This window comes from Tiliqua scincoides, chromosome 8 (genome assembly GCF_035046505.1).
Source record: "Tiliqua scincoides isolate rTilSci1 chromosome 8, rTilSci1.hap2, whole genome shotgun sequence".
In the NCBI taxonomy this organism is placed as follows: domain Eukaryota; kingdom Metazoa; phylum Chordata; class Lepidosauria; order Squamata; family Scincidae; genus Tiliqua; species Tiliqua scincoides.
Window position 1 is genome coordinate 893325 of NC_089828.1, and position 142964 is coordinate 1036288.

The following is a 142964-nucleotide window of genomic DNA, read 5'->3' on the forward strand; positions in this document are numbered from 1 at the left end:
GTACATGGTTGCCTTAAGATTTCGAGGCCAAGTGTGTGTGCATTTCTTGTGTGTGATTGTCAACTTCTTCCTAGCTGGCTGTCCATTTTCCTTCCAGATCACTCCTAAGCTCTCTCTCGCTCTCTTGCTCTCTCGCTCTCTCTCTCTCTCTCTCTCACACACACACACACACAGAGGTCTCTCTCTCTCTCTCTCTCTCTCTCTCACACACACACACACACACACACACACACACAGGTGTTTCTCTCTCACGCACACACATACACAGGTCTCTCTCGCTCTCTCACGCACACACAGAGGTCTGTCTCTTTTTCACGCACACACACATAGAGATGTCTCTCTCTCTCTCGCACACACACACACACACACACAGGTCTCTCTCTCACGTACACACAAACAGGTCTCTCTTTTTCTCACTTACGCACACACAGAGATGTGTGCCTCTCTCTCACACACGCACACATACATTCAGGTGTTTCTCTCTCTCTCTCTCTCTCTCTCACACACACACACACACACACACACACACACACACAGAGGTCTGTCTCTTTTTCACGCACACACACATAGAGATGTCTCTCTCTCTCTCTCTCTCTCTCTCTCTCTCTCTCTCTCTCTCTCGCACACACACACACACATACACACAGGTCTCTCTCTCACGTACACACAAACAGGTCTCTCTTTTTCTCACGCACGCACACAAAGAGATGTGTGCCTCTCTCTCACACACACACACATACATTCAGGTGTTTCTCTCTCTCTCTCTCTCTCTCTCTCACGCACACACAGAGGTCTGTCTCTTTTTCACGCACACACACATAGAGATGTCTCTCTCTCTCTCTCTCTCTCTCTCTCTCTCGCACACACACACACACAGGTCTCTCTCTCACGTACACACAAACAGGTCTCTCTTTTTCTCACGCACGCACACACAGAGATGTGTGCCTCTCTCTCTCACACACACACACACACACACATTCAGGTGTTTCTCTCTCTCTCTCTCTCTCTCTCACACACACACACAACACACACACACACAGACTGAACTTGAATTTGTACCTGGAAAGGTCTATTTCCCCTTTCTCCAGATTTAGCAATCTTCCGCACCCCCCCCAAGTCACCCCCTTTACCCCACTCAAGGGGTGAGGCAGAGGAGCGAAGGGCCTCCTTCCACTCTCAGGCGCCTGCCTCCCTCCTTCGGCTCGCCCACCTTGTCTACCTCGCGGCACTTTGGGCGCTGTCCAAGTGCTGAAGCCCCGACCCCGCTTCCTTCGACCCTGCGCTGGTGGCTCTCTCTGCCCAAGGCTTGGGCATGGGTGCCTTTGGCAAGGAAGTCTTCTCCGGATGACCCCAGCCCCCCGCATCAAGCGCACTGGGGCTCTGAACAAGGAGTGAGCAGCGCCGGGGGCTTGCTGGAAGCCTGTCCCTACCCCGCAGCAGCATAGGAGGGAGGGAATATGCGGGGTGGGGGGAAGGGGCGCCCGGCGCCCACTTGCCCGTCTGAGTGCGTGTCTCTAGGCTGCTTCCCAGGATCGCCAGCCAGCGGGGGAGGACTTGCCGCCTGAACTTGTCAGCGGGCTGCCCATCCATCACCCTCCAGGCAGGCGGAGAGGCCAAGTTCACGAGCAACCGCGTTAACCCTTTGCCGACCATTTGCTTGCCCTGCCGGATTTTTTTTTCCTGACCATAAAGTCAGGCGGGCGGCGGGGTGTCTTAAAATCGGGGGTCGCAACTGGAATCCTTGGGCCTTCCATTGAATCTCCTCATTACTCTGATTTTGCTTCCATTCCTGCAGCCCTGACTTTTTTTTTTGGGGGGGGGGGGAGGTAACTACCTAGTTTTAACTATTCACATCTTAACTCTTCTCCTTTCCTCTTCTTTATGTTCTGTCTGATCCTGTATATTTTTACCCTGTATATATTTTAATGCAATTTTTGGTTCTGTATATATTTTAACGATAGATTTTACGACGTACTTCCATATCTGCGTTTTCATTTATTCACCCGTTCATCCCACGCCCGCAGATCCGAGGGGGATTCACTCTTTTCCAGCTTCAGCCACGAACAGCATTGCTGGAACAGAACCGCTTTTCTTAAAGTATTTACTGTATCTAAAGAAATGCAATGCATCTGAACACGCGATGAAAGCCCATCCCAGTCGCACACACACACCATCGCTGGAGTTTGTGATACACAAACCCGGAGGCTGGTTAGCAAAATCCCCAGATCGCTGAGCGCCTCCGAGATCTGAAAATGGACAGGTAAGTTTCACCCTGCGGGCTGTGTCAATATCACCACGCAGTACAAGTACCGCCAGACCCTCTTTCTTGGCCTTATTTTACTTTATGGTAATACTTTGAGGGGGATCCATTGCTTTAAAGTAAAATAAATAACTCTTTCCCTGAAAGATTGTGTTGCCTGTGGACGAACACATCATCATCATCATCATCATCATCACCACCACCACCACCACCATTATTATTATTATTATTATTATTATTATTATTAAAATGGCAACACAGTTGATAATGATCGTCGTATATGTACACACAAAAACCACAACATCTATCAGCTGGTAAATCCTCATCCACGCGGACACGTCTTGGTGTAGATGAAGTATTAGCAGTACTAGTACTAGTAGTGCTGCTGCTGCTGCTACTACTACTAGTAGTATATACTACTAGTATATACTAGTATATACTACTACGAGTAGTAGTAGTAGTAGTAAAAACAGTCAATAAATAGTAAAAAATAACCCCTGCTAACTGGTTAAGAGGCACTTTTTCAAGTGGGTGCTCCTCTTTTATTTAGCAGGGGGAGAGTAACTGGCCCACCTCCCCCCAGCAGTGTCTTTTCTAGTGGCTATCTGCTGGTGTTGCATCTTTTTAGATTGTGAGCCCTTTTGGGACAGGGAGCCATTAGATATTTGATTTTCTCTGTAAACCGCTTTGTGAACTTTTTGTTGAAAAGCGGTATATAAATACTGTTGTTGTTGTTGTTGTAAAAATAGTCAATAACACCTATATGTGCGAAAATATATTATTATTATTATTATTATTATTATTAATAATAATAATAATAATAATAATAATAATAATAATAATAATAATAATAATAATAATTTCGGCTCCCTTCCTGCTGGCGTCTCCCGCGGTCCGCTCTACCTGCCCCCCATTACTTCTCCCGAGCTGAGCCCTCCCCGCAACGGCGCGGTCCCCTTCGTGGCAACCCCGGGCGCTTGCTCGTGCATTAGCTCTGCTCCATTGGCGCTGAAATGAAGACGCCAACCCGACTTGCCCGGCGCATTTTCTCACCGGCCTAAAGAAAAGTCTCTCTCCGGTTCTCCCCCCTCCGCCCCCCCCCCCCCATTTCTTTCTCTCTTTCTTTTCTCTTGTTTTCCTTTCTTCAAATCAGGCACTCGGGGGGCGAACGTGCTCTGCACTTTAAGTACTTCCAAGTTCTTTGTTCGGGCCCCGCTAGGGCTCCATTGTCGCCCCGTGGAGTGAACTTGCTGCCAAGGCCACTTTCGAAAGAGGGTGTGTGTGTGTGTGTGTGTGTGTGTGTGTGTGTTTTCCTAAGGCATCCATCCATCGTAGACCTCAAGGCTGAGGACCCGGGGGTGGGTAGCTTTGCTTTGGTGGCTGCCTGTCTCTCGTTCCTGCGGAGAGAGAACAGTTGGTACACTGGGGTAAGCAATCTGGGTCGCCCCCCCCCTCTCTCTCTCTCTCTGTGTACACGTAACAGAGAGGGAAGTTGGAACTGGAGCAGGGACGACCCAACCCAATAGGCGTCCCAGAGGGCGACAGGATTCCAGCAGCACTGGGCTCATCGGGAAACCCATGGAAAGAGGGGATCAAAATTCACACACACATGCAAACAAGGGAGGAGGGGGGGGCACACACACACAAGGGGGGGGGAGAGAGAGAGGCTTCTCCCAAATTTGTGCAAGTGAGTTCCATGCCATTTTCTCCACGTTCACACGTTCGAAGCAAACACGCGGAGTTCATTTTGGGGCACCGCTTGTGGGGAAAGAAAGGCACTTGCACCCTGTCCTAGCTTTCTGAACTGCGATCCTTTCCTTTGCTGCGTATGGAGAAGGAAGAGGAAGAGGAGGAAGCGGGCAGCTGCGAGCGAGGCGTCTCGGGTGTTTTCTATAAATATTTCAAATCAATGACCCGCGTGGAATGACTCCTTCGGGAGGCAACGCGATTCCCCCATCTCTCCTACGCGAGAGGAAGAGCCCCCCGCCCCCAAAAAGAGTGTTTTAATCCAGAGCTGCCAAACAGTTCAAGTCGACCCTAGTCTAGTGGCAGGGGGTTTCTCCTCTCCCCAGCCCCAAAACTGAAATTGACCAAGAGGCGGTTTGGAGCCCCAGAGAGAGTCACCCTTTCAAGACGACCATCCAATGGCTTCTGGGCTCCCCCCCCCCAGCACACAACAGACTCACACATAGGTGCACTTTCCCCTACTCCCCAGATCTCCCCTGAACCCGCTCAGTGTGGATCGGGACCCAGGAATGCGGGAGGAGGCCTCCCAAGGGCAGGCTGGTCAATTTCAGGTCCGAAGGCAAAGTCCCAGGTAACCTTCAGCCCTTCCTGGGATTTTTGGGGATGTCCGTTTGGTTTCCTTGGCAAGCCCCGGCCTGGTCCAAACACCTCCCCAGGCCCCCAAACACCCTCCCCAGCCAGCCCCACCGTGGCTCTTCGTCCAGGACGCGTGAGGATCGGGGCCCCCTCACACTCCCTCCTGTTTCAAGCCAGATGGGTGATCTTACCTTGAACGATCCGGTCTTGCAGCTGATCCCCCCTCTCTTTCCTCGATCTCTCTTCCTGGGAGACCCCCGGACCCCACAGAAGGAGGGCTCTCCCCTCCAGGCGCCCTCCCCTCGCCCTCCCCTCTGCGCCTCTGGAGTTCTGGCGCCGATCTCCGGAGCAGAGCAAGCGGGGGCTGCTTTTTCCCTCCCTCGCACCTCAGAGGCGGCTAAGAGGGAGGCGGCACTGCAGGCAGAGATGTCATTTTAGGATGAGCAAATGACACGCGGGGCCCAGGCTCCCCACGTCGGTTTCTACGTCACGTATAAAATGCCTCGGCAGCCTCCTGGGCTGCTGCTGTAGCGGAGCCTGGGACCCCAGTCGGGGTGCTGCGTCTGAAGGGCGGGGGGAGTGAACTGCTAGCCCTCTTGTCCCGAGGTGGGCTGATGGGGGGCTTGTAGAGAGGGGGGAAGTCCAAAGCTGGATGAGCTGCACTCTTGGGGGCAAAGTTTGCAAGAAGAGGGGCAGAGGAGAAAGCCGCGGCGTAGCTAGAGAGGGGGCAAAGCGCTAAGTTTTGTAAAGGGGCCCGGCGCCTTCGGAGCTAGTTGCCCCCCCCCCGCCTGGAATGGCTCCCAAAGGGAGGGCCCCCTTGCACGCTGCGGTGAGGCTCCCTGCAAAACTCAGTGTTTTGCTACCCCTCTGGCTTCGCCACTGGGAGAAATCACACCCTCTCCCACGGAGGAAGGAGGGGGGGGCTTTCGGGGTTCCTGGTCCTCCAAGGTCCAGCCCAGCACCGTGAGCATCGCCCAGTCCTGAAGCCCCGACCGAAGGTGCCAAGCGATGGTGCCAGGGAAGAGGGAGCGAGGCTGGTTTGCTGTCAGGGGCCTCTGAAGCGCGGATTCTCCGGACAGAAGGAACTGCGGAGGCACTCTCGGCCCAGGACACGCTCGGTCTGCTTCAGGCAGCCCCCGCTCCGCCCCCATCCCCATAGCACCCCCCTCCGCCGTGCAGCAGGTTGTGCCCCCCCCCCCCCGCACCTGAGCTGCTGTCTCCAAGTTTTGGTGCAGGACAAGGACCTTCAGCTGAGAAGCTGGGCTTGCGGGTGGACTCAGGTCGAGCGAGAAGCTGTTGTGGGCACCGGGAGGGTGGGGGGCGTCTTCTGGGCCGAGATCTGTCTGGGTCCACGATCGCCTCCTTTCAGCCTCTTATGTCCTATCCATCAAGTCACCCTGTGACTCGAGTGTGCTTGAAAACAATGTACGGACGACGGGGAGAGGGAGAGAGCGAGCGAGCGAGCGAGAGAGAGAGCTCTTCTCTCCCTTCTCCCATCTCTGCCTGCGCTCCGTTTGCAAGCAGCGTGTGCGCCGTTCACACTGATTGTTCACAGGCATCATTTTATTTCAAACTTTTTTATCCAGCCTTTCTGTGTGTGTGTAAAAATGCACCCCATTTTGAATCGCCGCTCTACCTCGTGTGCACACACCCATATACACCTGTACTGCACATGCAGGCAAGCACTCACACACGGGGTCCACATGGCTTCTCTCTCTCCCCTTTGTGCGTACAACACCAACACACTTTTCTTGCGCTAACGTGTGACTCGTAATGTAATACGAACGCCAGACGAGACGAGACCAAATGCAATAGAATCAGTCCCACTCGCAGTTGGTTTGTTTTTTCATCGTCTCCTCTAGTGTAACTTTTGGCTGTCCCACTTTCTGAATTAACAGGTCTGGACTGGCTATAATAGGAGGGACTGATGCGATCCAGCCATACCTTCCAGGTCAAGTTTGATATATGTATCTATATATGTACATACAGATATCTATAAGTCGACATCAATATTTTTATGTATATCTATAGATATATCTATAGCAATATCGAAACAGGTTTAACAACAAAACAGAGAGAGAGAGAGAGAGAGAGAATATACTGTTTCAATATACTCTCTCCTTGTGTGTATGTTTTGTTGTGAATGTACTGTTTTTTCAGTATTCTGTGCGTGTGTGTTTTGTTGTGAATGTACTATCTGTTTCAATATTCTCTCTCTCTCTCTCTCTGTTTTATTGTTAAATCTATTTCAATATTGATATAGCCATCAGGTCAGATACAGCTATAAAGCCATTGGGAACGATCACCCTATTTTACCTTAATTTTATTTGTTGAGTTTGGCTGGATTCCTCAGTGGTAAGAGACAGAAGCAGAATGGAAAGTCAACCCAAAAGCCGGGGCCCGCCACGATCCAGCCAAAAGTGAGCGAGCTGAACAGGGCCATTGATTCCAACGGGAGAAACTGACAAGCTGCCCTTGGACTCTCCGGCTGCCATCAGTGTGTCTTCGCCGCGCTCCACCTTCCCTGGATCGTGTCCACTGGGGACCTTTCCTAATTTTTTCCCCCAGCGATCTCCTTACTTTCCTTACCAGGAGGTTCTGGGCGGCGTGAATTTGACTAGGAAGACGCAGTGAGAGCAAGGGGGAGAACTGCTGCCAAGGAGACCCCTTTTCCTTGGTTGGGGGAGAAAGATGCCTCCACAAGCACCCCCTGGCCAGCCTGTGGATCTTACTGACCCAGCCAGCTCAACCCCAGATTGATCGGACATGTTGGCTTCAGCACCTCCACCGAGGAAATGCCTCGGAGCCCTTCTGGGTCACCAAGCGACCTTCTGGGGGTCTTTTTTTTTTTTTTTTTTTTTTTTTTTTTGATGATCCCCCGAGTGAAAAGGGGCAGGGAAATAAAAGCCAAGAGAATGGGGCGAGCTCTTGACCCCCTGACCTTTGGATGCTGTTCTTCTCCCACTGAAGCCCGGTGTGAACAAAAAGGGACCGGTTTGTTTCAATGAGAAAGGGCAGCAGAGGTTAAACAAATTCCCCCTTTTTGCTGTCAATTTTCTGGCCTGTTTATTGCAATCACGTTAAGGTAACAAGCTTGTTTACTTCTCTCCCCCTCCCCTCCCCTCCCCTCCCCCCTCATTTGTTTTTCTTGGGGGTTTTCTACACAGGAGCTCCCATTTTCTGGGAGATTATCAGGGAGTGTTTGGGGCTTCCATTGCTAAGTACTTGCGGGTTATATGGCCCATCTCTCTCTCTCTCTCTCTCTCTCTCTCTCTCTCTCTCTCTCTCTCTCTGTATAAAGCGTTTAACTTTAGAAACCCCTTTATAGTTAGGTCCCTTTGGAAATTCAAAACAAAAATTTTACCTTTTTCCCCCTTTTAAATCTCACACAAATTTATGGCTATTTCAGATTCCTAAAAGTCGAGATTTCATTTGTACTTTCCAGATTCCCAAAGTATTAATGGGGGGGGGGGGGGGAGAGAAGGGAAGAATCTGTCCCCAAATCGTTACAAATGCTCCTCAAAGAAATCTTATCTATTATCCATACGTACATGACTCTCCCCCTTCCAAGGTATGGGAGTCTGATGGTGAGAGGCAAGTTTGAACATTCAAAGCCATTTGGTGAAGCTTCCTATTTTGGCTCCCATTTTGAGGAGGCTACTGGGAAGGAAAGGGGACAGCTGAGGCTTAATTCATGCCAGTGCCAATGGACAGCACAACCCTATCCATACTTTCCTGGGATTAAGCCCCATTGACTCTAATGGGACTGATTTCTGAGCAGATATGCATAGGATTGGACTGTTAGCCAGCAAATCAACCCAGAACAATTGTAGAAGGTGGGGGGAACGACATTTGCCATAGGGGAAAAAAAATAAAATAAAAAATAAAAATGACTCTCCCCCTTCCCTTTTTACAGAATAAGAACCAACTGTAAAATGAAAGAGCAATTTACACTAGGTGTAGGTAAATGAATTACATGCTTGCTGTGATGTGCTAAATATTGTAACTGGTGCTGAATAAATGCATATTATGATTGATTTACTTATTGGTTTCATTGATTCACTGTTGTTCTTTCTCCATTTTATACAGCTGATGAATGTGCAGACAGGATGGTCATTTTACGTAGAAAACATGAATAAACCTTCTTATCCCTATAAGTATTCCTATTCTGAGCGGCCCGCTTGGAGGCAGGCTGTGCAGCATGGCCTTTCCCAGTTTGAAGAGACACTTGGCCAACAGACTGAGGCAAAGAGGCAAAGAAGGAAGGCCCATAGCCAGGGAGACAGACCAGGGACAGACTGCACTTGCTCCCAGTGCGGAAGGGATTGTCACTCCCGAATTGGCCTTTTCAGCCACACTAGACGCTGTTCCAGAACCACCATTCAGAGCGCGATACCATAGTCTTTCGGTTGCCAACAACAATTCCTATTCCTATAGGAACTATGGTCATAGCATAAAATGAGACTTCACTGTGTTTATATCCCCATTCTCCACCTATGTGAAACACCCAAGACATGTGGAAAAACAGAAGCACACGTTCTAACTACAGAGTTTTGATCATGGTGGATGCAAGTGTAATTAAAACGCCTTTCCCTGGTTTATTTAAACAAACAAAAAAATTCTTAAAATATTGTTCTGAGCCTGATTCAATAAGGAAAAAACCTGCCAAGTATAAGACAGGTGAAAATGCACAGAAGAATAATATTTTCTCAAAGGCTTTTTCTACAAAGATACCATTTAAGAGGTGGATGATAGAACGATGTTATTTTCAGCATGTTTGAAAAAGCCCTGAAAACTGTTTTTGAGTGGCAGCTGTGCTTTGAAGCCAGCTGTGGGCAATGGCGGCACCCAGCGGCTCCTTTGAGAATTGCAACATGGAGCGTTGCACTCATGGTGGCAGATTTAAAAAGCTTTCTATCCAGAATTGTTTAATAATTTTTTAAAAAATCTCATTTTCTTTTCAAGCAAGCGACATTCTTCTTATACAGGTCTATGTTAAACCTGATGTGTTCAAATGTCACCTTAGGGCGATTTGGGTTCAACTGCTTGGTCTTGTAAAGATCTAAATGGGGGGAACTGTCCACAAAATAATAGTTTTCCATTCATTAACACTGAAAAACCCTCCCCAAAGACTTTTATCCTCGAATCAGCATGTTAGATGTATTATGTTTTAAAAGTAGAATTTTGAATGCTAAAATTGGAATTTGTTGCCATAAAAACACCTCCCACCCCTAAAAAAAAAAACCCCACATACTGTATATATCGGTTAGAATTTCAGTATATATTTTGCCCCTGTTTGTTTCATTTCTCTTAATAATTTCAAATAAAAATGAATTACTATATAGGACACAAGCAATTTAAAAAGCTAGAAATGAAGATATAGAATCATTTGAGCATGCCCTTCCTTGATTTTCTTTAATTTTTATTTTCCTTGTCCTCCTATAACTCAATGGCAGGGAATCCTGAAGTTCCATAGGCCAAAACTGCATGCAGGCTTATTCAGAAGTAGGTTCTGTTGCCTTCAGTGGGGAGGGCTTATAGGGCAGCATGCATAATAATATTGCAGGCAAAGGATACCTTTACTTCAGAACTGTAGCTTCCCTTCCCCGCAGGCCCCTCTTTGCACACAACAAGCAATTAAAATGGAGACTATTCTATTAAGCCTCAAAAATTATGGTCGTTCATTTGAAGGTGGACTGGAAACTTAATTAGAAAGAACTCTGTTGGCAACCAAGAACCAGGGGACATCCACTAAAATTGAGTGTTGGGAGAGTTAGGACAGACAAAAGAAAATATTTCTTTACTCAGCGCGTGGTCGGTCTGTGGAACTCCTTGCCACAGGATGTGGTGCTGGCGTCTAGCCTAGACGCCTTTAAAAGGGGATTGGACGAGTTTCTGGAGGAAAAATCCATTATGGGGTACAAGCCATGATGTGTATGCGCAACCTCCTGATTTTAGGAATGGGTTAAGTCAGAATGCCAGATGTAGGGGAGGGCACCAGGATGAGGTCTCTTGTTATCTGGTGTGCTCCCTGGGGCATTTGGTGGGCCGCTGTGAGATACAGGAAGCTGGACTAGATGGGCCTGTGGCCTGATCCAGTGGGGCTGTTCTTATGTTCTTATGTTAAGCTCCCTTTCACTTTCTTTTTCTTCCCCCCCCCCCAATGTGGCAGCCAGCCACCACTCTGCATGTTTACTTAGCAGTGGATTCCCTTGAGTCCAAAAGAGCTGGCTCCTGTGTCAACATGCCCAGGATCGCAGCCTTTGGTGCTGTGAGATGCATAGAAGAAGGGGGGATGACCACACACACACACACACACACACACACACACACACACACACACACAAGTAAGGATGGAAGACACAGGACTATTTCAGCCCAGAGATGTTCAACTGTTTGCTGTTCCTTACAGCAAACCAACTCTTGGTTGATATTTTTGGTGTTTTTTTGGGGGTGGGGGGTGGGCAAAAGAATTCATGATTTCAGATATGAGACTTTCCAACACTGGCCTCTTGCATGTGCTTACAGAGGAGGAGACACACTCAGAGTCTGCTGTGTTTCAAGCCCCTGGCTCTCAAGTAGCCCCATTAAACTTTCCCCATGGTTACCCTAGACAAGATAATTTGACAGTTTCTTGAGCCATAGTACAGGAGCTCTGCCCTCCCCCAGATGTGTGGGCTGTGCCCAGAGAAGCATTTTAAGACAGAACACATCCCCATCAGCTAGGCCATAATGGCTGGCAACCTTCAGTCTCGAAAGACTATGGTATAAGCCTACAGCACCCAGTGGTCTCCCATCCAAGTGCTAACCAGGCCTGAACCTGCTTAGCTTCTGAGATCAGAAGGGATCAGGCATGTGCAGGGTAACAGTTGCAGCTAGGCCAAGGAGAAAAGAAAATCTCTTTTCCCCACACCCTCTGTCTTTCATAATGTTCTGTTTACATAAATTAGGCCTGCGTGTGCGTGCAGGTAGCATCTTTCACAAAGGAAAAAATTTGTACACAGAGATCTGTACATGGTCATTTATTCCATAGGAAAGCAAATAATATTTGCTTCTTCAAATCTTAGTTCATTTTTGCTCATACTAAGAATATAACTCAAATCCCCGCATATACTGTCACCAGCCTGTCAGCCTGGCACTGCAAGCAGTGGCCTCGGCCACCTGCCCTTAAAACCATCATGTTGGGAAGCAGGAGAATTTGGGCAACTAAGCAACTCAAACAGATGCCTACCAACCTCTGAGGACTCAACCATGTGCTTTAATAGAATGGGAAAGCAGTGAAAGGCTGCACTCCGAATAGGATCCTAATAGGATCATTCTATACTGAGGATGTCACCCCATTCCTGTAGCCCTCTAGTCATGCTACTGCTTACAGGCTGTTCAGCAGCTTCAGCCAGACACAGGACACAAGAATAGCTTGTTTCCTATAGCTTAGAGCAGTGTTTTCCAGACTGTGGGTTGGGACCACCAGTGGGTTGTGAGCCCGTTTTTGGTGGGTCACAAAAAGTTTCTGAAGTATAAAAAAAAAATTGAAAGTACTCTTACCCAGTTTGCAGAAGGAAATTGCAGCAGTGGTCAATCCAGATGAAGAGACTGCCTTTGTGTCTGGAATGCTAACCTGTAGTATGAGATTATCTTCATAACCCCAAATTAAAATGCCACATTTTCCCATTAGTAATTTGCATGCTGTAGATCAAGTGTGAACCCAGTGTCAGTATTTTGTCTGACCTGGAAGTCCTTAACTGCACATCTTGCTCTCTAGTTTAGCCTTCTTAGTACCTTGGAATAACTGTAAAGATTTGGGGAGACAGTCCTTGAACTCCATTTCTAGGGTGAGTCTAGCAAATGTGTTACGTGAAAATCCCTTTTCCTTAGTTGTGATTTTATATCTGGTTACAGGCCAAACTTCTCACAGGCCAAACTTCCAAAAATCCCTGGTCAAGCTACAAATGCATGGATTACACAACCTCCACCTCTCTAGGTTGCTTATACAACCTCCACCTCTCTAGGCTGGCATAGTAAATCATTCTCCTATTTGGTAAGGAGACACTCCTTACTCCTTACTTAGTTACTCCTTACTCCTTACTTAGGAGACACTCCTAAGTAAGTGTCTCCTATTGTTTTATTGTTGTAACTCAATCACTGCTTAAGTTTTGAATTGCCTTCCTGGGTTGCTGTATTATTATTATTGTGTAAGTTCCCCTAGCTAGGAAGCCAGCCATTAGACACATTGAATTTTGCTGATAAGGGACATCCTGACCCCAAACACCCTGCTGGGGGGCAGTTTCCCCCAGCTCAGCGCCCAGCTCATCTCTGTCACAAAAAAATCCTTTTAAGAGAGGATTGCTCTCATGCTTGCTCTCTCTGGCTCTCCCTTCAAGGCAGAGGGTCCTGCACACAGGACTCCCCCCCCCATCCAACTGCTCTACAAGTCAGGTAACTATCTCGCCTCTGGGACTTTTTCCTTTCTTCCTCCCCCCCTTTTTTTTTCTCCCCTTCTCTCCCCATCTTTAGTTAGCAACTAGGTTTGGCAGACAGGGACCCCTAAAATCCTTCCCTACAAACCTTCCCTTTTTCTAATTTCCTCGGATGCACCAAATACACTCCACACGCAACCACCATGAAAGCTAGGATTCAAGTAGACATATACTTACCATTTTTCCATGTGCATTATGTTTACCTTTGTGCTTCTGTAATAAAACTATAATCTTATTGAAAGTTATCTTTCTTTCAGCCTCCTCCTTAAGCTAAAAGGGAATTTCTCTGCATTACGCCGTCTTGTTATGCAGCCTATGGTCCTGAAGTTTCCAATAAGGGCAGTGTAATTATTCCCCTATATAAAACAGCCCTTTTGGTAACAAATGTCTACACATATACTACACATAAAGTCTCTAGCAGCCTTGGGAACACAGGGTCCTCAAATAATAAAATCAATAAATAATTATTATTAATAAATAAAATATTATTTCTCTCTAGATCACTTTTTCTTTTGTCTAGTAAAGCATGGGTTGTAATAGATTGTCATTTTTAAAAGTGGGTCCTGGTGCTAAAAAGTTTGGGAAGCACTGACTTAGAATATAGTTCACTGTCCTGGCTGGTTAGGAAGGGAGGGAGAAAGCAGGACAGGACAGGACCAAAGTTTCCCCTCCTTCCACTTCTCAGTCTGTGATGGGAAGGCTCCAGACTTGTGGCATGAACTTTGTTTTCCTAGAACCCTGAAGTTCCACTAGAATAGCCTGCTGCAAAATGATGGCTCTGGGAACAGAATCAACCATCTACCACTACACCCTGGGAGCCACATAGAAATATTAAATCTACCTGTCTAATACAAAATTTAACATTGGCAAGAAGCACCCTAAAGAGCTGGTCAAAGGTACCCCATGAATACATTTTATGTTGCAGGTGAGGAATGCAGGAAACAGCCATTTGTGCAAGGCCAAGCAAAAAGTATTACTTTAGTTTGCAATTGGTTGTGAGATCATTGCAACCCTTGAAGGTCTATTACATCACCTACCTGTAGATTCCCAGGCTATGTTCTGCCCCAAATCATGTCTAAACATGAACCTGGGGGCCCGCTTCGTTCAACACAAAACCTGCTTCATGTTCACCTCTCTCTGAATTTGGGGCAGGGGGAGAGAAAGAGTGGACTTGTGAAAGTCACATTGGGCAAGTAACCTGTAGGTCTCCAGCTGTCCCTGGAGTTATAGGACTGGCTGTTGTCCAGGCTGGTGACTGCAGTACTGGACTAGAACCCCCTTGGCAAGCATGTGATGGTGAGCTTAGCCAGAGAGTACGCCCAAGAATCTTGCAGGCAGCGCAGGTTCATTTGTCTAAGAACTGGACCTTCCTTTCTCTTGGAACTTTGTGCCCCCTGAGATAGCCAGGAATTATCAGAACCGTAAGAACTGAGAAAAAACAAACAAACACACTTCTTTACCCAGCATGTAATTCATCTGCAGACTAAAAATATAGTAAATGTCTCATTCCCGTAAAATCAAGGGAATGATGCAAGCGACTGGCCACTAGATGGAGCCCTCCACCCACAGCTTATAAAAAAGTCTCTGCATCTTTTGGGTTGGAGGGAGGGGGTCTGGCAAAGCCCCCCTGCTGGGGCCACCACTCCCTCCCCCTCGTCCCAAGCAGGCAAGTCCATGTTGCCCCCTTCCGTCTCCAGTTCTTCTTCCTCCCCACTCGTAAGCCCTGCTGCAGCATCTTTCAAGCCTTCCCATTTCAGAATAGGCATTTGGGGGGGGGGGATGATTGTAGAAGAAGAGGTCAGGTTGAACTGGCACCTGTCAGGCCTGTTACCAAAAAAGGGCTGTTATGTTTTAAGGGGAATTATTATATTACCCTTTTTGGAAACCTCAGGATCACAGGCTGGATAACAAGACAGCATAATGCAAAGAAATCCCTTGTTTAGCTTAAAGAGGAGACTGGGAGAAAGATAACGTTCAATCAAAGATTATATTTTTATTACAAAACACACAAAGGTAAACATAATACATTTCTTGGTTCTAGTACTTGAAAAATGTACCTAGCTTTTATGGTGGTTGCATGTGCTTTGTATTTGGTGCATCCGAGAAGGAATCAGAAACGGATAGGTTGCAGGGAAGGATTTTAGGGGTCCCTTAATCTGCTAAACCCAGTTTGCTAACTAAAGATGGGGGAAGAAGGGAGGAATAGATGGGGAAGAAGGGAAAGAGTTTCAGAAACAAAGGATAGTTACCTGTCCCAGGGAGTAGTTGGGGAGGGGAGAGTCCTGTGGAGGACCTTTGCCTTGGAGGGGGCAGCCAGAGAGCAAGCCATGTGGTGGAGTTCTCTCTTAAAAGGGGCTTGGCTGACCTGGAAGCTGACCTAGAATGACCGGATGTATCCCAGAGCTGTGCGCATGCTCAATATACACAACAATGGTACACATGGAGTATGTAAAAAAGTGGAAGGGTCCAGAAATCAGCTATCAGCAAAGGCTGACTCTGGGGGAGGGGGGGTAGCTTGCTTCCTGTTGCTACTGGACTTTGGAGTCAGGATGTAGCTTAATGGCTTGCTAGCTACACAATAGACAACAATAAGCAACTATTTACAGTGATTGAGAAAACCATTTACTCTTCCAGATTCCTTGACTGGGGGATGGGGATGTGATTACCATGAGCTTGACTTGATTACCTGTGTTGAGGTATAATGGGTTTGCATAACAGTGAATGGATCAGGAGGCACAGTGATTAGGTTAAAACAATACACATTTTTAGGGGACATTTAGGAGAATATAGAGACATTTGCTTGTTCCTAGAGAAAAGAGCTCGATACCATAGTCTTTTGAGACTGAAGGTTGTCAACAACATGAGAAATGAGTGAGCTTATGATTTGACTCTTTTGTGGCCTGTAAGAGAAGTTTTAGGCCTGCATTTTAGTTCAAAATACATAACCAGATATCAAAACACAACTTGGAAGGGAAAAGGGGATTTTCACGTAACAGGTCTGTCTTTGGTCCTGAGTTCAGCTAAATTCAGCCTCACTGCTCGGCTTGCTAGTTAGTCTGTATTTTCATTTCACATTCCATTTGCTATGATTTTCTACATTTAAACGATTTTAGAGAGACTTAGGAGTGTGTTTGGTTTTCCATATTACTGTAGCTATCAATGCCAAGTGGGCAGACAGACCTGGCCTCTGCATTGGGAAGACCAGTAGACCTGTAAGAACATAAGATCATAAGAGCAGCCCCACTGGATCAGGCCATAGGCCCTTCCTGTATCTCACAGCGGCCCACCAAGTGCCCCAGGAAGCACAGAGGATAACAAGAGACCTCATCCTGGTGCCCTCCCTTGCCGCTGGCCTTCTGACATAGCCCATTTCTCAAATCTGCCCCAAAGACTTTTCTTGCTGTTGCCACCTGCCCCCTGCCCCGTTTTGCCCCCTCCCCACCCCTGATGCCACCCTCCCCTCTCTGTTCCATCCCCAGACAAATGTTGTCCTCCCTGACAAGATTCCTCTGGGAGACCCTGCCTGGACTGGAAGGCTTTCCGGCACAGCTGAGATCTGGCCAACCGGCTCTGCACACAGCTGGGGGGGGCTGCATACAGAGGGTCCGTGCCCCCCCAAAACTGTCGCACCAGCGGGGTAGGGTGCCCCCAGGAATGGGGAGCAGGTCTGCCTGGCAGGTCGATCTGGGCTTCAAGTCCTGGTGCGACTGCAGGTCTACCTGGGCTCTGCAGAGAAGGCAGTCCTGGACCCCCCCGCAGCCGCAGAGCTCAGGCTTCGCCCCCCCCCCAGCCGCCACGGCCCTTCCGCGGGAGCGCCAGAAGGGCGTCCGCCGCGGGTCCTGCGCGTGGCTCGCCGAGGTCCCTGCCCCCGAGGGCGCGGGCTGCAGCTGGTCTCGGCCCCGCGCGGCCCCCAGCAGGAGCGGCGCTCCTCGGCCCGCGCGCCCGCTCCGCGGAGGGGCAGCAGCTGGACGGCCCTCCCCAGCCCCCCAGCGGGCGGGCCAGCAGCGGCCGGCAGGCCAAGTCACCGGCTTGCGACAGTCCGCTCTCCGCCGAGGGTGACGCCCGCCTTCCCCCCCCCGGGGGGGGCTCTGCAGGAGCTGCTCCCGTCTGCCCAGGAGGGGAGGCTGGGCGCTGATGGAGAGAGCACCAAGTGGGGGGGGGGGGCTGGCAAGGCTTGGAAGGGGGAGCAGGTTCCTCTCACCCACGTGGCAGGTCCAGTCACTGCTCTGCCCAGAGACCCTCGCTTTGCCCCGGCCCACACTGAGCTCTCCGGAGCGCCCCAGCACTCTCCTCCCTCATTCACACCCCATGGAGCCACTGCTACCCCACGGGCTTCAAGGTTGGGGGCCTCAGGGCTGGCCCCTTCATGCAGTTTGTGGGTGGCAGCAGACTGGGGTGCCGTTGCCCCTCCACCATTTCCCTGCAGGCGGTCATGGATGAAGCCCCCCACCAATCCCTTTCTGCCTACCAAAAGTGAGGCTACAGCATTTAGGGGTCTTCAGTCTAGAAAAAAGGCACCTGCGGGGACGGGATTGAGACAAACAAAAGTACGCAGAGGGTGGATAGAGAGATACGCTTTTCCCTTTCACACAACACCAGAACCAGGGACATCCGCTAAAACTGAGTGGCGGGAGAGTTAGAAAGACAAATATTTCTTTACCCAGCGTGTAATTAGTCTGTGGAACTCCTTGCCGCAGGATGTGGTGACGGCATCTGGCCTGGACGCCTTTAAAGGGGGATTGGACAAATTTCTGGAGGAAAAATCCATTACGGGTTACAAGCCATGATGTGCATGTGCAACCTCCTGATTTTAGAAATGGGTTATGTCAGAATGCCAGATGCAAGGGAGGGCACCAGGATGAGGTCTCTTGTTATGTGGTGTGCTCCCTGGGGCATTTGGTGGGCCGCTGTGAGATACAGGAAGCTGGACTAGATGGGCCTATGGCCTGAGCCAGTGGGGCTGTTCTTATGTTCTGAACTACAATTCCCAGGAGGCCTTGCAGGTCTCTTGTTATCTTGTGTGCTCCCTGGGGCATTTGGTGGGCCGCTGTGAGATACAGGAAGCTGGACTAGATGGGCCTATGGCCTGAGCCAGTGGGGCTGTTCTTATGTTCTTGGTAAGAAAGGACGCTGAACTCTCAGGAGTCTAGAATTTGCTTATTTCTTGGGGCACACTAAGAGATTTTTTTTCTTTGTCCCTGCATCCCAGTGCACAGAGGATAGCTGCATCATCCTCCCCCTGACTTCCTCCTAAAGCAGAAAATCCCCCCCTCCATTACCATTCCAGAAGTCTAGGAACCATTTTTTTTTACCTCTCCCGCTGTGCAACAGGCCTTCCCTGGCTTGTTTGTTGGACATTTGCCATCTCATTATCAGGAGTGCCCATCTGAAGGCATTCTTCCAAGAACAGGCCTTATGCATTCAAAACGGGACAGTTATGGGTCATTACGGGAACACCAGTCAGCTCATAACATCCTCGTAAGCCTGTAATGGCGCTTAATGTGTCCACGAGCATCACTTCTCACATGTCAGGGCTTGGAAGCCAAGCGTTCAACTGCCTTCCGAAGCAGCCCTATTTGTTCCAATGGGCTCAGAGGATTCAGAATCTTTAAGACATGCATATTAAGAAGTCCCAGGAACCAAGGAGTTTCACCAAGACTTGTGCAGGAACTCAGTGGCTTGGTGCTCCAACAAAAGCTGTCTTCTAAGCAAACATTTCTTGATGAAGAGCTCACTCTGTCTTAAATACTGTAGACTCTGGGCACCCAATACCTGATTTTCTCTGCTGAACTCTATACTACAGCTATACCCAATTCTAAGGCATTCAGTTCCCACAGGGTACTGCCCAACCCTGACTTAGTGCCTTCCAAGTATATCCTAGAACAGCAATTCTCAACCAGTGTGTCAGGGCAAATCAGTGTACCAGAAAAGGTCCACAGGTGTGCTGCAGTTGAAAATAACTGAAAAACTCTTCCAGGTTCTGCAGCTCTGTATCTAGGGCAACTGTCTGTAGTAACAAATTGCCTGTCCCTTTTCCTCCACTGGTGGACTGACAGTTACTACAGACAGTTGCCCTAGAAACAGAGCTGCAGAACTTGGAAGAGTCTCTTGGAAGCTAGAAGTGACACCACAAGAGGAAAAGGCCATCAAGAATCTGACTCATCCCTTCAGGTAATCAGAGAAGATTCTCTTACAAGTGCTGCCCTCTATGGAGGTGCAAGGAGCAAGAAACAGGGCCTTCTCAGTAGTGGCACCAACCCTACGGAATTCCCTCCTTCCTGATTTACAAACTACTCCCTCCTCAGAGACCTTCCTACAGAGTCTCAAGACATTTCTTTTTAGAAAAACCTTCTGAGTTCTCTCAGCAAGGTGGTCTTTTGGCTTTTACAGGTTATATAAGCTGTCTGTTTTTGCCCTTGCATTTGAATTATATTGTATTTGTGTTTCATTGTAAGAGTTTTCAGGTTGTTTTATTGTTTTATGAATTTGGTTCTATTGTAATTTTTAAATTTTGCTTGATGAGTTTTTTTACTGTAAGTTGCCTTGGGTCCCCTCTGGAAGGAGAAAGGTAGGATTGAAACATTAGGGACCGATGGACAGCAATAAAGGCTTCCACCAAACTCACTGCCCAAACTGCCTGGTCCCCTTCTTACGACAGCTCAACACTGCCACCTGGCAGTCAATAGGGAGAATGCTTCATGATAGCTTTCCGCTGCTATTCTAAACATGGTGATCGCAGACTCAACCCCATTGAACACAGTGGAAATTACATCTCAGTAAATGTGCACTGTCAGTTTAAGAGACTAAGTCAAGTGCAAAAGCAGGGCAGGCTTTAAGCTAATTGGGCCCCACACATAAGGGCCCCCTGTGCTAGGGTAATCTAGACTTGTATGCAGTTTTATATTAAAATGTGCTTAGATCCATTTGGTCTGTAGCCTCACACGCACTTTTTAAGTACACATTTTGATTGCTTTCCAGTCTCCCATAGAGATATAAAGTCTATAATAAATTTTATTTATATCTGCAGGCTTCTATAGATCTTGGCTGGGAACCTGGAGTCCTGCAAAAAATGTTTCCAATTGGGCCCTGCAGCTCCTAAAGCCAGCCCTGTGTATAAGGCCACACTTTGACTGCTGCGTTCTGCCTTATTATCAGATTCCCCCTCTCCCCATTTTCCAAGCCTTTTAATAAGGCTGCCATCAGAAGGAATCTCAGGTTTTGGGATACATATAACTGGGCAATCCCCTGTCATGTACCCTTCTAAGTTTGCAGCCTCAAGCTTACCAGAGGAACACTGTGTGAACTTCTATTTACTTCTGAGTAAACAGACATAGAACCAGACTGATAGAGTTACCCAGAAGCCAGACCCATCAGGACGTCATTTGGGGAGGATGATAATGATAGCAGCTCAATGGTTCTGTATGCCAAACAACACTGGTTAATTTAGGTGGGGCTTCTGGATACCAAACCAACCACACAGCATAAACACAAGGAGTGAACACAAGGGTGCATAAACACAAGGGTGCCAAGGGAACAAACACACACAATCTAAGCTGCTCCCATGCCTTTAACAACAGCTTGTTTGGCAGTGGCAGACAAACAAGAGGCAAACAGTATCTCTCACTATTGCATAAAGACCAAGATATCATCCAGGACGCACAAGCTGGTACAAATATAGCCACCCCATGACTGCCATGTTGGGGCAGGAGTGAGGAATATTTCAGAGCCTTTAGCCTCTCCAGAGAAGCTTCCCCCCCCCCCCAGCACATCTGAATGTCATAGAAGTTATCAGAGAAGCCAAAATTCAAGGCAGGGAGGAATAGCTGTACTTGGCTGTTGTCCCTTCCTGGAGACACAGGTGCTCAGAAGAGTGCAGCCCCTGAACATGGAGGCACCAGCTCCATCACAGGGTATAATGGTCAGTGGCAAGAGTTCCCATTCAGGAATGCTTCTCGTGGTTAGTGTGCTGAAATAGGACTGGGAAGCACAATTGAAATAGGACTGGATGACCGTGGGCCAGCCACCATCTCCCAGCCCAGCTTACCTCACAAGGTTGTTGGAACTCCCATGTTGAAGGGGTTCCCCTTTTTGGGGAGAAAAAACAGGGAATGATGGTTACCTTAGTGCTCTGCTTTGGCAGAGTGGGTAGTGACAGCTGCATCGTTGGCAAAGAGGAAGTCACGCAGACATTTCAGCTGGACTTTGCTCTCAGTCTGGAGAGGTTGAAGAGCTTTCCGTCTGATCTGGTCCGGAGATAGATGCCTTCTGTTGCAGTTCCAAAGGCATACTTCAGCAGGACAGCAAAGAAAAACCCAGACAAGGTTGGTGCAAGAACACAGCACTGCTTCACGCCGCTTCGGATGTCAAAGGGGGCTGATGTGGAGCCATCAAAGACAACAGTGCCCTTCATGTCCTTGTGGAAGGATCTGATGATGCTGAGGAGCCTGGGTGGACATCCAATCTTGGGGAGGATCTTGAAGAAGCTGTCCCTGCTGACCAGGTCGAAAGCTTTCGTGAGATCTATGAAGGCTATAAAGAGTGGCTGTTGTTGTTCCCTGCATTTCTCCTGCAGTTGTCTAAGGGAGAATACCATATCAGTGGTGGACCTGTTGGCTCGGAATCCGCACTGTGATTCTGGATAAATGCTCTCTGCAAGTACCTGGAGCCTCTTTAGTGCAACCCAGGCAAACAACTTTCCTATAACACTAAGGAGAGAGATGCCGTGGTAGTTGTTGCAGTCACCCCTGTCGCCTTTGTTCTTGTACAGCGTGATGATGTTTGCATCCCTCATGTCTTGAGGTACTCCACCTTCTCTCCAGCAGAGACAGAGGATTTCATGCAGCTCAGTGACGATGATCTCTTTGCAGAACTTTAGGACTTCAGCAGGGATGCTGTCTTTTCCAAGCTCCTCCAGCACAGGCAGGCACTCAATGTTGTTCAGCGCTTCTTCGGTAACTACATTTTCTCTGCAGCTGGCACTACCCACTCTGCCAAAGATCTCCAGCAGCTCATGGATCGTTTTAGCAAGGCCTGCCAAGATTTTGGACTGACGATCAGCCTGAAGAAAACACAGGTCATGGTTCAGGATGTGAACTCACCTCCCTGCATTACAATCTCTGCGCATGAACTAGAGGTTGTCCATGACTTTGTGTACCTTGGCTCAACGATCTCTGACACTCTTTCTCTCGATACCGAGCTAAACAAATGCATGGGTAAAGCAGCTACCACATTTTCCAGACTCACAAAGAGAGTCTGGTCCCACAAGAAGCTGACAGAACATACCAAGATCCAGGTCTACAGAGCTTGCGTCCTGAGTACGCTTCTGTACTGCAGCGAGTCATGGACTCTTCGCTCACAACAGGAGAGGAAACCGAACGCTTTCTACATGCGCTGCCTCCGACGTATTCTCGGCAACACCTGGCAGGACAAAGTTCCAAACAACACAGTCCTGGAACGTGCTGGAATCCCTAGCATGTATGCACTACTGAAACAGAGACGCCTGTGTTGGCTCGGTCATGTCGTGAGAATGGATGATGGGCAGATCCCAAAGGATCTCCTCTATGGAGAACTCGTGCAAGGAAAGCGCCCTACAGGTAGACCACAGCTGCGATACGAGGACATCTGCAAGAGGGATCTGAAGGCCTTAGGAGTGGACCTCAACAAGTGGGAAACCCTGGTCTCTGAGCGGCCCGCTTGGAGGCAGGCTGTGCAGCATGGCCTTTCCCAGTTTGAAGAGACACTTGGCCAACAGTCTGAGGCCAAGAGGCAAAGAAGGAAGGCCCATAGCCAGGGAGACAGACCAGGGACAGACTGCACTTGCTCCCGGTGTGGAAGGGATTGTCACTCCCGAATTGGCCTTTTCAGCCACACTAGACGCTGTGCCAGAACCACCTTTCAGAGCGCGATACCAGAGTCTTTCGAGACTGAAGGTTGCCAACACACCATTAGTGATTACTATTACTAATAAAGCGTATTTTGAACGGCTGTGTGTGCAACAGACTATAGAACCCGATTCTTCACTTTTTATTAGTAATTAGTATTAGGATGATTAATAAACCATATTTTAAAGGGTGTGTGTGCAACAGGCTGTAGAATCTGATTCTGCACTTTTTATTGCCATTATTATTAGTAATTAGTATTAGTGACCACTGATTACTATTACTAATAAGAGATGCGTGTGAGACAGACAGCAGACCCTGATTTCTCCCTCTTGGTCACCAGGAGCAGCAATAAGTGAGGCCAGGCCCCTGAGCCCATAAGGAACTCCAACGACCGCGGCAGGACTCGAACCTGCAATCTTCTGATCCGAAGTCAGACGCCTTATCCATTAGGCCACGCGGCCGCACTGCCAGTGTTTTTCCGCCAGAACCATTGGAGTCGCCTGCGTAGAAGTGGGTGGTTCCAGAGCAGCCTGGAAGATACCATTTCCATTAAGCGGGGGGAGATGAAAAGAAGAGGAAGGAGAAGAGCCCCTTGCTGAGATTAACCGGTTGTTGTGCCCCCCTTTCCCCACGAGGAGGCTCGAGCTGTGGGGGTTTCAGAGGGAAATGGGGGGGCTGTTCTTTTCTATGTGTCCCCATGAACCCCCCCGCGCTGGACGAGTCCATTTCAGGCCTGCCAGGATAAGGTTGGATGAAGAGGCTGGTGGGGGCAGGGAGGAGGTGCGCACGTGGGGGGGGGGCCGGCGGCGGGGGGGGGGCTTGCTCTGTGGAGTCTTCTGGAAGGCCTGAGGGGCTGCGGGGGGGAGAACAGCCCATTTCTGGAGGGGGTTAGAGCCTGTAGCACCCTGAGGAGGCCTAGCTGGGGGGGCAGAGAGTAAGCCTTTTTTGGGGGGGGGGGTTAACACCACTTATTGGGGGGGGGGCAGAAAGGATGCCCTGATGGTGTTGTAGGCACTTTTTCTGCAGGGGGGTGTAGAAAGACTATCTTAGTTTTAATGTGGGGGAGGGGTGACTTTTTGTAGCTGGGGGGCAGAGAATAAGCCCCCTGGAGAAGAGGAAGAGTAGCTAAATTTGGGGGGGGGGCTTTCCTTAAGCACCCCTTTAGTGTGAGGTAAAAAGAGCATAGTTTTTATGGGGGGGTAAACACCAGTTATTTGTGGGGGGGGGGCTAGAAAGGATGGTCAGATAGTGTTTTAAGCACTTTTTGTGGGGGGGGGTAGGAAGACTATCCTAGTTTTAATGTAGGGGAGAGGTCACTTTTTAAGGGTGGGTGGTAGCTTGGGGGCAGAGAATAAGCCCCCTAGGGAAGAGAAGAAGTAGCCAGATTTTGGGGGGGGGGGGGCTTTCTGTAAGCACCCTTTTTTTGTACAGTAAAAATAGCCTAGTTTTCATGGGGGGAGTAGAGTGAACCCCAGTTATTAGGGGGGCACTAGAAAGGATAGCCAAATAGTGTTGTAGGTGCTTTTTTTGCAAGGGGGAGGGGTAGGAAAAATATCCTGGTTTTAATGTGGGGAGTTGACTTTATTTTTTTTTAGTAAGGAAGAGCCAAGAGACACTTTTCTTGTGTGAGGAATGAATAGCCTCACTTATTATTATTATTATTATTATTATTATTATTATTATTATTATTATTATTATTGTTGTTGTTGTTGTTGTTGTTGTTGTTAACAGTATTTATATACCGCTTTTCAACTAAAGTTCGCAAAGCGGTTTACAGAGAAAAATCAAATAACTAATGGCTCCCTGTCCCAAAAGGGCTCACAATCTAAAAAAATGCAAAAGAACACCAGCAGACAGCCACCAGAACAGACAGTGCTGGGGTGAGGTGGGCCAGTTACTCTCCCCCTGCTAAAAAAAAGGAGCACCCACTTGAAAAAGTGCCTCTTACCCAATTAGCAGGGGTTCACTGGGGTAGAGAATATGTACTGGTGTACTGAATATGTATACCATATTGTACTGGTGCAGTGTTTCTCAACCTGTGTTATGGGTGCCACCGGTGGTACTTGAGGTGGTGTCTGGTGGCCCACGCACAACTCCTGGACACCTGCCGCCCAGCAGCAAGATCAGCAGTGCAACACAGCAAACAGCAGTAGGAGGCTCAGCTTGGCAGGCAGAGCTCCAAAGCATGCTTTTCCATGCTCGAAAAACCCTCCCATCCATCCTGAGCCTCTTACTGGTGTTTGTCATGTTACATCTGGCCTCCCAACCCAGAAAAGAATGGTGATGATGTCATCGCCAGTTACTTCCAGTGGGACTTTGAATTCAACCATGAATTGGACCATGTGAAGTGGTACAACTGAGGACAAACAGTTGAGAAATGCTGCAGTAGTGTGGGGGGCTGGGGTTAGACAAGGAACCACCTTGGGGCAGTTTGCAGCAGTTGCTGGGAGAGGGAGGGAAAGAATAGCCTAGTTTCATCTGGGGAGGGGAGAGTAAGCACTTGGTTCTTTGGGGGGGAGGTTGTAAGTGAGAAGGTTAGCCGGAGAGAATTAGATGGCAGAGGAGATTGCTTGAAGACCCCCCTTAGTAGGGAGGGGAAACACCCTTGTTGCCTATGCGGTACAGTACGATGCTCCATACTTTCTGGAGCCTGGCCCTGGTCAGTCATTCTTGTTTTAGCCTTACACAATACACAGAGCTGCAGTCCTGTACACACTTACTTGGGAGTAAGCTGGATTGAATTTAGTGGGGCTTTCTTCTGACCCCACATGCCTGGGATTGCACTGTTATGTCCAGTACATATTACAGTAACTGAAAGTGAGATCCAGCATCTTGGGCAGGGAGATGGAGAAGTACCATGCTGAATCTCAGTTTTACTGTATATGGCTTGTCTCCTAACAGATCTGAACTAGCGAGAAAGTCATATATTCTCCATGTTGCTCCATCCTGGTGAAGATGAAACGCTTTGTGTGGAAGACATCACTGTCGGGTCCATTCGCATCATGGGGAACTCAAAGATGGACCTCGGGTACCTCAGCCAGTCAGCTGGGTCAGGAGAAGATGGTGCGAGATGCAAGCAGCGCCCCCAACCATCAGCAGCGCATGAACCCACTTGGCATCCAGATGCTCTCCAAGGGTCTTCATGAGCAGATTTTCCGGGGTGCTCAGGTACAGTACTCAGATGAAGACATCCAGAAAAGTGTGGAACACTTGCAGAGGCATGATCTGTGGGGGAAAGAAACATCAATTCTTCCTGATGTGGAGCTGAAGCTGCCCCGGATGTACGGGGCCAATCTTGACGAGCATTTCCGTATCTTGGCACAGAAGCAGAGCCTCCCATATCTGGAGGCTGCTAAGGAACTTCTCCAGCATGAGATCCCACCCATGCCTTCAGAGTGGGCTTGGGAAGTTGGATGGACACAATATGGACCCAGTGGGAAGAAAGTCGTGGATTTCCCTGATGAGAAAGCATTGGTGTTTGATGTGGAAGTGTGCATGGAAGAAGGGCATTGCCCCACCCTTGCTGTGGCCGTATCTCCAAGTGCCTGGTAAGACAGGGAAAGGCTCTCGTACACAGAGCAGGGTTCTTGTTACTGTGACCTGTTTATCTTGCACATGACCAACAGCCAGAGAATACGTAGGTCAGCATTTGTGGGCCCCTGATTGACTAACTTACCAGCCAGCCATTTGCTTCTAACCCCCCTTCACTTCTCCACTGAGTCTTCTAGCAAGCTTTGAGGGCTTGAGAAACAGGATTGCTCAGTTGCACTGAAGTATGGTGAAAAGTACAAAGCAGGAAGAGTCTCCCCTGTGCTTGGGAAGGGGGGGGGGAATCTTCTGCTATTTTTTACTTCTTGATTCAGTTAGTGGAAATGAGACTTTTGGGCAGGTACCACATGTCCTTGCAAAATGATTTGGTGAACTGGCAAGTGGATTGGTGGACACCTGCAGCAAATACCTTCTTGTTCCTCTTCCTAGCTCTAATCCTTCTTCTGTTGTTGTCCTCACCTTTCCTTCCCAAAAGGCCACTGCATCTTCCCACCCTTCTCAGTTCCTGGGCAGCACCTTCTGCCTTAGGATTTTGCACTTCCTGCTGCAACTTTTTTTGCTGAGTTCTTTTGTTTACAAGTGCCAGGAAAAGAAGCATGCCTATCATGTAATTTTTTTGGCCATTGTATAGAACAGTGATTTTCAACCAGTGTTCCATGGCACATTAGTGTGCTGTGAATGATATGCAGGTGTTCCCCAGGACTTTGGGGAAGGATAATAATAATAATAATAATAATAATAATAATACAGGTATTTATGTACCACCTTTCTTGGTCGTCAGATTTCTCCTCAGACGGGTTTACAAGGCGGTTTACATAGGCAGGCTGTTCTAAATCCCCATAGGGATTTTTACAGTTGAAAGGTTCTGTCTTTCAAGAACCACAACATTTCAGATGGATCTTTTCTGATCTGGTATCACATTCTGGCCTCCAGTTTCCTCCCACGCTGGCTGACAAGCAACTCCATCTCTCACTTGAAGGGCGGCCAAGACGCTTCTTTGCTCACACCAAGTGCAGGTGGAATAACTCAGCTCGGCTTGTCAGCTGCTTCAAGCTCTCACCATTCACTGTGCCGGTGGCCTCGAATGTTATCGAATGGCCTCGAATGAAGGCATGTTATCTTCAGGCAAAGGGAGGGCAGTGTGCCTTGTCAATCATAAAAAAAACTAATGATGCAATTTTTGTGCCTTATTGGTGTGCCATGAGATGGAAAAGGTTGAAAATTGCTGGTATAGACCTAGAAAAGTATGAAGTAGAACCCCTTCCTCCTCCGGAAGTTAATAGTGTGATTAATAGGAATTTAGTTACCTTTCCCTTCTTGACATAAATGCTTTCCACTTGCCTCCGATATTTCTAGTCAGATGGTTCAGTTTTTAATCTAGCAGTCCCAGTCCCAGTGATGCAGGTTCAAATTACATTTCAAATTCAGAAAGGAATGAAGGCAGATCCTGGCATCGCTTGGTGTTAATAGTAATGCTCGAGTTCAGAAAGCTGTGAGGAATTTCAGGGTGTGTGTGTTTTCCTGCTAGGTATTCGTGGTGTAGCAAACGACTGCTAGAGCAAAGGTACACCTGGTCTAGCCAACTCTCCCTCTCGGACCTCATCCCCCTGGAAACAGGTAGCAGCCTCTCCAAACAGGATTGGAGGGAGAGGCTGGTGGTGGGTCACAATGTCTCCTTTGACCGTGCACACATCAAAGAACAGTACTTGATCCAGGTAAGTTCTTCCTGCCTGCCAATGTACTGTATCAGGTTCGTCTGTCTTGAACACACAGCGTTCTTGGCTAGATGTTGGTGGTAGAACACATGTGCATTTGTTTATTATCACAGTTGTGATCCACAACAACAATCAGGAAAACATGCCATGAACAAGACATAAATAAATGGCTCATTATACAAATTAAGTATTTTTTAAAGTATATTTAAATAATTAAGTATTTAGCACGTATCATAGCCACTATAAGAATTACAGAGACTATACAAGCAGGTAACCGCTAGGTCTGTGCCAGGTTCTGTTATAACTGACACCATCAGATATATCTATATTTTTAGAGCTAAAGTAGATGTGACATGGGAAGTTTGAAAATGGAACTTTCACATCTCTTCCCCCCCATAAGCAGATGAAGGGAGGCAGTGATTTGTTCGTTTGGGAGAGGAGTTTCCATGTTGCAGCTCTGATCTACTCCGCTCCTCGAAGCTGGTTTATTCAGGTTTTTTGCCATGAAGAGGACTTCTGCATAAAATATGTGCTTGTCTTCTTTTCCCTCTGCAGCTAATGATAGCTTGGAGGAACAATTTAAGTCAGGAAAGCAGCACAGGGGTAAAGGGCTATATCCCTCTTCTCCTGCACCATGGCCCCAGTTCATCATGGCCTCCCTACTTCTTTTTTAAAAAGGGGGAAAGGAGCAGGGACCTAATTCCTTGTAAAGTGCCATGCACATCAATGATGCTGAATATCTAATAAGAGGAAGAGGTTGGATGAAGAAAGAAGGAAAGTCTGATGCTCAGAAATTGAGTAGTATATGTGCAGTACTGAATGTATGAGTATTAGATAAGAGCTGATGTAGCACAATAGTTAGAGAATGAGCTGCAAAGGATTTTTCAAGTTCTAATCATTACTGTAACTTGTTAACATGGCCTTAGGCAAGCCACTTCCACTCAGCCCAGCTGCAGTAGGGGGATAATAATTCTTACTTTCTTGTCTTACAGGGTTGTTGTAAGGAGAAAATCAAGATAATTCATGTGAATTTTCTTGCGTATTCAAAAGCTCACACATCATTATCGCTATCTCACTGTTTTATTTCCAGTCTGTCAGGTCTGCTTTTGTTAGAAAAGGGGACCATTTTCCAGAAAGTCATCCTCATGTTTGGTGTTAGAAGTCTCTCAGGCTTCTTCCCTGATGCTTTATGTCTTGAGTGAATGACTTATCCAAGCGCCAGGCAGCTGTGTTCCATAGTATATGTGTGTATTTTAGGGCTCCCAGATGCGCTTCTTGGACACCATGAGTATGCACATGGCCATCTCGGGGTTGACAGGATTCCAGCGCAGCCTTTGGATGGCAGCAAAGCATGGCAAGAGGAAAGGACAGCAGCAGGTCCAGCAGCATATCAAGAAAACACGCAACAAAACTGACGGTCCTGCAGTAAGTTGGAGAAGTTGGATGCTAGTTCCCCTTTTCTGTCTCTGGGTGGGATCTATAGCATGTCACCTCTGTGTAGCTCCATGCTCTTCTGTGGGGCTAGCACAGGGACAGTAATGGATAAGAGATTATGTGGCTTTCATATAAGGGATAGCCTGGTCACAGTTGACTGTGCTCTAGAAACCTCCAGATCAGACTGCTGAAATACACTGTAGATTGAACTGCCTTTAAAGACTACTTGGAAACTTGGGGTCCAATCCTATTGGGCCCTGCTGCTGAGTGTTGCAGAGCTGCCGTAATAATAATAATAATACAGGTATTTATATACTGCCTTTCTTCATCTTTATTCAAGACTTTATTCAAGGCGGTTTACACAGGCAGGCTTATTTAAATCCCCGTAGGGATTTTTACAATTGAAAGAAGGCTCTATCTTTCAAGAGCCACAACAATTCAGATGTTTCGTTCTGATCTGGCCTCCATCCTCCCACGCTCAGAGCAGATGGAATAGCTCGGCTTCAGCTTGTCAGCTGCTTCAAGGTCGCACGCTGCCGGTGGCCTCGAACTGGCGACCTTGTGGATGTTATCTTCAGGCAAATGGAGGCTCTACCCTCTAGACCAGACCTCCTGCTGCAGACGTAAGGCACGTCTGCAGCACCCAGGGAGGAGGGGCCGTGAGCACTGGGCCTCAGGGATAGGATTGGGCTGAAGTTAGTTCAAAGTACAGCCATTCAACCACTAACTGGAGCTGTGTGATGGGAGTATCTCTTGCTAGTACATAAATAGCTTCCCTGGCTCCCAGTCTATTTCTGAGCGCAATTGAAAGCATTGGTGCATTTCTATAAAACGCTTCACAGTTTAGGACCTTTGTACCTTAGTCCTCCTCCTGTCCTTTCAGTGCCAGGCAAATTCCTTTTTATTTTTGTTGGTCTTCCAGTGTTTTTAAAATTGATCTCCTGCAAGTGTAGAAACCAGGTGCTTACCATGAGTAGATGGCCTTGGAATCGTAGTGAAGTGCCTTAACTGTCTCATGAAAGTAGATGGTTGTCATTAATTCAGAGCCTTAGAACCAATGAGAAAGGAAGGACTTTTGCTGCAGAGAACCTAAGCTGACTGAATTCTTTTTAAAATTACACTTACGGGCTTTTTCGGAACCTGCTGCTCTGTGAACTAGTTGCTTCTTCCTCTATTGCCTTATCTCCTTGCAGATTGCCTCCTGGGACTGGGTGAATATCAGCAGCATCAACAACCTGGTAGATGTGCATGCACTTTACGTTGGAGGCCAGCCATTGGAGAAGGAAGCGCGGGAACTCTTTGTCAAGGGGAACATGAATGATATCAGGAATAACTTCCAGGTAGGGAGGGAATCTATTGGAGATGGCCTTCTAATGGAAGGAACCATGAGGCACAGCTCAGTGGTACAGCATGTGCTTTGCATGTGGAACATCCCATGTTCCATCCTGGGGTATCCATTTAAAAAGAAAAAAGAAAAAAAAAAGGATCTTAGATAGCAGGGCTGGGAGAGATGTCTGGCTTTGGAGTGCTGCTGTAATTGGGAAGAACAGTACTAGCTATCAGCCAGTAGTGTGACTTTATAAAGCAATTACTTCTATAACCTTTCCCAAAGGAGCTGATGACTTACTGTGCCCTTGATGTTCAGGCTACCCATGAAGTATTTCAGGAGCAGCTTCCGCTCTTCCTGAAAAGGTGAGAAGTTGTTGAGTATGAGACTCATGTTTTGCTGTTGCTTCCTTTTCCCCAAAGGGGGAAAAGTCTAACAGCCCAATCTTAACTGGTCTGTCTGTCCCACGGTACAGCAGCGCTGAAATGGCCACCAGTGTATCCCATGGGGCCACGGAGGCAGCTGGAGGTCTCCTCAAGGTAAGGGAGCAGATGTTTCCTTACCTCATGTCGAGCCCCAGCCTGGCCAATGGGGCTACTGAGATCTGGACCAGTTCAAATGCTGGCACAGAAACAAGTAGCTCTGGGTAGGGCTTTCAGGCTCAGGATGGAGGTTAGGATGCGACAGAGACCTCCCCCACCGTTCTCACCTCCCAAGTCTGAACAGCCCTTCTCCACACCCAAAAATGTCCCGTCCCCTCCCCACCCCTGTTCCTCCACCTCCCTGCTGCCTGGCAGTGTTTTTACCCCAGTTGGTGGGTGCAGCTCCAGTGCTAGTGGAGGCCTGCCAGCAGTGGGCTTTCCACTGACACCACTGACCTCCAGGTGGCCACAATGTGCTTTGCAGCACATTGGAAGACACTTTTTGCTTGTGCCTTAACAGCCTTTACAGCCAATTCCAACATTCAGTTTTTCTCCATAGGCTATCTTTCAAGGTGGAGGGTAAACTTGTGTCCCACCCTTGGCGATCAAGGTTTATCAAATCTCCTCTTATTTATGTAGTCCTGCCTCTTAATCTGCATGATCCCATCCTGTGTTCTTTTCCATGCTTAGCATGACAAACCACTAGGAACTGCTAAATCAAACCATTCCGTAATTGTAATGAAAACAGTTTATGTGATGTAGTCCAGGTGCTGCTGGCCAAAGGGCTTCCACTCTGTGATCCTCCCTCTCCTTGTTCCTGCATCAGGTGTCCCCATCCTGTGACATTTGCAGGGATGCTGGAAATGGGGGTCTCCTACCTGCCTGTCAACCAGAACTGGGAGAGGTACCTGGAGGAAGCTCAGCTCACGTATGAGGAGTTGCAGAAGGAGATGAAGAAATCTTTGATGAACTTGGCTGACAATGCCTGCCAGCTGCTTCATGAGGGCAGGTGGGTTGTGGTGGTCACAGGTGGTGTAGCATTATTATGCTGCAATGCATCTTTGGCCAGAATTTGACATTTGGTGGAGACCCGCTGAGAAGGCTGTGGCGCAGAGTGGTGATGGGGAGCGTTTTAACCCTTCCCTCCAGCTGGGGCTTCTGTGTAAAGCAGCTGGGGAGAAATTGTAGGTGGAGGTGGGGAAGGGTCAAACACCCCTCCTGCCCCCCCCCCCTTTTTTTTTTTTGGCACATCCGAACCTTGTCTCTCAGCTTTTCTGCTGCTCACTATAGAACCAACTTCCCAGACGAAGCTGTTATTAACATAAGAATATTGAATGTGTACTTCGGTTCTTAAAATTAGTAGTTTGCTTTTGTTCTTACTACTATCCTACAAGTGAGGAACATATCCAAAAAGGAGAAGTGCAGGGTTGGCATGATTTAGGTGCAGATCTAGGAAATATGGCTTCATCAAACCGGACGTTGCTCAATAAGAGAATGTAACTGTCACTAGCATGCCGGAGGGTGGTAGTGGTACCTGGATAGACTGGGAGCGCATTGATCTTACTGGTGTTGGTGGTTAAGAGCACTTCACGAGTCCTTCTCCCCTTTGCCTCTGTATATAAATTGAAACATGCAGACAGGTCTTCCAATGAAAATTTTTTTTAAAGGGCTCTGCAGAATAATCCTTTGTGATGTGTTGGTCTGGTGCAGGTACAAAGATGATCCCTGGTTATGGGATCTGGAGTGGGATCTGCAAGAATTCAAGCAAAAGAAGACAACAGTTCGGAGGAAGAAGAATCAAGATGGCAAGGAGGACCTCCCCAAAGCAGTGAAAAAGAACGCTGTGTTGGAGTGGCAAGAAGGTAGGGTGGCATTGTGAGTGACCATTTGCTTGCTTGCATGGGGCATGTAGCAAGTACCTCTTGAAGATATATTGTTTGCAGGCCTGAGGCAAAGACCTCGTGGTGTATTTTGTGGGAAATCTGGACTGGCTTAAATGGAAAATGATGGGATGGGACAGCCTTTTTAGGTCACAGTCACCACACTTCTGTGATTATTTGCAGGTGAGTTAGAAGTTGTTGAAGTGTAGATAATTCTGTTCCTTGATGTGAGATGTGGTGTAGATATGAAATGGCTTTGCCCTCAGAATCCTGCCTGTACCATTTGGGAAGTGTTCCTCTCTGGTTTGTTGTATCTGGAGAACAGATCCTGGTCCCCCTACTGAAGAGGAAGAACAGAGCATCCCCGAGAGCTGTTTGTGCCTGACCCGTCTGAAGGAAACTGTGACTATGCAACCAAAGAGGATTCAACATCTGCCTGGTCACCCAGGGTGAGTTTCTGCAGGAAGGGTGTATATTTTGAGGTCCTCATGGATAGCAGTACTTGTAGGGGCTCTTGGTCACTTCCTGTGTTGATATTTGTTCTTTAGAGTCAGGGTACTCCCTCTGTTGTCTACTCTTTGAAAATGTCTGAGGTCAGGGATGTTAGCTCAGTATACAGCTGTAATTGCAAAATCTTGATAGTTTGTCAGCCATTGTGGTACCTTGTGCATCCTTCAGATTTTCAAATTCTGATTTTTTTGTTTATTTTAAAAGCAAAACAATTATAGGCATGTATCTAAGCCTTCATAGATGCAAATGGGAGGCTAAAAAGGTGAGAACAGAGTTAATTCTGAAATTCAAGGAGTCCTTTCTGTCACGAAGCACTGTGCTTTTTGCTCTTCATAGGCTTTCGTACCCCCCCCACCCGAAAGAGACTACATTCCAACTTCCTTGTTTCCATCTATTATTTGGCAGTATCCCAAGAGTTCTAGTCTTCTCCTTTCCTCAGATACTTGGATTTAGTTCTGTGTCTGCTCTCTACTGCTTTAGACATGATGGGGGCTCATGTAATCAAATACTCTTCTGTTCAAAAATAGAATAAAATCTCATACATAGAAAACTAGCATGTCAGAGAAGGATTCAAGCCTCACCTTCTCTTGACGTACTAGTTTTCCATGTGCAGAGATTTTTATGTTTTTGCACGGAGGAACATTCACTGATTAGCCCCCATTTGCCCCCATCTGACCTCTGGAGTTCAGACAGAGGTCTGAAAATTTGCCCCACTTTGCAGTTGACTAACTGAGCATGGATTGAATAAAATATTAATTACTCCTGCTGGTCCAGAGCAGAGTCTTTTTTAGCTAATAAATTAGGGCTGCTAAGTTTGCATGCTCCATCTGTCAAAAGACATTTTCCTAATTTATTTTGTTTTACCTTCAACTTGCAGATCAACGCTCTTTAAAAAAGGCTTATTAAAGAGGGCTTTTATTGTTACTGAATTTGAGGGCTGCTCTCCCCCCTTCTCTCAGATGGTACCGTAAACTGTGCCCCCGGCTGGATGATCTTAATTGGGTGCCTGGACCAAGCCTCATCAGCCTGCAGATGAGAGTGACTCCAAAGCTCATGAGGCTCACCTGGGATGGCTTTCCACTTCACTACTCTGAAAAACACGGCTGGGGTTACTTGGTGCCAGGGAGGAAGGACAACCTGCTGGTGGATACTCCAGACGACAGATCGCCTAAATGCCCCTTCAGGTGAGAGGAGAGGAGGGCTTTCAGGCAAGTGAGAACCACAGAGCTACCACTCTCTCCCATTATTGTTAACCATATTACTAAATATAGTGTGACATCATTGTACATGGTGCTTTATACAGTAGTATAAGCATAAAAGACAAGCCTGGTCCTCTGTGACATGCATTTTTCCCCATGGTTCATCTGTTGAACCCAGGGGGTTTGAAGGCTTTCAAGCCTCCCTCTAGGCTAAGTATACAACACATACTACCCCCCCCCCCCAATAAACTGAGAAATAGTTTTGGCAGAAGAGGGCCTTCTGCCTCCTGGCTCACACTTACAGGCCTTTAGGTGAAGCTCCTTGCGCCTCCGTAGCCAGCTCCATAACATCTTCCTGGCACCCCTTTGCAGCACTGAGAGAGACCCCCACCTGAAACCAAGGAGAGCTACTGCCAGTCAGAAGATAATACTGAATGGACTTGAGATCTTACTCGGGATAAGGCCACTATGCATCTTCATAGACTGGAGTGACCCCAGGTCTCCTAATTTTCCCCAAGTTCTCCCTGCCCTGCCACTATTTGCAGGGTGGATTGGGATAATAGGCTGCAGGGGACGGCCTGTCAGCCCAGCAGTGAGTGGTGGTGTGATGACGTTGCCCGGGGCTGAGAAAAGAGCCGGGGCCTGTGGAGATGAGGTCGCATGGCAGTCATTAAGCACTAACTTAGGTGTTTGGGGTCCGGGCTGCTCCAGGATCCAGCACCAGGCATTTTTTCTAGACCTGATATTGGTAAGTTAATAGAGCTGCCAAATGCTCCATATCCTTGGTTGAAAAACTGCTTCTGTCACTAGTATTATTAGTCTATGCTGCACTCTGTCTCTTGCATAATATTGTCCAAGGTTAGCAGTTCTTTGTGGTTGAGATGAAGGAATCAGGTCTGTTTCTCAGTTCATTTCAATAGGCAGGAGTTGATTAGACGTAATTCAATGGCATAAATCTCTCCTTCCTCTTTTTTTGCAGGGTTATTGAGCATCTGTACCGGGAGCATTGTAAGGAGAGAGGCAAGCAGAAGCCCGACTCACTTGACACCTCCCTGGAAGAACTCATGTTAACAGAAGACAGCACTTTCTGGCAGAAGGTACAGTTTGTGTACCTTAGAGCTGAGGTGCAGGATTAGCAACTGTACAGCTTCAAGTAACAAACAGATCCTTCAGATTGAAATAAAATATCCCTGAAGCTAGACAAGTAGCTTGTCATGAATAAATCTAGGCTAGATGTTACACATGACAGGTTTTGATTTGTTTTTTTCCTTTATGCCAGGTTGAGGAGCTGAGCCGTCTGGATGCAGAAATAGATGTGGATCTTGCAGCCAAGCCACTGAGACAGGTAACGACACACCTCATTGTCCAAAGATGACCAGTCAGCATTCTCTGCATACCGTCTTCACTTGCTTAGAGATTAGTGAGTTTTGAAGAATTGAGAGGTGGCAACATGGCATTCTGGGATACGGATCCTAGCATAAGGGGTAGCAAGGAAGAAAAAGCAGAGTCCTATAAGAACAACTGCAAAAAATCTGGACAGGCAGGTGCCTCACAGCCTTTCCCAGAGCTCAAAATTCTGCAAAGCTGAAGCTGCTGATCTGCTTAGCTTGCTCCCTTCCCCACTATGCATGTCTGGGTCACTCAGTTGAGGAGTGGACAAGGGGCTTTCAAGACTTGAGAAAAAGTACTCTGACCACCACTCCTGCATAGTCCCACATAGTATATGCTGAACATACAGTATATGCTCATATCATGTTCAGAATAAGCCCAGAATTACAGAGACTGTAATTCAGGCTTTTATCCGAGACGTCACATTCTGTAACTAAGCTTAGTAGCTGCACACAAATTCATAATGTATTCTTCCCCAGGTTTATCCTTCTTCCATTTCCTTCCCCTTCCTCTGTTGTCTCCCTTGTGTGTCTCTTGGATTGTGAGCTCTTTGGGGCAGAGAACCACTTTGTAAAGCACATGCATAATGCTACGTAAATAAGAATTTTTAAAAAATAGTACTCCTGTTCCTAGAAACTGCAGAGGACATTGTGAGAGGGAAGGATACCTGCATGCAGGCAGGCTTACAAGAATGCTTATCTGGCAGAGCCCACTTAATAGGAGGTGGGATGCTCCCTGCATCTGAAGTTGTCCTTTGTGCCTTCTGGCCTGAAATCCAGCTAATCCTTCCATGATTGCCCTAGAGCGAGCGACAGTCTGCAGAGAGTCATCCTGAGTACCACCATGGCAACGGTCCTTACAATGACGTCAATGTACCTGGCTGCTGGTTTTTCAGACTACCTCACAAGGTGGGTGTGCACTTCGTGGCACTGAAAGGAACTTCTCCATTGGCCTGTGATTAACTGAACTCTAAAAAAGGTAATAAAGCATAGGCAAGAGAGAGACCTTTATGGTACGTGGAAAGTGTTACACCCTACAGTCAGGAAATGTTTGTTTTCTTTCTTAGGACACAGCAATTGAGTTTGAATTATTGATAATAAAATTATTGATGTTGTGTGATCCAAAAATGGAACACAGCTCACAGTTTAAAAACAAAAACACCGCATTAAAATAAAAATAATAGAAACCAAAACACCAACAGCAGGTTAAGTCACAACTTACAGTAATCAGAGAATGCTCAGAGCAAATTGTTCAGTGTTCAGGTCAGACACTGGCCAAAATTATCTTGACAGCAAAACGCCATCAAGGAAGGGGGGCTAAATGTATATCTCAGGACAAGGAGTTCTAAAGAGTGAGTGCTGGAAGACCTGTTTCAATGCAAGAGAACACTCCAAGGACCCACCTGGGAAGGAGGCAGCGACTGGAAAACCCTACACTTGAGTAAGGGCCCAATCCTATCCAAATTTCCAGTGCCAGTGCAGCTGCAGTGCAGCCTTCAGGAAAGGGAACAAATGTTCCCTTACCTGGAGGAGGCCTCCATGATGGCCTCCTCGCTGCAGGATGCTGTGCATGCCCCATTGGCACAGCTGCACTTGTGCTGGAAAATTGGATAGGATTTGGCCCTAAGTTTGCCCCTCCCATGGCCTTAAGAACTACCTCATTTGCATAGCCCCATCTATTACAGTAAGTGAGAGGAGCATGTAAGTATTCCCTCCTACATTGTGAGATGAGTGCTCCCACCATCAGAGATGGCATCATAGAAATCCATGCTACAGATTGGCAAAGCCTCACCTCAGTAATGATGCAAATCAGGTAGGAAATAGGCATTTGCTTGCAAAACGTTCATTGGCGCTATGTCACTAAGCTGGTGGGGTGAAGGCTAGAAGCCTATTAACATCTGCTAAGATTGATGTCTTGAGTCAAAACAAGTTTCCATCCCTTTTTGTTAAAAGGATGGAAATGACAACAATGTTGGCAGCCCATTTGCCAAGGATTTCTTGCCCAAGATGGAGGATGGCACCTTGCAAGCTGGCACAGGAGACACAGATGGAACACAAGCACTTGAAATCAACAAGAAGATCTCCTTCTGGAGGAATGCGCATAAAAGAATCAGGTGAGCCAGTTGCCTTCACATTTGGTGGTAAACCTGCATCACTGCAAGACATCCCCTGTGGAAGACACTGCATGGCTGTTTGTTCTCTTTAATCTCCTCACTAACACTGAGAAAAGTGTCAGAGAGAGAAAACTTTTTAAAAGAGAAAACTGTCTATTTCAAAGCATATTGTGCTGTGCTAGCTGTGAACTTGTTCAGTTTGCATAATCGGTTCAAATATGATATCCAGAATAATTACAGAATGTTGCATGTTTTGGTGGAGAGCAGATGGGAAAAGTATGGGTGAGGTGTGCAACTGGAAGGCCTGTCCGGAGTCTGACAAAGTTCATGTGTGAGTGCTACAATTCTGGATGGATTTTAGGGTGCTGAAATAGAAAGCAATTTCCCTACTCTTTGGACACACACAAGTGAATATTAATAGTATCATTGAGGTGATTGCCAACTTTCTCAAACTTCTTCTGGGATTGTCATTGTTCGCATATGAACATCAGCAGTCATTGAATGTAAAGTGTTCTCTGTAACATGCAAATGTTTAGAATATGAAAACTGTTTTATCCTTACAAAGAACCTCTGAGGTAGGTTAGATTGAGAAACCCAAGGCTACCCTGTGAAGTTCAGGGCTGAGGTGGGATTTGAACCTAGGTCTCTGCAGTCCAGTGCAAGGCACTTCTTAGTATTAGTTCCAAATTCTGAGAAACAGTTGAAAGTACTTTTTCTAATCCCATGAGAGGAGAGGCTTTGATGGTGTTTTGAGAATGAAAGCACTAAAAACCTTAGGGGTTTTTTTTTTTTTTTGAAGTTGATTAAATGCCACACACATATCTGGCATAAACAGCTTCTTGGTCTACTTGGAGATCACATCTTGGCTTGTCTTAATCATTACTGGACTTGGGGAAGAAGTGGTGTATTTCTGCGTTTTGCATTGGTGTATGGAGAAGGTTGGAAACAGGTGAGAGCCTTCCTAGATAGTGGGAGTGAGCCTTCCTATTTCTTACCTGCTCTAAACCACAGTGCAAAATGAGAAAAGACCTCTTCTTGGGGTCCTCTCCAGTTCACTGAGGCCAAAGGGAAGGGATTTGGGGAATGGGTAAGAGAGGGTCGGTTGCCATTGATAACCTGACCGTGTGTTGAAACCGTGGATAAAGCAGCTCTCAGCTTAGCCTGGCTCTTCCCTTCTCTTTTGCATGTTCAGCCACAGAGGCAGGGATGGGTGCAGTTTTTCATGTTGTGTTCACTTTCCAAAGCTAAGTTTTCCTGTTTCCTCCATCCACTGTTTTTTGTTTTGGCAGTTCCCAAATAGTAGTGTGGCTGAAGAGAGGGGAGCTGCCTCGATCTGTGACCAGGTAGGTCTATAGATATGTCCTCAAGACCAGTGTCACCTAACTCAGTACCTGAACACATATTTACATGCATGAGGTTTAGTCGCTGACATCAGTTACAAGTATCTCAGGTCACAGTACTGGGAATCTCTGACCATTAAGAACAAATGAACTAATAGTGTCACTTGCACAAGGCAACTTTGTGTGTTTTTCATCTGTGCCTGTTTTGGAAGTGGTTCATCTACAAAGGGCATGAGGGAAGAGTGCACAGCTGCCATTTATTTTCCCTTATGGGCTGAGTTTACACTCAGTGTCAAGGAAATTATAATCACGAGGTTGTCCCTTCTACTTCCTAAATAAATCATTTTTCCTCCTGCAAAGCTCCATACACTTGATCAGTTTGTGCATGTTGTTTTGAAACAGGTATTTGAGTGTAGTTTGGATTTTCTTTTCTGGCAAAAGTTCAAAATTCTTTTCCTTACTGTGTCCCAAGGAAAGAGTTGGATAAGTGGTGGCTGATCATGGTGTGTGCGTAGAAATGTGCCTGGAACCAAAAAGATAAAACAGCCAACCTTGGAAGGCACAAAAACTCTGCCCCGTGGACATTAGAACTATTTCGAGTATGTTCCTGCATATTTTCAAGACATTTCTCCACAAATCCTATTGGGGTAAAAAAAACTGGCATAAACATTCAAAACTAAACCTTGAGACCCAGAAACTTTAAAAAGCAAAAACTGAAATTTCTCAGAATTTTCTTTAGCAAACAATTAAGCCAGTTTCACAGGTTTAGATTTAAAAGAGGACTATTGGCCTGTCTCTGGTGGTTAATTTTAATGTTGAGTAACTCCAGTGAAGTGCCTTAGAAACTCCGGGCTTTGTACGAGTCAGGTTAGCTGCAGCCTCAGTAATGCCTGTTAAGTAGCTCACTTGATACCTAGCAGAACCAGTGCTGGGTATAAGAACATAAGAACAGCCCCACTGGATCAGGCCATAGGCCCATCTAGTCCAGCTTCCTGTATCTCACAGCGGCCCACCAAATGCCCCAGGGAGCACACCAGATAACAAGAGACCTCATCCTGGTGCTCTCCCCTACATCTGGCATTCTGACTTAACCCATTCCTAAAATCAGGAGGTTGCGCATACACATCATGGCTTGTACCCCATAATGGATTTTTCCTCCAGAAACTCGTCCAATCCCCTTTTAAAGGCGTCTAGGCTAGACGCCAGCACCACATCCTGTGGCAAGGAGTTCCACAGACCAACCACGCGCTGAGTAAAGAAATATTTTCTTTTGTCTGTCCTAACCCGCCCAACACTCAATTTTAGTGGATGTCCCCTGGTTCTGGTATTATGTGAGAGTGTAAAGAGCATCTCCCTATCCACTCTGTCCATCCCCTGCATAATTTTGTATGTCTCAATCATGTCCCCCCTCAAGCGTCTCTTTTCTAGGCTGAAGAGGCCCAAACGCCGTAGCCTTTCCTCATAAGGAAGGTGCCCCAGCCCAGGAATCATCTTAGTCGCTCTCTTTTCTTGTGATGCTTTAATGCTGCTCATGCGAATACTTTTCTAGGAACCCAGACTATGACGAGGAGAATAGCTATGGAGCCATCCTGCCACAGGTGGTGACTGCTGGGACCATAACCCGCCGGGCCGTGGAGCCCACCTGGCTGACTGCCAGCAATGCCAGGGTATGTATCTGTCTTCTAATGCTTTGTATCTATGTCGTTTGAGAGAACAAATTGGAGTACTAGAAAAGAGGCACCTTTACGATTCATAAGCAGAATGTCAGTGTGTGTGGAGTCTGTTTTCAGCTGACATTCCAGGAGCAGAGAGTCCATTCTGGCAACAGGCACGGTGAGGGCAGAAGCTCTTCCTCTCTATCTTGCAGGCTGACCGGGTGGGCAGCGAGCTGAAAGCCATGGTGCAGGTCCCTCCTGGCTACCACCTGGTTGGAGCAGATGTGGATTCCCAAGAGCTTTGGATAGCCGCCATCCTGGGAGAAGCGCATTTTGCTGCCATGCATGGTGAGTGCCTCGACTTGCAGCAGCCCTCCCAGCACCTGACATTGAGAGGCATCTTTAGTATCTCTGCATCCGGAGGTTCTGCTTCACTGTCTTGCCTGATAGCCTCCATGGATTTGCCTGCCCTTTTTTAAAACAAATCTTCATCTAAGCTTAAAAATGAACAGGCCTGTATAAATTCTGGAAACGCAGCACGCTTGCAAGAGTCCTATTTTTCATCTAGTTTCACCTAGTTGTCATGGCAAGCAGCCAGAAACTCAGCAGGCTCCATCCCCTCCTTCAGCTGGTTCTTTGGCTTCCGAAATCTCACCAAGTAATGCCCTCATGCATATCTTTGGTATATGCGGATTGGAAACTTGTTTCCTTATTTAAAAATGGAATTTCTTAAGAAGCTCAGCCCAGTGTCCTATTTTTAGGTTTTCTCTTGCACAGAATACCAGCATACATTCAACCCTTATAAAACCTACATTAACCCCTTCCCTCCCCCAATAGGCTGCACGGCATTTGGCTGGATGACCCTTCAGGGAAAGAAGAGCAACGCCACAGACTTGCACAGCAAGACAGCCTCTGCAGTGGGGATCAGCCGGGAGCATGCCAAAGTGTTTAACTACGGGCGCATCTATGGGGCAGGGCAGCCCTTTGCGGAGCGCCTCCTCATGCAGTTCAACCATCGCCTGACACATCAGGAGGCCAGTGAAAAGGCCCGTCAGATGTATGCCGTGACAAAGGGGATCAGGCGGTGAGTAGGCAGTCTTGAGGAAAAAGGTTGATCTTTGAGAAGAAGCCATTATTTGTGTCTTGCTTCACTTGCACGAGTCATTCAGAGTCATTTGCTTCTCTGGATGCCGCACTGTACTGCGCTTTGGGGCTCCCACAGTCTCCACATGAGCTGTAGCCTGAACTGCATGGTAGCTTCCATTCAAGTAGTCTTGCCTAGTGTTAACCCTCATTGTCTTTTGACTTCCTATTCCTTCTCCCTTGTAGATGCCTCCTGACTGAGGAAGGAGAGTGGCTGGTGAACAAGTTGGGCCTCCCTGTAGAAAGGGCAGCAGATGGTTCTGTGTCCTTGCAAGATGTGCGGATGATAAAGAGAGAAGCAGCAAAAAGGTGATGGGGAAGGGAGAGAAGAGTGTTCTGGTGCCCGTTCATACTTGGGCAGGACCAGGTCTGCCTGCATAGAGGACTTTAGAAAACGTACTGAAAAATCAAAACTTTGTCCCAAAGTAATCTCCACTCTGTACAAGAAAAATCTGTATTGCGCGTTTTTCTTTTCTCTCCTTTTGCTTTACCATCCCAGCCAGTGAAGATCTTGTTCAGTCACCCTTTTTGGCTTCCGTGCTCTCTCAAGCCCACTTTGACAATAATGAGAACTGGAAATTTGTTTTTAAATGAAAACTAATATTATCAGGAAACTGACGTTCATGTGAATTTTTTTCCTGGTGTGAAATATACATTACCTTCCACTGCACTCTCTCTCATTCAGCTCTCATGTTCTTGATGTGGCAGGTCCCACAGGAAGAACTGGGATGTGGTGCGCCAGCGAGTGTGGGCCAGCGGAACAGAATCTGAGATGTTCAACAAACTGGAAAGCATTGCCATGTCGACATCTCCTCGCACTCCTGTGCTGGGCTGCCACATCAGCAGAGCGTTGGAGCCGGCGGCGGTCAGGGGCGAGGTGAGAGAAAGCCCTCGTGACACTGAATTACAACTTTGCCTCAGTACATCTGACCCTGCCTTCATTGGTCCATCTGGCTAGAACTTGCTTACACTGTCTTGTAGCAGCTCTCCAAGATTTCAGAGGTCTTTCCTAGCTCCACCTGGAGGTGCGAGGACTTGACCCAGGACCCAGGCTCTCTTCCATTGTGCCACATCAATACTGCTGTTTGATTCTTGGGTGGTGGTGCTAGCTTTGTGTCGCAAGTGCCCTTACTGGGGTTGTGGAAATAAGAGGATGAAAATTCAGAGTTCCCTTGCCTGCAAATAGAAAGCAGAATACTCCCATTTAAATGGTTTGCTGGATTCTTCTCCAGCTTCCTGTACAAAACAGGGCATGCGGCTATTGCTCCTGCTATTAAAATCTGTTTCGGTCTGCTGAGCACATTATGTAATGTAGCACTGTCTGAACTGCATGGTTATTTCCAGGTGAGGGCACAGAATTTCCACCTGCTGTTTGGATGCACATATGAACAGCATAAACATCTAGGCCCTGAAACATCCACATGTTTGAAAAGTTAATATCTTGATTGGCCTTTCACAAAGGGCAGTCAGTGAAGTCCAGGAGCTGAGAAAGACTTTGTGTGTGATCTTGATAAGCACCACCAGCTTATACGTATTTAAACATCCTACAAGAAAGCCTCAATCTTGTTTTTCCAATGTGAGCACTTGTGTATGTCTATAGGAGTCCCCTCTGTTTCCTTTAGTTTGTCACTAGCAGAGTGAATTGGGTGGTCCAAAGCTCGGCCGTGGATTACCTGCACCTGATGCTCGTGTGCATGAAGTGGCTCTTTGAGGAATTTGGCATTGATGGACGTTTTTGCATCAGCATCCATGACGAAGTGCGCTACCTAGTCCAGAGCGAGGACCGCTATCGGGCAGCTCTAGCCCTGCAAATCACCAACCTCCTCACACGGTAAGTTGTTGACACGCCATTCAGTGAATGTTGGGTACCTTTGAGAGCTTTGCCATTGTGATCTGTGACAGTTTGAATGAAACTAGGGCTGCAATCCTAACCACACTTTACTAAAAGTAAGCCCCATTGAACAAAATAGGACTTACTTCTGAGTAGACCTGGTTAGGATTGTGCCCTAGGTCAACGAGAAGTTAAACTAACACTTTATGCAGATGATACTATGTTAAGCTTGACCAATCCTAGTTGATCTTTTAAAACAGGCTAGATTTATTATATGTGAGTTGGGATCAGTATCTGGCTGTAACATCCATGTCAAAAAACAGATTGGTTTTTTGTCCACAAGCTCAGCAAAAACGGATACAGAATCTGTTTTAATGACAGTGGATCATTATATCTGTTAGATAATATAAGTATCTTGCTTATTTCTAACTTAGAGGCGTTGTCAGTGATAAATTTTGGTCTAGTATTGGCTAAAGAAAGCAGACATTTCCAGATTTGGAAAACTTTAAAATCTTTCAGTTACAATGTGCATTCCCAGGTGTTTCCCCCCCCCCTTTTTCAGTCCACCTGTGGAAGTGACTAAGCAGATGGAGAGTTTAAGCTTAAGTAGTGACTTACCCCAGCCCGTTTGTCCCAAATGGGGTAACTGCAAAGTGTTTGCAGAGTTCCCCTGGCCTAGAGCGCCTTCTCTGTTCATGCTAATAGATGAGAACAATCCTTTACCTTCAGGTGTATCACTCTGATTAGAGCTACTCCATGGCTGCATGTAGTTTGGTACCCAATAAAATTTTCAGGTTTGTCATGTGAATAATAGAGCATGCTCATCATGTATCTTTGCCCTAAATTGTCTACTTTTTGTAAGTGGCAAATCCTGTTTTCTGGTTGTGACATCCAGAATCCTGAAGTACCGACTGAGTCTTTGTACTTCAAGTTGAAAATATTCTCTTGTGTGCTCACCCTGCCTGCCTCCTACTACTTTGTGTGTATTTTGTAAAGCACTCTTTATCTTCAGAGTGCTGTACCAGAGAGGGTCAGTTTGACCTGGAAGAAAAATGCGGCAGCACTTTGGGTGTGTGGAATACAGAAACGTGTAGATACATACTTATTATGCTTGAAGGTCATATGAGGACTTCAGGTTGCTACTCCCACTCACTCCTTACAGATAGTGCCTGTCAATCAAAAGTTTTCTAGAAGTCTGAGCCACCACACCACTTCTGGTTATGAAACAGCTGTCTCAGAAAATATAACCATTCACACACACCCAGAATAATCCAGCACCAGAAGAGAAGCATGAATGAATTAGTAAGCCTCATACCTGGGGAAAAAATGGAAGAAATTCCTTCAGTACTGATCTCTCTCACAAGGAAAAAAATTCCAATACTACCATCTCTTGTGAAAAACTGAAAAAAACAGAGTAGGTGAAGGTACCCTCTGTCCACTGTGGAGAAAGAACCTGCATGATAAATCCAGTATTTCTTTCACAGTAGAGGGGAGTATCTCACTGGGTTGTTGAAAGGTACTTACCAGTTAGGTGGGAGAAGGGAAAAGGGCTTTATAGATATCTGCTTGAGAAAGCTTGTTCTTTGTGCTCTGTCACAAGCCTATTCTTAGGAACAAGACAGGACCAGAACTGAGAGTAGCTTCCAAAAAGCTTTTGATAGGCCCTTCCTGTTGGGAGCAACTAGGATAAGGATGCCCTACCTGTAAGAGAAAACTGGTGCCTGTCCTGATACAGAGGGGAAACTTCCAAAAGGACCAGGTTCTTCACATGGGTTGCTTTCTTTGTAGGTGCATGTTTGCCTATAAACTGGGTATGCAAGATCTGCCTCAGTCGGTAGCATTTTTCAGTGCTGTGGACATTGACAGGTGCTTAAGGAAGGAGGTGACTATGGATTGCGTCACTCCTTCTAACCCAACAGGGATGAAAAGGAGATACAACATCCCACAGGGTAAGCATGTTCTCTTTCCCCCTATATAAGTGAAAACTTTTTCTGACAGCAGAAATACAGGAATATTATTTGTAAGTAAACAAAATAATGTGAGGTTACTTGAAGAATTCCAGTCTCTGAAACAAACATCTTATAAAACCAGGAGATCCATATATGCTCCATTTATTTATCTCCACCTAAAGCCTTCAGGTTATCCTTCTCCGAATTGTCCTTGAGGAGAGGCCAGGAGCAGACTTTGGAATCACCTATTCCCTTTAATATACAGGGAGAGACTGAGAGATCCTTTGCCTCTGAATGCACCATCTCCCCTCATGAAGCCCACCTGAATTCTTAGGGAATGGAGACCTGAAGATGGTGACCATGAGCTTTCCCATTGAAGTCACACTGTCCTCCCCTGGCTATCCTGTTGGCAACCTTCAGTCTCGAAAGACTCTGGTATCGCGCTCTGAATGGTGGTTCTGGAACAGCGTCTAGTGTGGCTGAAAAGGCCAATTCGGGAGTGACAATCCCTTCCACGCTGGAGCAAGTGCAGTCTGTCCCTGCTCTGTGTCCCTGGCTATGGGCCTTCCTTCTTTGCCTCTTTGCCTCAGTCTGTTGGCCAAGTGTCTCTTCAAACTGGGAAAGGCCATGCTGCACAGCCTGCCTCCAAGCGGGCCGCTCAGAGGCCAGGGTTTCCCACCTGTTGAGGTTCACTCCTAAGGCCTTCAGATCCCTCTTGCAGATGTCCTTGTATTGCAGCTGTGGTCTACCTGTAGGGCACTTTCCTTGCATGAGTTCTCCATAGAGGAGATCCTTTGGGATCCGGCCAGCATATAGAGACTGTGCCAAACCTGAGGCAAAGAAGTCCTAATGTGTGTTAGAACAGGTCTCCAAAGTTGGGAGTGCTTTGCATTAGAAAAATGTTCGCTGCCATGACTACTGTTCCACCGGGGAGCCTGCTATCATCACCTCTGATCTCCCCGTTTGCTCTACCCAGAAATCCGGACAAAGCCTGCTGGTCAGTGTGAACTTTGGGGAAGATAGGAGATGACGACAGCAGGCTCCTACACAACAGTAAGAGGGAAGGGTTTGCAGGGCTGCCAGATCTGACCTGTGGGCCGGGGTCTGGCGCCTGCCATGTTCGAGGGCTCTGCTTCTGTCTACAGTGGCTGCCTTGTTGCCGTCATTGTCCTGGCTAGCCTGTCTTTTGATGCGTTCAAAAACTGCAGCCCTCTTGGCAACATCTTTTGCCTGCTCTCAACCCCATCAGCTCTAGTCTTGTTACCCAACCACTGGCAATTCTTTACTGCAGCCTAAGCACCTTTTTTGTCGTGTTACAAACACTGCAGGATGAAATCTTGTTATACAAGTGATAATTATGCTCAGCTTTTGACATAATCACTTTTTAATTGATGCAAATTAATGGGTGTTCAAACAGCTTCTGACTAAGGCTGGTTAATTATTTAGAGATGCAGTAGTGAGTGTGCTTTAACAGTGACAGCTTGGGAAGAAATCAGCACAGGAAGAGGGTTTTTTGTATTTTATTAAGCTCTTGTGGGATACACTTTAAAGAGATTGCAACAGCAAAATGCATTTCAGGAAAAGGACAATTAATTGGTCCTGACTCCAGGAATATCCTCCAGTTTATCTCCTAATGGTCATAGCAGCAGTTTCTGAGCAGGGTACACTTGCGAGATTTCTCTCCTACTAGGACAAGATGTGTTTAGTGGCACATACGGTAAACACTTCAGAACCACTTGTTGCTGTGGTCACTAGGTGGGCTTACAGAAAATGTTTTGGCAAGAAGAACTTAATAACTTCCACTTTTCTTTCAGGTGATGCTCTGGATATATATCAACTTCTCAGTATAACCAAAGGCTCTTTGGAAAAAGCAAAATAACACTTGAGACAAAGGTGGATCATAGGGGCTTAGGGATGGAGTAGGTCTCAAACCGTGACCATGGGCAGAGTGACTGGCTGCCTCTTTCTACCCCGAGGAGAATGGGGTGCCTACAGCTTCAGAGGTGGATCTCCACTACTGTACCCAGAGAGAGGCCAGGCCAAAGAGGCACAGTGCACTAACTGCCATTCAAGGAGGTGCAGGGCTATCCTTCAGGAAGCTTCTGTGGCCCACGTGTGGAGGGAATCACTTGTAATTCTTACAGGGAACAGATAACATTCAAGTAGACTGTCAGTGAAAGCTTGGGTTAAGAGGGTAGTGCTCTTTGGCCATTATTGTTATGCAAGGTGACCATAACGAAGCCAGAGTAGTCACTTGGTAATAAACAAGGCAGCTCTATTTTTCCCGTCTTCTCTTCTTTTTGGGTTCCTGGCTGTGGGTAGCTTGTGCCGATGCAATGCTCTAAAGGGAGATTACAATCAGAAGTTGGATAATTAGATGTACCAGAGGAGTCTAATAAGCCACTAGAACAGTATTATTGATCTTAACCTGCTGTTTGGCCGATGTGGGCATCAGCTATGAGACATACCCTTTTCACCCCCTTCAGCTAAACCTATTTTCTAGAGGGGAGACGGAGGAGAATGTGAGCGTCAGCATTCTTCCTGTTTTGGCTGTTATTTTACAAAGTGGCCTTCTGTAAAACAAAGCACCAACCTACAGAAATAGGCATTACCTCCCCCTAATTCAATCATTAGGCAAACAAACAATCTTCATATGAAAACCAGGGAAGAGATACAGATTTGCAGTGAACGCAAGTACGTGTGCAGCATGCCCTCTTAAGAGAACGTACTGACCTGGTCATTGTCTGGCTCGTTCTCAGTGTCTTCAGCATCCTGTTCCTGCAGGGCATTCTCCAGGGTGGACACGTTGATACGGAAGTCCCGGGAAGTGCTCAGTTTCATGTACTGCATCAGGTTGACCTAAAGCAGCCAAAAGGATGTCCAGTGCTGAAATCCTAGACCTAAGCTCTGTTGGGCAGAGCTTACCAAATACCTCTCTGAACAGAGGCAAGATACTCAAGTAAGGATGGTGAACAAATTAGTTCTGCCCCTTATCTTAAAATCTACCCCAGAAGAACTGTATACTCAAAATGCAGAAGGAAATATTTTCTGTGGGCAACAAGCAATTTACAGTGGACTCTCATTATCTGCTCAGTTATTGGGCACCAAAGCACTTATTAATAACTAGTATAATTGTTTCATGTATATCAAAAGGTCATGATGTGTTCTTGAAGGAATATTACCTTTGATTTTTTTGAGAGGTGGATCAGAAACTTCTCATACTGCTCGATGGCAAAAATCAAGTTTGGAATTGGCTTCGTTTCCCGCAGCACTTTGGCCTGGAGAAAAATTGCCGCAAAAATTGTGAATGGGCTGATGTGCCCATGGTTTATAGTATTTTTTTCCCCTTCTTGATAAAAAACACTGCTTTTCAAACAAAGGAGTTTACAAAGTGATTTACATGGCTACATAAATAGTGGTAGTCATCTTATACCTCACACTTCAGGCACCAGCAAGAGATTCCCACAATAAACTGAAGGTATTACTTCCAGGTGAGTTCATGCATTCATTTCTTCCTGAGCTTTCTAACCACAAAATAGTTTTCATACCATAAATTTACTATGCTTAGAATTGATAGCTAAACCACTTTCACCTAGAGCTGGGCAGACAGTTTTCTAGTGAGACATGCTGGTTGAATTTAGGATGGCACTCATCAGCACTCTTCCCAGCTGGTGACTATTTTCCTCATCATGGGTGGGGGAGATGGCAACAGGGAGGAGCAATGGTGAGTTGTCCTCCCCCCCCCAAATTACAAAAATTTCCCCTTCTATGGGCTATAAAATGGGAGGGGAAGAATTTCAGCCCTTGTTTACTTTTACATTTATGCAAATTATCAAACATGGAGGCATTTCAGAGCATCCTGTCCCTTCTTGAGTTCGTACAAGCTAGAGGATTTGTTTGTTGTTCTCAATCACATGCTCTTTCTTTAAACTAGAGGAATTAGAGGTCTGGGCTATACAGTTATAAGCTCTCCTCTGGCCTAGTTTTCATTGAGATGTAAAAATTTATGCCTGGCTGCTCCAGTTCAGATCACAGGTAGGAGCACTTTTGGTGTAAAGAAAAGACAGTCCCACTCACCATGACAGTGGATACCTCTGCTGGAGTCTTGTCAGTTTTTCTCTTTTTCTTTTCTCCTGCAAAACTCAAAGTTTCACTCTGGATGTTCTGAGGAAAGGAGACAGCAAAATCTGGGTAAAGGGAGGGGCAGGTTCCTCAGATAGTGAGAAGGGAGAGGTAAGGATATTGAACTGGATATTGTCAATATATTCAGAACTGAGAGACACACAGAGAGAATGGCGGGAAACTGTCCCTTGAGAGCTTAGAGGCACTGCAGGCAAACACTCCATGGATTCCACTCCAGATTTATCCTTTCTACTGGTCTAGCTCTGAGCTTCCAGTGCAAAAAAGAGGCTTAAGAATTAAATGTTTTTGGATGCAACATTTGGATTACCTCTACAAACTATTTTTTTAATATCTATAAATACCACAGAAGTAGACAACCCTCATTCTAATTAGTTACAAAAGGCAAGCATGACTTGGTCCATCCTTTAAAATTAAGCAGAAAGATGCTGAAATATTTACTTCATTTACATCCCACCTTTCTTCCAGGATGGAAGTATGAAGGATTCCCAGGCATTCTCCAGCCCCAGGCAGTGGTGGAAGATCAGACCTAGGGCCACTTAACTTGTCAATCAAATGGCAAATTCCACCCCCTACCAAGTAGATGCACTGTTTGGGACTGCAAGTGTGAATTGGGAAATGCAACTCTTAACCTTACCTGCACATAAGTGATGAAGGCATAACACTGTGGGGTCAAATGGGAACCTGAAAGCCTCACCTAGAGAACAAAAGGTGGCAGTGTTACTCCAACTTGCCTCCACAATTACAGACAAACATGGACAAAGCACATCCCAATTATGAGGTGCTGTGCAGGATAGATGGCACTCACCAGCTTTTCCATTCTCCTTGAAATCCCCCCAGTTGTGCTGCGACATGCTTGGAGATACTAGGAAAGTAACACAAGAGAAGGCAGGGGCATGAGTGACAAGGACTCCTCATTATAGGCCCTACCTGGGGGTGGCAAAGAAAAGTAGATCTAGTTTATGGGCAAGTCCCCCATGCTTTCCTCAGGCTTGGCCCTGCCTGCCATCCCGTCTCAGAGCTTTGGTGGCCTATGGAGAATCTTCAGAAGTATCAGCCCTGCCTGCAGCCCAAGATGTGTGCCCTCCTTGCCAGAAGTTATCCTATGGCCAGAGCTGACGTTCTTCTCCACAGGGAATACAGTAGACGTGGCTGAAGTTTATCTTGTTGGAAGAGAGGTAAAAAAAATGCTGACTGGCTGCTAGTACAAGAAATGTCCACAGAGCCAGAAGTAGATAGGACTGGAACAGGGAGGCTCCTCCCACCAAAGGGAACCAGGGCAAAGCAATTTGCATAGCCCTGCATCCAAAGCGGGGAAGACCACCACCTGGCCAGTTCACTCCTACCTTGAAAAGTTTTTGTTCAGACAAGCATTTCCTGTAGCAGGCAAAGATTCAGTAGCAGCAATTGAAAGTGCATTCCCACTGGACTAGTGTCCATACTTTCAATACAGTCCCTGCCATTAAATAATTTTGTGATTGGGATGCATTGTGCTGCTTGTTTTAATTCTGGAATAATCTGAAGTTTGATTTCATAAGATACTACAACCTACTGGCTAGAGAGGGTATAGGTTTTAAAAATACAGGACATAGTCTTAGTGATCATCACCAGCTTCCAGACAGCTAGGCCAAGGGAAAACTGGCAATCAGAGCTTTCCACCCTCCCTGATCTCCAGCTTGGAAGTACTCACATATTTGACAAGGGAGGAGAGAGTGGCATACACCTTGCTAACACTCCGGAGCAGCAAGTCGACACAGCTCCCTGCTGGTAAGGCTGTTTGCACCAGCTCATGGTAAGCATTCAGTAAAGTCCCCAGCTGAAGAACAATGGCTTTTTCTAGTGGCTGCATCTGGTCTGCTGCTTGAGAGGCATCTTCTGCAAAAAGGGAAGAAAGCTTGGTAAACTCCCCCTCTATACACACCAGTTCTGCTCTGGTGCCGGCCCTCCTGCTGCAGGATGTGGCAATGGCCACTAGCATCTGACTTTAAGGGATTAGACAAATTCCTGGAAAAGAAATCTATAAAATGCTATCAGGCATGACAGCTGTACAGAATCTCCATGTTCAGGGACAGTGTACCTCTGAATAGCAATTGCTGGTGAGAGGTGCTCTTGCTTTCCATATGCCCTGCAGTGGACTTCCTAGAGCAGTGGTTCTCAAACTGGTGGGTCACGACCCACCAGTTCGTGTAACGCTTCCCGCATCCCTTTAAGGGGAAGGGGAGGGAGGCAGCGATGCGATCCCCAGGATCGCGTCACTAAGGAGGGCGAGGGGGGGGTGCTTCGGACTTGGAAAGATGGCTGCAGCAGGCTGCAGGAGGTGTGGAGAGCCCTCCGCAGAGCTCCCTGACTCTTGGAAGCTTCAACAGAAGCAGGCGCAAAGCACCTCCTGCAAAATGGAAATGCTTTCCGCCCGCTTCTATTGTAGATTCCAAGCCTCAGGGAGCGCTGCGGAGGGCTTTCCACAGCTCCTGCAGCCTGCTGCAGCCCTACATCTTTCCAAGTAAGTCCGAAGCAACCCCCTCGCCCTCCTTAGCGACACAATCCTGGGGATCGCAACGCTGCCCTAGCCCCTCCCCAGCAAGAACTTACTGAGAGAGTAAAGCTCGCTCAAAGTTTGACAAACCCTGTCCTAGAGGCATCTGGTTGTCTACTGGGCAAAGCAGGATACTGGCTCCTCAATCTAATCCATCCGGGTAGTCCTTCTGTTCTTAGTGAGATGACTGAGCAATGCTGCCAAGCTTGTGCTGCCTGTCATTTACATGCCCATTTTTGAAAGTTCAAAGTGCCTCCACACAAGCTCTCTCAGTAATTTTTTATAATAGCCCTGTGAACTAGGTCAGGAATCATCATCCCCACCAATTTCATGGCCACAGCAAGTTTTGAACCAAGGACTTGCTGATTCACACTCTTGGCCACTACACTGTGCCAGCAGCAATGCATCAAACCACTCATGGGAGCAGAATGTGTAAGAAGCCAGTGGGACAATCTCATTTGACTCCATAAAAGTCAGTGCTTTTCTTGGAATTCTTCCTGAAAGTTTGTGTGTGCGTGGGGGGGGGGGGGGTTTATGGCCCAGATGTCTTGGATTCCATCTTTTTACTTTATCCAACACCCAGGATGAAAGCAAACAAGAATTGGGAACCAAGCGTCTCTTGGCTTTGTTGTGCATACACATGAGGAGAGCCTCAAACTCTAGGCAAGGCACAACTCAATGAGAGTGTGCTTGAGACTGGCTGTAACAGTTACTTTTGTGATTATGTCCATGTTCCACCACAGAGAATACATGGTCAACAGATGGTCAGACTTAAAGGCTCCTCATAGCCTATCATCCTTATAGGGCAACTGCTCCTTTTTAAACATATACGTGCTATCTCTGATCCCAGCAGGCTCCTCATCTTATTGATCAGCCAATCCACTTCTTCAAGGATCTTCTCTGCTTGGCCAAGAACCAGCAACTAAGAGAGAAAAGATATGAGAAGTTCTGGTGGAACACCATTACGTACACAACTCTTCAAGCAAAGATTCTTGTACAGTCCAACTCACACAAGCCACAGGGGCTGCAGTCTTGGTGTTCACAATAGCAAAGTGGGACTGATGCTCCATTTCCAGATCCTGTTGGGATTGAGGAACAGAAAGGCAGTAAGACTCCAACCGTCACACGCACAAAGGGGTACTTAGGGTTTACTTCCAGCAAGAGTGTAGTACAGGCACACTCTCACTCTCTCTCTCTCTCTCTCTCTCTCTCTCTCTCTCTCTCTGCTTTGGCAACAATAATCAAGGCCAAGCTCAGCAAAGGTGGCCAAAAATGGATCCTCCTTACCTGGTCTATATCCCCAAGCTGAGCATGGATATCCTGAGCAAGTTCACGCAATGTGCTGACTGGGCTCCTGACGAGAGAATGCAGACTGAAGAGCAGGGCCAGCAAACCTCTGCAGCAGGGGGCATCTTCTGTGGGGAGAGGAAGCAAGCTCTGGAGACAAGACTCACTCTGCAGGAGCAAACGAAAGGCCAAACAAGTCCAGCACCTTGTTGCCAACAGGTCTGATGCAGAAATTAACACTGCCTACTTTTCCAAAGCATGGTTAGGTGATCGAGAGTAGTCTCCTCCCCTGCACAGTTTCAGATCCAAATGTGGTTAAGCATTACACCTGCACTGGCATTTTCACAAACCTGCTTCAAATCACAGCTGCAAACTAGTTTGGCACTTTGATTAGCAAACACACTGCCTCAAGTATCATACTAACCACAAAGAGGAAGCAATAGCCAAGCAGAAGTATGTTCCCCTGCAGGGCACAACTGAATCCCAGGCAGGAGACCAGGTGCTTGCCCTGTGGTCATATTGAGATATCAAGGAGCCCATATATCCGATTTAATAATTATTGATAAAGCAGCCTAATCCTCCAATAATTAGCCTATTTTCTGAATCTAGATCAGGGCTGCCAAACCCCGGCCCCCGGGCCACTTGCGGCCTGCAGAGGGCCCCCCAGGGAGCCCCCCATATCCAATGGGCACTCGGCCTACTGGAGACCCTCGCTCCCCAACAACTGCTCTTGGCAGCTACAGCGAGGAAAAGGCTAAGCACTCACAGGAGAGCAGGAGCCCCGGCCACCTGCAACCCTCCCATTAGGTTGGGGAGGCTGCAGCTGAGTCCAGGCATCCCATGGGGGTGAGAAGTCCTGGGTCTGTTTGTCCTGGTCAGTCTATTTGTGCTACTTGCGTGTGCTGGGGGGCAGGCGCTGCAAGGGAGAAATCATGGGATGTTTGAATGCTGCTGGAGAGCATGTCTACTCAGCAGTAAATCCCATCAGATTCAGTGGGGTTTACTCCCAGGAAAGTGTGGATCCAACTGGACTGTGAGTGTGCTTGGGGTCGGGGCTGGCACTGCAGGGGAGAAGTCCCAGGGATGTTTGAATGCAGCTGGAGAGCATGTCTACTCAGCAGTAAGTTTCATTACTGTCAATGGGGCTTACTCCCAGGAAAGTGTGGATCCGATTGGGCTGTGAGTGCTTGGTGTTGAAGATGGGCGCTGTAGGGACGAAATTGCAGGGATGTTTGAATGCAGCTGGAGGGCACGTCTACTCAACAGTAAGTCCCATAGAGTCAGTGGGGCTTATTCCCAGCAAAGTGTGGATGTGATTGGGCTATGGGTGCTCGGTGTTGAAGGCAGGCGCTGCAGGGAAGAACTCATGGGATGTTTGAATGGGGAGGAAACCTACTGCTTTTGCATGTTGGGGTTGCTGGCAGAGAGGGAGGAAGGGGGGGTCAGTTTGTGAATGGGGAAATATACATAGCTCTCTGCCTGCTTCTAAGTTTGTCTGGTGCTGGGTGCAGGCTGGGGGAGGGACTGAAAGGGAGACAGGCAGCTCCCTTCCCTGTGTGAATGAGGAGAAACAAACTCCTGTCCGGAGGGGGCAGGTGCCCACCAGCTCCCTGACTGATTGTGTTCATTTGCTGCTGCCTGTTGCCAGGATTGGGGCGGGGGGGGGGGGAGTGAGAGTAAAAACATGCTCCTGCATGGCAGGGAAGGAGCCCACTCTGACTCCTCTTAAGTTTGTTCTGTACTTTTCCCAGGGAAGAGGTGTGTTATATTTGTCAGGAATTATTTTAACAACCCCCCTTTTCTGGATCTCATGTCTATTACAAAAAGGCTCAGTAAAATTCATTCATTCATATAAGTTCTGTCTCTAATATATTCATTTATGCAAATTTATTCAAATTTGAAATGTAAATTTCCCCCAGCCCCGGACACAGCGTCAGAGAGATGATGTGGCCCTCCTGCCAAAAACTTTAGACACCCCTACTCTAGATGATACAAGTCATGAGGCTCTAGCTGCAGCATTCTCAAGACCTGACACTTGTGAATCCAGTCTCTAGTCCGAAAGTCTCACCCAGGCTGGTTTCCTTGCAAATCTTGACCGTCCAAGATAACAGCTGCACAAACTGCATAAGAAGAGAAAGACATCTTGTTACAAATTATTTGTTGTAAGCCACCATGTTTGTGTAGGGAAATGAAATTCTCTGCTCCAAACCTTGTAGGCAGAGATCAAAACCCACCAACTTTCTAATGTTTCTGTGGTCCCCATACTCCACTCTCTCTTTGCTATTACCTGCGGGGAGGAGGGCTCTAACAGCTTGGTAAGTGTGGTGAGGATGTTGACCAACAGAAGGGCCTCCTTGCCATTGAAGTCATCTTCAGCATTGCTAAGCTGGTTCATGAGTGACCTCTGAGGAAGGGAAAACAAAGGAAAGAATTTATGAGCCAACACCACATGCTTGTCAACACCACTGTGAGAGCAGAACAGAGTGCAAACCTCTTGGCTGGGGTAGGCAGATCAACAGAGCATTATGCAATACGTGCGTTTCAGGAGGATAGGATTCCATGAAGACCATTTACAGGCTGCTTTACAGAAAGGGAAGAATGTTCTGTCCTAAGGCTGCCCAAAGGAATGTAGTTCTGATAGCTGCCAAGTAGCAAACTCAGAGCAGAGGATGCGTTTTCCTGCTCCTGTTGTTCTCCTGAGCTTCAGTTGATTCCTTCATATTGTTCAGCACCCAGATCGCCTTTCCCAAAAACCTTTCAGGTTTTCTAACTTACCTGAAACTGTCGAATCTGGAAGGCAGCTTTCTCGGTGACATTAATGTCTGCCTCTTCTCCTGCTTCTTCATTTGTATCTAGCAGAGGGAATGAAAAAAAGCACCTTTAAAAAAGGGGGGGAGGCTGGGACAGGATTTATTGCAACTAAACACACACACACACACACACACACGTTTCTAAAAAGAGTAATGGTCACAAAAGAGGGGACAGGAAAAGACAAGACTTCTGGAGAGCTCTGGGGGAGTGGCAGTTGGAGTGATGTACCCTTAGAAGTAAGGGACCATGGTGTCTCTAAACCATGTGAAGGAAATGTGAAGGAATATGCTGATAGGACTGGAGTTAAGCTCACTGTTATGTCACACAGAAATCTACTGTTTTGCTCCCAAGCTGTCAATTTCAGAAGCATGTAGGGGTGGGGAAGTTTTTTTTTTTTCTTTGTTGCAATTGGCAAACAGTTGGTAATCAAAAATTATTCTTGATATACAGGAAGAAAAAAATATATCACCCAGAGACCTACTAAAAAATCCTGACCAAACATCTGTCCACCCTTGCTTTTAATATCCTGGGCCATGCAAAGAGCTAGCTGCTCAGGGTTTTTGAGAACAAGCTGTCTGCCACACTTCCCCCAGGAACTACAATGTCACGACCTACCCAATGCATGAAGAAACTGGGGGATCTTTGCTGGATAAAGGTGTTGCACGGTGTTAAAGATCCTCAGCAAACCCTCCAAGCACAACAGGGAGATGCTTTTGCCCTTCTCCTTCTTTCCCAATTCTTCAGCCGCAGTTGGGATTGAGGTATATCTCCACAGTAGGACTCTGGGGGAAGGGGAAAAGGAGAGGATACTTAGCGCCAGGCCTTCGGTTAAACTGCTTATCCAACATATCTGTACTAGACTCTCTGTACATGAGTGTGAATGTGTTTGAAAGAAGAAGTTCACTGACAATATTTAGGCTATTCAAAACATTTATTAAAAGAATTCCACCAAAACCCCATTCCTTAGATTAAGACAGGACCAGAAATAGGTCACTGAGAAGGCCTGCAATTTGCACAGCCCCATCTTTCCACAGCCAGCAGAAGGGACAATCTGTCCAAAGATACCATGGTGTGGGAACTTAAAGCATCACTCCACCCCAGTCCTCTGGGACCACAGTGTGCAACTCACCGAGTGATTTTGCAGAGGTTCTGGAACACCTTCTCTTGATTCTGCCCATCAGGCCCATCTGTTTGCCCTGTCTCCTCCAGCTGCTGCACTTTCTGCAGTGCAGCGCTGACAGCATAGCGCATGAACTCGTTGCTGGAGCGCAGGACAGCCAGACTCTCCTCATGTCTCTGGGAACAGTCCCTACAGAGTCAAAAAACACCTTAGCATATTCTCTGGGCATAATAAGTCACAGAGCTGCATGAGTTTCTACTGTCACTCTTTCATACACGTAAGATTTTCACATATAGAGAACTGCCACATTCAACAACTGAACAAGCTGGTGCCAGAATGGAGGAATCAGGAAAAAAAAGAAGCCTCAAGCTAGGACTGGGTCACAAAGACCCAAGTTTGAGGCTGGCCTCCTTTCAAGTAGTCTGCAGAACCATTTGTCAAAATGGCAAATACTGGAGTCAACGAACTACCCACTCCAAGAAAATCCACATTGTTCAGTACTCTATTTACACCATTTCTAGATAACTATCAGGCAGAATCTTAAGTTTTCCAACTACATGACCATGGGCAAGTCACCATCTCTCAGCCTAACCCCAGGCAATAAAGCCAAACTTCACATACAGAGTTATTTTGAAGATAATGTTTTAGTGGGGGTGGGTAGAGGAGATGGCTGAACAGTGTACAACTCCAAGAGTATACTGTTGGAGGAAAAGTGAGATAAAAATTCCACAAATTACTAAAGAAGAATCCAAGGATGAAATCGCAGGAGAGGCTACAATTGACGTTTGAGACTGCAAGTTCAAAGGGGTGACATCAGAACTGGTGAACGCAACCCAAGAATCTCCTCCCAGAAGAGTTCCATACCTGAAGATACTGGTGAGCAAGGTAGACACAAAGCCCATGGAAAGGAAGCTTCGTGCAGTTTTATTTGCTGAAAGAGGCCTGTTTTTTCCAGCTTTCTCCTTCAAGATTTCCCAAAGTTTTGTGTAGCATTTGAACAGGCCTAGAACATCTTCAAACTTACTCTTGCTGCAACGGTACACAGAACAAAAAGAAAAAAGAATCTCAAAGAGATCAAAATGCTACCATTTCTCTGCCCAAGAACTTTTCACGAATTACTACAGTATTTATAAAGCATCTCCCTTTGCTAGATACTGTACAACAAGATGTAGTACAAGGGAGTTACAATTCAAAGACAGATGGAACACATCTGGCATTAAAAGAAAGTTGACCCACTTGGGAAAAATCAGACTGAACAGCTAACCAAAGAAGGGTGTCGCTTTTTCCCATCATCCCACCCAAATGACTAGCTTTTCGCAATGCTGCAGATTCAGTGAATGATCATTGATGGAGTCTGAAAGGGGACAAGTTTAGCATTATCCACAATTGAACAAGGCTTGATTTACTCTGTAGGTTCAGGTTCAAGGGTATTATCCAATTTTATACTCTTTCTACTGATGGTGCTGTGCTCTACCACAAGCATCCTGAGGATAGGAAGTCTTGCTAGATCATTCCACTACTTACCTGAAGTCCCCTGTGCTAAAGCTGTACTCCATCAGGACCTCACAGACACCCATCACCAAGATGGCATAGATATTGTTCTTCAAACCCACTCCAGTGGATTGAGAAAAGTCTGCTGACTTATCCTGGACATAAAAACAAAGAAATTAACACCTCCTTTGCAGCCCCACCGCCAGCAACAGATCAGCCTGTTTCCCTCTCCTGTGCTCAAGTTACCAGTTCAAAGTCTTCCAGCTCACTCTTGATCATTCGTCGTGTAATGGATTCCAGCATGTCATCCAAGTCTTGCTGGAGCCCTGCATCACTGTCCTCGTCCTCTTTTTCTTCAGCCTGCTGGCGTAGTGTTAAGGTGTTCTTATACCAGGCCAGACAGTGCTGAATGCAGCAGAGCAGGTGAGCCTACAAAAAAAAATAATCATAGCACTATCTATCACATGGAATGTTCAAATACCCCTTCATTCCCCTGGAAGGCACTCATGTCAGATAGTGTCCTGGAAGTGGAAAAGATTGAGAGCAACCAAGGGGAGTTTGAATCTTTCTTGATTAAAAGATTAGACAGAAGGACAGACTTCGGTTTTCACATTGTCTGAAGGAGGTGGCTTTCCAGCTGCATATGGGGAAGCCTGGGGTAATCAAGAAGAACATCAGTAATGGTGGGCACGTTTCCCAGAATGGTTTGTATTGTACATACCAGGGCACATTCTCAGTTCAAGCAGAGAAGAGGTGAGGGTCAATAGGCCTGGTCAGTGTCCTGCAAGTACACAGCCCAGAACCTGCCCCAGAATGCTTTGCAACATACAGAGATTCCATAGCATGCAAGCTGCTGTGGAAGAGATTCCCTGAAGCTGGAAGTCTGAAAACACTGGACAAGTTTTTATAAAGATCATTCCCCCAAGATTAAATTTGTCATTTCTTATAGATTTTGAGGTACTGAAAACAAATACAACAATGAAAATGCAAATTAGCTATGGTTTGTCAGAAATCTGCAACAGACAGTTCCATAAACATATACCAGTAAGTGTCCTTGTCTTTTCCACTATCAATGACAATGTGTTTAGTTTCTCCTAAACTAGAGCCAATCGACAAATTTCATTGTCATTTTCATGTTCAGCACATCAAAATTAGTAAAGATTCGTTATTTTCATTTCAGAGGCAGATTACTAAAAGGCTAGTGATAAAAGACTTCTCTTACCAAAGGTTCTTGAAGGAAGATTTGGTCTCTCTGAGCCAGAATGCACCCTTCCAGTTTCAATGGGGGCAGCAAATTTGGTTCAGGTTCATAATATCGCTTTATCTGCCTCAAGAAACAACGTTTAGTAAGTCACAAGTATCATTCCATTTTACCACTACGTTATGGAGAAAAGTTTCAACAACTTCACTAAAATTAGAATGAAGAAACAAATGAGCCCTAGCCAAGGTTGTCAAGGTCACAACCTCCCCACCTCGCATACCAGGATTTGTTCCTCTTTTCCTGGTTGCAACCAAACCAGTCTACCATTTCAACTGAACTGGCAAACTATGGTGTACAAGGTTGGCACACCTATCAACTGCTTCGTCCGATAGTATCAACTGACCACCTATTACTTGTTCACAATCAAATGTTCCATGGTCAAGAATGCCACTTAACTGTGTAGGTGGGAGCTTACCTTCACAGATGCTTTTTAAACATTGGGGTTTTTTTGTTTTGTAAATACAGTAGTTGCTATTACTTTGGTTTCTTTCAACTATAATTTCCTTTCTTAAAAGTTTTTAAATTCTAGATTCCAGGATAAAAGTCAAATCAAAAAAAGATTTATTTCATTATTTAACAACAGTCAACTATTTAATCTATGTCAGTGGTTCTCAAACTTTAGCACCAGAATGCATTTTTTAGAATAACAATCTGCTGGTACCCACCAGAAGTGATATCATTAACCTGGAAGTGATGTCATGGCCAGAAGTGACATCCTTAAGCAGGAAAATTAACACCTCCTCATATGACAATATCAATTAAATACCTAAATTAGAAGTTTACAATAAGTTTAAACATTTATCTAAAATAAACAACCCTCCTAACCCTCCCAAGCAATTGCTGATCTGTTTAAAAAAATTCCCCAAACATCCCAAAAGCTGCAATCCTAACCACACTTACCTGGGGGTAAGCCCCATTGACTATCATTGTTAGGACCCAAACCTATCCAATTTTTCAGCATGGATGCAGCCGAGCCACTGGTGTGCATGCTGCACCCTGCGGAGATGGGACAGTCACGGAAGCCTCCTCAAGACAAGGGAATGTTTGTTCCCTTACCATGGGGCTGCATTGGTGCTGGAAAGTTGGATAAGATTGGGCCCTTAAAAGCATATACATATGCATAGTAGCCTGTCAAACGTACAGTTCTGTAACTTTTCTCCAAATGCAATTACATACCATGATAGCATCAAGTCTAGTATATTAAAAATAAAATACACATTGAAATGAATGGGGACCCACCTGAAACTGGGTCTCAACCCACAGCTAAGAAACACTTTTATGTAATTAGCGTACCTATCAACTCCATTAATGCTTCAAAGTATCTCATTTGTTGCAAAAAAAAAGTTATTCCTTTTGAGATACTTGAATAATATCAGACCTGTCAATTGGTACAAACATCGTCACTCAGTCAAATACCCAAGCTAGCGCTTGGCCCACAATACAGAACTGGAACCAGGATTGGCGGGGTGTCGAGCACAGCAGCCCAAGGCTCAGGCATACCAAGTTCAACCATGGTTTGCTGTTATCCCTGAGCCAAGCCTTTATTAACCAAGCTTGCTATTATACAACACCTGAGATAGTAATGTCTCCAGAATGGAATTACTCAGCTGTGAGTTTCTGCGCAGGACATCATAAAAACCCTGTGTGAGGAGGAAAAGATTGATTTTTTAAAATCAACGAAAGTTGTGGTTATTTTTCTCCCTATGGTCAACCTGCAAAAGTTGAGTGCGCTTCCTCTGCTGTATAACCAGTCCAATGCGAGACGGGCACTGTGACTGCCAGGGCAGCAGCCCATCTGTCCACCCTCTCTTTTTTCCCCTCCAAAAAAGGGCTTGATGAATACTGTAGGATTGCTGCCATTCTGAGTCAAGCACATGGTCTGGTGTTCAACGGAGTAAGCTCCTATTCCCAGGAGATATCAGCCTAGCTCATCGCTTTTATTTGACCTGGCCCTGACAGGGCAACCTTGCCCACCTGTCAGAGGTCAGAAGATCATAAGATCAGGTGAACCTTTCTGGTCAGTGGGGCAGAATGGTGATACCAAAGAGGTCACACAAGTTAAGTTGAAAAGGTGCTTTGGACCCTTTGCTTCAGTTCCCTCAAAGTGAATGCCAAGTATAGCTGGGGCCCACCTTTTGTGGCAGACCCATAAAACCCAAATAGTCTCATCATATGGGCTCGTGCTACCACAAAGGAGAGATGGACAAGCCTGTATCGTCAGAACTCTACAATCCTCAGAACCTCCAGTACATGACCACCAACAGCATGAACCTGCTCTGTGGACATAGGCTGAACTTGCATAGGTAGTGAAACGACTATGTGGAAAGACACAGAGGAAAGCCTCCTTACCTCGTACAGCAAGAGCCTGACATCAGCCTGCTGACTTAAGCATCGTCTAAGGCTGCCCAGGATTTCAAGGCAGAAGGCCTCGTTGGCAGCCGAGTTATAGCGGGCATGAACATCGACCTGGATCTGGAAGGCAGAAAAAGAGTCACGTAGAATTCCCTCTTCTCTATGGCAATTAAGAATGCAACCCAAGGCAAGCTAGGAAGCAAACGCCATGGAACACAGTGGGACTAGTTTCTTGATAAGCCCTCTTGTTAGCAAATCCAACACAAAGCCAGGCATTGAAAAAAATTTATTCTGTTCAGACCCAAGACTAAGAACCTGTTTGCAACACACTGTCAAGTTTACTGAGATGAATAACTTGTCAACTCTGTATTATAAAACTGTTAAAGCTCTGCAAAAAGAAATGATCAAAACGTAACATGGACACACAAAGCTGCCTTGTGCTAGAAGACAGACCAATAGTTAGGGACCAACAGAAGGATCTCAACCAGTAGAGCTGAGAAAGAACCACTGAAAAATCAGAGCAGATAACACTGGACTAGACAGAAATTCCCTGGTTCCCTTTAACTGGAGATGTTGGGGACTTAATTAGAACCTTCAGGATGCAAAGTATTCAACTCTACCGCTAACTATGATTCCTACCCAATACTGCAGATATTGCAGGAATCAAGCTGCTTCTAATTCATAGGCAGTTTGTAGAACTTCAAGGAACAATTTGGGCAAGAATGGTGAACGGACTGCAAGACATTAACTGAGGAAGTTAATGTCTGGAATAGCAGCCAGCCAGCTGCCTATATTCCCAACTAAAGCATGCAGGTGTGAGCCTTCCTCCATTTGCCTCAACATCTGGCATTCAGAGAATATTGCTTGTGCACATAGAGGTTCTCTTAGCTTCATAGCAATTGATTCACCTATCATCTTGTCTAATCCTTTCAAGACTAATCTAAGTTGGTGGTTATCACCACTTCATATGGTAGTTAATTAGACATTGTGTATATCCATCTATATTCGTTTGCTCGTTGTTCCATCTACGTTCGTTTATTCGACTAAACAGCCACCGGGTAGATGGGACTCGTCAGCCTGGGAAGGCAGCTCATCTGAGAGAAGGAAAGCTCTGATCCCAAATCTCCACTGCCTTGTGGTTACATCCAGTTATGGAAAAGGCTTCAAGAGTCAACCTCGAGGCAAAATCTGGAGCTGGAGTCCCTGAGGCAGTTCATGGCTGAACACAGTCACGTTCTGGCAACTCCTGCGATGCCGCTGGAACCAACCGTATTGGTCTCTGCCTTTCCATTGGACCATTTCAGCGACGTGGAGAGGGGGGATTTGCTGCATGGGTAACAGCCTATCCTCCATACCTACTTTACCCGGGCTTCGCACACTGGAGAGGACACTCTGTTCCAGAACCACCATTCAGAGCGTGACACCATAGTCTTCTGAGACTGAAGGATGCCAACAACAATTCGTTTGTACAGCAGGTCAAAAGGTGGCACCTGGTCAGATAGGAACTACTGAAAGGTGCCGGTACACATTGCACGTACCTGACTTGCACCAATTGCCTGACTGCACTGGGAGGAAGTCAGGCTGCCAAGGATCTTAAAATTCTTCAAGAGGAGCAAAAATCCAGCAACTGCTGATTTACGGGCATCCAGCTGCCTGAAATGGAGGAAAAGAGGCAGGTCAGAGGGGAGGGAGAGAATTCAAGAGAGGAAACTTAAGGGCAGCGACTTACCCAGAAAACATTGATTTACGAAGAACAAGGATCAAAGAGTCTCTCATGGACATGCTGATTTTGAGCAGAGGCTGCAAGGAAGAAAAGGCGCATTTGACTAGTGGGCTGCAGTTTAGGTCAAGTAGTTTCTCTCCAGGAACAACAGTAACAGGAAGAGAAGGATATGGAAGTCATATTTTCACACGATTAGGAATCAATTCCCTGTGAGCCATTAAAGAACAGCTAGTATGCAGTGAGAAATACAATAATTAAAAATTAAAGAATAGAGTAGAAAGGAGGCTGGCTATTGCATTTCTGCCTGAGTTTCTGCTCCAGTCTTGAATCCTTTCAATCTGCCTCTATGGAGACTGCATGTGCAAAATTTTGTTTTGTTTCTGCATCAGGTATGACAAAATGATTCACTCAGTCCCAGTTCAGAGATGTAGCAGAATCACCTGCCCTCAGAGGATAGTGTATGTTGCATCTATGCATGAGTCACTGGTTCTGGCCTGGTGTCCTTACAAGTCAGCCTCTGCAGGCTGCAGAATGTGTGCCATTCTGATGTAGAGGATGCAACTGGGTCATTTTATCAGTCCCACTTCAGGGGCACAGCCAAATTACCTGTCCAGAACACGGAGAGGGTGGGTTTTGATGAAGGCAAGGAAGGCAGGGGAGAGCACAGGATGCAGGTTGTGTCTTGTTGTCTTGTGTGCTCCCTGAAGCATTTGATGGGCCACGGTGAGATACAGGAACCTGGACTAGATTGGCTTTGACCTGATCCAGCAGGGCTCTTCTTATGTTCTAAGGCAGGGGTGCTCACACTTTTTTTGGCTCGAGAGCTACTTTGAAACCCAGCAAGGCCCGGAAATCTACCAGGGGGGAAGGAAGCGTCTGACAGACACCCCCTTTAATGTATGGAGCCCCTGCTGGAGTCTAGTCAGTTTCATCAGTTTTGTTGCTGCATGCCTGAAGAGCAGCTAAAGTGTCCGTTTAGTGTCAGCTAAATATGTCAGTTTCATCTAGTCACTAGACAAAACTGACATATTAGCAGTTTGGAGAGATAGGGCTCCGCGATCTACTCATTTTGCCTCGCGATCTACCAGTAGATCGCGAGGCAAAATGAGTAGATCGCGGAGCCCTATCTCTACTAATCTACCAGTAGATCGCGATCCACCTATTGAGCACCCCTGTTCTAAGGTTTACTCGTGTCTTTTTCTCCTGAAGGTTGGAGACACACTACAGTCTTGTACCCAGAAAGGTTTACTTTTAGAATGTAGCAGAGTTGAGAGGCTGTCAATTATATAAGGCAGCTACATATGTTGTCAAGTCTGGAAAATGCTGAGCAAGATGCCTTAAAAGCCACGTGGTAAGAAAAAGGTGGTGTGCTCTGGTGTGGTCCTGTCCTCAGCCAAATCTCACACTAGCACTCATTTGGATGACCCTGCAATCATTTAAGTGCAATACAGGGAGCAGACTTGGCCAAGGGGGGATTTCCGCTTCACCGGAGAGTCTCCAAAGTGAGCCTCATCACCAGGAGACTGTCACAGCTGAGCCTTAATGATCATTTCTTACAAACGACCCACAGACTCTGCATCACAGTCAGTTTCTGAAAGTGCATCACAGTCAGTTTCTCCTCCACCACCCCTGTAAAATTACATCACCTTTACCTGGACAGCCTTAAGCAGCCCTTGCACAGTGTCAAGAGGCAGGAATGACAAATGGTCAAAGGCCTCTGTGATTTTGGAGGAAGAATTCTGAAGGACGAGGGGAGCAGACACGATAATGTTAGACAACAAATCTGAAAGAAAGGGGAAAATGAGAGGAGTGGCATCTTTTGAGGAGAGCACAAAGAGGATGAAATATCAGAGCCTGAAGTAGGAAGAGGCATGTTGGACAATGACCATCCCACCCCCCCCAAAAGCACAGAATACTAAAAACCACTGAGAAAGATTGGCATCCCCTATTTTATTACACAGTAGAGGGTGAAGCCAAAAGATTTAATAGTTTAAAGCAGGGGTGCTCAAACTTTCAACTTTAGGGATCCTGGACCTTTAAAATTATGTAGGAGAGATAATTTCAGCAGGTGCAGCTTGTCATCTATGGGATGACAAGTTGCACCTGCTGAAATTCTGTCTTCTATACACTTGTTAAAGGTCCAGCATCCCTAAAGTTGAAAGTTTGAGCACCCCTGGTTTAAAGCATTATAGGAGATTTCTACTTCCCAAGAACAGATAACTATGATTCTGAAAGAAAGACCTCTCATTCAACCGCTTTATTGAACTGTGCAGACCCGAGATTGCTCTCATAACAGTGTGCGTCTCTGTTCATTTCAGTCAGTTACCTATGAAGTGGCTAACAGGGGAATTGGCATTTGTGATGACTCTATTTAAGACCTGTTCAAGTATTTCACTTCTGATTGGTTCATGAACCTGGAATGAGACAAAAAGACAACCAATAGCGAGATTTTGTTCTTGTCATTTCAGTGTCAAGAAAGTGTAGCTTGACTATCAGAACCTTGAAAAACAGTACAGGGTATCTCAGAAAAGGACACAAGAACTGTTTTCCCACAAAAGCATACAACTTGATCTTACCTTGAAGGCTTCCAATAGGACATCAGCACCCAACTTGCATGCCTGCTGGGCTGGGGTTTTGGAAACGCCATGATTAGTTTCCATGACTTTGCCTCCTAAAGCTTTTTTGGGCCCATAGGAGTCCATCAGAATAAAACCAAGATCCATCAGACCACGAATCACATGATCCCAACCAAACACACTGGACAGAATCATAAAGAACAGCATAGTAAGACGGACAACACAGATATTGCTCAAGTTTTTTTTCCTATTCTCAAGCATGGGCAGAGTCAGTATCTCTACAATAATGATTCTACAGTATCTTTGGATCCCCCCCCTTACCCAGTAGGAATGTCTGTGTCTGATAGTGACTTTGATAAAGTTGCACTTAGGCCAGTGCCTGGGAAAGGGAAGCAGGTAGATCTTCCATTAACAGTGCTCCATTCGGTAGGCTGCAGCCACTCACCTGTTTGCCACAACTTCTAAAATCATGGCAGAGATGTTATATTGCACAGGAGACAAATCCTGTAGAAATTTGGACCCTTGAATGAATTGGAGGTCCTTGAAGCTTCTCATAACTGAAGTTTTCAGAAAGTCAAACACCTAAACTAAACAAAACCCTAATTAACACAGTACTTGTAATGGCTGAGGGGCTGCACTCGGTAAACTCCTTTCTACCCCCAATTCAGTCTTACATGACAATAATCACTTCCACCTCCAAGACTAAACCAGATGGGGGTTGCCTTGGGCATCCTCCCACCCACCCACATGACAAGAGCCCATGCGATGTTTCTCAAATTGTGGGTTGGGACCCACTAGGTGGGTTGCGAGCCAATTTCAGGTGGGTCCCCATTCATTTCAATATTTTATTTTTAATATATTAGACTTGATGCTACCATGGTAAATGACTGCATTTGGGGAAATATTACAGACCTATACTTTTAACAAGCTACTATGTATATTCTTCTAACAATGATAGTCAATGGGACTTACTCCTGGGTAAGTGTGGGTAAGATTGCAGCCTAGGATGGTTAAAAATTTTCCTGCTTGATGATTTAACTTCCGGTCATGACATCACTTCTGGTGGGTCCTGACAGATTATCATTTTAAAAAGTGGGTCCCAGTGCTAAATGTGTGAGAACCACTGCCCTAAAGAATCCACTAATCCAGTGGTTCTCAAACTTTTAGAGCAGAGACCCACTTTTTAAAAAGACACTCTGTTGGGTCCCACCTAGCCTTACAAGACTTTAAAAAAAGGCAATCTAGAAAGAAATATTTTTATTTATAGGTATTTATTTGCAAAAAAAAAATCCATTTCTTGTAATGAGGCAGCCCTAATAAATAGGTTTAAGGGGCTTAGTTATGCAACCAAGACTTCAACTGTCACCAGTACCTGTCACTGACAGTAAAAAAACCAAACTCAAACAGTGATCTCCCTAATGTTTACACACGCTTGCAAACTGTAGGAGCTCAGCTCCTTGCAGTGCAGTTAGCAGCTACCTGACTTTTGAATAGCCTCAGCACTTGAGGCAATTAGTTACCTGATCCTTCCATCACCTGTGTTTTCATTGGAGGCTCTGTAGAACCTTCCAGAAATTGGGTCACAACCCACTTGGGTCCTGATCCACTGTTTGAAAAACACTGCACTAACTCATTTTGAGATAGAGAAAGGGAAATCCAAGGATTTTCACCCTAGATAATCCCACAGTTAGACCAAGTAAAGCATGAGCAAGTCAAAGAAGCTAGAAAGTTGTTGTAAGCTGTCCTGAGGGACTTTGGCAGGCAGGGCAAGATATAAGCCTTTTAAAATAAAAGAAAGGAAGGCCCATAGCCAGGGAGACAGACCAGGGACAGACTGCACTTGCTCCCAGTGTGGAAGGGATTGTCACTCCCGAATCGGCCTTTTCAGCCACACTGGACGCTGTTCCAGAACCACCATTCAGAGCGTGATACCATAGTCTTTCGAGACTGAAGGTTGCCAACTAACTAAAATAAAATACATTGAAAAGGATAACTCCTTGCACATATCTGTTCAACTCATGATGTAGCCAAGCTCTAGGAAGGAAGACATACCTGTTCTTCAAATCGGTGAATTCTGGCCACTGACAGCAGGACAGTTATACCGAAAGGACACAGGGCTTTGCCGGGACCTGCTTGTTGCTCAGACTAGGAAACATCAGGCAATTGCAGAGAGTTAGAGGATGGTAGAGGACTTGCATTTTCTTCTTAACTCCACATACGTAGCTTTGCAACTACATCACTGAACCTCTGCTTCATTATTTCACTTATTGCTGGAGTTCTCCCCTAGATTTAAACCTCCCCCTCTATGTCTGGGAGGAAGAAAGGAAGCAGCCGCCATTAGCACTCTGCCAAGGAGAAACAACTCACAGCGCAACCTCGTTCTTTGCTAACGCCAGCGCAGTAACCGTGTTTGCGATGATTCATGTGTAAGCAGTGCCAGCACAGGGCAGGGGAGGATGGAATGAAGTCAGGGAGGAGACATTTCTGGGTGGAAGGAGGGTGAAACGGGGCGGATCAGGCCCAGGAGAGGGGCAGGATCAGCAGAGGAGGTCTCCGCCACTTCCCATCCTTCTTCCTGGGCCTGGAGGTCTTACACAGGGCTTCTCAGACTTGTACAAGTGGATTAGCTAGCACAGATCAGAGTAGCCCACTTGGACAGGTTGAAGTGTTACTCAGGGTAAAGGAAAGACTTTTCTTTTTCTCTGAGGAGACCTCCAGCCTGCTCTGACACATTAGGATTGAGCTGCCCCTGTGTTAATGGCAGGTGAGCCTCCAGATTTTGCTCATCTTCTAAGACTCAAGGAAAAGAAAGGAGAAGAGTTCTACCTTACCACCTTCTCTATAGTCTAGGAGTGGAGGGGGAAGGAGTGTTGGTTCAAGACGGAAGAATGCTGAAGAGACAGAAGGAAAGTAGAACAGCGTGGGCAGCCAACCCTCCCTTGACTATCTGCAAGACTGAGCTAGTGCTCTCTTGAATTGGTACATATAGTACAGGCACAGAGGATGAACTGCAAAAGTTAAAATGGTACTTGCCATCACCCAGTTCTCCCCCGTGATCAAGAAAAGGTTAAAATTATCAGGCAGGATGTCAGGGAATTCAAAGATTGAGCTAAACAGCAAAAGCTGCCATCTGGCATCCCAAATCCCTATTAAATTAGGTCAGAATAGCATTCCACAGCACCAGCTGCAATCCTGGGCGTGCATTCTCTCAAAACTCTTGTTATTTTGGTTCTTTGTATTTGACTGATAGTAGTGAACCACCCTGAGCATGTTCCCATTGAAAGAAGGGGTAGAAATACTATAAACAGAAGCCACAAATTGGCACATATGCCTTTGGAGTGAGCAGACAAACCCAAACATTTTTGGCATGCCAACAATCAGCTCAATGTCACTTCACACACAACATACTGTACCTTCAAGTATTTAATTAGCTCTTTGCCTAAATCCTGATCCAGATTAATAGCCAACACGATGTGGAGAATGACTGTGCCTTCCACATGACGGAGCTGGTCCAAGGGCACTGTAGCTTCCTCGAGGTCCATTAACCTAAGAGAGGCAGCGGCACAAAGGTCACAAATATGGTTCCAGTCGCGATGGAGTGAGTATATCCTTACAGAAATCTACGCAACACATTCGCTAAAACCAAGAGTCTCGAAAAAGAAAATAAATACACTGCAGATATAAGAAGCAACTCACTCTGAATCTTTCTGCTCTTCTTTTTGCTTTTTATCCATCTCATTGAAAAAGTTGATTATCCCTTCCAAAATATTTTTCTTGCTACCCTGAAAGGTTACAACACAGGCCATAGAAATCACATTCCAGTATAAAATTATAAAAAGCATTCATACATAATAGCGTTGTTTTGAATACAGAGTATTCCAACACTTCACACAGATTCAGTAATCCTCACAATAGTCCTGAAAGGCAGGTCACTATCATGATAACCCTCTCTACACATACACACACACAAATATTAATGGGGAGGGCCCACTGGGGATGATGACAATAGTTTGCTTAAGGACACCTAGAGACTCAACAGTTTCCTACGAGGAACTTCTGGTTCACAGTTCAATCCCTTACCCGCTACACTAGCTCTCAAAGTTTGTTTCTCCTCTAATACCATGAATTCAGCCTGCACAAGAACGAGACTGTTCTCTTTGCAGTCTCTGCAGGCTGCAGAAAGCAGAACTAGACACCCATTTTACATGCATACAAGCCAATATAGAGTATATTAAGGAGTTACAAGCTGGTTTCATGAAACTGCCTTGCAATTCTAATATTGCAGCATTTCCCATTGCTAGCCACTACATGTAATCACCAGCAGGTGGTTTCTGGGGCAGTGATGCAAAGCTTGTGCAAGAGGCCCATTTGGGCAGATCAGATTTGCTTTGAAGCCAGCTGGACTGAAAGCGAGACTTGTCAAGTGAGACTGACATCTACAGGCTTGGAAGGGGTGGTTGAGCTCTGATCCATCCACAGGGTGTGCACAAACCAGTGACAGGGTACAAGTTTTGGAATCTAAGGAGCCTGGGCAGCTTCTCCTTCAGTATTACCTTTGTGGAAAGCAACAGCAGTTGATAAACTAATGGTGGGATTTCCTGGAGGTCTACCTTAAAGAACATCCTAAAGACCTTTTCCACCACAAACTGCAGCTCTTCTGTACTCAGTGGGATGTCTCTGCAGGGTAAACAAAAACACAGCCCAATCACTGCCCCTTAATTTGTGAGTTGGCACCATTCAGACTGCAACAGCACACTTAGAACTAGAGCTAGCAAAACACAGCCTCCCTTCACTTGGTCACTGGTGAAGCTCCCAATAGAGAGGCTTCCATTTCTTCTACAGTGTGCCAAACTTGACAGAGTCAGTCAAGGTACCAGGCATGGCTGTTTGGGGAAAATCCGGAGGAGGGGAGGAAGTATCACCCTCTCTTTCATTGGCTCTCCTTCCTGTTTCAGGCACTAGCTGCGAGGGGAGGAATGGGTTGCAAAACAGGGACTGCAGCATGACAAAATGCTTGGCCTTCTGGAACATTTTCCAAAAACCAAAGTTCCTAGCACAATCCCTCCCACCTCTGGAAAAATCGATGCCAAAAATCACACATGAAAAATGTGTAGAGATTGTAGAGGTTACCTGAACATGGAGGTGAGATGAATCACATACTGATGGTCCCACCTGCCCAAATAAAATTAATCAGAAAGTAATTTTTTCCTGTTTTCATGCCAGTGGAGAAAAGTAACTCATCTAGAATTCAAACTATTATTTTGCCCAAGAAAATAATTTGGCAACATAAATTAGAAGCCTCACATTCCAGGCTAATTTGACCAACAGAAGTGAACATGAGTTGCCGAAGTTGTATTTACCTGCTGGAGCACAGTGTATTGATCAGCTGTTTCTTGAACTCTTCCGCACTCAGTTCACCTGCAAGAGGGGGTGGGGAAAAAAATCACACAATACAAAGGCACTTGGGAGAACTTACCAGTAAAAGGAAGGAAAGAGGGGGAAAGGGCTAGATTACCTTTCCCATAAACCAAGCCTTCTTTCAATGTAGCAAGTGCAGTTAGGACTGTAGGAAATAACTCCAAAGATCTGCCACTAAGCAGGCTACCTCCTTTGATCGCTTCAACAAACAAAGTGGCCAAGTCAGCCAATGCAGGGCCTGGCAGTTGGTGCGCCTGATAAACGGGAAACAAGTTGTGACAGTTTGTACTGGGTGGGCTGTAGACAAAACAAGAAGGAAAGAAGTCACACAGGAAAACAGAAATGTGCTCTCAGATCATTCCCACCTCTAGCATCAGCAGCCTTATGATTTCAGATGCAACTTCCACATGCAGGTCCCCCGACTCCACCAAATGGACACAATGCTTGTAAACAGCGAGTCTCCTCACCACACCACTCTGCTGGGAGCAAGAGGACCCTAGAGAAAATATGGAAACCAAATAGAGAACATTACTGGGAGAAATACTTTTGAGTCAGTTCTTAAGCATCAGGGACCAGCTGGTGACCCAGGCTTTGCCAACATAATGCTTCTCTCCCAATACGTTTTCTGCCCTTCTCTTTGCAGACACCATATTTTATTCTGTTTAAACTAAACAGCTAAAATGTTTTGTGCAATTCAAAAGCTTGTATATGCTTTTATCAACGGCCCAATTAAAAAAATATTCCCTGGCCCATACTACCAGCCTCAACTGTTCACATCAAATCCATCAACATTTGATTATTAAAGAGATACTAAGATTAGGAAATGGGACTGCTCAGATTAAGACAGAAAGATTGTACTTGAAGCCCCTTCCCTCCCCATGTGTGTTGGCAACCTTCAGTCTCGAAAGACTATGGTATCGCGCTCTGAAAGGTGGTTCTGGAACAGCGTCTAGTGTGGCTGAAAAGGCCGATTCGGGAGTGACAGTCCCTTCCACATCGGGAGCAAGTGCAGTCTGTCCCTGGTCTGTCTCCCTGGCTATGGGCCTTCCTTCTTTGCCTCTTTGCCTCAGTCTGTTGGCCAAGTGTCTCTTCAAACTGGGAAAGGCCATGCTGCACAGCCTGCCTCCAAGCGGGCCGCTCAGAGGCCAGGGTTTCCCACCTGTTGAGGTCCACTCCTAAGGCCTTCAGATCCCTCTTGCAGATGTCCTTGACACATTCCCCATGACACATTCTGCAAACTGACTATATTATATAGGATGCAATTCAAAGCACACTTGCTTGGAAGCAAGCCCCATTTAACTCAATGGAACTTCTTTCTAAGCAAATATGTATGGCAGTTGAAGGCAACCTTTTCAGGCAAAGAGGGTGACATTCAGCAACGACATCCTCATGTCATCACTAAACATCCAGGTTGTCAAGCTCCCAGAAGTAGATGCACAGAGCTCAACTTGGCAGGCAATCTCCCATCCAATTTGCCACACACCAGATAGGGAATGGCAAAGCCTTCTGCCCAGGCTTGTGGAGTCCCTGCGCGCAGGTTCTGCCATGCCCTGCAGCAAACAGGGCAGGAGGCTTCACCTCCCAAGTCGAGCTTCGCGCGGGCCGGATGACTTTGGGTGGCAGGGCAGATTTGGCCTGAAGGCCATAGGTTGCTGAACCCTGATGTATGGGATTGGGCAGGTAGTTCCTTGCCTTATACAAACAACATTTATCTACACAGTTTAGCTGAAAATCAATGGATATACAATACAGGTTGTTGCCTAATACCTTTGAAGATTCCTCGAAGAAAAGCACCCATCTCTTTCCCTCTCAGAGCGTGCTTTGTAACCAGGTCACTCAGCTGCAGCAGAAAGGGGAAAAAAGTCACTTGTCATCATTTTAAATGCTTTTGTGGAAATGCTTGTGTAAGCAAGTACTCATTTCTATACAGCATTACCAAAGCACCCAAGTTTATACTGCCCATAACACAGCTGTGCAGTGCATTAGTGGTGACAAGAAGCAGCACACTCTGGTTACAAGGCTACTAACAGCGAGAGCACATAAATCAATACAATAAAGCAGGAGGTCTGGTCTAGAGGGTAGAGCCTCCATTTGCCTGAAGATTAACTCCACAAGGTCGCCAGTTCGAGGCCACCGGCACCGTGCGACCTTGAAGCAGCTGGCAAGCTGCAGCTGAGCTGTTCCATCTGCTCGGAGCGTGGGAGGATGGAGGCCAGAATGTTAAACCAGATTGGAGTGTAACACCTTGAATGTAGTGGTTCTTGAAAGAAAGAACCTTCTTTCAATTTGTAAAAATCCCTGCGTGGATTTAATAAGCCTGCCTCTGTAAATCGCCTTGAATAAAGACCAAGAAAGGCGGTATATAAATACTGTATATTATATTATTAAAGAGACATGATAAAGAGATAATGCAGTGTCCAGATGAAGGCCAGGAGTCATCAGCCCAAACAAGAAAGGGTCCCTTCTGCTAAATGCTTTTGAAACTACAGTACTAACTCACCTCATTTTCTTTCAGTTGCTGCAGACATGCCTGAAGTTGGTCTGTTTTTTCTTCTGCTGCTAAAGCCAGGATTTTCTGATCCATTGTAACCTCTGTTGCTTTTGTTTTTAAAAAATGCTCTGATCTACAAAACTGGCAAAAAAAAAAAAGTGTTTATGCTTAATACAAGCCTTCAGACTGTCTGTATTTACTGACAATCACTAGCAAACATGGAAACTAAGAGACTGTTTATATCATCAACAAAATCAAGTAGTAAGGATTTTCCTGTGCAACACCACTTAAAGTCGTAGATGGTAAGGTTGAATGCTTGTATGACGCCACCAGCCTTCTCCTTGCATGACAGTAAGGACCCTTCTCCTGAGCACAGTAATTTTCCATGCATATGGGCAGTATTTGTGTGCCTTGGGTAGGGAGGGGAGGGACTTAAACATGTATACCCCTCTCCCACAATCTAAAGTGGTAAAATCTAGGAAAATAATCTTTCACCACTTAGTTCTGCTTATTGTAAGAAAGAGAGCATTTTCTCCTCCAAATTTAGAATTTAAAATATGCAACAAATGGTACTTAAAACACAGTTGACCAGTGGTTCCCAAACTTTTTAGCACCAGGACCCACTTTTTTAAAAATGACAAGCTATCCGGATCCAGCTATGAGACAAAAAAAGTTTCACTTTACCAGTTACTCAAGCCTCTATTTTTATTCTTTTTACTACTAGGGGGGGGGGGGAGGAGACCACCTTCTGAAGTGTTTTTTGAGCTCCATGTTCACTGGATTTGGACCATTCTGGTGGCCTTGCATTCCCCTTTGTATGGTCTTTGATAATAGCCGAGACACATTTGCCTATTCTGAGTAAACACACATGTGCTACACCGTTTCTGTTTCCATAGGGCTCTATACATTTTCCCAGTTAGCTATCAGATCATCAGTTTCACAACCCACCGAAAATCAGGTCAGGACAGACTGGTGAGTCTGAGAACCCAGTTTGAGAACCGCTGCCCTACACGCAAGGTCCTTTTACAATAAAGCCTTCACTTGTAGAAACAAAACTCAGTACGCTTGACATTAGTGCATAGTTTAGTGGCAGAGTAAAACCAGTGGTGATTGGCACCCTTGGTGCAACATCCAACACACACACGCACCCCTTAATGGCAAAGGGGCGAGAGAAATTACTGTCCAACTGCAAAAAGCAGCTTTACTGGGAACAGCTTACATCTTGCAACATTTATAACAGCGAAACAGGATAAAAGTCAAGCAGCCAAGTCCTTGGGAAGGACTCAGAGTCTGGACAAACAAGACCTACACGACTGTCTGAAAATCTATGACTACTATTAACAATAATAATAATGGTAGTGATGATGATGATGATGATGAATGCCTTTCTACAGCCCTGCAGCAAGGGGTTGCAGCAACTGTGCTGACAACACCCAGCTGGGCAGACCAAGTGTCAGACGCAGCAGCAGGACAGCTTCTTATATGCACACTTCACATGCTCAGAGGCACCCTTTCCAGCTTCCACTCAAACACCCTCCCCTTCAGAACTGGCCCTGTGGTCAAACTCAGCAGCAGGGCAGCTCCTTAGGTGCACTCTTAACATGCCCAGAGACACCCTTCTCATCTGCCTCTCAAGCACCCTCCCCTTCAAAACAGGTTCCAGGGTCAGATTCAGCGCAGCTCCTTAGATGCACTCTTAACATGCTCAGAGGCACCCGTTTCAGCTTCCTCTCATGCCCCCTCACCGCCTAGCCCTGGAGGCGGCCGCGGCCCCCGCCCCGGCCGCCTCCCCCTCTGGTCCCCTCACCGGCCGCCGCCTCCCTTCTAAGCCTTCATCGCCCCTGAATCTCCCGCCAGGAAACCCGTAGGCGTTGCCCGGGCAACGGAGCTTTCCCGCGCAAGCCCCACTTCCGTTTCCATGGGCGACGGGGATGCCCCGCCCACCAGCAGAAGCGCCGGGGAGTTCTCCAGCATAGAGGTATGAAAAGTCTAGCGTGACGCGCCACGCGGCACTTCCGGGACTTCTAACTCCCTTCCTGCAGCAGTGCAGAGACTGACAGGCAGCACCGCAGCGGGGTCCCTCTGGTGGGGCAGCAGCAGCAGCGGCGTATAAAAATAATAATAATTATAAAAATAAAAATGATAAAAACAATAAGTATAACAATAATTATTATTATATCACTAATTAATTCTTTTAATTAAAGATATTAAGTTAATATTATTAATTAAGAAATATTAATTACTAATTAATCAGTAATAATGATTAATGATTATTAATCATTATTAATATTACTATTGATCATTATTAATAGTAATACTCATAAATATTAATGGTTAGTGATTATAATTATTTATTAATGATTTGAAATTAGTTTATTAATTAATTAGCAGTTGATTGATTGATTAGCAGTATTTATATACCATTTTCCAACAAAAAAGTTCAAAGCATTTTATAGACAAAATCAAATGCCGTTTTGAGTTTGGAAAAGTGGTGTAAAAATCCTTTAAATAAATAAATAAATAATGATAAAATAAATAATAAAAAATCCTTTAAATAAATAAATAAATAAATACTAATACTAATACTAATAATAATCCTTTAAATAAATAGATAAATGAATGAATGAATGAATGAATGAATGACGTCATTTCTCATTATCTGCCAGGATTATGTTCCTGGAAACCTTAATGGATAGCAAATTTGCAAATAACAAACCATCAATCCTATGGGATCAATGGAGTTAGGTACAACGGGTGCTATGGGGGAGACTGAGAGCCCAATCCTATCCAATTTCCTAGTGCCAGTGCAGCCATGCCAAAGGGGCGTGCATTGCATCCTGTGGTGGGCAGGCAGTCTCAGAGGCCTCCTTAAGATATGGGAACATTTGTTCCCTTACCTCCGGGCTGCATTGCAGCTGTACCAGTGCTGGAATGTTGGATAGGATTGGGCCCTCAGAAGACTCCAGCAGAGACCTTCAGGAAGCCAGCAGAGTGCAGCAGGAAGTGCTAGAAAGTTCTCTGAATGCTTCAGAGACCTTCTGGAAGCTGCGGGAACCTTCAGAATGGCACCTGCAACCAGTGCGGACCCCGTAAAAATGACCTCAGAAGCTTCCGCCAGCCATTTTAAGGGGCCCCTATAGTTTATAAGTGCTATTCTGTAGGTCCCTGCAAACCTCCCGAAGGTCTCTGCATACCAGACCACAAAACATGGGCGTGGAAAACATGAAGGTAGCAATTCTGCCCCTTGCATATAAGCAAATTCGCATATAAAGAGAACTGACTGTAATAGTAGTAGCAGCAGCAGCAGCAGCAGTAGCATAGCTGGAGGGGGGCGGAGCGCTCAGGCTGGCAAGTGGCCCCTCCCTTCAGAGCCATTCCCAGCAGGGGGAGCAAAACGGCTCTGTTTTGCTCCCCCCCCCGCTGGGAATGGCTCTGAAGGGAGGGGCCGCTTGCCAGCCTGAGCGCTCCACCCCCCCTCCAGCTACGCCACCAAGCAGCAGCAGTATATATACACCATTCTTCAACAAAACATTCAAAGCAGTTTACAAAGAAAATAAAATACTTAAAGAATTAAACAGGTCCCTGTCCCAAAAGGGCTCACAATCTAAAAGGGACGGAGTCTGGTCCGTGCTGCAAACCTGTTTTGCGGGGAGGAGAGTTTACCTAGAAAGCCAAGCAATCCTAACCTCCCTTCTTGAACCTGCAAGATGAGGCCTACAAAGCAGGGTTGCTGAAAACCGCTCTTGTCTTCAGAATGACTCCCATTTTTATAATACAGTATTTTAACAACTTGCTTCTGTACTTTGGAAGGCTGTCATCAGAACTGAGGCACAGTGACCTTTGACCCTAGACTGTAAAGTCACTGGATAGCCCAGTAAAGTATAAGCAGAGTACTAAGAATTATTTTAAAAGCCTTTTAGCCCAGAGATATTATAGCATAACACACAATGGAAGAGAGCTGCTTGATTTTAGAAACAAATGCTTAAAAGCTTAAAAGTATGGCTAGAGCATGAAAGGCACATAGAATAGTGAAAGCTGTTTTCATCTTAAAATCATAGTTAGTCTCACAGAAAAGCTGCTTGAAGAATAATTTAGAAGCTGTTTTCACAGATGCAGAGACCTTGGGCTTCAAAGGCTGTGATACACTTTAGAATTGGGAAAAGGGAGTTGCAACGAGGAAGATAAGACTCCTTCTTGGCAGAAGCACACGTCTGCCAAAGACATTACGACGCCAGGTGCCAAGGCTCACTTATGTTATTCTTCTAAGCTTTCAAAGGAAAAGACACATATATAGGTAAAATAGTCTTTGCCTTAAAGTATAACCAAAATATATGGGGACATGGTAGTTATTAGAAGTAAGTCTTAAAGAACCAAAATGCTTGGTTTTAGAAAAGCCTTAAAACTAGATAAAGGGTTTAACATTGCAAACATCCTTATCAGTTGGCAAGGATGTTTTTGGCAGACTGATATAGTCTGTTCCAGAACCACCTTTCAGAGTGCTATACCATAGTCTTTCGAGACTGAAGGTTGCCAACAACTATAGAGTCTAGCTAACCACAGACAGCTGCAGGAGACAAATTTAGAAGAAGAATACATTTAATTAGATAACGAGGAGCATCCTTAAGAATCAGTCTTTGTTTGAATTGCAACTGAAATGGAGAAATGAATGTTAGAGGGGGTTGGTGCAGGTTTGATTAGGAAGGTGCAGAGAGAGAGAGAGAGAGAGAGAGAGAGAGAGAGAGAGAGAGAGCAGTTTGCCTAGGAAATCTGAGTAACTTGTTTGAAGGTAAATGGGAGAAGGATTTCTTAAAAAGAAAATGTGATGCAGTGAAAGTTTGGCTTGTTTTATGTTAAAATATATGAAAAATCACAAGAAGCTGGCTGAAGCCTTAGCTCAAAGAGATTACACTTTAACAGGTGCTAGGGAACCACTAAAAGGGAAGAGGTCACTTATATACATATACATATAGTGGTATATAAATATATACCACTATTGTTGTGGGCATCCTTCAGTCTCGGAAGACTATGGTGTCACGCTCTGAATGGTGGTTCTGGAACAGAGTGTCCTCTCCAGTGCGCGAAGCCTGGGTAAAGTAGCTATGGAGGATAGACTGCTTCCCACGCAGCAAATCCCCCCTCTCCACGTCGCTGAAATGGTCCAATGGAAAGGCAATATGGTTGGTTCCAGCGGTGTCACAGGAGTTGCCAGAACGTGACTGTGTTCAGCCATGAACTGCCTCAGGGACTCCGGCTCCGGATTTGGCCTCGAGGTTGACTCCTGAAGCCTTTTCCGTAACTGGATGTAGCCACGAGGCAGTGGAGGTTTGGGATCAGAGTTTTCCTTCTCTCAGATGAGCTGCCTTCCCAGGCTGACGAGTCCCATCTACCCGGTGGCTGTTTAGTCGCCTCTTACAACAAGTACAGCCAAACTGAGGGCCTATTCTTATCCCCAGCCCCCAGGGGAATATACCACTATAGAGCCCTCAATACCAATGTACTCAAAGCAACTGGTCACAAATAGAATTAAGACATAGATATGTGGTATAAAGGTTAAGGACCAGCGTTCAGACGGGGTCCATGCTTTGGACATGAGTCCCGTGGACCAATTGTATACGATTCAATAAAAGCCTGTGAACCTTCATCCCTGTGTACCGAGTGGTTCTGAGTTGCTTATCTGAGTTGCTGATTTGCCTTGCAACACAACCACTCCGCCTCAGCCCCCTGTCCCCCACTTGCAAAATAGGAATGAGGTCTGTGCAGCGGTTCTCAAACTTTTTAAGCACCGGAACCCACTTTTTAGAATGACAATCTGTGCGGACCCACCAGAAATGAGGTCATTGACCTGGACGTGATGTCATGGCTGAAAGTGACATCATTCATTTAGGCTTCAAACCTAAGCCGCGACCAGCCAAAGGTCCCATTACACAGCGCACTCGTGCTGTTATTTTGCATAGCTCGGAAGGCAAAGCAGAATGCAGACTTGGATCCTTCTCCAACCACACTTTCCAGCGTCCCATCTTCCCACCTATTCAGGGCAGAGCACCAGGCCTCTCTCCCACCAGGAGCCCTGCCCAGCAGCTCTGTACTCTGTATTTTCAGCTCTGTATTTTCAATGGTGACTGAACTTGGAGCTATGTGATCCACCTGAAATTGGCTCACAGCCCACCTACTGGGTCCCCACCCACAGTTTGACAAACTCTGCTGCATGAAGGCATCGGAATTAGCAATGGCAAGGCAATTGTTTTAACTGTAAAAATCAATATCTATTTACACAAAACAAGATCCAAGTTAGAAAGAGCATGAACCCCTCTTTGCTGCTCCCTTCTGTACACTGACCTGGACGGATCGATGACATAGCAGCTATAACAAGCATTGCATGTTTCTGGCTGCAATCCTAACCACACTTTCCTGAGAGTAAGCCCCATAGAACAAAATAGGACTTACTTCTGAGTAGACCTGGTTAGGATTGTGTCGGCCACACTGCAATTCAATATTGGCATCCTGAATGCCAGGCACATGAGCACATCCCATTAGCAAAACCAGGGACCCTTGCCTTGACCTCATCCAACCTCTATCAGTATAACAATGTCCTCGCTTTGCATGTCATTTCCATAACACTCTCCAGTAGCTTTCAAATCTGCAGGTTAACCCATGAGTGAACTCAAACAAAGGGACCATTCAAATTTCCAGGAAGGAGCAAGTTGGACTTTCTCTCCTGTACCTTTATTCTCATGTGCCTGGGATCATTTTGTACAAAACACCATAAACACCCAGCAGAAAGGGAAAGCCTTTGTTCCAGGAGGCCATTTAAGGTGTGTGCAGGAAGAGGAGATTAACCTAAGTGGCCTCTTGGTTGCAAACACATAGCAGTTGGGTTGTTTTGGTTATTAACTGTTCATGGACAGGAGCCAAAACAGAAGAAAAGTCCAAGGGGGGGGGGTGTCATGACAGATCTTGGCCTTACCTCTCAAACGCATTATGATCATCATCCCCAAATACCCTCCAACATTTCCCTGCTGAAAAAAAAACAGGGACGCGCTGTAACTTACCTGTCCAAATTCAAAGTTCCATAGTCATGAGGACAACCTGCTTGGAGCACATCTATAATGGAGATCTGAAACTGGTTTCCTAGTTACACCTTTTTCCAAAATAACATGGGAACTACAATTCTAGAATGATGCTGAGAATTCTGTATTAGGGATCAGAAAAAAAGGGGTTACCCAGGACTGAGCAATCCTCCAATATGATTCCTCCTTGCCACTGAGGGGAGGTGTGCATGATAGTTAGTTGTGTGCACGCACTTCCTCTCCCCGCATTCAGGAAATGTGCCATGCCTTCCTATGGGTCCCCAGGCCAGCAGGCAGTGGCTGGATAACAGTTTGGTTATTGGGCCTTTTTAGGCTTGATTCCTCAGCAGTTACCACTGCCTTTGTCTGCTGGCTTGCCAAGCTCCTGGGATCATTCTCTAGTTCAGGGGTCTCTAAACCCCAGCCCAGGGGCCATATGTGGCCCGCAGAGAGCCTCTATCTGGCCCGCGGCCAGCCTCTGATCCCCTGAGAGCCTCTGGCCCAGTTGACCACACACAACCAGAGTTGTGCTTGTGGGGTGGGGGAATGGGGGTTCATTTAAGTGTGTGTGCTTTATTTCTTGGGCTGTGTTGGTGCTGGGAGAAATCCTGGACATTTGAGCCCATTCATTCATTCATTTCAGTCATTCATCTAAGTTCCATCTCTAATGTATTTATTTAAATCTTATATTTAATTTTTTTTTCCCTGCCCTCAACACCATGCCAGATATTTGATGCGGCCCTTCGGCCAAAAAGTTTAGAGACCCCTGCTAGTTGAAAGAGACCTGAGAGGCAGCTGAATCTCCAATCACTGCCGTCAACAAGGGCCAGCCCAGAGCCGGCTTTTAGGCAACTGGAGAAATTTTGTGCATTTGGGCACCACACACTGCCCTTCTGCCTATTGCTGCTTCCAGTTGGTCCAAAATTGGGTCCCTTTGGAAGCAGCTCCTGCTTATGCATGCCACCCCATAGATCTACCCTCAGTACCCCTTACAACAAGCTTGCAAAGGAGGCTAGCACCTATTTTCTGCCTTTCTTTCACCCCATCCCTATGGCACCTCCCTTCTCACTGCTCTCTGCCATAGAAGCAGTGATGGGTATGATGGCTGAGGCCATAGAGATGCTTTTTACAGTCTGTGGAGGCTCATAGCCCACTTTCCACTCCCCTCTGCAACTGTTTCCCAAAGCCTTCCGTTCCAACCTTGTGTTACACTAATGAGCATGGCCCAGTTACACAATAAGAAGCTTTTATACTTGGCTAATCGGTCCCAGAATTCTGTCGGCTTCCCTGCCATGCGCTTCTGCAAGCCAAAGGGCCATTTGCACTCTCTTTCAAGCCCCCCCATCTGTCTTTTGTAATTTTTTAATGGGGGTCCTTGCCTATTTGTACTGACCTAATTAAAACACTGTTACAACCAATGCCTTGTGATGGTCTAATCTCAGTCTGGTGACTGCACAAAGCTTTTGCTGGGTTTGTCCTTGTTCCATTCTGGCCTTCATTGATTCTTCACTGCCTGCGCGTGGAAGTCTTTTTGCCGCTGGAACTCTTCAAAACTCTGCACTGACTTTTCTGGACGTCTCGGGCTTCTCTGGTGAGTGCTTGAGACTCTATTCAGATCAGATTGCCGAGACTCTGGCAGGACCACCTGTTTCCAAGGCTTTTTCTACTTTGTTCGAACAACTTCAGATGGTAAATGTGTTGACATCTCATTGTAACAGACAGGTCTAGCAGCCAGTTGCTATGCCTGTTTACTCAGAAATAAGTAGCACCAAATTAAATAGGATTTCTTATCCAACACAAATGGTCTTGCAACCGATCTTTAGGACTTCAGATTGCTAGGGATGCAAGTTGTCTCAGTCATGTTAAATGCATATATTAGGTGGGAGATATATGCAGAGATGACTACTGAGAAAAAATTGGAAACAGGGTGGCCAAAAGTTCATAGCCCCTAGACCCATTTCACAGATCTGCTAGATTTCTTGCATTTCCCCCTCTGTACCCATTTCTATAAGAGGTGGATGAAGATAGCACTTTTTCAGGAACTGGATGAGGTGGACTGCAGCCTGCGAAGACTGTTAGTCTTTCAGGTGCCACAAAACTCCATCTCTGTCCTCTGTTGGAACTTCTGAGTCAGCGATCTAAGGATGACCGTCTTGACTGTCCCACTTGTTTAGTTACTCATTTACTCCCAAGTAAGTGTGTGTAGGAATGCCACATCCATCTCATGAGTAACTTTCTATCTAGCAGGAGGAATTTGCAGGTTTGGGGGGCCGTTTTTCCATAGGTTAGTCTTTGGGAATCCTTGGACAGATGGAATTAAGTGATTGGATTAATTACATTCTGAATGAGGATGTGGCAGAAACTCCTCTGAGAGCAAACCTTATAGCCCTCTTATAAAGTGTCTCTTCAGGGCGACTGGGCTCCAAGGAAGGCTTAGAAAAACCCTGGCTAACTGGTTAAGAGGCACTTTTCAAAGTGGGTGCTCCTCTTTTATTTAGCTGGGGGAGAGTAACTGGCCCACCTCACCCCAGCAGTGCCTTTTCTAGTGGCTGTCTGCTGGTGTTGCATCTTTTTAGATTGTGAGCCCTTTTGGGACAGGGAGCCATTAGATATTTGATTTTCTCTGTAAACCGCTTTGTGAACCTTTTGTTGAAAAGCGGTATATAAATACTGTTGTTGTTGTTGTTGTTGTTGTTGTTGTTAGAAAAAGCAGACCTGCCAACCCTCGAGGCAGTATGGTCTCTTGCTGGTGTTAACTTAAGATTCTCCATCATCTCTTTCAGTGCTTGGGTGGACTAAGAAAGAGCATGACTTCAGTGGTGAGTATCAAACCTGCTCTGCTCTGTTAACTCCCCTACCTTGGTTATGCTCAGGTTTGCAAGAAGAGCCTTGCTGGATCAGATAAAGAGCCCACTTTATTCTGCAACTTGATTTTCCCGTGTTGATGATGTCCAACCAGATGCCTCCGGGAAGCTTAGAAGCAGGGCACAGATGTAATCTTTCTAGGCAGTAAGCATGTGGGCAGGGCTATGTCATGGTTCATTTCACACTTCACATAACGCCTTGCTTTTCAGGCACTTAAGAAAAAATAAATCACTGTATTCATCTTCTCCCTCCTACTGTTGCCTCCCGCAAGTGATATTCCATGGTATACGGCCTCTGAATTTGGCGGTTCTATAATAACCGCCATAATAGCCATAATAGTGAATTGCCACTGTTTGAATCCTCTCTCAGGCACAAAGCTCATGTGTACATGGAGTACATGTTGTGTGGCTTGAGACCAACCCCCCCTCGCACTCTACCCTAAAATACCTTACAGGGTTGTTGTGAAGATAAAAGGTGGAGACCATATACACTGCAGTGAGCAGTGGAGAGATACTACCTCAGTGCCTTGTGGGAGAATTAAAATGCAACTTCAGCCACATCAGTAATGACAGGAGCACCAAGCAGGATTTTTTTTTCCTTTTCAAAAAGGAGTCCCAGTGCATGCACCAGAACAGGGATGGGGCCCCCTGATGTTTGCCCAAGAGTTCTGCGTGCTGGCGCCCCCCCCCTCCCAAGTTCAGGTGGGCATTCTTAGGGATAGAATGCCCACCTGGACTTGGGAGGTGGCACCAGCATGCAGCACTCTTGGGCAAACATCAGGGGGTCCCATCCCTGCTCTGGTGCATGCACTGGGACTCCTTTTTGAAAAGGAAAAAAAAAACATCCTGCTTTTCACTCTTATCCTCTTATCACTCCCCAGGCTGGCACATTCAGAATTGTTTCTGAGGAGGAGCAGGCTTTGCGTGCCAGACTCGAGCGGCTCACCACTAAGGACCACGGCCCCGTCTTTGGGAAGTGTGAGAAGATTCCCGCACTGACGCTGCAAAAGGTGAGAGGAACCAAACAGGTGGCTGGGCCAGGAGAGAGGCCAGGTCCGAAATGTGTCCAAGGGCTCCAAAATGACCCAAGACCTATTGTTCAAACAGCATCCCTTTTCTCATTTGACATGGAGCACCCAAAACAGCAGAGAACCACAAAGGGTTATAGGAACAGAAAAAGAGCTCAGCTGGATACGGGCAGTCCTGGGTGGGGGTCGGGGTGGGCAATTCATTGGAAAACTGGAAGTAGTGTTTGGCAGCCCTCTGGAGACCTCAGAAGGCCTTTAGAGGACCAGGAGACATTGTGCGAGGCGCCATCATACAGATAAGTCTCCTCTGGGGGGGGGGAAGGGCATTTTGTAGTCCTGTGCCCCCAGGCAGCACAGGGGCCAAATCCACAACTGCAGCTGGATCAGACTCAAGAATTCCTTTAGCGTAACATGTTTTCCCACAATGGCTGAACAAATGCCTCTAGAAAGAAGGCGTCCTCCCTCCCTCCCTCCCTCCCTCCCTCCCTGAAACCGTCATTCATAGGCATACCGCAACTATCTAGGGGTAGCAGACAGCTTTCTTGGCTAGTGGTAGCCAGTAATGTGCAGTGATAGCCAGTGATGTCTTTCCTACTCCCTGACATTGTCTAATCAGCTAGAGACCATCATCACATCACCCAGCAACTAATGCCATAGCCTAATGAGGCACTGTGTATTTCCTGCTAATCATTTACACTGGATGAGCCCTGGTTCCAGCCTTTTGAAAGAGGGAGAAAACTGTCAGCCCATATCAGGGAACAGCGGTGAGCAGAAATAATACCCCTGGCTGGCGCCCTGCCAAGCAAACAACCCCTTGAACCTGGAGTTGGCCCTGGGCACACTGGACCCCATTTTCCCAGAGCAAGCCTTTCCATCCTTCTGCTTTATTGCTTCTGTTGTCAGCTGCCTTGAGCACTTTCCTAAAGAGAGGGGAAAGTGCAAGGTCCTAATCCAGCCATTTTCAACCACTGTGCCGTGGCACACTGGTGTGCCACGAATGGTCTGCAGGTGTGCCACAGGAGTTTGGGGGAGGGTCATTTATAAGTAGGGTCACTGGGGGATGTGAACATCCCCCCCAACAGCATGGTGTGCCCTTGTCAATTGTCAAAAAACCGACAGTGTGCCTTGACAGTTTTAGTACCTTAGCAGTGTGCTATGAGACAAGAAAAGTTGAAAATCACTGTCCTAATCTGTTAATAAATAATATACTGTATGCCCAACCTGAAGACTGAAGTGGTCCACAGTCCACGTTACTCTGTTTTGCTCCCACTGCCAGTAATGGCTCCAAAGGGGGGGGGGGTGCTGCTTGCACTGCACATTCCGGCGCCTGCAAACTTACTCTAGCTACACCACTGACTGTACCAAACCATCCGTGGCCGCTAGATGCCACCAAACCACCAAGCAAAAGCAAGGAGAGCAGCCGGTTCTGGGTGATCCAGCAAATTCTCTGTATCTGTGAAGCCGGTGACAGGGTGCCGCAGGCTGAACCCTCAGGTGCTTCGACACTGAGCACTGCAGAGCCCCTGCATTTCTACAAAAAGCTGGGTGCTGAATAGACAGGGTGGTTTGTTTCACGAGGCAATTCATTTATGGCTTAGGTTCCCTACCAAAAATACAGCAATGAAAATTCCTGTGGGCAAGGTCCTGTGTATGTTTGCTGAGACCTATGTCCCTTTCTGTGCAATGAAGTATAGGGCTAAGGGGAGTCTGTCAGGCTGTTTCCCCTACATGTGTTCCTTGACTGACCCCCCCCCCCAAAACAAGCTGTACGCTGAGGAGAGGAAAAGATATGGACACAGTTTGCTGTGCATTTTCCCCCTCCATACCTAATAACATGTCGGGGGGGGGGGGATGTGATTTTGGATGTGGACCCTGGCAAGTAGAAAGTCTGGACTCTCTCTTCTCCCATCCCATGGCCAAGATCAAAATTGCATACCTCCCCCTTGCAGCTGCTTTTAAAAGAGGAACATTTCACTTCTTATCCCTTAGTTTAACCTACCTCACAGGGCTCTTGTGCGAATAAGGGTATGTCTGTGAGTACATGCACATGGCCTGAGCTCTCTGGAGAAAAGTGCAGGGTTAGAATGTAATAAAATAAATTGCAGCCTCCACTTCCCCTCTTCCCCTCAGGCCAAGGATGAGCTGAATGAGACCCCAGAGAAGCGGGAATTGGCTGTGAAAGAGCTGCAGGAACTGGTGCAAGAGAAAGCCAAGGGGGGAGAGGACATCTGCAAGGCCGTGGCTGAGAAAGTGAAGGACGAGGACAGGGCCTTCTTCCTTCGCTTCATCCGTGCCCGCAAATTTGATGTCAACAGGGCTTATGAGCTGATCAAAGGTGGGAATTTCAGGTGCTAACCTCCTGCACTTGGCCACCTGCTTCCAGGCCAATCTTCTTATTTATTTATTGCATTATATTTATTTTTCACATTTTTATAACCCCCCTTCCGCCAAAGAGTTCAGGATAGTGTACGTTGTTCTTTCCCTCCTTTTGTCTTCACAACAACCCTGTGCCGCAGGTGAGGCTGGGAGATAGCACTAAGGTGACCCAGGAAGTTTCATGGCTGGGTGCGGATTTGAACCTGGTTCTTCCAGCTGCAAGACCACTGCACTATCCTGGCTGAAATGTCCTTTTTATACCAATGACTTGCACTTTAAGGGACAGGATGCAACAGAAAGAAAGGAACAGAGAGGGGGAAGGGGAAAGCCGCAAATTCAAATATTGACTCTCATCATGAAGTGACAGCACAGCCACTGATGGAGAAGGTCTGAGGAGGAACCAACTAGCAAGTGGGCTTCCCCGAGATCATGGAGGGAACCTTGCTGCCTCGCCTCCTGGACCAGGACTGGGGAGACTCAAGTTCAAAATCTTCACAAAGCTTACCATACTTGGGCCCAGTTGAGTGACTAGGGTTTGTGTCACCTCTGCAGGAAGCCAGCATGTCACCCCCATGATGGACCTCCTCCCAAGAAGTGGGCATGGTGACACATATCTCCCCACCCCCACCCCTGCTTGTTTTTTTGTTTATAACTTTTGGTAGAGTATTCTATCAAATACTTTAATATCAAACTTTTGGTATTCAACGTGGTTTGAGTTCTGCATGGAATAACACGCTGAATTATACACAACACTATGGTTTGATTTCTAACGATCACAATTTTAATAATTTTGGCCAGTAGTGGTGTCACTCCCTCATGCGTGTCACTCAGTGCATCCCACACCCCCCTAGTGATGCCACTGTTTGGGCCAGTCATTTTTCTCAGCCTCTCCCACCTCATAGGGCTATTGTGAGGTTAAAAACAGAGGAAATGTGCCATTTATCCTGCCCAGAACTTTTTAGGAAGAAGGATGGAATAAAAGAATCAATAAATGTGGTGGGGAACGGCCAGATATTAATCACAAAAATGTGAAAGAGTCACTATAACTTGTGAACCAAACCACATTTACAGCCCAATCCTAGGCATGTCTACTCAGAAGTAAGTCCCATTAGAGTCAATGGTGCTTACTCTCAGAAAATGTGGATAAGATTGGGTTGTTCCTCAATTTGGCTGCAACCCTCACCACACTTTCCTGAGAGTAAGCCCCATTGAACAAAATAGGACTTACTTCTGAGTAGACCTGATTAGGATTGTGCCCTTAGCTGTGCTGCAGAAGGCGCTTGGAGATGTGGCTGGCCAGGGCCCGGGGCCCACCTAAATCCTCCCCACCCTGTTCTTCTGGTACCTGCAATACCAGGCTGCACATGAATGGATTTAACAGAGCATGGAAGTAACGGAATGGTGCACACTTCCTGTGGAAACAGCCTGTTCCCGGGGGGGGGGGGATCTGGAGCGAACCGTAACTGCGCCATCATCACAAGGGATCCTGTAATTCTTTTGAATTGAATTATTGGTCCCGGAACAGTCTGAAACAGTGGCATCACTAGGAGTTGCGTGGGGGGGGGGTTTGCGGGCCGCACTGAGCGATGCTCATGGGAGGGTGACACCACTACTGGCCAAAAAATTTTAAATTGTGGCATTTTTGAATAATACCATTATTTTATATCTCAATCAATGCATAATTTCATGCAGAGTGGAATGAAATAAACTATGTTGAAATATCTGCATTCTAGCTAAAGTTATAACCTAAAAACCCAGTGGGGGTGGAGCAATGGTACTTCACCACACCCACCACCCGAGACATTGCCCAGCCTAGAAGGAGGGCATGGGTGGAAGTCCCTCATAGGGGTGACATGCTGGCCTCCCGCACTGGGTGACGCAAACCCTAGTGGCTCCACTGGTCTGAAATGGCCCTGATTGGGCAAGGAGCCCTTTGGGAGCTTTTGCAAGAACATACAGAACCCACCCTATCTAAACTAAGGCTTGTTTCAGTGATTAAGAAGTTGATTAAACCTCCTGCCTTTCCACCAATTCATCTGTTAATTAACTGATTGAAATGAAATGCATTTTCCTAGTGCAGAACCTTCCACGATATCAGGCAGCTTCTGAGCTACTGAGGAAGGTGAGAGACGCACCATTAACCAGAAAAAGGCACTTCCTCATATTTTCCCTCATGCTAGCGCCACGACGCCAACGCACACTTCCAAGCACCAGGACGTCATCAATTAATGCATGCCTCTGCCTTCAGAATGTTGCCAATTAAATGTGCCCACTCTAATTAAAATTGGACCCACCTCATTGGTTAGAGTTTCGAATGGAGTCCTCTGCTAACTTCACCTTGTAGCTCTGATCCCAGTCCTCCTCCTTCAGCCTCCCTGCCCCAACATTTTCAGTCTTTAATTTGATTTCCTGTGCAGGCTGCCAGTCTACTGCCTGGCAGGTTCCATCTCTCTTCCCAGTCTGAGCATTCTGTCTCCCTTTTCCTTATTCCAGGCTATGTCGGTTTCCGTCAGCAGTATCCAGAGCTGTTTGAAAACTTGTCACCTGAGGCTGTGCGCAGTACCATTGAGGCTGGCTACCCGGGCATCTTGTCCAATAGGGACAAATATGGACGGGTGGTGCTGCTGTTTAACATCGAAAACTGGGACTATGAGGAGATCACCTTTGATGAGGTCAGCACTCATCAGACAGTACAGCCAAAGTCTTATTTACTCTGCTACATGTATATTAGTTTTATTCCACCTCTGTTGGTTTTATTCAGCCATTATGGCTTCACCCAAGGAATCCTGGGGACTGAAGGAGCAGAACACTGTGTGGGCTCTACCTGTCCCTGATACCAGCTGAGCCAGGGGGCAGTGTCTCAAGGGCTCTTGGCACTCGCAGCTAATTAATATATAGGACATATATGTCCTTGTGTGTTGTAGCTGCCTATAAGTATGGATTAAGCACTGAAAAAGAAGGAGCGTGAACAAAGGAATTGAAGGGGACACTAATCTATCTTCCAATTTTTTAGATCAGCCCAGGGATTGAAAGGGTGAGGTGGGACCAGGGCTGCATTACAAGCTGGCTCCAGGCTCAGATAAACTATTCTTAGGCAGAGTTTGGGACAGACCCTGCTTTTATTCCTTTTTCCCCACAGATCCTCCGTGCCTATTGTGTGATCTTGGAGAAACTGTTAGAGAATGAGGAGACTCAGATCAATGGCTTCTGCATCATTGAAAATTTCAAGGGCTTCACCATGCAGCAGGCCTCCGGCATCAAACCTTCTGAGCTGAAGAAAATGGTTGACATGCTGCAGGTGGGACTATCTGTGCCCAAGAAACAGTGGGTTCAAGAGTTTGTCACAGGAAGAAGAGTACTTGAGATATGAGAGAAGGGAGGGGCATAGCTAATGGGAGAGACTTGGTTTGCATGCAGAAGGTGGACCAGAGAAAAAAATTTCTGCCTGAAACCCTGGAGAGCCACTGCCAGGTCAGTGATGGCAATAGTGACCAATGGTCTGAGCTGCCAATAAGGTAGCTTCAACAGAAAAAACAGTGATTGCTGTTAACATGAGGTGTATATGTCTGCCCTAGGTGGGAAAGTCACACAGTATAATGAAAGCACACTAATCTCTAATGCCTACCAGAGAGGGCAGGGGAGTGCTCTGCCCTTGTGATCATTTTTTCCTCCTGCAGCATTCCCCCCCCCACGAGGGTTTTATTCCTGTGAGCTTCCAGACCCATCTTTACAAAGGGAATCCAGTACACTGTGTAACCTTTTGTGCATTTGGTATGCCTAGGATTCTTTCCCAGCTCGGTTCAAGGCCGTCCACTTCATCCATCAGCCTTGGTACTTCACCACGACCTACAATGTGGTCAAGCCTTTCCTGAAGAACAAACTGCTGGAAAGGGTGAGCATGCTGTGGAAAGGGTGTGCAACAGTAGAAAGGGCTATTAAAAGTCAAAGGGTTCAACCATCTTGAGCCAAAATGAGATGTTAGGGAAGGCACATGTCTGCTGCTGAAAACAGAAGCCCTGTGTCATCACCACTTTCACCCTCTCTTCCACATAAGGTCTAACATAATGTCACCACCAGGCCGCAAACTTTCCAAGTGATGGCCTCTGGTTGCCACTTGGGACAGGCGGAGAAAAAACCCAGACCAAAATGTTGATTTCACATCACATTTACTTGTTTGAGAAACGACGACCAAACTAGACATAACTTTAATCGTATTGTTGCCTTTTTGTTTTTGGAATGGCACACGTGGAGGCAGCAATTTAGATCAAGATAATACTTTAGCAGGGTTGGGGGTGCTTTAACCTTACCCCCACTGCACTCCTGACCCATAGTGGGCCCTCCCCGGAGAAAAGAGGCCTTCTTCTGGAAGCTTCAGTTTAGGGCACATGGGTTAAAAAAATCACCTACCACAGGATGTTGGTGGTGTCTGCTAGGAGCGACAGTAACAAGATTTTACACTTTGTTCAAAATAGGAATGGAAATGAACAGGGAAAACAAATGAGAATAAAAGTTTAAGTTATATTTCTGTTTTTGTACACAATGAGACAGCATGCCAGAAGGACCAAGGAAAGTGCTGTCAAATGGTCCCCCCTCTCTGTTCACCTCCTTCTCTTTGCACCCAGGTGTTCGTGCACGGTGATGAACTTGAAACCTTCTATCAGGAGATTGATGCCAATATCCTGCCACTGAATTTTGGGGGCAACCTGCCAAAATATAACGGCAAGGACACTGCCGACAAGCTTTTTGGGCCCCGCGTTGATGCCGAAGACACAGCCCTTTAAAACAAAAGTTCCCAGCAGCCCAGTGTAGCGGGTAGGGTGGCCATCAAACCCAGTCTTCTGTTCATGTAGCATTGGTTGGAAATATGCATTGCGATCATAATCTTTGGGTGCAGGTCTTCACATGTTCCTCACTCCATGAATCACCAGACAGGCAACAAAACACTTCTCAGGAAGAAAATTTTCTCCTTTGACTCTTCCCCCCTCCCCCAATGAGAAAGCAAGAGAGTGAGAGGTGCCTATTGGGGGCTAAGACCAATAGAGACTGCTGGCTCCATTCATCCTGGACTCCACTGTCCCTGTCCGTCTAGCACAAAAACAGACAAGTGCCTTTTCTGATGTCTAACTGGTTTGGCCTTATGAACAACAGGGGCAATGAAGAAGTGCATGTCCACCCATGATTGTGTGTGTTCTCCTAATGGAAAGACAGAAGGGGGGCAGAAAGACAAAACTGCAGGTGCCACATCTTTGCCGTGTCGTGAATGGCACAGCCAGAACCCATCAGCACAGGAATCGCTCAAGCCAAGGGGTACTTTCAGTATAATACACCAAGAAATAAAAAGCCTTCAGACAATAGAGATGCTTTGGCTCTGGTTTGCAATTGTAGCTGATGAAAACCCCAATCATCTAGTACCAGACATGGGTGCTGTTTGTGCTAAGAGGGGAAAGTGTCAGAGGAGCTGAATTCTGCATGTACATGCATCCTCCTAAATCCATGGGGGAAGCCACCTCCCATCCACTAATACAAAAACCACAGATAAAGGGGGCCCTATATGGAGAAGTATGACTTCTTTGTGCTCACCTGCACCCATTATCTTTGTTTAACTTATCCTGGTGCCAAGCAGGCCTGTGTCTTCCTTTTACTGAATGCTAAAACAAGAATGCAAGAGGCAGGCAGCCTGCACTAGAGAGAGAGAGAGAGAGAGAGAGAGAGAGAGAGAGAGAGATTTGTTAACAAGAAGCAGAATTGCCCTGCTTCCTGTTAATATTGTTATTATTTTGTGTGTTGCTGCAAAACAGCTCCAAGGGCAAGTGGAAGGGCATATTGTGGTGCCTGAAATACTTATAGCACTGCCACCCCTAGCAATGCTACTGGGCCAGTAGCATATCATGCTGCTAGGACAGCCGGGCTTTGTTGACCTCATTGGCCATCTCTGCACTGTCCCACTCAGCCCCCACTGCCTTCCACAACTTGGCCCCGGCCTTCTCAGCTGACCCCCAGTTAGAGGAACACAGCTCTCTAGCATCTGCCCTATTGACTTTCCCTCCAGTCCATTATTTTTTCCCCCTCACCCTTCTCCCCACTTTCCAGCCAGAGCAAATCAAGAGTAGGTGTGTCTGCCCTGAGTGTACCCACTGCAATGTTAAACTTGAGGGTGTGCAGGGTAAGGAGTAGCAAAGAAATAAAGCAAACCATGAATATATATACACTCAGAAAGTGTCCGTGTGTCACTAGTGGCATGTGTGCCGCAGGTTAGCACTCCTAGAGTAGACAGTGGATTGGACTATATCTGAAAATGGTAGTTTCTTGCATGGTGTAGGCCTTGAAGTAGATGCTGAACCTCAGTTTTTAAAAAACTTGCACATATGCTTGCTTGATAGATTTATAGATACAACCCATGTTTGGGATCTATTTTCCCTCCTTGCTTGACAAAAGGCAACAGAAGGCAACTGGAAGGCAGGAGTGTTAGTCAAAGAAGCCGATTCTCTTCTTCACTCCATGCCTTGTTCCATGAAATTACATCTATAGCTGTCATCTCCACCTCTCTGCCATTCCTATCTTCAACCTAAATACTAGGTCTGTTTGATTTGCAAAGCAAACCAGCAGGGGTCCTCTCTGAAAGGGAAAGGACTGGAGGAGGCCTACAAGAGGCACATTCATTGGACCACTGGCTTAGACTCAAGCCAAACAGGATGTCAACTCTGAAGCTGCAGAGAGGCTGGGGCCTTGTGAATGGAGCAAGATGGGGCCAAGTTCAGCCACCCACATCAACAGTGCCAATTCACTCTACCCAGACATGAGCGCTCAACTGGAGCAAAGAATGTGAACAGGATCAGGTGTTCCTCTGTGATGAATTCACCCACATTAAGTCAAAAGTAAATTCTTGAATTAAGTGTATCTCAAAAATTGAAAGCAGATTCTGCTCTCTTCAGTTTGCATCCCACAGACAAAGCCAGAATCTCTTACCCAAACACAGAAAGCTAATGTCACAGAAAGTTCTAGCTTCACCTTTTCATGCAGCTTTTCTAAGGACAGGACAGCTTACAGTTACTTGCAGTCCTAAAATGACAACAGTCCAGCAAGAACTGAACAATGAGATTCTGCTGCTCAACTCCCAGGTTGTAAAAGTTTTGTGAGTTGCAATACGGAAAACATTGCGTTGATTGGTTCAAATCCTTCATGTTCCTTCAAATCCCACATGGAATAGCAGGGTTTGGGCATATCCTTATGCCTAAACAGAACTAGCTTTAATATTTGACCATCCCACATTCATTGTTTCCCCACCATTTTTACTGCAAGCCCCTTCAGAACAGAGATCTGTTGCTTATGTTAACACAAAGGAGAGGGTGTGATAGAATTAAGAAATTGGCAACTAGAAGCCAGCAGTCCAAGATTTGGCCAGTTTTCATATTCATTCATTCGAGCTTTACATGCCTCTGCCTGTTCTCTCTTCTAGGTTTCACTCCCCTCAAAGGCCTGATTTTTCCAAGCAATCCTCTTTTAGGGTCACCCTGATACTCTGGTCAACTGTTTTCTCAGCTCCTTCTTCCCTTCCTAGACTGCGCTTGGTCTTGTGTTGCTTAGGCACATCTGCCTGCCCAAGTACTTCTCTCTAGGTTCAAAGTAGCTCAGTCCAGCCTTTTTGACATAGGCAGGCAGTTGCACTACAATATGACTGGCCAATCACTATTTCAACCTAACCTACTTCACAGGGTTGTAGTAAGGACTAATGGGGTGGGGAGGAAGAAGCCAAATGCACCCTTCCTTCAAGACTGTCGTAATAAAAAATGTAGATGTTTTAGCTCTCCAATATAACCAAGTTTGCCAAACAGTGCCAATCAAACCAGTCATCTCAGGTAGCAGACTGGGGGTGGTGGGGGTACCCAAATCTGTCCATCTACTTACCTCCACTGCTCTTCCTACTGCTCTTTCTTTCTACTCCCTCCTTCTACTCCCAGAACACAACAAGTTGCCATATACAGAACTGGTCAAGAGTGCGTTTTTAAAAAAGGAATTTGGTCAGAAAATATGTTTAGTGAGAAACTGCCATGATCTCCATACTTGGTATTAATTACTTCTATTTTAAGCCAGCAAAAATAAGTGACAATCAACACACTCATTCTGAACTCAGTTAAGTTCTTTATTTTTTTAAGCAAAGAAATTCCATTGAATCAAAGATAACAAAATTACTCTGTTTTGCAATGACCTCTGTTTATCACACACAGAACAAGAAAAAAAACAAAACAGGGCACGCTTTTATAACTTTTTAAACATTAGCAGATTTAGAAAAATTGCATTGCTAGTTGCAAATCTTCATCCCAACAGCAACCAGCTCCTGAGGGTTCAAACAAAGGAACCAGTGGCTATAAGAGTCACTTACACACATGAAACCGTTTCAGGGCAGCATTTTTGGTTCCAAAGGTATCAGGAATGTGGAAGTGATGGTTTCCAAAATGTCTATTTGGAAGCAAAAATTGCCAAAAAATAAAACTGAGGTGCAAGAGACTTGCTTTAAAACACACAAAAAACCCACACTCAACTCACTCCAATAAGGCAGCTGCAGTGACAGAAACCAAAGAGTGCACAGGTCCAGGTCTGGCTTCCTGAGGTGTTGGGATATACCTCTGCTTGAGGATGCTCAGCAGAAAAAGAGATATTTCTCTCTGAAGTTGTGCTTTCTTAAAGTCAGGAGAAACACTGCCCTGAACTGAGTTATGGATTCATTACTGAACGCAAAGTGGTTCAAAACAGCTATGAGGGAACCAGGCTGCAGGAACAGATTCATGTGGGTTAAACTTCACACTGATAAAAATCTCAATGGCAGATTTAAGTTTTTGGGATTCCCAGTTTACAAGAGCCACTTGACAGGCAATGCTTTACAGTCCTGGTCACTTCGATATGAAAAGCAACTGCTGATTTTTGTGACAAGGCTGTTTAGGCAAGCAGTATGTGTGAAAAAACCTTGCTAGCAGTAAACACATATTTACACTGAATGATATGAGCTTCATCTCAGGAATTCTGAGACAACAGATTGCTCCACTAGAACTAACCAAACAGCTGGGTGCTCATGTAATTAGGGCTAAAAGAAAGTTTCCTGCACAGAGAAAGTAGGGTTGGTAGGCATTGGTGGCAAGTAAGGGGGACAGGGAGGGAGAATGTTGCCAATTCTCAGTTCCAGCTTAGTAAATGCTGCCCTTTCATGGTTGTGCCCTTTTGATATAACCAGCAAAAAGAAGTGCTTAAATGAGATACAGTACAGTTCTTGATAAAGACAGATTTCCCACCACAGTTCCACCCAGAGGATTTCATCTCACTTTGTCATGCAGCCACACCAAAGACCCCTCAAGGCAAAAGCAGACTTAATTAAAATAACTCCAGACAAGAACAAGTATCGATAGTGCAATAGGATGAATGAAAATAAAAAGGCCACAGACTCCAGAAGCCTAGGACGACACCCCTAATTTCAGTCAGAGCCCTTGTTCTCCAAAATAAGCATGTAACTCATTTCTAAAACTGTCAGGCCAACAGTAGTATGCCTTTTGCCCTAATTAATGCAATAAGGGCGCAATCCTAACCAACTTTCCAGCACTGACATAGCTGTGCCAATGTGGCGTGCATTGCATCCTGCAGTGGGGAGGCAGTCAAGGGGGCCTCCTCAAAGTAAGAGCATGTTTGCTGCCTTACCTTGGGGCTGCACTGCGGCTAGGTCAGTGCTGGAAAGTTAGTTAGGATTGCGCCCTTAAGGATATAAATAAGATTAAATTTATGTCACTGTGGTAAGTGCATTTGGTGTGTCACCAAAACCATTGCATGGCACAAACTAAAGGTAGAACCATCAATGAAATAGGGAAGGAGCGCAAGAGGTGCCATCTGAATACTTGCAACCTTTTTTGCCTTTTTTTCACCATGATAACTCTCATGCTAATATCCAGAAGTTTCATTCTGGCAACAAACTTAAAAGCAGGTCAGCAATAACTAAGGCTTACAACATTAAAATCTGACAATTCCCAGAGAAATCACTCACCATAATCTGCATGTATATGGGGAAAATATGTAACTAGACAAGATATATTAGTATGATTTCCCCAAGTGAAATTTTTTTTATTTTTTATTTTAAGTAAACACAGCTTTTTACTGTGACCCTGGGATGAAAAAGAAGTTGCTATCTGGTCACATAAACCTTGGAATATAAACCAAAGTTAATTTTAAGGGATCCAATCCTGAGGTTTCTTTGAAAATCAATGCATACTCAGGATCCAGACATTTCATTCACATTAACAAGCTGGCAAGATGTTAACTCCAAGTCGGACTTAGAGATAGCAGAACTACAGTTTACAAAGTACTGCAAAAGTCAGTTTACAGACACCCAATAAAGGCTACTTTAAATCACTCAAAGTGGCCACAGTTAGCATTTGGACAGGGCATTGGAACAGAACAGCTAACCACATGGACAAGAAGTTATTTTCATCACAGTATTCACAAAAATAAAAAGAAGTTTGCTTGACTTTCCCCCCTTCCACCATACCATATACCCATAGCAAGCAAAGTAACTCCTAACCAATGTAGTTTCTCAAGACAGATGTGCTAGACCAGAGCACTCCAAACATCAGCCCATGGGCCAGATCTGGTGCCCTACCTTTTCCCTCCCTCACATGAACAGAGCTTACCATTCTGCAAGTGAAGCTACCATTGTCACAGCTGATCTCCCACCATGCTCACTACACCCCATGGCTTCCATTCTGCTGCCCCAGCAGACTCTGCACCTGGCAGACATGGTGGGAGAGAGCAAACACGTGGGGAGATCAGCAGCGACAATGGCAGCTTCCCCAGTGCAACAATAAGGTCCAGGGAGGTTGCTTGCAGAGCACAGAGGTCTCCAGTTTGCAGACCACCGTGCTAGGCAAAGGTCTGATATACTGTACTGATAAAAGTAGGGATGAAAAGTTTCCAAGGCTATAGTTTTCTTCTGGTTGCTAAATGCAACTAGAAAATCTCCTCAAACTACGTATATTTAAGCAAGGAGTGAGGACAGGCAGGTACAATTCTAGTTTTTGAAGATGCACAGCTGTTAACACCCTAATAGGGAAATACTAAACAAACATTTAGTGCAATGTAGGTTTTCAATGGAAGTTTGTGCAGCTGCTCCCCATTGGTGAAGCTCTCATTCATTCTTCCAGACCCTCACTTAAGCCACTGAACTTGTTTATTTCACTGACAGGGCAGGAAAGAATATTAAATTTGTGACATGAGAATACATACATTCCTCTGACTGATCATGTTAGTGAAATTTGGACTGCTCCTGTACAGCTCCAGATTTGAGGGGTGCGAAAGAAGTCGCATGTTATGGAACAAACAACAAAACACTGTGTTTTTGATAAATGATGCATGTTCTCCCAGTTCATGCTTAATCCTAGACTACCATTTCTCCTTGAAAAGGCTACAATATATAGGCGCATGGCAATGTAATCCCTGAGTAGAGAAGCTGATCAATGCCTAATATGAATGTCAAGTGCCATTAAAAGTAGACATGATCCCCTTTTCCCCATTCACACTCTCACAAAGCCAGACTGCAGCTGCTGTGCCCTCCCACCTTTAGAAGAAAAAAAAGTTCTTATTTGCAAGGGATTAGTGGCGATTCTTAGGCTAGTTTGCTTGGTTTTTAAAAATTCAAATTTTCCCCCCTGAATAAGAATGGTTAATAGTATTTTCTTTTGTGAAAAAATTTGTTTCATAGTACCTACTCTCTAAAGAGCAGAGTTGAGAGAAAGATGGCTCTCTGTAGCAAGTCTAGAGGAAATATTTTTCCTAGCTGGTTCGAAGTCAGCAAAATGACAGTTCACTAAGAGGGCAAACTAAATACATTAAGGATTCAGTCCTATAATCACCTGCACCAGCAGTACACATACTGCCGTTTCTGGGGGTCGCAACCATGCCATAAAGCATATTTGCAGCACCCAGCGAGGAGGGAGCGCTGGCACTGGGCCAGCATCAGGTAGACATCATGGAGGAGCCACTGATGGTAAGTATCACTGCCAGGTGGTGAGGCTTCCGGGGGGGGGGGGGAAGACAGAACTGGGCAGGGGAGGGGAGGATCAGGGCTGAGAGGGGGGCCAAGACAGCAGCAGAGTCTGCCACCATATCCTAATCCCCCTCCCTTGACAGGCAGCCTGACACAGGCCTCCTTAAGTCTGCACCCGCTCAACAGTGGGCACAGATCCAAGGAGATACATTGGAGTCATAGTGTCATTACCCAGAGTAAGAGAGTAAATGCTCTCCTTCCTTGAGGAGACCTCTGTTGGCTGCCCTGGCTCAACAGGATATAGCGGTGGCCATTTCGGCACCACTGTAGCCTACAGTGCCAGGGCAGATAGGATTGGGTTGTAAGACACTGATGCGAGTCAACTGCAGACCTTCCTATAGTATGCCTTCTAAAATTTAAATCCACTGAGGGATTAATGAGCTACAACACTTACTATTTCCTAAGCTGGAGCTGCTTGAATTTAAATGCCTGCATTCATTTCTACTCAAATACAGGAGAGATTCCAGGTATTGCTCTATACTACTTATGGAACTATTTCAGCTGCAAGTTTTAATATCTCACGTTTATAAATACAAAATCCAGAATAGATCAGGAACTGTCAAAAAGTTGACATACAGGACAACAGGCTAGGCGTACTTTTTGTTTGTTTGCTGTACTAGTAAAGCCATAAGCAAGTTGGCCAAACAGAGCCATCATCTGACTTAGTCATTTCTTCCTTCTGTCTGAGGGAGTAACAGAATCTGAATTTTCTCACTGAAAAGACAGCGTTCGAGTTATACTGTTTGAACAAGCCAAGGTTACTTTACTAAGGCAAACTGAAGAAGTTTGAGTCCTAGTGTGAGAAATGCACTCTGCTACAGTAGCCAATTATTGCTCAATTAAAAAAAACAAAAACTACTAGCACACATACCCCTAGACATACACACAGCACCCCTCTTATGCCTCTCTGAATGTCACTAGCTGGCCCAGGAACTGCACTGTACAACATTTAAAAAGAAAAAAAACCATCCCACACACACACACACCCACACACACCATAATCAAAGTGCCTTGGGAAAAAAAAAGTAATTTGAAAACATAAAGTGCTACTTGATACAATTACAATGCAAGAAACTGCTGGAGAACAAAGGTGAAAGGGGGCCACAAGGATGGAACAGTGAGCTGACAATACCAAAACAAGAAGTGAAGGTGAGGCAGTCTGATCACAAAGCCCACTGTCCTTATGCCCTCTAATTCGTGCTTTCCCCCCTTTCAATGGATGAGATTTTTCTTCTAGACACTGTGGTGGTGGGGGGGGGGGAGAGTCTCCACTTAGTGACAGTCTCTTTGCTATGCTACTCCTCCATCTCTTCCTAATGCAATGATTACCAATTTTCTGGTGCTGAAAGACTTTTTTTACGAGGAGCACACCAATGCCCCTAAGGATTCATAATTAGAAATTCAGAGGCTTAGACACCCTGTTCTCAGTTCTGCTAAGTCATCCTGGGGGTTGTAGCCATTCAATGCTTTAGAAATTTGGGGAAAGTTTTTGATGTGACATCCTGACATACACAAGAACTGAGTGAGACCAAAAAAGAAAATGCCCAAAACGCATGGTAAAATATTTTCCCCATCCTTACACAAAGTTCCTAAGAGCATACATATAGATTAGCTATGAAGCACTCTAAATGGGGGGGGGGGCTGGGAGAGGGGAAAAACAAATGACCCCACAGGCTGATAGTAACTGGCTTCCATTCAGAGACCCCATTAAAAGGCCTGGGTTAAGAGAACACCTGAACCTGGCGTCAAAATAAAAATTCTTTACATTAGAAAAGGCATGTATCACAAGGCTTCTTGTTTAGTCTTGAAAATAGTCAACACTGCAGAGAATCTACTGGATTGATCAATCCAGAAACCACCTGTACATGAAGTCTCAACAAAAAGCAACATTTAATTGAATGCACCCCACTGTCATTCCAGAGTTCTCATGTACCTGAAGTGCTGACAGAACATTAAAGATTTTCAAAAGGAATCTAAACTGGATAAGTGCATTGATCAGAAAGGGCAAGCCTGCATCCTGCCCGATCTCGTGAAGAGACGCGATTCTGGAAAGTCAAATCCTATGTCTTCCCCTTTGCTTTGTGGGCAGCAATACTGAGGACTTGCACAAGCAGACTGCTGGCTTCTTCTACAGATTGATATAAACTTCTCCCCCTGCTGGGAGCAGACAGGAAAAATACAACCACAAAGAGGTTAACTTCTAAGTCATTCACTGACAATCTGAAAAACCAGAAGAGCTTTTCTGATCAGTGAAAGTGGGAGCAAGATGGTCAAGACTACTGGAATGTCTTGCTACATTGAAAAATACTCTGCTCCTGTGCTGATTTCTGGATCTTGAAGCCAGCTACAGAAAGCAGCCTGCCAACACAGTGGTGTAGGCACTCTCTCTTCAAATGTAAGAGAGCGTGCACTGCAAACAATCTGACATACTCCAACTTGCTCAAAACTAGGCACTAGCCCCTCTGCTGTACCTCTGCTTTGGCATGAAACACTGTTCAGACTCCCAAGTTCTAGATGTTCAGGCCTAGGAAAGCAGAGAGAAGAGGTGAAGAGTTCCAGAAGATGGGGAGAAGGTGAAACAACCTGAAGAGTTTTTGGAACTGTTTATTCTTGGCCAGAGGATTGTTCTGCATCAGAGCATTGAGATTTATTCTTCTCCCACTGACAGACTGCACTGGCATACTGCACCACGAGCTTATCCATCCAGGTGAGGGGCTCAGGAAAGAGTACTGCACCCTCAAAAAAGCCTAGGTGACCTCCATGCAATGGCAAAACAAACATGACGTTCTCCCGTTTTTCTGCAAGAGCAAAAAGCAATGTTTAGAATCCGACTTGAAGAATTTGACACCTTACCAGAATATGGTAACTTCATGCAAAGATGACATGGGACCCCAGATTTAAGGAAGATCTACACTTAAATTTACACACTCTTGACTGGGACACATACCAGAGAAAATGCTTATTGTCATCTGCGGACATGAAATACATGGTGCCTGCCTTGTGTCCTGACTTTCAGGAGCAGCAGTTGTAAGTGGCTAGCATAGATTTGGCCAATATCCACAAAGTGGTTCGCTCAAGACTAATTTTTAGGCTATTACAGCATATTATTACTCTGTAAGCTGCTTAGAATTCAGAGTATTCCTTCACCAGGGCCTAAAGGAAATACAGTCAGTCAAAGATATACCAGGTCTTGTGTATTTTTGGTACAGAAAGAACCTGTTTACTGAAGTTTTAACTCACCTGAAAGGGCTCTTGGGATTGATAAGAGACTATCGTGCACTAAAGGATCGTCAGCAGCATTAACCAGCAAGAGTGGGACATAAATCTGCACGACAAAGGAAGAAGTAGACTCAAGTTAATTACGGGTTCATGTTTGGAACATGGTTTTCTCAACAGGATGAGGCATCCACTCATGACTCACCTAACACATTAGGACAATTACTGTCTCAACAACACATGTTTAAAACTATGGGGAAAGTTGACTGGAGCATCCTAAGACAGCCATGATCCAGAGAACATTGTTAAGAAGGCATTCCAGTTAAGACAATGGACTAACTAGAAGTGTGTTTATGTTCAACAACCTCCCCCATATTTTAGCTGACTTTTGTATGCCAAGAAGTACAGAAATCATTGTAGCTAGACATAGGGATGACACCATTGACAGTTGCACGAGTTCTGTATGCAACAGGTGGCCTTTACTAATATGGAATGAGCACTGTTGGAACAACCAGGAATTCAGTTAGGGGCAGTAGACAAGAATGGCTTTTAACAGACTGTTCTACCATTCAACACAAGATAAATGCTCGTCAGAATCAATGCAAGTGAATCCTGTCACAGAATAGTGATATTTTCCATAAATATTGCCAAACATCATTTCTTCTACACACCACTGAATGTGTGTAGCAGAAACCAATTTGTAGATATATCTTGCTTTAAAAAAAGAAGTCTCATCTACCATCTACAGCTACTACAAACTCAAGGATGTGACTTGCAAAACTAGCTAACAGGACTGAAAATTTTCTTGTGACAGCCTAATGCAGTCCAGACCCAAAAGCAGTGTATTCTGAGGAGCCTCTAATCCTATGCAACCTATTTCACATACGCTTTACAGAAGCTGGTCTATGAACGAAGTCCCAATGACAGTCAAGACATGGACTGCACATAAGAAATGCCAACCATTTTATCTTCAAATTTCCACCAGATTACTTAGTAGTACAAGAGCCCAATCCTATGCATGTCTACATAAGAACAGCCCCACTGGATCAGGCCATAGGCCCATCTAGTCCAGCTTCCTGTATCTCACAGCGGCCCACCAAATGCCCCAGGGAGCACACCAGATAACAAGAGACCTCATCCTGGTGCCCTCCCCTGCATCTGGCATTCTGACATAACCCATTTCTAAAATCAGGAGGTTGCGCATACACATCATGGCTTGTACCCCATAATGGATTTTTCCTCCAGAAACTTGTCCAATCCCCTTTTAAAGGCGTCTAGGCTAGACGCCGTCACCACATCCTGTGGCAAGGAGTTCCACAGACCGACCACACGCTGAGTAAAGAAATATTTTCTTTTGTCTGTCCTAACCCGCCCAACACTCAATTTGAGTGGATGTCCCCTGGTTCTGGTATTATGTGAGAGTGTAAAGAGCATCTCCCTATCCACTCTGTCCATCCCCTGCATAATTTTGTATGTCTCAATCATGTCCCCCCTCAAGCGTCTCTTTTCTAGGCTGAAGAGGCCCAAACGCCGTAGCCTTTCCTCATAAGGAAGGTGCCCCAGCCCCGTAATCATCTTAGTCGCTCTCTTTTGCACCTTTTCCATTTCCACTATGTCTTTTTTGAGATGCGGCGACCAGAACTGGACACAATACTCCAGGTGTGGCCTTACCATAGATTTCTACAACGGCATTATAATACTAGCTGTTTTGTTCTCAATACCCTTCCTAATGATCCCAAGCATAGAATTGGCCTTCTTCACTGCCGCCGCACATTGGGTCGACACTTTCATCGACCTGTCCACCACCACCCCAAGATCTCTCTCCTGATCTGTCACAGACAGCTCAGAACCCATCAGCCTATATCTAAAGTTTTGATTTTTTGCCCCAATGTGCATGACTTTACACTTACTGACATTGAAGCGCATCTGCCATTTTGCTGCCCATTCTGCCAGTCTGGAGAGATCCTTCTGGAGCTCCTCACAATCACTTCTGGTCTTTACCACTCGGAAAAGTTTGGTGTCGTCTGCAAACTTAGCCACTTCACTGCTCAACCCTGTCTAAGCACCGGTCCCAGGACAGATCCTTGGGGCACACCGCTTTTCACCTCTCTCCATTGTGAAAATTGCCCATTGACACCCACTCTCTGCTTCCTGGCCTCCAACCAGTTCTCAATCCACGAGAGGACCTGTCCTCTAATTCCCTGACCGTGGAGTTTTTTCAGTAGCCTTTGGTGAGGGACCGTGTCAAATGCCTTCTGAAAGTCCAGATATATAATGTCCACGGGTTCTCCCGCATCCACATGCCTGTTGACCTTTTCAAAGAATTCTAAAAGGTTCGTGAGGCAAGACTTACCCTTACAGAAGCCATGCTGACTCTCCCTCAGCAAGGCCTGTTCGTCTATGTGTTTTGAGATACTATCTTTGATGAGGCATTCCACCATCTTACCCGGTATGGATGTTAGGCTGACCGGCCTATAGTTTCCCGGGTCCCCCCTCTTTCCCTTTTTAAAAATAGGCATGACATTTGCTATCCTCCAATCTTCTGGCACTGTGGCCGTTTTGAGGGACAAGTTGCATACCTTAGTCAAGAGATCTGCAACTTCATTCTTCAATTCCTTAATAACCCTTGGGTGGATGCCATCAGGGCCCGGTGACTTATTGATCTTTAATTTATCAATGAGGTCTGAAACATCTTCTCTTTTAACCTCTATCTGACTTAACTCCTCGGTCAGGAGGGGCCGTTCGGGCAGTGGTATCTGCCCAAGGTCTTCTGCCGTGAAGACAGATGCAAAGAACTCATTTAATTTCTCTGCCATCTCTAAGTCTCCTTTTATCTCCCCTTTCCCTCCCTCACCATCCAGAGGGCCAACCGCTTCTCTGGCGGGTTTCCTGCTTCTAACATATTTGAAGAAGCTTTTATTATTCCCCTTAATGTTGCTGGCCATGCGTTCCTCATAGTCTTGCTTGGCCTCCAGTATCACCTTCTTACATTTCTTTTGCCACAGTTTATGTTCCTTTTTATTCTCTTCATTAGGGCAAGACTTCCATTTACGGAAGGAAGCTTCCTTGCCCTTCACAGCCTCTCTAATTTGGCTGGTTAGCCATGCGGGCACCCTCCTGGATTTAGTGGAACCCTTCTTTCTTTGCGGTATACACCTCTGCTGTCTACTCAGAAGTAAATACCATTATAGTCAATGGTGCTTACTCCTAACTGTGGATATGATTGCAGCCTAAGGGCGCAATCCTAACCAACTTTCCAACACTGAGGTAAGGGAACAAACATTGCTTTACCTTGAGGAAGTCTCTGACTGCCCCCCAACTGTACGATGCAGCACATGCTCCACTGGTACAGCTATGCCATATTAGAAAATTGGTTAGGATTGTGCCCCAAGACATTTAGTAGAATATTTGCGAGACATTTACAACTGTTACCCTTTTCTTGATTACAATACATAAAACCTACTTACTTGAATAATTTATGTACACCTAATTCAGAAATGATTACCTCAAGACACCAGATTCTCTCAGGAATCCCAAATCTGAAACGCATACTACTGAAGCACATATTAAGATGCCAATACATGTTTCCATCTGAGTGCAGATGACCAAAGTAACATGTTTATTGCAGTAACTCACCCTGTGCAAGAAATGCAAGCAGCTCTCTTGTTCGTAGTATTCCTTTAAGGAGCTGTAGCCATGGAATTTCCTGAGACACAGAAAAGAGAACTTACTTGAGAGTTTGTCTTGCTATTAGACTCACATGCTGTATCCATCCAATTCCCACTACCAGAATTAGACTTCACCCAGATAAAACATTTGGAACGATTACTTCTATGCATTTTAAATTGAAGCCTGTTTTTGTATTCCTGTTCAATGAACCAAGAATACAGAGCTATTTATGAATTAATCTTAGCTGCCAAGTGCAGTATCTAAGTTTCACTTCAAAAGGACCAACTGTCCTGATGACAAAGAACAGCGTGGCTACTTCATCAATGGTTAGCTGAAAAAGAAAACTACACAAGGAAATATTAAGCCAGTTTGTGTTGTTAGCAGCATACATATGTAGTTTAACATGGGGGACATAGCCACATCTGATAGATTTGCAGCATCCTTTCCAAAGTTAGAGAAGTTAATCCTAGCTGCATATTAGCAGATTCTTTTTAGGTCCAACACATTTCTATTGGATTGCTAACAATGTTCCCTCTCATTTTTTCTTTGCTTCACTGAACCCTATGGTGGCTATGCAGCTGCAGCCATTCAGGAGCTCTCAGTCAAAAGAATGGGCTCCATAAGCTCCTGTAGTTAAGAAAAATGGCAGCGGCTTTTCTCAGTGGCCAGACAGAAATTTGATTGCTGCCACAGTGTCAGTCACGCAGGGCAGTGAGAGTCTGGAACATAGGTGGGCTAAAGAGTCATGATGCCATGCTATTGTGGAAGCTAGCAGATTTCAGACTGATCAAGAGCCAGCTGGGAAAGGAGCTCCATCCATGCCAAACCTGAGCTTGTCTGCAATTCCAGAAGGGTGGCAATGAAAGGCAGAAGCACCACTACTCAGACTCCCTTCCCCTGTAAGTGTGTGTGGAGGTGTAGTGCTTGCCACTGCTGCTCCTGTGCCTGTATCTTGATTCACTGCAGTGCTACTGGAAGCATATGGGCTTCTTTTAAATCTCTGGCACTTCTTTGGATTATCTCACTACCGCACAGCCCTCTTTGGCGCACCGCAATCTTTTTAAGCTGCAGAGGGCTTCCATTACAGCTGAGCAGCCGCACTGTCACACAGCTAACAAGGAAGGATGGTTGCTGAATATGCCTTGCTTCTGAGTTGTAAAAGGCAAGACTAAAGTAATCATTCAAGAGCTTCAACACTGCCCATTAAGGCTCCCTTCAGAAAATGCAGGACTAACTTCTCCTGTTTCTTCTAAGAACAAAAGGCTGCTATTTATTCGATTAATGCTGGTTAAAACTCTGGTGTTCATTTCCTTCAATTCAATTCCTTCCTCCATTCCTGAAACAGTATTTCTACTATCCTGTGCTTGTTTCAGAACAGGCCACTGCCATCAATTACTTGCCAACACCGAATTCCAACATACTCTGGGCAAGTAAAAATAAACAGAGTGACATAAACTTTTAGGGGGTGTGCTCACTTCTATTTTGGCTGTTTAGGGAGGCAAGTTTTTGGAAGGAAGAGCATAAACAGCAAACAAAGGAATCTTTGGAGGACAACAGATTTCCTGCCACATTGCTACAGAAAAGGTTTAATATAGTACGCAAATAAGGGAAACTATTCCTAGTCAAGGACTGCTATGTCTAATTTTCTACCAAAAACTACTGAAATAGATTCCATTTTGGCATGGGAAGACCTACCCTTGAGACTGGAAGAATGATGCTCCGCTATATAATACAATGTGTGGAAAGTGGTAAGTACTGATAAAGCAATCATAACTCTAAAAGCTATAACACATCACGTATGAAGAATCTGATGAAACTACAGATCTTCAATGCAGACATACTTTCTGTCCTATCTCCATCCTAACTGAAAGTTGTTGGCAACCTTTGGTCTCAGAAGACTATGGTATCGCACTCTGAATGGTGGTTCTGGAACAGCGTCTAGTGTGGCTGAAAATGCCAATTCGGTAGTGACAATCCCAACTGAAAGTACAGTACTTAAAACTGCCTAACATTTTTTGGGAGACAGGAGATAGCAACAAGGGATGTTCTTCCAAAACAGTTGGCACAACCTTCAGATGATTTAGTAGTCACCACCAGACAGAACAAAGACAGAAGTTAGATGGCAAAATTTCTATGAACGCACACTGAATCATCATCTCTAGACCACTGAAAAAGTCCTAAGAAAGATTTTAAGGAAACACAGTAGGATCTCCACAGCATAATCAGGACCAGTCTGCTCAGCACCAGCTTCCCAATTTTCATCAGTGAAGACACAGCTATTTAGAGCAAATTAGATTTATAAAAGGCCTCTCATGTGGAAAGCCAGATCTGTAAACAATGTGTAAACAAGATGATCGAGAAAATGGTCGAATTTATATGCATGTGGATGTTAACATTTACATTCAGGAGGGTCTACTTTCTGACATACCTCATGATGTTGTCATCAATCTGCATGAGAGATGTTGCAGTGTGAAGTCTGTTCAGATCTGTATCTACTAAATTATGGGGCTTCTTTGGGCTATCAGCAAACAAGGTGTGTCTGAAATACACAGAAAAAAAGAATTGCTTGTGTCCTGTTTTACATAAATAGCTGCTAGATTTACTGCCAACCCTATACTTCAAAAATTACTTTTCTATTGACCCAGAACTTTAAGATCCATGTCAATGGCACCTCTATATGCCTATTTCATGTCAATTTCCAGGAGTGCAATCCAGTCAAAGTGGAAGTCCATAAGATGTGTTAAGGTAATGGTTAGAGCACTGGCTTAAATGAGAGGGACCCAGGTTTAAATCTTCACTCAGCCATAAAGCTTGCTCAATGAACCCAAATCAGCAATTTATCTCTTAGCTTAAGGAAAAAGTAAAGTGGGGGCAGGAGAGAAATCATACAGCACCACGAATTCCTAGAATGTTGGAGAAAGATATAACTAACAAGAGCAACAGGTTTTAGTGGAAGACACTGAAGTCACTGGGACTTGAAGTACTTAATCTTGACTCAATCATACCTGAAATAGTTGTAGAAAATGTAATTTGGGAGTTTGACTTTAGAAGGTTTTAAGTGTCTCCAAAAGAAAGAATTTGAGAATGTAACTGTTTAAGAACACATTGGTTTACTGTGTTGAAAATTGACTCAAAGGAAGTCACAGAGGACATGGCTGTTGAAATTTGCAAATGACTATGGCTTCAGACTATAAGAAGTCTGAGGCCTCAGGCTACAGATGTGTAGCTTTGGTAATTACACCAACAATCCTGGGTGTAGCTGCTCCATCTCCATCTGGTTCTCTTCATTTTAGTGAGGAATCATTAGGTCATCCAAATAAGCCATTTAGAAGGTTACTTCAGCACCAGCCTATTCACTGGGGATCTTTATCATAAGATATTTTAGATTCTGGAGAGATTACATGAGTGAGCCACAGCCCCAACAGCAAAAGATAAACAGAGCCCAGAACAAAATAAAAAAAAGCTGTAGACAGAGAAACATATTAATTTTTATTCTCCAGGGGTAACTGTAGAGCCAACTAAAGATTCTAACCATTACCTATGAGTAAGGGAGGAGAAAGATACATTTGGGAGTCTGCTCTACACACAAAAGATCTATTATGGAGATAAGGCTAACAAGTTGTCCTTTAAATTTGTACAAGGTTGCTCATGCTTACAGTTTAAGGTGCTTTCAATAGAAAGAGTATCTAACTTAATCTAACAAGATGTCAAAATATTCAATTATCCAGGATGTATTAAGAAAAGTCTTACAGCCCAATCCTAATCCATGCTGGAAAGGGGGGGGCCGTCTGGTCTGCCCCATATCCAACGCGGGGTTACAGCTAAATGTGGCTCATCCCTGGACAAGGGGAATTCCCAGTTAACGCTGCAGCAGCCCCAATGGGGCTACTCAGATATGCGCCACCTCAAGAGGTGGCGAAGATTCAAACAGCCTAGAGCTGCTCCAGGCTGCCTGCCACCAGGGTTAGGATCTGGCACAAGTGCTGGATCCTGGCTCCACCCCCACTCATCTGCTGCTTGCCCAAGGACCTGCCCACCATCTGTCCTCCCCCACCCCAAAATGCCTCCTTCCTGCCCTCCCTATGCGCCCCCCCAGCCCCTGTGCCGGCCTGACTCGGCCAGCACAGGCTTACCTTCCCACCAACCCAACGGGGCTTGGGTTGGCTTCACTCCTCCAGAGTCATCGCAGAAGTGCCTCATGGCACTTTCGCGACATTCTTTGGCCGGCATAAGGGACTTGCACTGGCCAAGGGCATCCTCTGGATTGTGCCCTTAGTGCTACAAATTTTTTTCCTTGCTCTCTTGGATAGGAAGCAATAGAGCAACTATAGTTACATTGTTTGCAGAGGCTACTTTAGAATTGTGTGAGACACCAGCTCTTTTGAGTTCATTCAATTTCCAATCTCAAGGAAAAACACCAATCAACTTCTTCAATAAGAAGTCAGAGTAAGGTTACTGTTACATATGCTTCTCTACTGGCTATCCAACCAGTGGAAAGTGAACAGCATGTAGTCACCTGACACCAAGGCCCATGTAGAATATATAGGGCAGATCTGTACCTGTGAGACAAAATTATTTTCTTCATGTTGTCTGCCATGAGAAAGTTGTAAAATCTCCTACACTGATCCCACTGCATGAAGGTTTCCTGGGCCCTAAAAAGAATGACCAAAAACCAGTTATTAAAGCAGGCCAAAACAATAAAGTGATTTATAAATAGATAACAGCATTTCATATTATTGATTTGAACTCTTCCAAGAGATGATCATGAATTACCAAAAACATAACAGGTATGGGTTTTGTACTGACTATCAAATGCACAGCAATGCCTGACTGAGATTTGCTATAAACAGATTCAGCCAGCAGGGGGAACAAAAGTAGCAAAAATTCCCAGATGGAACACAAGGCAAGAATAGATTTTCAAGAGACAAGAAACACTGAGGCAACAGAATACACAAACTCTATGCATACAAAATTTTGCACACCTTACCAACATCTACTTCCCTGTTACTAGTGACTCATGGACCTCCCAACTGAATGCAAACAAATACCAAACAGGTATCATAATCTTGCAGTGCTGTTTGTAGACAGTGGAAAGTGCCAGATTTACCACCCAGAAAGTATAATTGCCCTCGCACTTCCCTTAGTTCTCAGGTTCAAATTAATTTGATGGGGATGGGGGAGGGAGAGAAGGCATGCTATGTTATGCTTGTGTTGTTCCAATCTTTGATCTTCTCACTTTTGGTAATGATCTAATCCTGCCATAATGCTGCTGCAGCTGCACAGTCTTAAGCACTTGTTGTTCCAGGGCTGAATCAAGATGTGTTCTATGAATATGGGGGTTGACATTTTCTTAGCATAACAGTACAGCTAACACTTAGGTTCCCTTTTTCCAAACTTACATAGGACTTACATAGTAGTTACATGCATATATAAAATCCCTTGATTCTGGCCACTATTAGATTTTTAAATTAGGGTACAAATGCAGCTAGTTAACAGAGGTGGATTTTTAAAAAATGTTATTTGTATTTTCAGTATATGGAACTTCCAAATAAGCAAGCCTTATGAGCACACCCTAAATCTTGTTACAAGGAAGGCTTCTAGCATTAAAATGCATTTGCATAAGAGGGTGAAGTCTAGCACTACTTCCCTCCTTGTGGATTGTGGCTTTAATCCAGTTTAGATCATGCCTGGACTATAAAAAGCATAGTAGCCAAATCTTAGCACTAGAAGTTTGAATTAGGATTACAGCAAACATATGAGTTACTTAAGCAAGTCTTCAACACAGACCAGAAATCCCCCTCCCCCCAACAAATTTCCAACACTAGAAGAATAGGCGGACCAAGGGAAGGATTGGGCCTGGGAGAGGGCAAGGACAGTGGAGACAGAGCTAATCTCTCACAAACTACAGAGATCAATAAGATCAGCATACGGTTTGTGGAAACGACTTGTGCACCCTGCTCTTAAAGACACCAGTAAACATCATCTACCTCTTGCATAGGACTAAAGTCCAAAAGTAAGTTTACCTTAAAGCACTGTAGCCTTGACATACACTGATACAGCACAGCACATTCTCCTGGTTACCCTGGTTCTCTCCCAAATACTTGCACACTATATTTCCACCCAAGCTGAAGCCCACTACAACCAGCTGTGTGTGGGGATAGGTTTTCTTGATATAATTCACCATGGCTCCAAATTCCCAGGTGCAACCTGAAGGACAGTGAGAAGACCAAGCAATCCGTAAGTCACAGATTCATTAAAAGCCTCAAAACATTCTACCAGGGTCATCATACACATCTGCATTTTTGGTATACAGCATTAAATGCTGACACTCATATAAATTTTTTGAAGAACTTTTTACTGTCATATGAACTGAGATTCTAATGGCACAATTTTTAAACACTGGATCAAAGAGAATCTTTTAAATGCCCCACAAGCCATGTGACCTCAGCCAGAGGTTACAACTAAATAGTCCACATGGTTTCCCCCAACCCCCCAACTAAGAATGGGGTGGGGGGAATAAGTAGCTTGCATCACCATCCTTGTTTAGAGTGCAACATGAATAGAATGTTTTCTTAGTTGAGCACAGAAACATCCACGCACATTTTGTAAAGTTGATATGAGTTGCAGCCTTCCACTAATGGAAGTGTGTCAGACCAGTGGGAAAGCAATAGCAATTCTATCACTAATTTTGGAAAATATTCTGATCAAGTGTTTACACATACTGATTGGCTATGTAGCAAATGAAAATATTAGAAAGCAGGAGCAAGAACAGGGTGTGTCTTAATGCAACTTTTTTTTCTGACACAGTCCAACCACCCACCTACCCTCCTCAAGTATCTACTTTAGGGACAGTACATGAAACAGGGCTGTTTATGGCTACAGGTAAAATTTGCTAAACCTGGCGCACAAGGCAAAGCTATACAACTCTGCCATATCTTCAGAAAACCCCAGGAGACCTCAGCCAAGAGATGGCAACTCTGGCAGCCCTTGGGAATCCAAAGAATTACAGTCTCACACATTAGCATATCTGGTGTCAGACATCCAGAGCACAGCACAGCAGAGGGCACAGAGATCTTGGCAAGTCAGTGCTTGGTAAGCAGATTTCACATTGAGGAACTGACTGCAATTTCCTTTTTACCTCACATTCCCTTCACCAGATCCATTTTCAGAGCTTGAAGTTGCAACTTCCCTTTCCATCTTTTATTTTCCTCTGTCCTTACTGTCACTGTGAAGCAGCATGCTCTGCAACCTTGGATGCAGTGGTCACATTTGCTTTTCCATCTACCTTCTCTTCTGAAGGAGGCAAAAATGCCTAGTTTTGCACTAAGGCTTGTGAACTGTTCGCGGTCACATTTTTCTTCTAGGGAAGGATCTCTTTTCTATTAGAAGGATAGGGAGGCTGGGGTCATACCACATTCTCCATCAGTGGGCCAGGAAGGGAACTCTATGTGGAGTTGTGGCACCTTTCCACTGCCCTAAAAGTTCATGCTTCCATAAAGAAATATGTCTCACTGCTGTTGCTGAGGAGTTAAAACAAAGCAGGAAAGAGAGCAGCTGCATTGTACACTCTGGAAGATATGAAAACTCAGCCTGAGATTTTTTTTCCCCAAGCCTTGTTTACGAACATTATACAACTCCCCAAAGAAAGGGAGGTGGGGAGCAAAGAGTTGACAGTGGCAGTTTTGGGTTGCTTAATACCACTCCAGAATTGTCTCTCGAGACTGAAGACAACTGTGGCTATTAAAGAGCTGCCAGGCAAAAGGCCCCACTCTGGATAGTCTCATCACAAACAAGGCACAAGAACTGGCAAGAGCCAACAGGTTCACAACAGTTAAATGGCTTGTTTTCGGATACACATCAGCTTTGCACTCACCTGCTCCACAAAGGATTTGCAGTCATTATGACAAATTGTGGATCACTCAATTATATTGCAATATGATCCAAGCAAACAGAGCAGCTAAAAACAGAAATGTAAGGACTGCTAGGACTGCCCTTGCAACCATTTTTGTCCAAAGAGTTGCTCACCTCCTAGGAGAGTGCACTCAAACATGTTTCTTCTGCCCCATGATGACAGGACATTGCGATATGAGAATTGTCTAATCTGCTCATCAGATAGCATATTCTAACTATCATTGCAAGACATTACTCTTTCCCTACCACTTTTGCTTTCAAGCCAAATGACTGTGCAACAAGGCTTTCCAACATTCTAATAAAGAGAAACATTAAAAACCCTCTTGAACGCAAGATTTATAAATACATGGCACAAACAGCTGCTTCTGCTTTAGTAGTTAATACCTTTTTTGAAAGACTAATTTTTCTTATTGTAAACTGGAGAAATAAGTTGTTTGGCTTGGCTATTAATGGAGAGGGTCAATGTCTCTCATCGATCAAATTCTGAAGCTTCAGAAAGCACTGATTGGTTTATGATTCAACTCTAATACATGTCTTACTGTAGGAGAACTTTATTCAGCCCAATGACTTAAACACACACTGAAAGGGGAGAAAGAAGGAACAACAAATACTTACCATAAGTGAACATGCGTGGTGAAGTCAGCTCAATGTTTGGAAGGGCTCCAAGGTGATTTAACACAGCACATCGATAGCCATTCTTTTGGGCATAGTCAACAAAGGTGCGGATGTACTGCTTCTCGCTATGGTTGGCTATTCCAGGGCAGATAACCATTGTGATATCTTCCGTACAGTGAAAAAAGTTGGTGAGGAGAATTTAAGAGAAAGCAAAAAAGTACAGTAAGCTCTATCAGATACATCACTTGGGTTTGTTCTATCAGAAATTATTCTGACATACAGTATAAGGCATTTCAGATATGAAATGTTGACTTTCAAATCTTCACAAGTTTTATTTCCTCAGCTTGACTCAGACAATTTTTCACTACAGTGAGGCACCAACTGGTCTCCAAGGATAACCAAAAGAAGCACTTGATAAGAGGGTTTGACTTTGTCGTGTCAGATGGAGAAAATCAGGAACCTGTATGTATACATCTATCTGCAAAATATCTTTTTGAAATGGTCAGCTAAGCTTTTTCTGACAAACAAATCAGAGTTGTTAGGTAGCAAAAAAGTAACTACTGAAAATAATGCAACCTCAAAGTATCTAAAGAAGTCTTACAGTTCATTGAGTGAAGAAAAGGGGTGGTTGGCAAGTTGGAGCTAATCCTTGCACACTTGGCAAATAGGATATTCTGAAAGTATCTCAAATACTCTCAGATTGTAGCTATGACCTTGACCAAATTTCAACACTAGCACAATGAAGGCTCCCTTATGCCTAGCCCTTGGGAGGGCAGAACCAAGTCAATCAGGGTGATTCAATTCCAATACATTAACTTTTCTTCCTTTTCAAAAAGGAGGTTCCACATTTAATTAAGCCCTTGCACACAATGATGAAATCCTACATCCTAAACAGCTTGTTTAGAGACCTTAATCCTTAGCAGTATGTTCTTTATGGGTCACAGGAATAGCACTTCCTGCCCATTTCCCAACATGGAAATCTAGACCATGAAGCACTACATCTTAACAGTTGGATTTAAAAATATATATGTTTCTGCACACAGTTCATAGTAGTACCAGCTCCCGAAGTAAACAGGCTGGTCATGAACAGAACCATTAAACTTGGTCCACAATTATGAAATCAGTGGCACCCTGGACTGCCTGTGGTAGTTGAGTTAGCTAGCCTGCGAGCTAGCAGTATAGTTTTCCCCAGATATTTGCTCAAGCCTCTTGTCAGAAAGAGCTATAACCATATAACTGTTTGTCTAACCTCCAACACAGTGGTCAGTCAGTGCTTCAAAGAGGTCAAAAGTTGCTGTTGCCCCGTCTGGCATTGTGAGGTACTTGCGAAGTCCGTAAGGATGTGGCGAACTTACTCTCCCCATTTTTCCATAAAGGGCAGTCTGGATGTGTCCACTCTTTCCCCAGATCAGAGGCGGAATGTACCTATAAAAACACGAACCAACCAATGTAATTGCTTAACACATTAAAGGTTTAAATGTTCTGGTGTTTTCGATTGCTTGTTGACTCTTTATGTAATTTTTAAACTGTGCAAGCTGCTTCAGAGTCCCTATCAGCTGAAAAAGAAGGGAAGAATTCTAAAATAAAACAAGACATAAGCTCTGTGTCAGTAACTGAAATATTTCACAGTGTTACCAAATAAGAGAATCGCTTATAAAAATGAGGAAATAAAATAAACTGCCCAATTTGTGCCAGATATGAACAGATTATAGATATCATAAAATGATCTGGACCACTGTCCTGTTGATCTTGCATAAAGTATGATTTGGTGATCTCTGAAAAACGCTCTAGAAGGCAGCTTCATTACAGGTAGGAATGCTTATAACAGCATTTCCTTTAAAGGGAGGAACATGCATCTGCACGCTATGCTTATCAGGAAAGTGGTACAGCCTGGTGCCAAAGCAGATGGCCTTTTATCTCCAATTTATTGCTCCGGGTGTAATAAAGAGGAAAATGGCCCGGTGGGGGGAGGACAGGAAGATGACGGTTTTATCTATTTTAGTAACACCAGCAGAGTTGGCAGGAATTAACTGACGAGAGACAAAAGCTGCACAGAAAGGGTCTTTTTAAAGGTCATATCAAGAAGCCTAGTACAAGACTCAAAAAGGAAGAATCCACCCTTAGTGCCAATACAGAAGTCATGAGAATTACTCAGTCACTGGGAGAAAAGGAGCCCTGGACACATAACTTAGTATGCTTCTCTGCTGAGAAATACTTATATCTCACTATGACACTAGGACTTCACTGAACCTGAGCCCCTACAGAAAACAGTACTGCAACTATATATATTACATACTATATTTGGCAAGAACAAATTATGAAGCGAATCACAAGATACTTTAACCCATATTAACTTGGCTGCTTTGAGAGCTACTATTTATCTACTTCATTTATACACCACCTTTCTTCCTGAAGGGACCCAGCTACTATACACCAGTTCGAGGGCTAGCATTTAACCCATAAAACAAAAATCCCCACAAAACCTGGTCAACTGATCAGACAGTAAGTATTTAAATTGAAGCATTCATTTCTTGAACTGTAGCAAAGAACAAAGATAATTATTTTCATTACAAAAATTACTGTGGCTCTATAGCACTTTAGAGTCTGGTCGCAATTACATCACATGCAGGTCCTACAAATTCAACAATCTAAATTGTTCATGCTTCCTTCTCCATCCTACTACTAGACAGACATGCCTGTGGTTATGGCATGCAGTTAATAGCAAAAAGCTGGAGTATGTGGTTCAACCAGGAGAGAAGAGGCCAAAGAACGCTGAAGAGCACTGCAGTTCAGGTTCCCACACCTATACCCCTAGGGCCCAGGGAGCATAGGGTGTTCATTTCCTGCCTATCAGAAGACATAATGATGCTGTAAGTAGCAGCCAACTATTCTTCTTGCAAGAGTTCATTATTCGCAAAACTTTTGCCTGTGGCCAAAAGACAGTCAGTCTGGAGTCTTGCCCCTCAACCCTATCCCTCATACCCTCTGTAATATTTGGTGTTGTCAAAATAATTATTCATACAGAGTTAACAGCCCCTTAGTAATTATCTAATTAGACATTAACACACCAACCCAGGAAGTACTAATCATTTCTGGAGCAGTTTGACTGTAGCCTTTTAATTTCCAGAATGTGTTTTCAGTAGTTAGCTACATTACGTTGGTGCACTGAAGGCACTTAAGAGTCCTGTGATTAACAATCCCAGAATATATACAGCAGTGCCTTGGCAGCATCTACAACAGTGATACAAATGATGAGTACATGATGTCGACTGCTTGAATGTGTGATACATAAAAAATGACACAGGCATTCAATTTCAGTTTCCAAATAATCTGCCACTTCCTACTCCAGTAAAAAGTGCTACATCCACCCATTCGTGCTCCTTATAGTCATATAATTCTTTACTATGTGAGCTGAGTAATAGGTAAAATATTTCAAATGACCTATCAATTGCAAAAATATATTGGTATTTATGTTCCAACTGCAGGTATATAAAACTGTTTTCAGTAGAGCTTTGAGACCTGTTCTTCAAGGGAGTTGTCAAAACACAGTTTAACATTAAAAAACGTCTGAAAGATGTTACCAGTAGCCAAATAGGTAAGTGATAAAAACTCAACCAATAATAGTTCCTCAAGTTTCAATGGCTACTAACAGTAAGTTTGATACTGTGTTGCTTCCAAATGAGTTTACACAGACAAGGAAAAAAAATTGATGCTTTTATTAAATTGAACTAGGGGGAAAAGGTGCAGCTTTTAAAGAAACAAGACAAAAGCTTCCTATACAATTTATTCAGAAGGAAAAATCTTAGGCTGTGATCCTATGCAAACTGACTTGGGAGTAAGCCCCACTGAACACAGTGAGACTGCCTTCTGAGTAAATATTTTTTTGTTGGCATCCTTCAGTCTCGGAAGACTATGGTATCACACTCTGAATAGTGTTGTGGAACAGAGTGTCCTCTCCAGTGCGCAAAGCCTGGGTAAAGTAGATATGGAGGATAAGACTGTTACCCATGCTGCAAATCCCCCCTCTCCATGTCGCTGAAATGGTCCAATGGAAAGGCAGAAGCCAATAGGGTTGGTTCCAGCGGCGTCACAGGAGTTGCCAGAACGTGACTGTGTTCAGCCATGAACTGCCTTAAGAACATAAGAACATAAGAACAGCCCCACTGGATCAGGCCATAGGCCCATCTAGTCCAGCTTCCTGTATCTCACAGCGGCCCACCAAATGCCCCAGGGAGCACACCAGATAACAAGAGACCTCATCCTGGTGCCCTCCCCTACATCTGGCATTCTGACTTAACCCATTCCTAAAATCAGGAGGTTGCACATACACATCATGGCTTGTACCCCATAATGGATTTTTCCTCCAGAAACTCGTCCAATCCCCTTTTAAAGGCGTCTAGGCTAGACGCCAGCACCACATCCTGTGGCAAGGAGTTCCACAGACCGACCACGCGCTGAGTAAAGAAATATTTTCTCTTGTCTGTCCTAACCCGCCCAACACTCAATTTTAGTGGATGTCCCCTGGTTCTGGTATTATGTGAGAGTGTAAAGAGCATCTCCCTATCCACTCTGTCCATCCCCTGCATAATTTTGTATGTCTCAATCATGTCCCCCCTCAAGCGTCTCTTTTCTAGGCTGAAGAGGCCCAAACGCCGTAGCCTTTCCTCATAAGGAAGGTGCCCCAGCCCCGTAATCATCTTAGTCGCTCTCTTTTGCACCTTTTCCATTTCCACTATGTCTTTTTTGAGATGCGGCGACCAGAACTGGACACAATACTCCAGGTGTGGCCTTACCATAGATTTGTACAACGGCATTATAATACTAACCGTTTTGTTCTCAATACCCTTCCTAATGATCCCAAGCATAGAATTGGCCTTCTTCACTGCTGCCGCACATTGGGTCGACACTTTCATCGACCTGTCCACCACCACCCCAAGATCTCTCTCCTGATCTGTCACAGACAGCTCAGAACCCATCAGCCTATATCTAAAGTTTTGATTTTTTGCCCCAATGTGCATGACTTTACACTTACTGACATTGAAGCGCATCTGCCATTTTGCTGCCCATTCTGCCAGTCTGGAGAGATCCTTCTGGAGCTCCTCACAATCACTTCTGGTCTTCACCACTCGGAAAAGTTTGGTGTCATCTGCAAACTTAGCCACTTCACTGCTCAACCCTGTCTCCAGGTCATTTATGAAGAGGTTGAAAAGCACCGGTCCCAGGACAGATCCTTGGGGCACACTGCTTTTCACCTCTCTCCATTGTGAAAATTGCCCATTGACACCCACTCTCTGCTTCCTGGCCTCCAACCAGTTCTCAATCCACGAGAGGACCTGTCCTCTAATTCCCTGACTGTGGAGTTTTTTCAGTAACCTTTGGTGAGGGACCGTGTCAAACGCCTTCTGAAAGTCCAGATATATAATGTCCACGGGTTCTCCTGCATCCACATGCCTGTTGACCTTTTCAAAGAATTCTATAAGGTTTGTGAGGCAAGACTTACCCTTACAGAAGCCATGCTGACTCTCCCTCAGCAAGGCCTGTTCGTCTATGTGTTTTGAGATCCTATCTTTGATGAGGCATTCCACCATCTTACCCGGTATAGATGTTAGGCTGACCGGCCTATAGTTTCCCGGGTCCCCCCTCTTTCCCTTTTTAAAAATAGGCGTGACATTTGCTATCCTCCAATCTTCTGGCACTGTGGCCGTTTTGAGGGACAAGTTGCATACCTTAGTCAAGAGATCTGCAACTTCATTCTTCAATTCCTTAATAACCCTTGGGTGGATGCCATCAGGGCCCGGTGACTTATTGATCTTTAATTTATCAATGAGGTCTGAAACATCTTCTCTTTTAACCTCTATCTGACTTAACTCCTCGGTTAGGAGGGGCCGTTCGGGCAGCGGTATCTGCCCGAGGTCTTCTGCCGTGAAGACAGATGCAAAGAACTCATTTAATTTCTCTGCCATCTCTAAGTCTCCTTTTATCTCCCCTTTCCCCCCCTCACCATCCAGAGGGCCAACCGCTTCTCTGGCGGGTTTCCTGCTTCTAACATATTTGAAGAAGCTTTTATTATTCCCCTTAATGTTGCTGGCCATGCGTTCCTCATAGTCTCGCTTGGCCTCCCCTATCACCTTCTTACATTTCTTTTGCCACAGTTTATGTTCCTTTTTATTCTCTTCATTAGGGCAAGACTTCCATTTACGGAAGGAAGCTTCCTTGCCCTTCACAGCCTCTCTAACTTGGCTGGTTAGCCATGCGGGCACTCTCCTGGATTTAGTGGAACCCTTCTTTCTTTGCGGTATACACCTCTGCTGGGCCTCTATTACTGTTGTTTTAAGCAGCCTCCATGCACTCTGGAGAGACTGGACTCTTTTTACCCTCCCTTTCAGCCTCCTTCTAACCAGCCTCCTCATTTGAGGGAAGTCCGCCCGTCGGAAGTCAAGGGTTTTTGTTAGAGATTTGCCTGGTATTCCTCCCCCAACGTGCACGTCAAAACGGATCGCAGCATGATCACTGTTCCCCAATGGCTCAGTAACGTTTACATCTCTAACCAGGTCCTGCGTACCACACAAAATTAAATCCAGAGTCACCTGTCCTCTGGTGGGCTCCATGACTAGCTGCTCTAAGCCACAGTCATTTAGCACGTCAAGAAATCCGGTTTCCTTATCGTGACCAGAACACAAATTGACCCAGTCAATATGAGGATAATTGAAGTCCCCCATGATTACAACCCTGTCCTTCCTTGTCACCTCCCTGATCTGTTTCCTCATTTCAAGGTCCCCATCAGATTTCTGGTCTGGAGGACGATAGCACACCCCCAGTATTACATCGCTGCTCAAGCCTGGTAATTTAACCCACAGAGATTCTACGGTGGAGTCGGACCCACCTTCAATCTCTACTTTGCTGGATTCTATCCCTTCCTTAACATAAAGGGCCACCCCACCTCCAACACGCCCCTGCCTGTCCCTCCTGTAGAGTTTATAGCCCGGGATTGCGGTATCCCACTGATTCTCCGCATTCCACCAGGTTTCCGTTATGCCCACTATGTCAATATTTTCCCTTGTCACCAGACATTCCAGTTCTCCCACCTTTGCTCGTAGACTTCGGGCATTCGCATAAAAGCAATTATACACGGAATGCCCCAGGATGGGCTGCTTATTCGCTCCTTTGTCCCCGCATCCTCTCATTGTGCCAAACTGTCTATCACATCCCATATCCCTACCTTTCCCAATTTCTTCTCCTACCCTGCCTTTGTCTTGTTGTTCTCTAACCTCCCCATCCTCATCCCATAGGGGATCCCTTACGGACTCTGGCTCCAGATTTTGCCTCGAGGTTGACTCCTGAAGCCTTTTCCATAACTGGATGTAGCCACAAGGCAGTGGAGGTTTGGGATCAGAGTCTTCCTTCTCTCAGATGAGCTGCCTTCCCAGGCTAACGTGTCCCAACTACCCGGTAGCTGTTTAGTCGCCTCTTACGACAAGTACAGCAAACTGAGGGCCTATTCTTATCCCCAGCCCCCAGGGGAATGAGTAAATATGCATAGGCTTATACTACTAATTTCTTAGAGAATGAGAGATTTATATAGTCATCCATAATCAGATTAGGAACTGACAGAACTTGGCAGAAACCCAGCAAATATGTAGCGTGAAGGACCTAAGGTTGTGCCTGCCTCCAGAATTTTAAGCATTTTAACCTAACTTTTCTAGAATGCAATGTTCTCCACCAGCAAGAAAACATTTGCCTCTTCAGCATGGCATAACACAGAGTGAATCTGAGGTTCACAGATTCAACTGTACCTTGAAGCAAGCACTGGCCATGAACACCAATGTTATCATCCCGCTAAGACCCATAACCTTGTGCTAATACCCAATATTGGGTATTTGCCTAGAGCTCTTGGTGCTTTGGTTCCAACACTGAGACTCCTGCACACCACATTTCTGATTCAACTCATGCCCAGTTGAAAGAGCTAACTGCTCAGGACATAAGACAGATCAGTTAAAAATGTTGCTACGTATGGTAGAGACATAGATGACAACTGAACCACAGATAGCTGATAGAATGATTTTAATGGGCCAATGGCTGAAAAAGAAGATCCAAGGTTAAATGACAGCTCAAGTCATCTACAATGCTATGTGTTCAAAAGGATTATTCACTATGTGGACAAAGCTTTCTCTCAAAGAGAAACAGGACTTATGTAACAAGGGCAGGAACTAACTTATTGTTCTCACCAATCACAGAGGTGAGACATTTGTAAATCTTAAAAGCATTTCAGTACCTTCTACACTTCCTTTACCATGTAAAGCAATTGGCAACCTAGTGGGGAAAAAAACCTAACATGCAGTTCTTCCATGTTCTGGTTCATTATTTTTCTCACACCAAGAATTTGTTTATATTGCACCTTTCCAATGTTTAAAGTTGCTCTGTGCTGGGGAGTGAAATGCAAAAACAGTGCAAAGTTGTACCGAAGAGGTATACAATGCTGTCTGGAAGATAATTAACTATTTTTATTCATACAAGTGTCACTGGGGAGCGGTTTATCGGCTGTGAGCAATTTCTGCTCAATACAAAGTCCTTTTCTCAACCAAGTCAAACAAGCAATATCCTTTGTTCCAGACCAAGGGTCACCTGTGCTTCTGCACCATAATATTCACATCCAACGGCCTTTCACATCCAACTGCCTCACAGTAAAATCTAACTCGGCAAGAATGCTGATCAGGTTGAATGTACTAAAACTCAACACTTTTCGTAACTGGACATGTATTATTGTTGTTGTTGGCAACCTTCAGTCTCAAAAGACTATGGTATCGCGCTCTGAAAGGTGGTCCTGGAACAGCGTCTAGTGTGGCTGAAAAGGCCAATCCGGGAGTGACAATCCCTTCCACACTGGGAGCAAGTGCAGTCTGTCCCTGGTCTGTCTCCCTGGCTATGGGCCTTCCTTCTTTGCCTCTTTGCCTCAGTCTGTTGGCCAAGTGTCTCTTCAAACTGGGAAAGGCCATGCTGCACAGCCTGCCTCCAAGCGGGCCGCTCAGAGGTCAGGGTTTCCTACTTGTTGAGGTCCACTCCTAAGGCCTTCAGATCCCTCCTGAAGAATAATAAAACTGTTAGAAATGACCAATGTTTTTCAGGTGAGCAATAAGAACTTTCTGCTATATTTCCCCAATAGATTGTTTCTGTCCTCACTGTTTTCATTGCCTAATCAAGGTGTTTTATGCACACCTGTAGGAAACTCTTCTTGCTTTGGCACTATGTTTTGCCTAATACAGTGGCGTCACTAGGGGGTGCATGGGTGCGGCCTGCACCAGGTGATGCGCACAGGGGAGTGACACTACTAGTGACCAAAATTGCTAAAAACGCAATTTGTAGGAATAAAACCATCATGTTATACACCATTCGATGCGTAATTTACAGCAGAATGCAATAAAACAAACCATTCTGAAATATCTCTATCCTATCAAAAGGTATGGCCAAAAACCAGCGGAGGTAGGATGATGGTACATCACCACACCCACTAGCCAAGTTGTTGTCCCTCCCAGTGCATGGAAGGAGGTCCCATGCACTGTGGGGATGACACGCCGGCCTCCTGCACTGGGTAATGCAAACCATAGTGACACTACTGCCGAATGCATTCCTCTGGCAGTTAATATATGATGAAGCTTCTCAAGATCTCCTACACAGGCACATGTTACAGAGTTCTATATTCACCTGGGAATTCCAACTTCAGTTGTGTTCCAACTAAAAGCACAAGCAGGGCTAACATGTCTTCCAAAATTCTAAGAACTCCAATTCACAGAACTCTGAATGCTGAACTCAAAAGTGAGTAAGCAAAGACCATTTTAGATACTACTTTAATGTAGCATGCAAAAAACTCAGCTTGGCAGATTAAAGTATTTTATCAAAGCTTAACTATTGTTCTGTGTTGCCCACAGCAAAGGCATTTAAACATTTATCTTGTGCTGTTTGCAATTCTATAACAGTAAAAGAAATTTTTTAAACTCACTACATTATGCGTGTTCACTACTGACTGATCCTGGGCAAGCAGAACAGATAATGTAAATACTGGTCAAGTGGAAAGATCTTTCCACATGAAGTGACACAACTTCAGTTATACTCTGCTTATATGTCATTATTACATCCTCCTTTTTAAAACCTTGCAAGACAAACTAATAGACTAGAGAGTACAAGTTGACCTGTCCATGTATTTTCACCTTCTGCTTCCAATAGTCCTTTAAAAACCACAGATCAAGTTAGAAGAAGCATGAAAAATCCTTTAAGTCCCAATAAGGTCTTTTGAATTCCATGCAAAGTACAGCAATTAAAATTCCATGTACTTTGCACTTAACTGTAAACTAGCTGTAAAAAGAACAACTAAAAGAACAGTTCTTCATTAAAAGAAACATTTGCAGGTTTAGTGTTGTAGAAACAGGAAAGTCCAGAGGACATTATTAAGGGTGCAATTCTAAACACACATACCTAAGAAAAAGCCCCAATGAATTCAATGGGATGTGCTTCTGTGGCGATGTGCATGGGAGTGGGCTGCAAGAATATTCCTATGCTTATTTTCAGTCAAAAAATGAAGACATTTAGCAAGGCTAAACAAGCTAAATAAAAAATATTCCTTGTCCCAAAAACAACTCACAGTGCAATCCTAACCTGCACTGGTACAGCCAGGCCACATGGTCCATGCTGTACTATCCAATGCAGGTTAGTAGAAGGCTGGTGGTCACCTCGAGGTATAGGGATACTTCCCCCTTACCCTGTGTTAACACTACAGCCTACCTTATGGGGCTACTTGGATCTGCGCCAGCTATTTAGCCTGTGTAGGGCTCTGAGGCCTGAGAGTGGGGTTTAGTATATGGTGCACACTGCTGCCACCAATCACACACCCCTGGGCCTGACCCTCCCCTGTTCTGCCCTCTCCTGTCCAAAATGCCACCCTCCCACCCTCTCTCACCCCCTGCACAATCTTACCTGCTCCAGCCAGCGCAGGGACTGGATCTGGTGCAGATGCACACCAGCCTACTGTTGTGCTAGTGTGGTTGGCTCTCAAGTCAACACAAACATGCCTTATGGCATGTTGGCAACACTCAGGAACTGGTGCAGAGGGCCTGCACCAATGCAACACAACAACAGGATTGGGCTGTCAGTCTTAAAGACAAGCAGAACACACAACAGTAAACCACTAGAAAAAAAAATCACCATGCTAGGGTGAACAGGAAGTACTTTTTTTGAAGGAAAAGGAGCAACTGAAGGAACAGCTGATCTCCCCAGCTAAACATAAGAGGACCAACACTTTACAAAAAGTACTTCTTTGCCCAGCCAGCAGAGGAGATTGAGGGGAGGTGGAAAGAAGGAAGGGGCACACAGAAACTAAGACAATAAGCCATTTAATAAATAAAAGTGAAACAGCTGTGTGCCATTTAATGACAGGGATGCAGATCAGCATCCCTGTCATCAAGCAGGGTTTGATGTAATGCAAAACCTCTGAAGAAGTTCCACTCCCCTCACCTCCAGAGGCTTTCCTGGACCTCTGCGAGACTCAGAAAAGCTTCCAAAGTGAGGGGAGCAGAGCTCCCCTCACCTTTGGAGGCTAGGGGAAGGGGTGCAACTATATAACCAGTGGCAGCTGTCACATGTGACCCGTCACTGGCTGGAAGGTCGTTAAGGGGCACACACCTGCACAACAAGGCTCAAATAGACAGGAAGGAGAGAGGATGACGAGCAAGAGGCAGGGAGAAAGAGGAAACAAGGTTTTTCCCGCACAAAATTATGACAAGTATTGGGCTGTACAGCAAATCCAGAAGTCGGCAGTCAGGTTTCATTCAACAGCTCTCTCAGATTACTTCTTTTTGCCACTGCAGTAGATTGTATTCCAACAGGTTCTGAAGGAGATGATGTACAGTGCAAACAAAACCTTTTCGATGTTGCTGAAGCATGACAGTTCAATTATTAAGCAGCAACTAACTTCAGTCAAATTATTAGCAGATGCTCAAACGCTGATCATTGATAAGTATGAAGCAATGATGAAAAGGGTACAAAATTAATGCTCCAGAAGGATGTTGCTGCTCAGATTAGTAAAAAAATATACAAAATTTAAAATTAAAATAGCTCTTACAGTATTTTCCTAGCACTGCAGTTCAGACTAGGTTTCTGAAGAGCATTTACAGTCTTATGAACAGAAATGGTGCCTACAAAATGCTAACATGAAGGTTTTACAACCAGATTTTAAGATCAACAGTTTCAGCATCAGTACTATTAGCACAAAAAGATGCCAAATTGATTTCAGAGTTTGTCAAATCCTGTGGTTGGTGGCACGGCTCTGTGCCACCAAGCATAGTCGCAAACGTGCCATAAGGCTCCCTTATGGCCGGTGCTGGGCCAGCACGGGGCGGTCACCCAGGTTCTGCGGCTTGGCAGTCTCCCGGACAGCCTGGCTGCAGAACGGCAGGTGGGGGCGGGGAGCAGGCATTCCGGGGGGAGGCCAGCGGGGACGGAGAGAAGGCGGGCGGCATGACGGGGAGGTGTGACACGGGGAGGGGGGCGGGCTGGAGACATGCCTGGGTGAGGGAAGGGAGGTGGATCTGCGGACCTCCGCTCTGCAGGATCCAGGGCGCTTGTGGAGGGCTGCGCGCCCTACACAAGCGCCTTTTCCTTACCCCTGACCTTTTGGTCAGTGGTAAAGTGAGTAGCCAGCTGTCTGAGGTATCTTCAAGTAACTTTGTAAATGAAGCATATTGACTCTCCAAATACAAGTGGGGCCTCAGTATCTACAGGGAATTCGTTCTCGGACCCCCCGCAGATACAGAAAATCGCGGATAATCAAATCTGCACTCTGGACACCTCCAGATGGCTTTCTGAAGACTGCAGAGGCAATGTATGTCTGCCTGCTGCCTCTGCGGTCTTCCAAATGGCCATCAGGCTAAAAAAGTGCTACTTTCAGTTTCCCAAGGGAAACCAGAAGGGACTTTTTTATGCCATATAAGGCATTCTGAGGCCCGGGGGATCCCTTTCCTTCTGTGCTTCTGTACAGGTCTCCAGCTCTGCTGGATCAGGCCAAGGCACATTTAGTCCTGTTTCCCACTGTGGCCAGTCAGGTGCAAACCCACGAGCAGGATATAATGGCATGCCTGTGTCCTGCTGTTGCTCTCCCCCTCCAACTGTTAGTCAAAGACCTACTGCCTCTGAACCTTAAGGTAGACTAGTACACCAAGTAGCCTTGTAGTTGTGGGCTAAGCAACAGGAAGATTAAAAAAATTCAGGCAGTTTTGAGTCAAACATCATGGAATTTTATACTACCCTCATATAAGTGATGGGTAAAATTTTTGGGTTTGAAATTATTTGAAAATGACTTACCATAAGTTATTCGGAGGCAGCAGCAAAAAACCAAAAAGAAAACAAAGGAGCCATTTTATCTTCTCTAAACAGAAAAGGAGATGAAGGTGCTTATGGGAGTTGTAGGCTTTGTCAGTATAATGCTGAACTTCCATAGCAGCACTCCTCATACGGACTAGAATTCCCATAAGTGTCTTCACTTTTCTTCTCCAAACAAGAAGAAGCTAAAATGGCTACCTTTTTTTTTTTCCTGCTTTCTGTTGCTGCCTCAGAACAATTACTGGCAAGTAAAATTACTTCTTTTTTCCCATCCTCTGCATCCTGCTTCTCAGTCCCACCCCCACCTCACCAAGCAGCTGCTCTTAGAAGTTGCATTTATTGTATTAAACCATGTATAAGTCAACCCATGTTTTCAGGGTTAATGTACACAAGTATATACGGCATTTGCTTTGCCTAACAAGCAGAAGTCACAATTCTTTCAACTGTGAGTGATTCACTCATCTTTGTGCAGTAACTGCAGACTCCAGTAGATTGTTTTGATTAATTAATGCCTGGGAATCAAACACATACATCTCAAACACTTTTGAACCATTTCAAGTAATGTGGTTTGACAAGATTTTCTGAGATAGAAAGTTATTGCAAATGGCACTGCCTCACCAGACATAACCAAACTAGGCCTTCCCACATGTGACTTGGCAGCAAACCCAGGTGTGCCAGTGAATGCAGGCTGGATAGGGACTAGCAATCAATTCTCTATTCAACATACTTGTACGATACATGCATTTCCAAACATGTTCCATCCTCACTTTTCAGGGTAGTCTAAATTATGCAACTGTGAAGCAGATTCTTAAATTTTAACACGAAAAATAAAGTTAGCAGTAGAATGAAAAAGGAACAAATCTCTGCACTTACCATACTTTTTAGCTTCAGCATAAAATCTTTCTATGCATGCAAACTTAAAATTATAAACACATGTAAAATCATTTAATATATCCACCACTCACTCTTTGGTCAGAAGAGGGCATGACTTGATCAGGAAGCGGGACAAAGGAGTGTCTTGGAAAAGGAGCTCAGGAGGGGCAGTTGGACTCTTCAGATTCAGGCAGCGTACAATAATGTAGAGAACAGCAGCTACAGCAGCCAACTTCACCCCATCAAACACTGCCGGCAGCTCAGGGGTTTCCATTATGCCATTCATCTTGAAATCTAAGAAAAATAAAGCTCAGAAGCTATTTCAACATGCTAAAGTACTCTTATAATGAAGTACAGTCACCTTTTATTAAGCATAGTTTTAGAAATGCTTTTATGTACAATACCATTCATAAAAAAAGATCAACTTGGGGCATGCTCAGATTATCCATTCTAAAGACTGTAACTATATACCCAAAGAAGCTCTGGATTCTAAAGCAGAACACTTGGAGGATCGAAGCATTTTGAAGAAAAATCACACCCAACCCCCACCCACACCCAAAAGTACAAGCATCCCCCATATCCACAGGGAAATAGGTTCCAGCTGCTACTGCAGATAACAGCAAACCCTACAAAAAAGCAGATCACACAAATGACTTATCTGTTTCTGACTGAGGTCCTTCTGTTGCTGTCTCCTGTGTCCTGCAGTCTGCAAATGCTAACAGGAAGCGGGTTAACCATCACATTGTTTTCAACCCTTCAACCCTCTTCCTACTAGCACTTCCTGTTTCCAGTGCAGAGACAGTGAGACACAGGAGATAGCAATAGGAGGGTTGCAATTAGAGACAGATAAGTCATTTAAGTGATGGGGAATTTGTAAACCATGCATAAATGAAACCATGGAAATGGAAACCATGGAAGCAGGGGGCTGCCTGTCTTATAAGTTCAAGTCAAATACTTTCCTGTTCAAAAGATGTTGGGTGTCTATAAATGATTCCGAAGTCACCAATATGGGTGAACAAGAAAGAGGAACAATTCTTGTGCCAATTCTAAATGGAAAGTCGACTGTAACAAGATGCAAGAACATAAAGTCCAATTAAGTAAAAAAAAAGCTGTCAAAGAAGTGGAAAACAATACATAGGAACATGCACACACAAACCCATGCCCCACAAAAAAATTTTTTTACTGAAGACACAGAGATTGACATCTTAGGAGAGATTGATGGAGTACCCTGTGACAGAGGCATTCTGTGACATGAACCACAGGAGGCAACTATGAAAACTAAATATTAACAAGCATGTCATTGACTACTAACTAGAAGTGAAATTGGTTACTGTAGTTTCTCTTGTTTTTAAGCCTCAGGATTTTCCCAGAATTTGTTACCTGCGACAAAATATCAATTGCTCAAAGGAAAACTCTAGTGAGAACCCAGAGAACTAAGATGGGACATGATCTGTTTCACCAAGGCATCAGGCTTAGGTTCAAAATTCACAACTAAGAACATAAAGAACAATTTTTTCCCCAAAATTCTGCCAAAAGGTTAATACTTAACATTGACATACCAATGTTCTGCTACAATTTTGGGATCAGGATTGTACTTATACAGTGGGCCCATTATATTTACACAGTGGGATCCGTTCCAGAACCCCCCGCCCCCAGATACTGAATTCTGCAGATAATAAAATCTGCCCTCCAAAGGTCGTGTGGGGCCTACAGACCTTCTCAGAAGACCTCCTGAACGTGACTGAAAGGCACTTCTGGTTGCATCATTGAGGTCTCCAAGGTCCTCCAGCTGTAGGCTCTGTGTCTATAGTTGTTCAAATTTGCAGATGCCAAGTCTGTGGATAAGGGGGGCCTACTGTACATATTTCTATTTCACTGCAAGATTGTTAGCCTGGAAACCTAGGCAATAGTGTTTGGCAACAGTTTGCAGAATATTCAGGGTCATTCTTGGTGCCTCCCTCAAATAATGCATTCCAGACATGAAACTCACCTCTGAAGGATGCCACTTATTCTTAAATACAGGAAACTTGGGAATCTTCTAAGTAAATTATGTTGCCAAAATCACAGTTCGCCTATTAAAAACACATACAGGGTATATAAGATCATTGCTGCAAATAAAAGTAACAACACAAGTCACAGGCATTTCACAGAATACAAAGTTCATCTGCAATACAAAGGAGAGCCTGCTTCATACACATGAACGGAGGCTACCCGAGGCCACCTGCAATACAAAGTAGAGCCTGCTTCATACACATATATGGAGGCCACCTGAAACTGCATCCACCCAGTGGCTGCTCCATTGGAAGAGCCAATTGTATGCATTGGGTTCACTGCATGAAGCCGTAGCCACTACAGTCTTCACATCACTAGAAAATACTCTTGATGACCATTGGAAGTGTAGAAAAATATGCATAACAGTACACAGCTGCCACTACATGGGCTGGTTCCCATAGATTCATATATTCCCCAAAGCCAACAACAGGTGACATAGTCAGTAATTCTATTGCCACAACAGGTATCATGGAGGGCGAGCCCAAGACCTCCTCATACTTGAGGTAGCATGACAAATAATGATTATGCACCAACCTCTGCTCCTCCCGTTCTCTAAAACCTTCAATGGCAACACTAGGATTTGCGTTACCCAGCACAGGAGGCCAGTACGTCACCCCATGCAGTGGGTGGGGCAACATCCCAGGTGGTGGGCATGGTGATATGCCATCGTCCCATCCCCACTGTTTTTTTGGCTATACCTTTTGATAGAACAAAGATATTTCAATGCAGTTAGTTTCATTGCATTTTGCATGAAATTATGCATTGATTGATATATAACATGATGGTATTACTTTACAGCTTGCTGGGCTTGCCAGAGGCTGCTCTCCAGAGGCAGTTTCTGGAAGGGACCATCAGGCCCAGCTGGGGAGACTGGCTGGGGGGTGGAGTCTGCAGGCCTGCCTGATTGCTCTCCTCCCCTCTCCCCAGGTACTTTACAGCTTGCTGGGCTTGCCAGAGGCGCGAGCCGAAGGGCAAGAGCCAAAGGGCTCTTGGCCTGGGGCTCGTGCCCGGAAGATCAGGTGCCCTCTCCGTCAGCGGACCAACTAGCAGCAGTCGGATACCCTCCCCGTCGGTGGAGGCAGGGGAGAGAGGAGCAACAATTGTTTTTACAGCAGAGGATCCGCCTGCAGGCCAGTCTCAGAAGGCGGGCCTCGCCACATGTGTGTGCTCTCAGGAGGGAGCTCAGGGGAAGGGAAGGGTGCCACTATCAAGAGAGTGACGGGCCAGGGGAGATATGGCGGTGGGGGTCGGACAGGCCATTACAGGAGAAGGAGAGTTAATCACAGGCAGATCATCTCCCCTTCTGGTCCCTCCCCCAATTCTCGGATGCCTGGTGGTCTTGGCGGTGAGTCCCTGGATCTGAAGCTGCTACTTTTGAATGCCAGGTCGGTGAATAATAAGACCTGTATCATCCAGGATTTGATTCTGGATGAGAAAGCCGACCTGGTATGCATTACGGAGACCTGGTTGGACGTGGAGGGAGGCGTTAGTCTCTCTGAACTTTGTCCACCAGGCTTCCAGGTGTTGCAGCAGCCAAGATTGCAGGGACGGGGAGGGGGAGTTGCAATGGTCTATTGTGAGTCCATCTCCCTCACCAGGTGCCCTGTCCAGCAGTTTGCTGGGTTCGAGTGCCTGCATGTTGTGTTGAGAGGGCCGGACAGGATTGGGATTCTGTTGGTGTACCGCCCGCCCTGCTGCCCAACAGTCTCCCTGCCTGAGCTGACTGGGGTGATCTCGGGGGTGGCATTGAAGGCCCCCCGCCTGTTAGTGCTGGGGGACTTCAATGTTCATGCCGAGGCTCCTGTGGTAGGTGCAGCTCAGGATTTCATGGCTGCCATGACAACCATGGGCCTGTCCCAGAAGATCTTGGCCCCGACACATAATGCAGGACACGTGCTGGACCTGGTGTTTACAGCTGGGCACGGGGGCAGTGATCTGGACGTAGAGGAGATCAAGATCACTCCGTTGTCATGGACAGATCACTTCCTGGTAAGGTTTAGGCTGGTTGCGACTTCCTACCTCCGCAGAGGCGGGGGACCGTTTTCTATGGTCCGCCCCCCGGAGGCTAATGGATCCTGAAAGTTTCCTGAGGGCTCTGGGGGATTTTCCCACTGCCGAGACTGGCACCTCATCTGAGGCCCTGGTTGACCTCTGGAATGGGGAAATGTCCAGGGCAGTGGATGAGATTGCTCCGGAGCGACCTCTGCCACATCGCAGACTCGGAGCGGCTCCTTGGTTCACTGAGGAGCTGCGAATGATGAAGCGGCAGGGCAGGCGTCTAGAGTGATGGTGGCAGAAAACTCGTGATGAATCCGATCGGACACGGAGTAGAGCTCATTACAGAGCCTACTCCGTGGCGTTGGTAGCAGCGATGAAATCATTCTTCTCTGCTACCATTGCGTCTGCTGATAGCCGTCCGGCAGAGCTGTTCCGTGTGGTGCGGGGCCTCCTCCATCAGGCCCCGCCAGTGGACCAGGAGGAATACACGGTCAGCCGCTGTGACGTGTTTGCGCAACATTTTGCAGATAAAATCGATCGTATTCGTCACGACTTGGATGCCACATTGACAATGTCTGATGATGTCCCCCTGGCAACTGCTTGTCCAGTGTTGTGGGATTCTTTTCAGCTTGTGCAGCCTGAGGATGTGGACGGACTCCTTTGGAGTGTGAGGCCGTCTGCCTGCCTGTTTGACCCTTGCCCAGCTTGGCTGATAAGAGCTGCCCGGGGTGGACTGGCTGAGTGGACGGGGAGGGTGGTCAACTCTTCTTTGGGGGAGGGGACATTGCCGCTTGCTTTGAAGCGGGCGGTGGTTCGCCCCCTCCTGAAGAAGCCCTCCCTGGATTCCACTGTGTTGAACAACTATCGGTCAGTCTCCAACATCCCGTTTCTGGGCAAGGTAATTGAGCGGGTGGTGGCGGCCCAACTCCAGAGGGTCTTGGATGAAGCGGATTATCTGGATCCTTTTCAATCTGGTTTCAGGCCGGGCTTTGGGACGGAAACTGCCTTGGTCGCCTTGGTGGATGACCTACGCCGGGGACTGGACAGGGGAAGTGCGTCCCTGTTGGTCCTGCTGGACCTCTCAGCGGCTTTCGATACCATCGACCATGGTATCCTTCTGGTCCGATTGGCCGAGTTGGGAGTTGGAGGCACTGTTTTGCGGTGGTTCCGCTCCTACTTGGAAGGTCGGTCCCAGATGGTGGTGCTGGGGGATGCCTGTTCGACACCCTGGCCATTGAGGTGCGGGGTGCCGCAGGGCTCAATTCTGTCCCCCATGCTATTTAATATCTACATGAAACCGCTGGGAGAGGTCATCCGGGGGTTTGGAGTGGGATGTCATCAATATGCTGATGACACCCAGCTTTATCTCTCCTTTCCTCCAGACTCCAGGGTGGCAGTTGAGGGCCTGGAGCGCTGTCTGGAAGCAGTGAGGATCTGGATGGGGGCTAACAAGCTGAAATTAAATCCGGATAAGACAGAGGCTCTCCTGGTTTGGAAATCCTCGATGCAGGTGCTGGATTATCAGCTTGCTCTGAATGGGGCTGCACTCCCTCTGAAGGAGCAGGTCCGCAGCTTGGGGGTCCACCTGGACTCGCAGCTGCTCCTGGATTCCCAGGTGGCGGCTGTGGCTAGGGGGGCCTTTGCTCAGCTTCGGCTGGTGCGCCAGCTGCGTCCGTACTTGGATCGTGCAGACCTGGCCACGGTGATCCATGCTACGGTGACATCAAGGTTAGATTATTGTAACGCGCTTTATGTGGGGCTGCCCCTGAAGACAGTTCGGAAACTGCAATTAGTGCAGAATGCGGCGGCCCGTGTGGTCACTGGAGCTAGGCAGTTTGAATCTGTCAGCCCGCTTCTCCGGGGGCTACATTGGCTGCCCATTCGTTTCTGGGCCCAATTCAAGGTGCTGGTTTTGACCTTTAAAGCCCTATACTGCTCTGGGCCAGGTTATCTTAGAGATCGCCTACTCCCGTACAATCCGGCTCGTCCTCTCAGGTCATCAGAGAAGGCCTTTTTACAAGTGCCGCCGCCTAAGGAGGTACGTGGGGCGGCGGCAAGAAATAGGGCCTTCTCAGTAGTGGCACCAACGTTGTGGAACTCCCTTCCCCTTGACTTGAGAATGGCTCCCTCCCTCGAGACCTTTCGGCGAGGCCTGAAGACCTTGTTGTTTAACCAAGCCTTCTGACGTTATGGCCTTTTTAACATCTTTTATATATCTTTTAGTTGCTTTTTTACAGGCCCGATTCCTCTAAGAACTGCTGTTTTATGCTCTTTTATTCTGACTCTTCTGACTACTGTTTTTATGGGTTCTGCTAATGTGTTTTTTAATATGTTTTTATCTGTTTGTGAAATTATGTTTTAATCTGTTTTATATGTTAGCCGCCCTGGGTCCCTTTTTGGGAGAAGGGCGGGATAAAAATAAAGTTTTATTATTATTATTATTATTATTATTATTAACAATGATTTTAGTGATTTTGGTCACTAGTGGTGTAACACTCCCCCCCTCCCCCCGGTTGTCAACTTCCTAACATCTTATTGCAGCAGTTCTCAAACTTTTAGCAACGGGACCCACTTTTTAGACTGACAATCTGTCCAGGACCTACCAGAGGTGATATCATGGCCAGAAGTGACATCATCAAGCAAATTAAAATAAATTATAAATAATTAAATTAAAGTAAAACAAATAATTTAATAAGGGGAAGCCAGCCCTGTTCTACCAAGTGAATTTTCTCTGAAGCCTGCCTGTAATACTCCCCCTGGCAAAAAAAATCAGTAAGATTTTTAGCCCTACCCAGTGCCCAGTTCAATTTAAGATCTTGTTTAAACCCACTGTCAGGTTCCACCTGGCTTTACAAGTTTAAAAAAAGAAAGAAGTTCACCTTACCAGTTGAAGCCTCTTTTTTTTATCCTTTCTAGTGTGGAGCATGGGGGGGCTGCCTTCTGGAGCATTTGTTGAGCTCCAGTTCCATCAGATCTGGATCATTCTGGTGGCCTTGCATTCCCCTTTGCCTGACCTGACTACAAGCCAAGAAACGTTTGCTTATGCACGAATAAACATGACTGTGTGGCTTAGTTTCGCTTTCCATAGGGCTCAATACATACACCTGCTTAGAGAGGGGGACCTCCTTTTGGGGGGGGGGGCTGCACTCATTGGATCAGGACCATTCCGGTGTCATTGCATTCATCTCAGCCTTCCCTTTCCGATGAACAAAGGCAAGTTCATCTACTCGCGCATAAACACACAATACTGCTCAGTTTCACTTCCTATAGGGCTCCATGCATTTTTTGTTTTCCGGTTTTTTGCCAGTAACTTTTGATAGAAAGGTGATATTTCACTTTGGTTTCTTTCATTACATTCTGCTAGAAATTCCGCATTCAACGGTATACAAAATGATGGTATTATTCCTAACTGCCGCAATTTTAGCATGTCACCCCCCAGTGCACATCATCTGGTACAGCCCACACCCCCCGCACCCCCTAGTGACGCCACTGAAAACCTGAGCTCAGCATTCTTCTCCCCTCCACATTTCCTTTTCTTCTCTGTCCCCTTACTCTTTTCCCAATACAGGAAGCAGAAGGAGAAGCAAATGGAGTGAGCACTAGACAAAGAAGAGTACCCCATCTACTGCCTAATACAACAGCCTCATTTGGCCTCACAGATGGGCCCACCCTGGTATTACGGTACATTGGTTTTACTATATTACTTGTCCAAAGTATTAAGTCTGCCTGAGTCAAAAGCAAGCCAATTTAACAAAGAAAAATGCACCTTTGTACCAAAAACCTCTAGGAAGTTGTTCAAAGCAAGTCCATCGTGCAAGGGAAATATTTGCATAGCTCAATAATAGCTATCCTGATACATTATCTGACTGTACTGGCTGTAATGACATTTTATCAAAGGCTGGTCAACAGCAAGAGTTCACATTAGATTATAACTATCGCTAACAGTTAACTAGAATATACTACACAAAATATCTCCTACGATGAAGATGCCTGAAATGAGAGCCACTATATTATAAAGCCAATGGTGGGCAAAGCCATGGGGGAAAAGGGCCACAATGCTACAAGGAAGAGAGTCAGAAATTTACTCTTTTTTAGAGTTTAAAAGCAGGCAGTGATAGCACTAGAGTTGTTTGGTATAAACTAAAGTATATAATAACTGTCAAGGGAAGACAGGAGCCTGCTACACCACGCAGGACTGTCTGAGGTATACAACTGTGACTTTAGCAACCTATGTGCCGAGACAGAGATGGATATGTCGGCAAAAACTAAAGCAGCCAAGATCTAGATGAGCTTATTCAAATTCTGATAAAGATTGTGACACTTACAGAAAATATGAAGAAATATGTAGGGGTGTTTGTATAACTTTAAGAGGAAATGGTATATGAACCCATGCCTCACCTACACAGTTGGCAATAAAAGACAGGAAACAGTGCGCCTCCCTTCCTTGTTAACAAAGCAAAGAAGCTCACGAGTATTGAATACATACTCTACATTCCTCATGTATGTTGCCCACACAAGATGCCTGGCAGGAAAAGGCCTACACCAATGCAACATGACAATAGGATTGGGCTGTCAGTCTTAAAAACAAATTTGTAATGATCACATTTATGTAACATTCTTTTCCTTTTACATAACATAAAAAATAAATCATAAAAAAGAATGAGAACCTGTCAAAGACTACAAAGACACCAGAGCTAAGGCCAAAGCTCTGTCCAGTGTAAAACAGATTGCACTTGTAAAGAATCCAAATGGAGAAGTTGGAAATCACTAAGGTAAAATGAGATTAAGCCCAGGTTCCATCTATAAATATCCTACAGTCTAGGAGCAGACCAGAGAGGAAGTCGTTTACTACAGGTGACTAAGCTTAGAAAAATTTTAGAGCCAGTCTTTAGTACATCCAAGTCACAAGTATAGGAAAACAAAAAGAAGCAAGAAAACCGTGATCTCAAAAAGTCCTATACAATACTCTGCTGTACTTTTCACCCAGCTCAGAAAACAATACTTATAAAATGCCCAACAGTCTCTTTCCACTCATTGCCCTTTTAAAGAGAAGCAATCTTACTCAAAGAGTTGGAATTTGAGCCTACAGCTGTTCTCTGCACAACTATAAGAGCTGCTACTCAGAACAGAGTTCACACATCTTACTGTTCAGGGTGTAACCCTCTTATTCAGGCATTATCACTGGTCAAGTACACCAGAATTCAGAAATATAATTTCTTGGTGTACAGTCCATACTTATTAAAGAACTTATTAAATAACGAACTTAAGAGCTTATTAAAGAACTTCCTCCAACAATACAATGAGATGCATAAGAATCTTTATTTACAGTTCATACAATAAGAACAAGAGGAACAAAGGTTTTGTTTTTTTTAATCTTGGTTAATTTTGATTAATTACAACCTCTTGGCATTTTGGTTAATTACAACCTCACTGATCCCTTCACAAATCATTTTCTCAGTGTCCCTATATCAGTGGTTCCCAACCTTTAGAAGTTTGTGGACCACACAGGCAATATTTGGAACTGTCATGGACCACATGCTGCTGCAGGTGGTCTGGTCTCCATCCTCTCTTGTGGTCATCTCCCAAGCACTTCCCCATGGACTATCAAAAAGGATGGAGAATGGACCACCCACAGCTGACACTTGGGTATGGGCAGTCCGTTCTTTTGCCCTCTTTGGTGGTGCAAAGGAGATTGCTTGCTCAGCAACACACTGGAAATGATCAACAGTGATTTTTTTCCCTGAGACTTTGTAGACCACTTCTTAGGGTCTCATGGACAACAGGTTGGGAACCAGTACCCTATATAAAGTGAGGATTCGCACATCCTCCAATTGGGTTGTTGTCAAAGAAAGAAACAAGCACAAAACTCGTATTATGAAATCCTAAACCTATAAGTCCTATACCTATAAGTATAGGTAAAAGAGCAAAACTACGATAAAAAGATTGTTCTGAATTTTTTAGATTAAGCAAGCTGGAACATCTATATCGGCAAAATCAAAAATACAGATCACAAGCCACCAATCAGGTGAAAGATTAATCAACAAAAGTATCTATATGCCAAGGAGAACAACAGAAATTCCACAATCCACTCTCCAAAGTTTTTGGGAGGCTGCTTCAGAAAGGTGCACATTCCATTTTACAAGTTCTAGAAATTATATCCTGCTTCAAACTGAAGAGTGTTGCCTACACATTTCTAAACAATCTTGACCATGGAGCAGGATATTTTCATTTCTTACATCATCCCTCTCATGAAATAATGCATGAAAATATCCTAAGGACCAAATCAGATATAACAAACACATATTTTTCTTCTTTGTTAAAAGACAGAAATCAGCAGCTCCACAGACCTCCATGTTTTGGAAGATCAACAAAGTGGCTGCACTTGTTATTTAACTTCTCCAGAAGTGGCAATTTAGACAAGGTAAACAGCAAGCAAGGAAAGGGTTAAAACATTCCCCAGAAGGCCTCTCCCTAATGCTCAAGCACCAATCTTGAGCTACTAATTCTCTTCCTCCCCCCCCCCACTGCCAAGTCATTTGTTATATTTTTACTACATCTTACATACAACAGGACACACTGAGCTACCACTGAGATTACCACCATTAAACTCCAGATCAAACTGTACCATTAAACTACATACCAGATCAAAGCATAGAGATTATAATACTCAAAACCAAGCATCTGATCTTGGTAAGTTTAAGTTAACTATTCCATTACTTTGGCTAGCTAAACAGACATGGTATTCTCAGATGTCTTAGCACAAAACACATCAAGTAAACCCCAGAAAATACCAAACCAGTGTTTTAGGCAACATAACACACAACTAGTTCCAAGTTAATGACAACTACTACTCAATAACTAGAAAGGAATTGCTTAGATTCAAAATTCCCTTTTAAATTATCCAGTATAAGCCCTGGCTGGCTTATTACAACAGATGACTCAAAGTTAATGGAAAAATTCCAGAGCCATGATAGTTCAAACTGGCATCAGTATATATCTTCAGATCATTTTGTATCCTAAGGCACAGACTGACAAAAGATAGAATTAAAAATGGTAGTCATTCCACGTGCAGTCACAAGAGTTCTCATCAGGTTGGTGATGTGGCTTCATAATTATTACATAATCAGCAAAAATGACAGAAAACAAAGCAGTAAAAGGAACTTCAAGGATAGCCAGATTCAACACTATACAGAGAAGAATTCAGTAGATTGAGGGATCTTCTATTCTTTCAACATACAAATATTTCTTTCCTGAGCTTTCTCTTCTAGTTGGGGTGCTCAAGACAGTCAACAAGGTAGTTAAAATCAAAATACGAAGATAATACTGCAAGATACTACAAGAGTACTTGTAGTGCTACTCCTGCAAGGCTGCTTCAGCAGAGCCAATGAGATGCTCTGTTCACAAATATTCATATTTGTATAATCTTGCATCTCCCTCCACACAGACAGATCCATTCCACTAAAAAGTTTAACAGACACACTGTTCATCTTACTACTAGGGCATTAAGCTCCAAAGAGCTAATTTAGGAGCATCCAATGTTTTGGGCATGCCATAAAGGTTTTTTATTATTATTATTTTATGCAAAAACCACCCTCCTAACCATAATGCTATATGAAACTGCTTTGAAAGTGTCCACAGTTTCAAGTTTGTCATTTATCTACAGCCAAAATCTTTACAGTATATAAAGCAAGTTCATGCTCATAGCTGGAAGAAGCTTTTTTTATCTCAGAGAAGTGAAAGTCCTCTTTACAATCATTATGCCCAAACTCAGGAAATAACTCATCAGACACTTAATGAATCTATATTTCCTAATGAAACCAGAATATTTTCAACCAGCCTTTCAGTTTTAAAGCTTCATACAATACTACTGGAATGCTTAGATGACTCAGTATCCCTGAGATATGAAGCTTGCCTTTCCTTGAACTGTACTGAAGGGGAAAAAATATTTTACTTTAAAGGTACACTTGACCCAAACACTTTATATTCAAGGTGGTCGTACTTTGCCATGAAAATGAAATAACCATATACAATGCAATTTAAAAGAGAAAGGGAAAAGAGAAAACATGATACATTAATAATGATGATGCAAGAACTGGTATTAAAGAGAGGGGGAAAGACCAATGAAGACAAGTGTCCAGTACAATGCCAGAGATTTTTTTAATGGTTAGCTCCATTTAAAAAGACAATTATCTTATAAACAGCAGTTATGACTAAGGTTATACAACTACAGTCTAAAAGAAAGAGATGCACAT

The 142964-nt window shown here is 45.4% G+C and overlaps 4 protein-coding genes and 1 non-coding gene across 6 annotated transcripts in view; 2 read left to right on the plus strand and 3 right to left on the minus strand.

Moving 5' to 3' along the window:
• Positions 1–23328: 23328 nt before the first annotated feature.
• TRNAR-UCG (transfer RNA arginine (anticodon UCG)) lies at positions 23329–23401 on the minus strand. The gene has a single exon. It is a non-coding gene; the product is annotated as a tRNA-Arg (tRNA).
• A 139-nt stretch (positions 23402–23540) lies between these two features.
• On the plus strand, positions 23541–49854 carry POLG (DNA polymerase gamma, catalytic subunit). 2 transcript variants are annotated; one of them, XM_066635016.1, is made up of 23 exons: positions 23541–23720; positions 25842–26488; positions 28018–28204; positions 29462–29629; positions 30832–30978; positions 31251–31330; positions 32214–32396; positions 33098–33249; positions 33593–33716; positions 34737–34961; positions 35956–36073; positions 36256–36321; positions 37169–37273; positions 38318–38478; positions 39768–39821; positions 41368–41485; positions 41686–41821; positions 42311–42557; positions 42803–42925; positions 43325–43493; positions 44239–44447; positions 46236–46396; positions 48211–49854. In XM_066635016.1, exons 2-23 carry the CDS (start codon positions 25896–25898, stop codon positions 48273–48275), a joined length of 3591 nt encoding a protein of 1196 aa, XP_066491113.1. In that variant the 5' UTR covers positions 23541–23720; positions 25842–25895; the 3' UTR covers positions 48276–49854. The 2 variants fall into 2 exon arrangements, with proteins under 2 accessions (XP_066491113.1, XP_066491114.1); XM_066635017.1 differs by having other exon boundaries at positions 23541–23686.
• On the minus strand, positions 47910–75693 carry FANCI (FA complementation group I). Its single transcript, XM_066635018.1, has 37 exons — positions 75609–75693; positions 74876–74948; positions 73474–73604; positions 73206–73362; positions 73051–73108; positions 72821–72862; positions 72244–72367; positions 71387–71472; positions 71104–71236; positions 69743–69835; positions 68136–68272; positions 67691–67871; positions 67441–67528; positions 66767–66897; positions 65121–65191; positions 64930–65044; positions 63389–63511; positions 62611–62679; positions 61001–61102; positions 60025–60207; positions 59812–59933; positions 59152–59316; positions 58297–58476; positions 57783–57949; positions 57132–57208; positions 56644–56760; positions 56425–56476; positions 54357–54484; positions 54080–54148; positions 53901–53991; positions 52227–52411; positions 51345–51401; positions 51174–51233; positions 50474–50560; positions 49579–49674; positions 49130–49255; positions 47910–48737 (listed from the first exon to the last, which is right to left on the minus strand). The coding sequence occupies exons 1-37, from the start codon at positions 75690–75692 to the stop codon at positions 48672–48674; spliced, it is 4026 nt and encodes a 1341-aa protein (XP_066491115.1). The 5' UTR covers position 75693; the 3' UTR covers positions 47910–48671.
• A 1824-nt stretch (positions 75694–77517) lies between these two features.
• RLBP1 (retinaldehyde binding protein 1) lies at positions 77518–93715 on the plus strand. The gene is made up of 8 exons (XM_066635302.1): positions 77518–77577; positions 85450–85485; positions 86412–86540; positions 88689–88893; positions 91428–91606; positions 92074–92232; positions 92716–92826; positions 93557–93715. The coding sequence occupies exons 1-8, from the start codon at positions 77518–77520 to the stop codon at positions 93713–93715; spliced, it is 1038 nt and encodes a 345-aa protein (XP_066491399.1).
• A 3338-nt stretch (positions 93716–97053) lies between these two features.
• ABHD2 (abhydrolase domain containing 2, acylglycerol lipase) overlaps positions 97054–142964 on the minus strand; it is a 50196-nt gene continuing 4285 nt past the window's right edge. Inside the window, exons 2-11 of the mRNA XM_066635794.1 lie at positions 132653–132734; positions 130755–130956; positions 117674–117849; positions 116425–116589; positions 113922–114105; positions 112458–112550; positions 110327–110437; positions 107866–107935; positions 104254–104338; positions 97054–103811 (exon numbers count right to left, since the gene is read on the minus strand). Of these exons, the coding sequence (XP_066491891.1) occupies positions 103618–103811; positions 104254–104338; positions 107866–107935; positions 110327–110437; positions 112458–112550; positions 113922–114105; positions 116425–116589; positions 117674–117849; positions 130755–130948 (1272 nt within the window). The 5' untranslated portion in view covers positions 130949–130956; positions 132653–132734 and the 3' untranslated portion in view covers positions 97054–103617. The remainder of the gene's footprint in view (positions 103812–104253; positions 104339–107865; positions 107936–110326; positions 110438–112457; positions 112551–113921; positions 114106–116424; positions 116590–117673; positions 117850–130754; positions 130957–132652; positions 132735–142964) is intronic.

Excerpts from the sequence above, each read along its gene's own strand:
- RLBP1 (XM_066635302.1), top strand. The coding sequence starts at position 77,518 with ATGGGCGACGGGGATGCCCCGCCCACCAGCAGAAGCGCCGGGGAGTTC. Across the intron at positions 85,486-86,411 it reads GAAAGAGCATGACTTCAGTG|GCTGGCACATTCAGAATTGT; the intron begins GTGAGTATCAAA and ends ATCACTCCCCAG. Across the intron at positions 86,541-88,688 it reads CCGCACTGACGCTGCAAAAG|GCCAAGGATGAGCTGAATGA; the intron begins GTGAGAGGAACC and ends TCTTCCCCTCAG.
- POLG (XM_066635016.1), top strand. The coding sequence starts at position 25,896 with ATGAAACGCTTTGTGTGGAAGACATCACTGTCGGGTCCATTCGCATCA. Across the intron at positions 34,962-35,955 it reads TCGCCTAAATGCCCCTTCAG|GGTTATTGAGCATCTGTACC; the intron begins GTGAGAGGAGAG and ends CTTTTTTTGCAG. Across the intron at positions 44,448-46,235 it reads ATCACCAACCTCCTCACACG|GTGCATGTTTGCCTATAAAC; the intron begins GTAAGTTGTTGA and ends CTTTCTTTGTAG.
- FANCI (XM_066635018.1), bottom strand. The coding sequence starts at position 75,692 with ATGGATCAGAAAATCCTGGCTTTAGCAGCAGAAGAAAAAACAGACCAA. Across the intron at positions 66,898-67,440 it reads CCCTGTTAGCCACTTCATAG|ATTTGTTGTCTAACATTATC; the intron begins GTAACTGACTGA and ends CCTTTCTTTCAG. Across the intron at positions 48,738-49,129 it reads ACGAGCCAGACAATGACCAG|AGCATTGCATCGGCACAAGC; the intron begins GTCAGTACGTTC and ends ATCTCCCTTTAG.